At 38.5% G+C, this 144,179-nt stretch overlaps 7 protein-coding genes across 12 annotated transcripts in view; 1 reads left to right on the forward strand and 6 right to left on the reverse strand.

The window, feature by feature from the left end:
* Positions 1-1,340: 1,340 nt before the first annotated feature.
* Positions 1,341-75,227, reverse strand: LOC149027673 (DNA polymerase epsilon catalytic subunit A-like). Of its 3 annotated transcripts, none has more exons than XM_089164741.1 (49): positions 74,813-75,227; positions 74,652-74,717; positions 74,477-74,536; positions 74,210-74,305; positions 73,050-73,210; positions 72,692-72,780; positions 72,383-72,600; positions 67,640-67,726; positions 67,395-67,529; positions 61,531-61,653; positions 58,602-58,685; positions 57,852-58,016; positions 57,497-57,673; positions 57,281-57,394; positions 56,790-56,894; positions 54,822-54,940; positions 54,597-54,738; positions 54,428-54,522; positions 54,065-54,170; positions 53,831-53,910; positions 53,535-53,711; positions 50,383-50,470; positions 50,209-50,289; positions 49,979-50,122; positions 47,354-47,449; positions 47,006-47,206; positions 43,342-43,396; positions 43,089-43,231; positions 42,559-43,010; positions 41,869-42,007; positions 41,584-41,784; positions 41,394-41,468; positions 34,187-34,377; positions 28,841-29,021; positions 28,696-28,760; positions 26,655-26,787; positions 26,437-26,538; positions 26,248-26,331; positions 20,250-20,339; positions 19,895-19,954; positions 19,540-19,802; positions 19,414-19,462; positions 16,973-17,133; positions 16,831-16,897; positions 5,737-5,883; positions 5,389-5,559; positions 5,084-5,296; positions 4,193-4,299; positions 1,341-2,302 (listed from the first exon to the last, which is right to left on the reverse strand). In XM_089164741.1, exons 1-49 carry the CDS (start codon positions 74,963-74,965, stop codon positions 1,930-1,932), a joined length of 6,684 nt encoding a protein of 2,227 aa, XP_089020867.1. In that variant the 5' UTR covers positions 74,966-75,227; the 3' UTR covers positions 1,341-1,929. The 3 variants fall into 3 exon arrangements, with proteins under 3 accessions (XP_089020867.1, XP_089020876.1, XP_089020861.1); XM_089164750.1 differs by having other exon boundaries at positions 20,250-20,324; positions 41,869-42,013; XM_089164735.1 differs by having other exon boundaries at positions 41,869-42,013.
* Positions 75,228-77,891: 2,664 nt separating this feature from the next.
* Positions 77,892-85,438, reverse strand: LOC149027674 (monodehydroascorbate reductase). The gene is made up of 10 exons (XM_089164760.1): positions 85,249-85,438; positions 84,679-84,750; positions 83,248-83,299; positions 81,657-81,737; positions 81,392-81,510; positions 81,042-81,261; positions 79,686-79,804; positions 79,472-79,597; positions 78,819-78,959; positions 77,892-78,594 (listed from the first exon to the last, which is right to left on the reverse strand). The coding sequence occupies exons 1-10, from the start codon at positions 85,297-85,299 to the stop codon at positions 78,271-78,273; spliced, it is 1,305 nt and encodes a 434-aa protein (XP_089020886.1). The 5' UTR covers positions 85,300-85,438; the 3' UTR covers positions 77,892-78,270.
* Positions 85,439-94,348: 8,910 nt separating this feature from the next.
* Positions 94,349-97,698, reverse strand: LOC149027675 (Protein kinase superfamily protein). Of its 2 annotated transcripts, XR_016174967.1 has the most exons (3): positions 96,886-97,698; positions 94,849-95,887; positions 94,350-94,705 (listed from the first exon to the last, which is right to left on the reverse strand). XR_016174967.1 is itself a non-coding variant. In XM_089164772.1 (2 exons), exons 1-2 carry the CDS (start codon positions 97,431-97,433, stop codon positions 95,104-95,106), a joined length of 1,332 nt encoding a protein of 443 aa, XP_089020898.1. In that variant the 5' UTR covers positions 97,434-97,698; the 3' UTR covers positions 94,349-95,103. The 2 variants fall into 2 exon arrangements, 1 of the variants encoding a protein (XP_089020898.1); XM_089164772.1 differs by having other exon boundaries at positions 94,349-95,887.
* Positions 97,699-106,024: 8,326 nt separating this feature from the next.
* LOC149027676 (serine/threonine-protein kinase KIPK2-like) lies at positions 106,025-111,621 on the forward strand. Its single transcript, XM_089164786.1, has 3 exons — positions 106,025-106,391; positions 106,959-108,947; positions 110,458-111,621. The coding sequence occupies exons 2-3, from the start codon at positions 107,194-107,196 to the stop codon at positions 111,290-111,292; spliced, it is 2,589 nt and encodes an 862-aa protein (XP_089020912.1). The 5' UTR covers positions 106,025-106,391; positions 106,959-107,193; the 3' UTR covers positions 111,293-111,621.
* Positions 111,622-113,591: 1,970 nt separating this feature from the next.
* On the reverse strand, positions 113,592-119,623 carry LOC149027677 (protein-tyrosine phosphatase). The gene is made up of 5 exons (XM_089164839.1): positions 119,376-119,623; positions 119,144-119,279; positions 118,931-118,998; positions 118,751-118,837; positions 113,592-113,960 (listed from the first exon to the last, which is right to left on the reverse strand). The coding sequence occupies exons 1-5, from the start codon at positions 119,550-119,552 to the stop codon at positions 113,871-113,873; spliced, it is 558 nt and encodes a 185-aa protein (XP_089020965.1). The 5' UTR covers positions 119,553-119,623; the 3' UTR covers positions 113,592-113,870.
* A 976-nt stretch (positions 119,624-120,599) lies between these two features.
* On the reverse strand, positions 120,600-140,869 carry LOC149027678 (neutral/alkaline invertase 3, chloroplastic-like). Of its 2 annotated transcripts, XM_089164797.1 has the most exons (7): positions 140,734-140,869; positions 139,530-140,332; positions 130,116-130,281; positions 129,761-129,972; positions 122,118-122,611; positions 121,985-122,033; positions 120,600-121,120 (listed from the first exon to the last, which is right to left on the reverse strand). In XM_089164797.1, exons 2-7 carry the CDS (start codon positions 140,238-140,240, stop codon positions 120,791-120,793), a joined length of 1,962 nt encoding a protein of 653 aa, XP_089020923.1. In that variant the 5' UTR covers positions 140,241-140,332; positions 140,734-140,869; the 3' UTR covers positions 120,600-120,790. The 2 variants fall into 2 exon arrangements, with proteins under 2 accessions (XP_089020923.1, XP_089020933.1); XM_089164807.1 differs by having other exon boundaries at positions 139,530-140,869.
* A 1,610-nt stretch (positions 140,870-142,479) lies between these two features.
* Positions 142,480-144,179, reverse strand: part of HDA9 (histone deacetylase 9) — a 31,532-nt gene continuing 29,832 nt past the window's right edge. The window contains exons 14-15 of one of the 2 annotated variants that reach the window (XM_089164827.1): positions 143,478-143,544; positions 142,480-143,316 (exon numbers count right to left, since the gene is read on the reverse strand). In XM_089164827.1, coding sequence (XP_089020953.1) covers positions 143,231-143,316; positions 143,478-143,544 — 153 coding nt within the window. In that variant the 3' untranslated portion in view covers positions 142,480-143,230. The remainder of the gene's footprint in view (positions 143,317-143,477; positions 143,545-144,179) is intronic. The other variant, XM_089164818.1, reaches the window with a different exon arrangement.

Genomic DNA, 144,179 nt, shown 5'->3' on the forward strand with positions numbered 1-144,179 from the left:
TTATACGGCTACTCGTGCATATGCACGTGGAAGTTCACTGGTTTGTCGTGAAAATAACTATTACTTCTCTTTCAACAATGATATTTCAAATTGGTCAAATTATCTTTCAGTTTTTATCCCTTTAATCAGTTGTACTATATCTACCAAAAAACAATGAAAATCATAGTGTGTACAAGCATTCTCTCAACAAAACTGTTGGAGTAAAGTTGTATGGGAAAATTATGTAATAGTTCCCATCTCCTATTATAAAAAAAAGCTCCATATTCAAAAATAAAAGTTGTATGGAAAAATTGCCACCCCTGACTTTACTTACATTGGATTAAACCTTTAAATGGTTAAAGTAATTTCTTCTCTTTTAATATATTACTTGTTTTATCAACGCAGAGGTGTTCTAGTGGTTGAAATCAACACCTCTTAGTGAAGAGGTCGTGAGTTTGACTCTCGCTGAGGCAATATTAATATCACATCCCTCGGCTTAATAAAACCCCTTTGTACCAAAAAAAAAAAATTTTTACTTGTTTTCCTCTATCAGCTGATAGATAGATTTGCCTTAGATTTCCTAGTTAAGAAAATACCATAAGTACTACTTAATCTCATTCAAATGTCGATCCGGCCTGTTTTACAATACTACACAAGCAAAGATTAATGGATACTTATCAGATACATTGCAAACAATAGAGGTGTTTTAGCGTTTGAGGAGTCCATTATATCTGGTACTTGATCAAGATTCTGATAAATGTCCAAAAATGGCGTGCAACAGTTTTTTTTTATTCACTCTAAACCGATAGTTTTATATTAGGGGGTGGGAGACTATTAAATCTACTATCAAAAACAATCAAATCCAAAACCTATTCATTAGGAACCGGAGTACATTGGACAAGCAACAGTTATTTATATGCATATCTAACACTTGATTTTCTGGTTGAACAAGTTGATCTCGCAAAGAGTATTATAGCAGCAATTGGTTTATAATATTAATTTGTTTTATTAACAAGTACACTGCAACTGTTATTAAACAACAATATATTTATATGGTGCAAGTATTTGCTCCTTACCTGTTTACCCAAAAAAAATATACTGACACATTACCTCAATAAAAATTCACCGATTCCAAATCTTTTTATATTTGATTATTAGATGGACTTGAAGCAAAAATGACATGTAAAATGCATCATATTTTACATCATACCCAAATATGATTAGAATTTCGAGTTCGGTTACTTCCGAAATATGAAAATGGATGGAAGGAAGAAAAGAAAAAAAAAAAAAAAGCGAACTCACGTTGGAAAATATTCTTCATAACCATCTGCCAAGAAGCATTTTCAGTTTGATATTGAAAATTTGCTTTCCTATGGGAATCAATACCACCAAGTGCTAGGCACGATTAAAATCCATTCCTCAGAAGGGGTCATTAAGATCATTAACTGAAGCGGTGTACCTCAATAAGAGCTGTTGACTAAAAAATGCTACTCTGAACTCTCTCGAGTTCCTGAAGAATGGAAGAATTTAATTGTTTTCACCTAGTGTACTTACAAACGATAATACAGAATAAACTGCCATTTCACATCATCAAAGAATGAATTTCAGTTAGAGACTATGATACATAACTACGTTACAAAAATGGGCTTAGCAGAGGTGAAATTGAGTATAAGCTCCTCAAAGAAGGAAAGAAGAATCTGCACAACGGTGATAAATTCATGGCTTGCGATGCAAAAACCAACGATTAGCTGTTGAACTCTTTGGAGAATGAAGACATAGAGAAGGTAAGTATATACATCGGGATGCAATCATCAGAAGATCCAGTGCAACAGCTACAGTTGGTTCCATATTGCAAGCTGGTACTATTACTTTTGCTTGTTTCAGAGGCACAGGGCTATATACTGTTGTTGGACTCTTGCCTAACTCAGACATTAGCGCATCAAACTTGCATTAAGTTTGAAATAAATTAATTTGTAGAATCCACAGAACACATTCATGGAGAAGCTGAAATTTTTGATGAATAGCTATGTTCAGGAAAACCTGCATTTTTCTATGAAACTCAGATGCATCTTCATTACACCTGAATGAGCTGCCACAGGTGCATTGCTCTGCTAGATGTGCAGCTTTCATCAGCCTACACTTGAGGCACACAAGGTCCTGGATATGGTACAGCCGTTCTCTCTGACGGACAATCTGAAGAAGAGCGTTCTCCATTGCCTCGTGATCATAAGGCTGTCCACACTGTGGCACAGCACAACGCAACTCTTGTGCAAGTAAAACTGAGTCACGGCATAGATCTAGGTCTCTGCAATCATTGCAATAGCTGCAAAAGCACAATCACAAATCATCAGCTAACCAGGAAACATCAATAGTAACCACTAAATTCAGAAGAAAATTAATGATTTGACTGAAAAGAAATCAATGAACCTGAGTTTCCACCTAGAATTGATGAGGTCAATGAAGTACAAAAAAGACATAAAACTCATTAAGTGGGCGGGTTTAGTCCCATAGTGTGTCCATGTGGTGTATGTTGTGCATATCTTCCATTCTACGATCCTTAAAGCTGGTTAACATTTTAGGATTGGTGTGGTTTGTGTGAGTGATTACACTTTTATTAAAAGAATAATAATAATAATACTAGTAATAATAATAATAATAATAATAATAATAATAATAAATGCACCGTGCTCTGGCTGGTGGAAATAGTCTCACATCAGGTGTGCGCTTATGGTGCATGTTGTGTATATTGCAATTAAGGTCCCAAAAGTCAGTTGACCTTTTAGCAGGATTGGTGTGCTTTGTGTGATACACTTTCATCAGGAAACTCCTACCATGGAAAAAGGTAAAGGCTACACTTCACCACTTCTTTAGCCATGGCGAAGGCTTATGCTTACTATCTCCACACAAAACATCAGCAGGGCAATGTGGAAGATGAAGTGCACTTTAGAATGCATAGCAAAGCATAGGAGGAATCACACCACCCAAATTCTTTCTTCCCACCGAAAAAAGGGGAAATTTTAAGTGCCACCCCGAATTACCCCCTAAAATTAATGCCACCACCTAAGTTATCCAATTTATCAGTCACATCCCCTATAGGGTGATAATATATCAAAGACACCCCTGCCATTAGGAAACCACAGTTAAGTGCTGATGTAAACAAATTAAATACTTCAAAAGGACAAGAATAAACTTAGATGAAAAACCCTACACTCGACTTGTTTCTTCGTCTCCCTCTACTGTCTGCGACTTCTTTCTCTCCCAATCATAAATCCTGATAAAGGTCAGGAGATATGGTTCATGGATACTGTTTTTAAACTTATAATGTAGGGGTAATATTGAAAATAAACATATAAAAACTAATGGGAGACTAACAGTACTAGTAATAGGGGGTTTGACTGATAAGTTGGGAAACTTAGGGGGTGGCATTAAGCCATTGAATATTAGGCATAACTCAGGGGGTGGGACTGAACCCCCCCCCCCCCCCCCCCCCCAAAAAAAAAAAAAAAAAAAAAAAAAAAGAAAAAAAAAAAAGAAAACCCTCAACAGTATAAAGGGTACATAAAACAGAGTTCTGTCCCAACATCAATAAATTTCAATAGCTCATTTCTTTGAGTTTCATGCTTTTAGTCTCTGCAAATGCCATCTCTCAAGCTTTTTGAAAATCTCAGGTGGGATATGAACACTTTTGCCTGCCTCTGCAACTTGAACTCCTTTGCACAGACATTACTAGAGTAGGAAAGGACACTTAAAAAAGCAAAATCATAAGGAATTCCCCCGAATCATTGATTTTTGATCCAATAAGCAGTAGAAATTTCCCACAAACTGTAATACTTTTGGGGTTTCTGATTCAAGACTTGATCCAAGATGTAAGATTCAATAATATCTGTCTGTTTATGAAATACTGGCTAAAATAAAGACAAAAGATGAATAATGGGTGACTCCAAAATGGGAAACAGGAGCCCAATCCCAACAGGGGTTGGGCTATTCACCTGATCTGATTCCAGTTCCTCAGATGATTCCACTTGTAGTCAATCAACTCTGATGGATCCGAATAAGCTATTCCCTCTAAAATGGGCCTTACCCTCAAATCCATTGCTGTGCAACTACAAGAAATTATACTACATCTGCAAGCCTCCCTTTTATCTTTCTAAATTGCAACAAAAGTACCTTTTCTACATGAACACACTACAGATACCTGCTATGACTATTTTACCTGCAAATAACATTTGGCAGTGTAAAGGATAGGCAGGGATCACGAAACTCTGCTTCTGGGGCAAATTCCCTCACCCGGACATACTTTAACAAATTCTTCCTCATCACCTGTGGAAGGAGAATGTAAGCCATCAATCCTATTAACCAATTATAAGGAACTATCTGAAGAAAAACACAAAGAAACCATAAACTATCTTAGATTTCTAACTTCCATATACATTAAACCTTTTTTCTTTTTTTTTTAGTATAATGTCAGTCTTAAAATGGGGGCCTTGGCACAATGGTCGCAGACCATTATTGTAGCCTGAGGTCAAGGTATCAAAACAGCCTCTCAGCAACAATTGCTAGGGTAAGGCTGTGTAGGAAAATTGCCAACCAACCTCCCCATCCCGCTGAGCGACTCTACTAGTGCAGAAGCCTTCAGCCAGGTTCACCCTTTTTTAATGTCAGTCTTAAAAATATTAACTATAATAACAAAATTTCAGAAGCCACTGAACTATCAGAGGTCCAATATTGGGAAGGTCCATGTAAATGCCCACCCAAGATAATAGGCAACTTCTACATTGGGCACCTAGGTGTGGGACTCCCTATCTCTTTGACCTGCAATGATTTCATATTGGCCACGTGCAAAGGATGGAATAAAAAAATAATAATAATACAAGCTCTTATGATGTTTGGTTAACCAAATAAATTTTATTCTCAAGCCGTTGAAAATTGTTCTAGGATAGCTTTATTAGAAAAATAAAAATTTTTGAGGAATACACCAACAGAGCCAGCTAGAACCAAATTTAGAGAAGAGGATATCTACGATTCTATTAGGTCCATAAACAGATAGAAGGGTATTCTACTATTCTCTTATAATGCAGCATATATTTGGAATTGTGATTAATACCAGAATATCATGCTGAATATTTTGGTCTAGAGCAAGGACAGCACAGACATGCTTAATGAACTCCAATGCTGCATCCCCCTTGTGTACTTTAGAACCAGCAATGCGAGGGCTTCTGTAAGACGTATCATCATTCTCAGATTTGTTCAGTCCCTTGACATGGAGGACAATGTCCCGGACAATTCTTAGAAGCTTGTCTGTGAAGTAAGAACTGATCTGTTGCAAATGAAAGATGACATAAATCTAACACAACCATGGAGTCAAGAACTTGCATTACATACATCTTTCAATAATAACTTTGTAAGGACCTGATCTTTAAGGAATTCTGTCATATGTAATTCAAGAGTTTCAGCAGTAGCAATGGTGATGGATGGAGTGCATTGGTTTCCATCCACCAAAGATGCTCTGTTGTCAGTTAATTTTTGTGCAAACTTCCATGGTTTGTACATAAATTCAGAGACAATCAAAACAAAATGATCCTGCCACACAGAAAAAAAAAAGAAGTTCAAACTTTTAGAACTTGATGGAAGAATATCATTGATGACACTATTAGTTAAGTAGGAAATCCCAGCTCCCAATGGAACTGTTACCATCCAGAAACTACAAAACTACTAAATTGATAATCTCACAGAAGTAGGCTGAGAAGTAGACCCTACCTGAGTCTCCTTGGGCAAGTACTCAGCAATATTCCAGCTGGATACAATTTCCACTTGGCAGTCATCCTCTTCAGCTTCACTAGGTGGCTTAGAAATATTGACAGAATTTCCACCATTGGATTTGGCCTGGATTCCACCATAATTATACTGCCACATAAAAGAAAGTTAAAAGGGTTAATTTTCAGTACATATAAGAACTCTCCAGTGTGTCCCAGCTGCATAAGGGACACTGAAAATGGTTTATTAGCTCTATCTGCCAGAATACAAATTTAAATTTGTAACAGGTTCTTTGAATGGTCAACAGAGGAAGCCTTTGCTCTGTGGTGCACCTAACTGTGCCATGTACAGTGTCCAACCAGTTGGCAGATAATGATGCAGTGCATGAGTTGGCCACTTCCGAAAATTCAGAACCAAATTCAATAATTTAGCCCCATGTATTGACCTTTTCTCTAGTATTTTAAGCTGCTCATTAGTTTTCAACAAATTTTCAAATGAATCATTTTATCAGTGGATTTTCAAATATATATCATTCACATGACAAGCTTCAGTTTGGCTGAAACTGATACGCAAGCAAGGAATATGGGCAGCATCTGATATGCCATGTGGAAGACATTAGGCCATACAGGAACTCCTTGAAAGGACTGTGCAGGACATTTTTCTTGGATAAGATTCCACTCACAAGATTAGGCTGCCTACATAGACATATAAGAGGAGTCTCTGATGCAGTTAAAGGACGAAGTACTGTTCACAAGAACTTTTTGAGAGTTGCATAGAAGGCAGCTTGGTTTTTCAATTTGATACTTGGGACTCCAGGTATTGTTGGTTCTGACATTTATTTCCTTAGGCATCGCAGCGCCCCTTATCTTCTAATCACGTCTGAATCCTTCATTTGGAATGTTAGGGGTCCAAATTACCTAGCCAAAAAGGTGGATGAAAGCTGCCCTAGAATCCTCCAAGCAAGGTTGTCAAGGTGGCAATAAGGCAACCAAAGCGGTTGGGTCAAGTTTTTTCAATACAACTACTTTTAAACTACTTTTTAATACAACTCCTTTCTATAATAAGTTAAAAAAACATTCAATAGTCACATTCATCCAAAAAAGAAAGCATTCAATAATCATAATTATGAAAAATTATCCAAAAAAAAGAACACAAACATAAGTTCATCATAAGATTCAGACTATGTACTAACAGGGCGAACACGATAAATTAATAGATCTTAGTATTCCGATTTCCAAGTCATTGTCCATTAAATGATTCATTGATTCTCGATGTTGAGTATGGCTCATGCTTCACATGTTGTTGCCGATAAGCACGGGGTCCGGGGAGGCCACCTTGGTAGGGGTGTGGGGGCAGCGCCCCCGGAGCTTGTAGAGGTCCTATGTCACTTTGGGCCTTGGAATTCCTTTGCAATTTGGGACTCGATTCCAAAATGACTAAGCTATTAAATTTATATATGGTTTTGTAGAATAAATTTTGATTTAAAAGAAAATTATGAAAAAAAATATTATGTACAAAAATGTCAAAAAAGCGGTTGCTATAGCGTCTAGGCGGTAATAAGGTGCACAAGGCGAAAAAAGCAACGCGTCAATTAAGCAATTCAAAACAAAGCGGTTGAAAAACACTTTGCTGCCTAGGCGGACACTTTGACAACACTGCCTCCAAGTCTTCCTTTTGTGCCCTTCTTGAGATGCAGGTCTTTAGAACAATGCCGGTTGTATTTTTTCTAGTATAGCCCCTGCTTGGTCCTTTGTAATAATTACGACCACTCCCCAAGTGGTCGTATCTTGATTTCTCTAGGACCCCCTTAAATCCAAATATCCTCTTTCTTCTCCACTTCCAAAATCCTTCCTCTCCATCTCTCGTTTGATACTTCGTCAACTAGTTTTTCTCTCCATTATTTATGCTTTCAATTAGCCAGTTGACTGCATCCCTCCGTGGGCTGATTTATCAACCATTGGCTACTCTATCAATGCTCCTAAGGGATTGGTTGATATTTCAATGTTAGCTAAGAGAAAATAGTTGGTTAGCCTCTTGACTCTCCAGCTGTGGCTGCTTTCAATGACTGCATTAATGACCTCACCATAACTGATCTCTGCTGGTCTGGCCCCTCCTAACTAGGCAAAACCGAAGATCTGGTACTGTACCCATTGCTTCTAAGCAGAATCACTTCTTAGTGAATAATGCTCGGCTCTCCCATTCCCCTCCTACACTTCTTTCTCCTTCCAAGTCTCGGTGACCACTCCCCTGCCACCTACATATCCACTCCCTCAACTCTTTTGGTCCCAAGCCCTTCAAGTTCTTTGGTATGTGGTCCTCCCATTCATCCTTTCTGCCCTTGGTTTCTGTTGCTTGGGATAAGCCAGTTTGTTGCTTTTCCATCCCTCTCATTGAATTTGCTAGGAAGCTTCGTAATACTAAGCTGGCTCTCAAGTCTTAGAATCTTGATACTTTTTGTAAGATCTCCTCCCAGGTCCTCCTCTTGCACCTCTAATCTTTCTAGAATGCAATCCCTCTTGCAATCTAATCTCCACAACCCGTCCTGAGGAAGAGAAATCTCTCTCATTGGATATCTCCTCCCTGTGCTCTCAAGAAGAGAGCCTTCTGCACTAAAAGCCCAGAATCAAATGGTTGGATCACCTTTTTTTTCTTTCCCCTTCTCCCGTTCCATCTGAGAGAAATTTGGCCCTGCTCTAGACCCTCTTATGGTTTTGTTCGAGTCTGGTTGTGGATTTTGGGATCTTACCTTGGCTCCTCAATGTGTGATTGTACAGGTAAGCTAGTATTGGGCTGTTGTCTCATACGCTTGATGGGAGTGTAATTCTTTGGATGTGATGTTGATAGCCATCTATTTTGATGTCTCTTCTAGACTTCAGATGTTATCCCATCCCCATCTTGGATCCCCAAAGAATAGGCAGTAGACACATTGTTGTTACCTGGGGTTTAGGTTTCTATTGCAGCCCTCGCCCCCCACGGTAGCAGAGGTTAGTTTGCTTTGCCCCCCCCCCCCCCCTTGCAGCTGCTTGTCTGCTCTTACCCTTTGTGCATTCTTCTCCCTGTTTCTTTCCCTTCAGGGGTTTGTAAGGATAATTTATTCATCCAAACAAATAAATCAGAGATGCATGTATTCTGTTTGATCAGTCCAGTGACCAGTTGGCAGATGTTTATACCAAAAGGGTTTAGTAGTAAGGTTCTTCACTTGTATTATTTTGGGCAAGTTAGGCATGTATGACATCTAAGAACCAACTGGCAAGTGAGGTGAGAGTGCCATAATGAGAGCTTGTGGGTGTTTTAGGTATACCAGTAATTTCATACTCTTCTGGGAATCTACTTGTAATTATTGTCTTTTGCTTATTATAAATAGAACATGGCTGTGTTCTCTTCAGAAAAAAAATGTTATTATTTTCCCCCTATCATCCAAAACAGTTACACCTTATGAAGAGAATAAACTAAATAGATGGAGGATTTCCAAGCTGATCACTTGATTAGGGATTCGTGGTCCAATAACAGGATTTGCATTCATATTTAGTATTAGTCGCATGATATAAATTTTGGTCAAAGGAGACGAAACCTAGGTGGAATTTAGAAAAGTACTAGGTTTCGATTGAAACGGTCGAAACCTGTGAGATTTCGCAGGTTTTCACCAGGTTTGCTCTTCGAGTTTTGACCCCCAAACCATTTTTTGCTGGATTTTGTGACTTCAACCTTTTTTCCACCCTAAATCAATAACTCATTTGTCGAAACTTGGGGGAAAGGTTCAAGGTTTCGGCCGGAATTTCGGTAAAAACCACCATATCTTGGTTTCTTGGCTGGTCGAAACCAGCCTCAAAACCGAGATTGTGATCCTTGATTAGTTGTACAACTCACATACCTTGAGAAGAAAATCCACAGACACTCGCCAATATCTTTCCAGTTTTTTCAGATATTTTAGGACCATTTTCATCCTCATTGTTCACTAGTGGACCACCTTTTTTAAAATCTTCATTTTTTTTTTCTTCTCTACAAGAGCCTGTTCTTATGAATTTGAAGAACTTGAAGATATGATTATAAACAATTGTCTAAACATACTTCTTCCCACCTAAGTCCAACTATCATGTGAGTTTTTGCTTGAGTTGTCAAGGCAAATGGACAACCCACAACATCCAAGAGGGCCTGGAAGACCACACCACCCAAGTAGCCATCCGGCATGGCACCTGGATGCCTAGGTGATACCTAGACAATTATGGCTATCTTGTTATTTCTTGTAAGAATGAGAATTGATTACTGAGAGAAAGGTACCTAACTCATAGCCCTTAATGCATGTTTATAGCTTAGAATCAGTGGTAAAACCTATACTGAATAGGGAAGGAAATACAAGACTAAGAATGAAAAACAAACAAATAAAAAACATAAAAGGACTCTCAAGCAACTTTAAAACAACTCAAAGAGGGTCTCCTAGATGAGATAGGAGAAGGAATCAGCCCTCTCCACACCAAGCACTAGCACTAGCTAGGGCTAGCATCAAGAATGGCTGAAATCTCCTCAGTACTCCTGAACAACACTCCCGCTCAAGTTGGGGCATAGATATCGCACATGCCCAACTTGATCAAAATAGGGTGAAACAAATGTCCAGGTAATCCCTTGGTGAGGACATCTACTATTTGATCCTTAGGTTCCAGAAATAGCACACTTTCCAATTTCTCTTAAATAAAATGCCCATCAGTCTCCAAATGTTTTGTTCTGTCATGTGGCATCAGATTACAAGCAATGCTTTAGCTGCTTTGCTATTTGCTTTGTTGTTATAATAAAGCATCATCGAAAGGGGCACTAGCACACCCAGATCTTCTAGTAGACAAGATAGCCATAATAACTCTGATGTAGGACAGCCCTAGATACTAGGGTATTCTACAAGAAACAGGATCCTAAGCCTACTAAGACACTACAAGGGATGACAGGAGGGATTTGCACAGCACATATTTGAATTCACACTTAGAGAACAATATGGAATTAAAATTCAGCAAGTAGGATTTTAAGTACTGTGCAAATATCAAAAGACTTGGGAGAAGAATTGAGAGTCCTTACTATATCAATCCACACTACTAGACATGGGGGTTGGGGCATTACATTCAATGAAATATAAATTCCAGCAACAAGTGATATGCTTTATTATTCCAATGGGTTCAGATACATAAACAATGTCAATCTCACCCAAACCAAAACTAAACCTAACACAAACACCAATGAGACTAAAAGAATAAATCTGAGATACTATAACCAGCAGCAAGATGGAATGGCATCAATAACAGTAGAAACAGGGAAGCAAGGTAAATATAGCCGGAAGTATAGGTATTATGCTTGAACAGACATGCAGTGATTTGATGCAGCAGAAAATATGGAAGAACAGCAGAAAATAAAGAAAAAGAGAGAAGAAAATTGCTCAGCAGAAACAGTGGTTGTCGATGAGTTGGATAAGAGAAGATAAGTAAAAAACAAGGGGAAGAAGTTCTGCAGAAACAGAGAAGTCGTGGGGTTCTGGAGAAGAAGAGAAAAATTTTCAGGGCAAGAAAACAAGGTTTTTTGGAGAAAAAGAGTAGGACTAGATAGAGGAGGGAGGTGAGGGAATTTTCTAGGCAAGAAATAAGAGCAAAGGAGGAGAAAACCAACCTGTGGAAGATGGAGAAGGTAGCGCCAGCGAGAGGGAGAGCCAGAATTTCACTAGGAGAGAGAAAGCTGTGATGCCTTTGTTTTTTCTCTAATTCTTCATAATAATAAAAAGTACATCAACTTCCTAAAATAACCCCAATATGATAAGGAAACAGAGTAAAATTCTAGAACTCCAAAAATATGAAAAGAAAATCCTAATCTACCCTTACAAAAATGACCCAATAAAAAAATATAAATACTAATATGAAAAAAAACAAAAACGTGGGCTGGACCACGGTCCTAAGGGTCCAGATGACCCTTTCTAGTAGCCGAACCAAAGCGAAAGGTTCCGTCGCCTCTATCTCTGGTAGTAACGAATTTTGGTAGGGCATGGTGTGATGTTCCCATCAAACTCACAAGCCCCTTGACCCATAGCTTGAACTTCTACTTCAGCACTAGATTTTGCAACAACATTCTGCCTTTTGCTCTACTAAATAACCAGATTCCTGCCAACAAAAGTGCAGTACCTTAAGGTGGACTTCCAATCATGTGAGCCTCCCTAGTTTGCATTAGTGTAGGCTACAATGATGATGATCGTGTGGGACAGAAGAACATCCTTGCTTGGAGCTGATTCCAGATAATAAAGAATTTGGAAGATGGCAGACATGTGATTGGAATGCGGATCATGCATGAACTGACTCACAACATTAACTGCAGCAACAATGTTAGGTCATATATGAGATAGGTGGATTAGCTTTTCCACCAATCACTGATAACAACAGGTTTCCCTTCTTTATACCTGAGTTGCATAGTAACTTCTAGAGAAGCATCACTTAGTTGACAACCCGATAATCCTATTTCAGATAACAAGTCTAGGGCATAATTTATTTCGGACATAAATATGCCTTCAGCTGAATGAGAAACTTTAATCCCTAAAAAAGTACCTGTGTTTCCCTATATCCTTTGTTTTAAACACATGACTCAAGAATTTTTTTCAATTTCAATATTTTTCACCTCCATTGCTTGTCACAACTATATCATTAACACAAACAATTAGAATGGTAACTTGAGGAACTATCCTTTTAATGAAGTAGGTGTGATCAGCATTACTCTGCTTGTATCCTACTGACACCATCACCTTATGGAATCCACCAAGCACGTTTGAAGTGACTACTTTAGTTCATATACTGCATGTTGGAGTTTGCATGCTTTTTCTTGGGTCTTCTCATTAGAGAAACCACTGGAAATTTCTCTGTAGACTACTTCTGGATATCCATGTAGAAAGGCATTCTTCACATCTAACTATTAATGATCCCATTCCAAGTTAACAACACATGCAAGTAATACTCTGATGGTGTACATCATTGCAACAAGTGCAAAATTATCCTGATAGTCAATTCCGAAAGTCAGGGTGAATCCTTAGGCAAACAACCTGGCCTTGCATTGAACTACAAATCCATCATTGTTCTGCTTCACAACAAACATCCACTTACAACCAATAGGTCTCTTACCCTTAGGAGGGACAACAAGCTCTAAGTCCCATTTTTGTCAACTGCTTTCATTTCCTCCAAAATCGTTGCCTTCCACTTAGGATTTGATATGCACCACTTCTATGAGACAGGTATAGAAGAAAGGGAAGACAAAAAAATTACAAGAAGAAGGTGAGATGTGAGATAATCAGATAAGTGCATTTCCTAACTCCCTTTCAAAGGGCTATAAGTTGTTGAAGAGAAAGATCCCTACCTTGGAGACGGAGTAGGTGGAGATTCAAGCTCTGGTTCCAAAGAGGATTCTTGTAATGGTAAAGGTGCTTTGATAGTGGTGCTTTGTTGACGTCTGTGAGGAAATAACTATAAAATGTTGTTACTGGGAGTATGTTGTTCATTTGTCTTCAAGGTGCTCTGGTTGTTCTATCTCGTTTTCAATTGTCGGATGAACATACAAATCGTTGAAACTAGGGATCAATGCATCTTCACCAAAAGTATTCTCCCCTTGAAAAGGTGTCAAGTTATAGAAGGATGAGGCTTCATGAAAGATGACATCTATAGAAATAAAAAATTGTTGATGGTGGATATAGCAATGGTAGCCCTTCTGGGAAGGAAAGTATCCTACAAAGGTATAATGAATGCTTCATGGATCAAGCTTGCTAGTACAATGATGATTCCGAACATAGCAAACTCAGCCAAACACTTCAGAGGGAACCAAAAAAGGGTTCTTTCCAAGGACAACTCTAGGTGCTTCAAAGTCGAGTATGGGGGAAGGCATACGGTGAATCGGATAGGTAGCAATGAGGACAACATGACTTAAGTACTGAGATGGAAAATTGCAAGTAAACATCAGAGCACAACTAATCTCCAATAAGTGTTAATTTTTTCTTTTAGCTATGCCATTCTAAGCAAGAGTATCACCACAACTAGTCTAATGGAGAATACCATGATCTACCAAGAATGCCTGAAAATGTGCTCCATATATTTTCTAGCATTATCAGTATGGAGTGCTTTGATCTTGCCATCAAACTGGGTTTGTAACATTTTATGAAGTAGTTGGAAACATTAGAAGACCCCCTTGTGATGTGCAGGTATACCTAAGTGACATGGGAGTTGTAATTAACAAAGGTTACAGACCAACAATGATCAAAGATAGAATAACAATGAGTGTGACCCCATACATCATAACATAGAACAAAATTCCGTTGAAACTTGCGAAATTTCCACCGAAAAAACTAGGGGACTGAAAAAAAATCCCAAATTTTTATTGAAACAGTCGAAATTTTGTCGAAACCTCAAAACCTTGTTCAACCTAGTTGAACCAGCTGGTTTATGAGAAAAAAAATTCCCAAATTTCGTATGGGAAATTTCTTGGAAACTTGATAAATTTTGTGAAAACTTGGAAAATTTTGTGGAAACCTGGGAAATTTGTGGAAACCTGAGAAATTTCGTGGAAACTTGGGAAATTTTGTGGAAACCTGGGACTTTTTCCTGCAAGTTTTGTAGCTTTCCCAAATTTTCAATTTTTTTGAAAATGTTTCCCCAAATACCACGACAAATACCCCCTCCATCAAGACTTCCCTATCCAAATTGCATATTCCCTCAGTCTGGTAATCTTAGGCATTTTGAGGACCAGACTTATAAAGTTACAGTTGTCGATTACCTTAACAACCATAGGTATAAAATGTCATGGGATGTCTATGTTCATTGGTTGGAGGAGAAGATGTTACAGGCATAGTACTACTCAACTCACAGGATGGATCCACTCTTAGCACTAAGTTGTACTTTCTTTTTATTGTTAGTTACTTTGTATTTGATGTTTTGAAGTTAGAAATTATATATTGAATGTTATGTACTTAAGTAGTTAAGTTTATAGTGTACTTCTTGGACAACTCTCCAATGATGTTATGTACATTGAGTGATATATCTACATTGATTTTTTTAGCAAAATACAACCAATGTGTTCTTTATACTCTAATTAGCTTAAATGCAAAGTCTCACCCTAAAATACTCCCTAAAACCTGTTGAAACTTGCACGAAAAAGTCTTAAGTTTCCTCAAAATTTTCCAGTTTCTCACCTAAGTTTCCCATTTTCACCTAGTCGAAACTTGAGTTTCCCTCGAATTTTTTTCTTTTATGCATTAGAATGAACTAAATCAAAAGGAAACTCACCCCTTTTATTTAAAGAAGAATAACTAGAGTGTGTTTGTTTAGCAAAACTATACGCTACACAAAAAAACTTGTCCTTATTATAAAAATAAATCTAGAAAAAGGGAAAGTGAAGTTTTGATAAAAGGGTGCATGGTGGGAGATCTCGTGACATATCTCAGTTTTTTCATAAACCGAGATGAGATCGAGATCTGCGAAATGGGATATCTCGCTCGAGATCTCGCCATATCTTGCTGGAACTCTCAATTTTTGCCCATTTTTTGCGAATTTCAGTCAAATTTTCACTTGCAACTACTCTAAGCACATCTACAACATCAAAGGAAGCTCAATCATTCTCTACTTGTCTTATGAACTTAGGCATTAATGACTTATATAGAAATTCTAACGGTTGTATAATTTTATCATTCTATTCTCGAAAGTCAAAATTGTAATACTCATATGGATGGAATCTTGATGACATTTAAGTTATTTGATGTATTTGATACACTTGCTTTTCATTTATATGCCTTAATGGTTTTATATTAAATGTTATATAACTTTGCATTCTCTAATCCTACAGCATTTCGGTTTCACACTATGGGTAGACTTAGAAATCATACTTAGGGCTGTTTTCTCACAAATCCAAGGCCACTAGTGTGTTTAAAAGGCCTTAACTAGGCTAAATACCAAGTTTTAGCTCAACTGGGACCCTAAAACCCACCGAGATGGGCTACCGAGTTGACGCCCAGAAAATGGCATATCTCGATCGAGATGGTCGAGATCTCGGTTTTTCATGGTAGTGAGACCTTCTACCATGAGAGGGTGATCAAGTCTTTGATGGAGAAGCTAGATATCTAAGGTAACCAAGTGAACTTGTGGTGTTCGTGAAGATGTAGATAGAGACCATTTGCACTTGACCATGTCCAATCGTTTTCCCTATCACTAGATCATGTACAACACAATGAGAAGGGAATAAAAGTAGCTTTGCAATTGAAATCCCTAGTAAGGCTACTAAAAGATAATGGGTTAGTAGAAAAGGAGGAATATGCAAGACAGAAGACAGGGTTAAGGTTGAAAAACAACAGATGGACCCTTTCCTTGAAATGGAGAGAAATCCATTTGTCACACAATCTTTCTTTCTCGGAGAGAGGGGTATACTAATGGAATTGTGTGGAAGAAGCAGTCATATGATCTGTAGGCCCAAAGTCGATAATCTAGATATGGGATACGGCCATAGTACAAAAGAGTATGGTAGAAATACCTAAATGGGCCTTATGATCACTAGAGTAGCAAAGGCAATGGTAGATATAGTATTAGTAGTGGGGGCAGCTGGCAGTAACCGACAGAGAGCATGCAATTCTTACAGAGCTCAAAGACCGTGTTAGTAGAAGAGAAGACTCAGTTCCAGTTTGATTAGCTTGAGTCTTTCCCCAATTATTTCCACGACAAGCCTTTCTTTTTGCTTCAAATTTCATGGATTTCTTGTGCAGTTTCCAACAACTTTTCTTTCCTATTAACTCTTTGGTCACCTAGGCACATGCTAGACTACAAGGCAAATGAAGCCCGGCCATCACCTTGGCTACCTATGAACAATGACAGCCTGAATTGACATAGAATGTCTAAGACAGGTTTATGATACCTTTTGAGTTCCTTTTGACAGATATGTTGCTTGTAAACTAAACATGAGAAAACAAACTGGCATTGCCAACTTAAATTGTTTGCAGTGCAATATGGCTCCATCAAATAAGGAAGGATTTCTGGCTATGCAATACTAATTTTGACCAATTCAAAACAAACAATCCAATGTAAGTAGACAATTTATGGACAACACAAAACCAACCTGATCCATAAATAGCAATGAGTGCCAGAAGTGCAATGGTTCTAACTCAATCCACTCAAAAAGATCCCTGTCAAATAGCAAAAACACACTTAAAATAGATTAAAGACAACCAACTATTCGAATAGAATTTCTGGACCTTCACCTGTTTTGCAAGGTTTTCAATAAAGAATCACAGTAAGCCTGGGCAACTGACAAATCTGTCTTTCCAGTGTCTATTATAACTTTTGAGAAGTCAGCAAAAATTATTGTGGCTCCCAGTTTGCGAAACTCAGCCAACAATAATGCAAAGACCTTTTGCATAACCTGTCAATTTCAAGTATTAGGAAAGGCCAATTAAACTAACAGTAAAACCTGAAAAAGAAGCTTAAGAAGAAAAGCATTGAAATAACAAATAGATGGAAACCTGACGGAGCTGAAATGTTCAAATAAAGATGGTGAATGGATTTATTGTAAGAGGCTTATGAGGAAAATGACAATACATAATTTACCTTGTGGAGTCATCCTAGTTTTGCTTTATACCCCATGAATAAACAAGCAACATAACAGACATAACAACGTTAGCCTGTTAAGATCAACGTGAGACTTGGATACAGCTGCAATTGGATTGGAGATCTGGATTTTCTGGAGTTTCCTTTTTTATTGCTTTCTAATTTTTTACATGAACAGAATATTAGACTGAATATACTGCCATATTTGCTTCTATTTTGGACAGAATATTCTATTGTATTATTCTGTTCTGTAATATTTGTTTCCTTTTTATAGTGGACAGAATATTCTGTCCTAGTAGATTGTAATTGAAGACTGCAGCCTATAAATAAAAGAGGCCTGTGGTTCTAGGAAATCAATCCAGAATTGCAGGGAGTTGTGCTATTCCTGCTGGTTCTTCTTCTCCTTCTTCATCTGATGTAACCCAGGGTCTGGGTTAGATCTTCCAGGACCCTCTTTAATAAGAACCAGCACAAGTTTGGCCTAACAATAAGGTTGTGTTTGTTTGAGGGATGGTTTGGGTGCCCTATGGGATGACTTGGGTATACCTTGGAATGGCTGGTTGCTTAGCGATAGCGATAATCCATGGGATGGCTTGAGCGGGTGAGGGTAATAGATGATGTATCTTTGGATGCGGGAATGCCTAAATATGCTAGGGAATGGATTAGGATAATCCAGATTAATAAAGGTAGGGTGGAAGTGGAATATGTCCAACAGGAATGGGGAGGGAGAGAAGTTTAGTCAAATATTTCAGAGAAAACTGGAAAGAAGAACTTGAGGATCCTAATAGAGGATCCAAATTCAGATGGAATGGGAATGGAAAAGGGTAAGGCAATTTAATTGGATCTTGAAGAATTCTTGGATCCTGGAATTCTCCAAGATCCTCTTTCTTTTGTTTCTTTCTTCTTTTTTTTTTTTTCTTTTTTTTTTTTTGGTAATTCTTTTCTGTTTCTGTTGTCGCAAGAACCAGAGGGAAAAAAAGAAACAGGGGAAAGAGGGGTATCGCAAGAAAGAAAGAAAAAAAAGGGGGGGGGGGGGAGGGATTTTGCTGCTGCAAGGGGAAAGGAGAAGAGGGGAGGGAGGGGTTGCTGTTGCACGTGGGAAAGAGGGCTGGGAAGGGGCTGTGAGGGTAGGGGGATAGGGCTGCGATGGAAGGAGAAGGCTGTACTTACTTGTCAAGGAGAGTGTGCTGCTGCTGTGAGTTGAAAAGAGAGCTGGAAATTGTAAAACTTGCTTCAATCTCAGCCTAGGTCGTGTGGTAGCAACCCACGACTCTAAGCCTTCAATTCTATTAATTTTCAACTAAGTCTTACAATGAGACACGGGGGGAGCTATTTATCACTTAAAAAATAAAAAAAATAAAAAAGGGGACTAAACAACCAAGCAAGACTTGACCACCCCAAAAAAAAAAAATGGAGTAACAAACTCTAAATACTTGCCAACTAATCTGGACTACAAAATTTAAAAACCAAATACACCTTATCTAAGAGGAATCTTGTAATTCGATTCCAACTAGGGTTACCACAAAACTAGGACTCTCACATAATTAGACTTCGACTAAACTAAACAAGGAAAAGAAGATAGAGTTAGAATCCTTAACAGGCAAGAAATCTGATTAGACCAAGGAAAACCAAAGGGCAAGAAATGACCAAAATACCCCTAAGGGCATTCGGCCAGCCCTTGCTGCCGCATGCTCAAGGGGGCTGTTTGGACTCAATTCGTGGGCTTCCCTGGGCCATCTTTCGGTGGTTCTTGGGAGGGCTGGGCCTGGTCACATCATCTTCCTTGCTTCCTTATTCTAGCATATGGTTTTGATTCTTAAGGGTCTGATTTCTGACCTAGCCTATTGATAGCATTGACCCAGAAGTAGGTTGGCTGATATCAAAATAATTCAATGGCTTTGAATTCATGGATAAAAGTTAGAGCTTGACACTACTCTAGTTCAGACTATTGATGACCTGGTTGGCAATTGCTAGAAACTACTGAATATCAAACAGAGACATCTCAGTGATTTTGACCAAAGCAAATTGACACTGACCAATATTAAGATGCTAAAAAATGCTATCATGAAATGCTTTACTTTAAACAAGCAGTTACCTTGTGCAGTACACGGTGAAGAGCTGGGTCATGAAGTTTTGACTGGGGGCTGCAAGCAAATGGAAAGAAATTGAATAACTGAGGAAAGATTAAACATGCATGTGCTAGAGGTTCACTGAGTATGACCTGCAAAGCCATCGATAAAGGTGTTGCAGTATCGCATCAGCAAATACATTTCCAGATGTAACTGCATCTGCAAGACACCTTTGGATCAATTGTTTCAGGACACGAAACGCATGTGCACATGCGCTTGTTTCATCAGAAATCATCCGTTCATTAGTATTCTCCACTCCAGGATTTATGTCCTGGTCAAATCCAAACAAAGCTCCTCCTTCCATTTCATTCACTTGATTGCTCTTCAGCAAGGCATTCACAGCTAGGTGATGGATCTGTGCAATAAGCAGTATTCACCAGACATCATTTATGAATCATGGAAAAAAATAGAAGGGAGCAGACAAAAAAATGGAAATATATAGACAACCTTTAGTTCCACTGCCACTTTTCTATACGCCCCAGGATAAGTAAGGATGGGCTGGTGAACCTGTTTTGGGAAACAGCAAAGTGAAATGCAAGAAAAAGACACATATGTGATATGAAGAAAGAAAGTCCCAAGAAGAAAAGAAAAAGGACATTAGAAAGAATGTCAGAGTACCATGAATAACCAGACTGCAGATTTTAACAGAAACGGATTCAAAAATAATACAGAACTTCTGGTTTTTTTTTCTTTACTTATTTATATTAATGGAGGAGGTAAAAAGTTATATTTAACAGATCAAGAAAGCCGAGATCCAGATAATTTTTGCGTAGACTCTCCTATCATTGCTCATGATACTTACTTCATCAGCAAAGCACGTCTCATCTTCAACAATGCCACCAAGATCTGGGATGCCGTCATTTGATATCCAAAGTACCTGTGAGAAAAAGAGCTGAAATATGTTGGCAATCTTCAGTGAAGCACACAATCAGACACATTATAAACTATGAAAGAACTAGCTATTTACTTTTATCATTGCTGGACTGCAAAGTGCAGCAATATTTATTTTCCATTTTTTATTTTTGTCTTTTAGGAGTTGACTGGGCTTTTTCCGAGGCACATCCCCATGATGTTCTCCATATTTGTTGATTCATCATTCATTTCATGGCACTATAGACAATGCTACCTTGAGCAACTTTATCAACATATGGCATGATATGAATCAAAGAATACCTTAAGGAGAACAGTTTGAATTGAACGTATGGAAGTGGAAAGTTGGTAAACAAAGACGGACTTATCTACTAGTTTCTAGCTAGTAGATAGAATCAGATTCTATTGGCGGAATTATATGATTGACTTATATTTTATTTGGAGAAAAGTATTCTGCATGGTAATCTAAGCATGGAATCCTTCATGGGTAAACTTTATTCTACAAAGTGGAACTGCAAAATGATACTTCCAACCAATGAATATAGGGGCTAGTGGATTGTCCACATGTCAAGTACAGACCCAAACTCAATCATATACCTCCTACATCTAGGCATATCCTCACATATATGTCCATGCATTGTACCTTTGGGTACTTGATGGAATTTTTATGCTTTGATTTACTATATGGCCAACATAGGAGGTCCACACTAGGGCTGCAAAAAGGTCAGGTGCAGCTCGGCTTTTTAAACCCTGATCCTTAACCTAAATACCCTAGCTTGACCCTAACCCTACCGGGGGGAGTAGGCCAAATTAAACACTCAACCCTGACCCTGATGCTAACCAAAAATATATAAAAAAATAAATAAATAAATAAAACCCATAATTCCATATTATGGCCATATAACAAAAAGATCTTTAGGGTTCTGCGCTTCCAAGAGGGAATGGCAATCTCCATTCTAAGAGTCGCTAGGGTTCTACACTTCATGGGCTTCGGCCCTCAATGGTTTCTCCATTGTCGCAGTGGGTTCAATCTTCTTTTTTTGCTAATTGCTTCTCCTCTTTGTTTCTACAAAGGTTTGGTTAAGCATGATGTCAAATCTAAGATCCCATCTCCTCCTTCTCGTTCTCCTCTTTCTACTTTTGTAGAGGTTAGGTCAAGCAAAATCTCATACCTGAGATCCATTCTCTTCCTCTGGTTCTCCTCCTCTCTTTACTTCTCCTCCATGCCCTAATTCTTGTCTCTTTGTTTTTGCAAAGGTTAGGCTGAGCAAGATCTCAGACTTGAGATCCATCTCTCTTCCCTCTGGTTCTTCTCTTCTCTTTGCTTCTCATTTTGTTTCAGCAGAGGTTTGGTCGAATAAGATCTCATATTCGAACAACCCCTCTCCGCTCTCTTCTCTTTGCTTCTCCTCTTCTGCTTCTCATCTTCTCACTCTCTTAGTCTGTGAAAAAAAAATTGGGGCCGTTTCAAGTGTCATCTCAGTTTGTAAAGGCTTCTCATCTTCTCACTCTCTCCGAATTAGTTTGAACTCAGTTCCTGATTCATCTCCTCCCACTATTTCTCCTTCTCTCTCCCTCTCCCCTTTCTGTTTTAGGGTTCAGCCTCAAATTGTTGAGGATTCTATTCCTCAATGGCCTCTCTAGTGTTGGATGATAAAGCCATAAGGGTCATTGTTGTTGATCTCTCCGAATCCGGTTTGAACTCAGATTCGGATTCTTCCTTCTCCCTCTGTTTCTCCTCTATCGTTCTTCGTCTCATTCTTGTGATGCTTCCAAACCTAGCATTTGTGGTGTTGCATGTCTTGCGCTTTGTTACAATGAAGGCTTAGTGTCACCATCGGATGGGAAACTACGTCGGTCTACTGCACTTTTAGTCCATTTTGGCTTAGTGTTGCTAATGTTTCTTTTCTGGTCTTTTACAACTATGTGACTCTTGTGCTAGTGTTCTACACTTGTTTTATTGAGCCCGTTTATGGCTTTGTATTTTCCCTTACCATTTTCTCCCATTTGGTTAATGAATTTATTTATCCATCCTAAAAAACAAAAAAAAATATCCTATAAGGTGGTAGGGTATAGCTGGCTCAAGCATCTTCACCACTATCCTCACATTGTGCCAGAAAGTCTCATCAAGGATGGTCAACTGTGCTCTCCTTCCTCCCACTAATGAAGAACCCTCCCAGTTAAACCACTCCTCTGATGCAAACATACTCCTAAGGCCAGTCTTCCTACTCTCAAAGCTCTGCAGTGCTATCTAATTAGTAGCAAATATGGTTATGCCTGTCCTCACTAACTCACCCTAGCACTTGTCCCTCATCATCCTTAATGAATAGGTGTGGTTATATATGAAGGTGCTAACATGTCAAGCTTGGTCCACGGTATTCTTCACAAGCTTGACCTTTCCAATCTCCTTCAACATTAAGTAAATGCAGTGAGCAGCACAAGGAGTCCAAAAGAGCCTATATTTGTCCATCCATCAAGGCATCAAGCCATCAATACAAAGTTATAAAGTGTACATGTATATGTGTAATGTAAATATAAGTATTTGCAAATGAAAATTAATCCTATATGTTTAGACTTTAGATACCTGGAGTTCTCCTGCATCTTCAACCCAGCTTTCTTGTAGTTGGAGCCATTATCGGTCACAATTTGAACCACATTTTCCTCTCCAGCCTTTATACTAAGTCATTAACCTAGTAACTAGTTATTGTTTATTTGTTTTTTCTCTTTATATATTAAATAAAGGCTTTTAGGGATGCCACTGGGAGCTTCGGTCGTGCTGTGGCCGTATCGGGAAGGGAAACCGCCCCTTCGGGTAAGTTCATTCATTTATTTCATTATACATTTAATTATTATATTCTATTTTTAATTTAGTTATTTAAGTATTAAAATGACTTGGAGTCTATGTTTGTTGCAGTTGAGTGGTGGTTGCAATTTGGACGTGACTCACACCACTTGAGTGTGATTGCAAGCAAAGTGCTCTCCCAGACATGTTCTGCCACTGGTTGTGAGCGAAATTGGAGCACCTTCAGCCTCATTCACTCGAAGAGGCGCAACCGATTGGGTGTGAAGCGTCTAGAGAACCTTGTCTACCTACACTATAATATGAGATTGAGAGAGGATCATATTAGACAGGGGATGGATAGAGAGAGCACCAATATCGAGTTGGCCGACATATTTGAGATGGATGATGATGATAACCCAGTAGTTGACTGGATCAGGGATAGTGGAGACGGATTGCTGGATGAGGAGGGAGGTCTTCCCAATAATCAGATTGCAAAGGAGATGGGGGCTGATGTGGGGGACTTAATGGCCCAGGAGGGGAGGCCACATGCAGAGCTCGCCCGTCCCTTCGTGCCACACCCTAGTGCATCCACCCAGAGTGAGGATTTGATTTTCCGGTCCGACACCGAGGATGAGGTGACTCAGGCCTCCGGCGATGACGACGATGGTGGTGATGATGACGATGGCAGTGACGGTGATGATGGAGGGGATGAGGAGGGTGTGGGACCTCGTGATCAAGATTCAGCTGATCCTAGGGACAGACCACCACCACCACCCGTACGTGAGAGTCAAGGGGGGGGAGGACGACCACCGAGATTCACAGGAGAGAGTTAGTTTACCCACGCGACACAGGATTCAGACCATACTGGAGCTGCATCTCGAGGCAAAAATGTTTCCTCTACATATTCGAGGAAGGGGAAGGGGAGACAGCACGCCTGGAGCACAGAGGACACGCCATCATATGGGTCCTACCGTCCATCCGATGCCGAGAGCTTGGTGGGATCTATGAGATCGATGAGCATTGATGATGCTAGAGACTCCTCCACCTCCAGAGGATCCGGATGGCATAGGCTTGAAGAGTCCTCATATGATACTGTTGTGGAGAGTATTGGTTCTACCGAGTCGACTTATGGTTATGGTCCATAAGGACCATATGGTGTCCCTCCTGGCTATCAGATTCAGGGTCAGGCCAGTCAACCACGACTGGAGCCTTATGGTTATGGAGCGGCCTATGGAGCTTATGGTGTCCCTCCCACTGTCGATTATCGGAGTTAGCCACTGGGACCTTATCAGTATCCTTATCCTTCTCCTAGTCCTGAGAGCCAGGGTGCTCTTTCATTTGTTGAGCAGATCTTCCACACTATTCCACAGCCACAAGGCCCACCACCACCAGTTCCTATGGAGATTCACAACTTCCCACCGTTAGGGAATCTTATGCATGTGGATGAGGCCACATACAGAGATGCAGTTCTTGACTATGTCCAAAACTATATGGGGCGGGGGCAAACATCATGGGAGTTATATTGTCATTTGTATGGGGTGCAGACGGAAGAGGGAGACCTTGAGGCTTGAATAGAATAGACTTGTAAGTAATAACATTCCCGCTTCTTCTCTGATTCATGTACTATATACTTGGAATGTTGGATGTTACATTTTCAGTAGTTTTTTAGTAAACTAGTAGTTTTATAGTGTTTATTATGCTTGAAATAGCTAGTATGCAAAAATCCAAATCAATTTGAGTGCATTTGAGGCTCGAAATTGAGATTTCAAGATTTAGGGAAAAAGTATCCAATTTCGGACGAAATTTCGACCTTTTCCAAGGTCGAATGTTCATATCGATCGAAATTTTTACCTTAGTTAGGATTTTGTTTGTTGTCTGATTTCACTGGGATTTGCATTTTATTTTCCTTTAAATAGCTTATACTAGGACACAATTTGAAGATTGAATTGATTGAAAAGTTCCGTCTCTTATTAAGAGATCTCCTTCCCCATATTCTCCTTCCCCTCCCTATTCCCTTATTCTCCTCGCCCACCATTGCAGCCCTATACTAGGCCTGCATCACTTAAGGAGAGGGCAAAGGCCCAAAAAGACTTATAAGGGTAGGGAAGATGATAAAGGAGAAGGAATAGGAGGCCCACCTGGACAGGAGTAGAAGTTTTTTTTTTTTGTGTGTGTGTGGGGGGGGGGGGGGGGGCTAAAGCAATCAAGGGGAAAATGTCCATTCTAGAGCACAGTAACTTGGAAAACCCTTGAATCGCAGCTCTACAGATCGCTCTGACTAGAGAGCTTTTCAAGAGCTGGGTATTGGTCACCATCAACAGTAGAGACAAAGGGTAGCATTGCAAAATGATTTTTTACCAGAAAGAAAAGCAGTATTCGGGCTGCAACCAGATGATGACAAACAACTTGTTCAGAAGAGATGGTCCTCTGGAAGATTTAGGTGCATGGTTAAAAAAGGAACTCCATTGCTGAATAGAAGAAAGCGATGGCAGTGGCTGGGAAGCAGAGAGACAGGAGAGTGCCGGAATGTTGGATGAGGAAGAAGTCATCCCATTTTCTAGGCTGCCACATAAGAAGATTATTACCTATTTTGCTTCTTCGCCCCTAAAGGTTTGCAGAACAACCAATGATGCTTAAACTCAGACTGATAAAACTCCTTCTATTCCAATCAATTTTACAGAAAATTATACACTGGATATGTATATCAATAAGTGGAATAAAATATAACAAAGCGATTAGAATGAAATGAAAGCAATCAATTTTACAGAAAATGATTAACTATTTTGCTTCTTTGACCCTAAAGGTTTGCAGAACAACCAACGATGCTTAAACTCAGACTGATAAAACTCCTGCTGTTCCAATCAATTTTACAGAAAATTATACACTGGATATGTATACCAATAAGTGGAATAAAATATAACAAAGCAATTAGAATGAAATGAAAGCAATGATTAAATGAAAACCCAAATGCGCATTCACCAAGTATCATATAATCTCTAGCAGGTTTCCAATTTGAAAGAGAAGCATATAATATAAACATGAAAGAAAACCCAAATGGGCATTCACCCAGGATCATATAATCTCTAGCAGGTTTCTGAATTGAAAGAGAAGCATATAATATAAACATGAACAGTTATTCAGAGATTACCTGTCGATGATCATGTAATGCTCTAGAGTAAAATATATCAGCTGTGAATAGAAGCCAGTCAAGTTCAAAATTCCCCAAGGGTACCTGCTTCAAGGATGTATTAACAGTTACAAGGGTTTCATAATAATCCATCAGAACTGGAACCAACACAAACGACAGAGCGTTGCTGGGGATGGAAAGAAACATTACATGTGCATATCTCGAAAGAGAAATTCTCTCATTCAACCAGTGTGATGATGCAGCACATCGTTGCATTCCAATTTTTGCAGCCACAGTTTGCCATCCTAGAGCCTATATGGAGGAGAAATTTAAGTATTAAGATTATTCTTTTCTCCCCAAATGCATGATAGCAAATGGAAAAGAAAATAAGTATGCATGTAAACCAATTAAAGAGGCACTAATAATACCTGATAGTGGCTATCGCGTGCATTGCAGGGAATGTTCACACAAGGGAATTCATCCAGAATATGGATGCCTGTCTTCATTGAATGGATGTTTGGGCATTCAACGACAGCAACTGTTGGTCCATGGTGTTGATGCCTGCCATGAATGAATACGATAATATTATGTGAACTAATATGGGGAATTAAGTTGAAACAAAAGATGATGAAAAGTGAACTTCTTTGTCTTGCTTGGTTAAGTACTTTCAAAACAGATAAAGGAATGTCAGGTAGTGATCTAGGAAAAGTTCTGATACCATGTGACAGTATAAGTACCAGAAAAGAAGAAGAGAGGGAAATAACTACATAACTCATGGTAGGAATGGAATAGCTACCATAGCAATAAGTCCACTCTATTTATAACTTAAGGTTATAGAAATTACAAAAAGGCTCAACTTAATAATAAATAGAGCAAATTGCATTGGCACCCCAAAATGGAGCCTATAAAGCACCGACACCCCACTTATGTTTAAAAACACAGACACCCCACCATTAAACACATTAGTCATTCCGTAGAAACGATACACCGTAATTTAATTCCAAAAATACACACAAAAACTGAAGAGAAAAAATAAAATAAAAAACAACCCAAGCCCAACCATCCGCTGACCGACGGCACCAAGTTCGCCGACCTGATCCAAGCCACCTTTGAGAAGCAGATCTGGCTCCGCCCCCGAGCGGATGAATGGCTTCCATCCTAAATCGCACCTATCTATGAATATTTGGTTCATGAGTTCGCCGCCTCGACCGATGGTTCTCTTGATTCCTCGACCTACCCAGCCTAATAGGCTATTTGTCTACTCGCAACTCTCACGGGCCAACAGCCATGTTAAGAAACAACTGTGCATGGATAACCATAGAAAACCACTCGATTCTATCCATGAGAATGGGAATGATTGTGGATACTCCGAGCATCCTGCCACCGTACAGAATTTAGGGAAACTAAAATATGAACTAAGTCCACCAATACAATTGAAGTTCAAGAGGGATGCTAGAGAAGGGAAATTGCCTAGCTTGACAATGATCGAGCCAAGGACAGAATTAATTATGATGAGAATGGTGGGTCTTCGATCAGACTATCCATATGTGAAAGACTAAACCCGATGGGAACACGGGCCCCGCTCTGACTCAAGTGATACATTGGGAGTTCATGGCAAAATCATGGTCTCTCCGGATCAAGAAAGACGGTAGTTCCAGTTGATTCTATATCCTTATGAATGATAACTCATGTTTGATCAGCATGTGTTTTTATGTCCCCCAGGAAAGGCCCCAAAGGTCCAACCGAGCTCGAGTTGATAATCTTCAATACCCGCAACCATAAAGAAGATGTCAACCCCCCCAACCCATCACAGAGAAGACAGAACAGCAGTGGGAGAATTCAGGCCTAAAGATTGTCGGATCTCGAAGAACCGCGCTTCCATCATCACACAGGTCGCCGGGAGGACACAATGGGAAAGATTACCAAGGTGGGGGGTTTGATTTGTTGCGCGGCGGGCCTAGAAAAGAAGGAAAAGAAGAGGCGGGGAAGAAAACGATTGAATGATGTCGGGGTTATTGCTTTTTTGTTTTTTGGATAAATGAGGAAGATATCTTGGAGAATAAGTCAAGGGTATAATAGACTTTTCAATAATATAACTAACCATTCAAACATAACATGACCTATGTGTTTTTTAAACATAAAGTGGGGTGTCAGTGCTTTAAGGCCTCCATTTTGGGGTGCCGGTGCAATTTGCTCTAATAAATAAGAACAGACTAGAAACAATAGCAACTAAACCCAACCAGCAAGAAAAACATGATAGATAACCCCACACGCTATAATGTTTAATGAATACCAACCACCCCCCAATGTCCCATTTCCACAACCAACAAAATTCTCATGCCATTTATTCACGCATAGTCTCAGCCTTTCTAATAAAACCTACCGTAGTTGCGATATTTAGGACTGAACCACAATGCTTCTATTCAACAGGTAAATATCATGTTTGCAAAAAATTTAAGTGAATCAAACCTGTACTCATTTATTGCTCTAAGCAAAATCTTTTCAGCATCTTTAACATGTCCCACATAATCCACCTGGATATTAGCATGTTCATGAATCAGTAATTAGAAATAATAAATAAACTAGAGCTGCCACAACCAAATACAATAATCACCTTAAAAACAACATGATTCCGATGAGGAGGATCAGAAGAAAAAGCTTGGCAAGCTTCACGGAATTGCTTTTCCAGAATAGACAGGGACAAGTCTCTATTCTGAAAAGGATTAACCACCACGACAGATATTGCACCAGACATGGGAAAATATGCAACATATATTCCCCGCCCCTCAGATAAGCTGCATTTGAGATAAACATATCATATTAAGAGTCTGCTGAAATTAGGAAGATTGAAAAGGAAAATGGACAGATAACCAGGTAAATTTTTTTATTCATTACACATAAAGTATAGTTTCCTTTGAGGATCCCTCAGTATAAAGAGTAATCATAAATTCATCTTCAAATCTGCTAGAAAATTGTGTAAAAATTTTGTTACAACTGAAGAGATGAGCAAAACCAAATGCTTTCTTAAAAGAAAATGTCTAAAACAAATATTGGATTGAAAAAAAAATTGGGCTGAAGCAAAGAAAACGAAAGTGCAAAGACAAGCCCTCCTGCAAAGCCAAAAAGCATGAGCCCCTAGCATTACATGCAATCAAATTATTGTGTTAATGCGCTTCAACCTAAAAAGCAAGGGCCCAACTATATAACAATGGCTAGCGCACAGAACAAGCAAGGGATGAGCCCAAAGGAGAGGTTGCTGATCTATGAATTTCCAAATTTGAATTAGATTTACTCTTCTCTTTGAGTTTGAAGAATCAACAGAAAAATGTTAAGAGTATTAGTTTCTTTAATTAACTTAAGTTTTTTCTATTTTCCTAATGTAAGACAACAATAATAGACAAAGATAGGAATTGAAACCTTCTAGAGTCTCATTGTTGACAAGAAATTCCATTTGCATGGCAGCGTATTCCATGAATATAGATCGGAATGTGAATGTGGAACCAATGTAACTTAACGCATGGCCAGCTCCCATGATGTTGGTGGTGTGTACAAGGCCAGGAACAAATTCACCGATGTATGGCTGACCAGCGATTACAAGCGATTCCAGCTTCATGCAGGCAAGTTGCAGCCTGCAATTCGAAATAAGGGTTTTTGGAGTTAGCACACCCTTGGGGGATCAAGACCCTTTGTCCTGCCCATTGTAGCATGTGTGTCACCTTGGGCATGCAAGGCATGATGACTTGATGTCATCCGCACCTTCCTCCTCCTTATGACCAGCAGTCTGTTCACAAACTCAAGGCTGGCAACTACTATCTCTGGTGTTGGGACAGAAGGGATGTTGGGCCAAAAAAATGGTAGGGATATCATGGGCGAAACCCACTAAGTTGTTGCACTCGCATGCCGCCGGGCTGCAATCTAAAACAATTTTGAAATTCACCTTTGCCTCCTATTGGCCATCTCTTTAGGTCTGCTGAAATGGGCTCTTGGAAGGCCATCCGTAAGGACATTAGTCTAAAGCTAGCTTCCATTTGGCCAAAACCCCTAATAGATTTTCCAAGGAACAAACATGTTGTGGTTACTTGGGGCCTAGGTCACGACCTCTTGTCTCAGCAGCATAGATCTTAGTTGCGGCTCCCCCCCCCCCACTCCCTCCTTTGTACATTCTTTCTTCTGGATGGGTCATATATTTATTATTCATCACAAGAAAAGAAAAGAAAAGGAAAGGAAAGGAAAAAAAAACTTCAAATCTAACTAACGCAGTAGTTTCACTGATATGAAGTAACTATGGCACAACTAGGATCTTTCCACTTGGAGGCCTATTACCATGAATGCACAGGGAATGAAAGGGCAATATAGTCATGCACGATTGGTATCCCAAGACTAGGTATAATTACAATGTTTGGGGGTTGGGGCGTTATTAGATTTCGTACTTTTGATGCTTTAATTCCTTATAATGGCAGCCAAGAAACCTTTTTTTTTTTTTGTTTAAAGGCAGTTTAAGATTTTTCTTTTCTTATTATAGAAGGAAGACATTCTCCTAGAACCCCCTAGTAAGTGGGATTAGGAGAATCCAGACAAGTTTAGATTTTTCTTTGATGAAAACAACAGCCAAATTTAGATTGTTTATACAGAATTGGTAATCAATTCTCTCACTTGGTGGCTGCAAGTCTAAGGATCAAGTATAATTCCATTAGAAATTTGAATTTATTTCACTCCATTAGTGTTGTGCTGCCACATCCCCATCCAATAAGTTTATTTGTCTGTCTCATTTTATGGTTCAGGTTTCGACCAAGATGGGCCTAAATTTTGGTTAAATCTCAGTTTCCAAGAAACCGAGACAAAACCATGGGTTAGTTTTAAAAACCAAGGTTTCAACAAGTTTCAAGAATGTTTCAAAAACCTCAGGGGTTTTTACCAATATTCAAAAAATTTGGTAGACTTGTGCTTTATATATGTTTAGAGAGATAAGTAATATAATAACCTAGCCTTCCTAATTATGTTTGATGTATCAAATAAAAAGAACTCTGACACCATGATGCCTCTTTCAATCAGTAAAGCCCTCCATGAAATGACCCGAGCTTTGAGTTGGATATTTCACATGGTACCAAGCATACTCTGATGACCACCTAAAAAAGAGGCCACACATGCCACATTTATTGCCACCTAGAAGAGGGACAACACAAAATAGTGTTGGAAATGATTTCGCATTTGAAAACTCTGGGACGTTAGGTGCCTACTTATACACATCGTGCTTCACTTAATAGTTTAAGCGTTTTCATTGGATACTTCAACAAACACATCCTGATCCACCTCCCATATTCTTGTCACTGTTTGTATTGAATAATCATCATCATTTTAGCATAATAATTTTATATTTCAAGATATGTGGCTTATCACATTTTATAAGTTAATATCAATTGATGCAGATGAAGCACCAATTTAAAATAAGCCTAGGGTGGAGGTTTAAGGTTATGGGTCTTTAGTCCCAAGATCTAAATGGTAATAGGCTTCCTCTAGGGAGTGACGTAGCCTTATATTGAGTAGGATAAACTAGGGGCTAGTCATTCAGGCCCTCAATTCAAAAGGTTAGGATTTTAGGGGGTTTTGGGTAGTTGATTAGTTACACAAAAATACAGGTTATATGAGGTTGGATGAGGATGAAAACTGTATAAAACTTAGGTAGTGATACATAAGGATGATCCCTATTGTTTGCAACAGTTTTAAGGGTTAAATTGGTGAGCTAAGTTTGAAATTTTGGGTTTTTTGCAGAGTACAAAAATTCAAGAAAGGGTTTATAATCCTAGACTTGTAGGATCAAGTGCCTTCCAGTCATCCAAAAGCACAGACTTGTGGAGAAGGTGCAACTCTAATTTCGTACACTACAGCCAGCCACATCACAATTTGAGCCTAGATCTAGGGCGAGACCAAGGGCAACCTCAGTTAAGTCGAGGTCCCAACAATCCCCCCCCCCCCCCAAAAGTCACGCCACTAGGGAGACTCAAATTCGTGACCATCTACTCTAATACCACTTGTAGGATAAAACACCTGCAAGTCATCTAAAAACCCGGACTAGTGGAAAAGGTGCAACTCTATATCCTTACACTCCAAGCAGTGTGTATCATTGTTCGAGCCAAGATCTAGGGTGAGACCTTGAGCCACCTCAGTACAATTGAGGTCCCAATAAGATTTTGGATGGTATTTTGATGTACACTTTTGCTTGGAAGAAGGGAATGACAGGTACAGGCTGTCGCATGGATTTTTAATAGGTTATAATGGTAGTTTTGGGCTAGAGATAGGTATTAATGGGTAGGGTTTTAAGGAAAATTAAAATATAAAGAAAAAGGGTAATTGCAGATTGGAACTTAGAGGACTTAGAAAAAAGAAAAAACGAACTCAGTTATTGTAAACAGCCTGTCGAATGCCTGAATTAATCTTTGAACTTACAGAAGTTTATACAATATTGAAGTTTCTTCAATGAAGATCGAATGGGACAGCTTAGGGGAATCATAGAAGAGAGATAGCCAGATAGGGAATTCGAAACACTAACTCACAAAGCAACAATGCTCAAAAGAAGCTTTTGTTAATCAAATTGTGGACTCAACTGAGAAATTATAGCAATATATATAGCCACATCGTTGACATAAGACTTGGACTAAATCTAGGGGGCTCAATTCAGACGAGTTACCATTCACGGTCACTGTTCACGTGAACGGTAAATTCAACTTTCCTATTGTAATCAACTTCAAATAAGACTTATAAACAGTAGACAGGCTAAAAAAAGAAAAGAAAAATTAAAACAACCTAAACATAAACACACAATTTTAGTTGTTGGTGTAGGGACCGCCCTACATCTGATCTACACCTGAGGCTATTTCTAGACAACCAAACTGCATCAAGGAGTCCAAAGCAGAGATTCAATAGCTGCCTGCAAAAATAGCTTGTTTTCAAATCCCAAATTTTATTTCAATTGAACCAGTGTTCCTGTTGATTCAATTGGGCTTCAGTGTTGGTCCAAGAAAGGTATCATGTGACTTATCAAGCAAAGTCAAATGACTTCTCATTAGTATGTAATTAGGGTCCACGTTCTCCAATACATGGCTTAGAGAGAATAGTATTAGGTTTTTATTTCTAGTGTTACTAGGTCTTTTGAGTTTGAAGCCATTTTTGGAGGAAAAGACCCACAATCCATCTTCTCCAATTTGCTGTTTTATGGAAATCCTCACCCTAATCTGTTCAAGTTCAGATCACCTATATCCCACCATCAGATTAAGCAGATTCATGGAGGGAATCTTAATAGATTAACCCCAGCTTTTGATCCAAGTGAGATCTCCCAATCCCCCCCCCCCCCCCCCCCCCCAACCCCCGGGCACCCCCAAAAGACAAGCCCTAGTAGTCCTAACTTATCAAAATTAACCCCTAAAATTTAGGACACAGAAACATCTGAAATCACTTCATTCCTTCATTAGGACTTGGGTACTGTTGTCTTAAAGCCACTTCCCCAACTGAATTTTAAAAACTCTAAACAGTCTCCCCTCTAGACAGCCAAAATCCCTTGTTTTTGGTTATGGTTTTCTAATTTTCTGGCAGCATTGGCCCTTGATTGAACCCACAGTTCAGGGCTACATGAAAGCTATAAGAGCTTGAGTAGAACAAAGTCAAGCAATAGCCATGGCTAGGTGTTAATTGTCAGCAGGTAAGATGAACACGTTTACGTCCAACAGCAACTAATATATAATGTTTCCTTACCATGAGATTCTTCTTGTACACCATATGCCAGTTCAAGTTCTAGCTTTTTATTTATACTTTCTGGTTTAATATACTGTATTGCAGTTTAATAAAAATTAAAGAGTATATACTGTTTACATGTTAAGGTTACACTTGCAAAAAGCATATGAATTTTTCATTTTCGCTTCTAACACCAATGCTTTCAAGATAAAATATATGAACATGGCTACCATACCTATGATAAAGATAAAAGAAAGAGATATGTTGCTCCAAATAAGGACACTCTGTAGTGGTCTTCATTTGCAATTCACTGAGATTCCAAATGCTCTGAGAATTTTGATTCTTAACTGCTTTATCCACTTTACAGACGCAACCAATCTGGAGGATGGCACTAAATTCCAGCGGCATCTTTGTCTCATAAATTCCCTGGTCAGAGAATCACAGACTATTCAAATTCGTATTCAAATTATTAAACTAATAAGTAGATCAAATGATCATTGAGGTTGGCAGTATCCATATGACACACTCAAGGCTCAAGGGAAAAGCAATAATGACAATCATTTCACCCTGTGTACAGTAAAAGTTCATAATAATCCCAGCTAAATGGGGACAACTACATGGATCCTTTCAAAACAAACTAGGGAAATCAGGGAACTTAAAGAAAATAAAATAGACAAATGAGAAATAAAAAATAAAGAGGAAAGAGAGAATAGCTCATGAAATCAGGAAATTTTCAGCTGCTTGATGTCGAAAAGTGGATCATTGCACTTCAATAGGTTCTGTCTGGGGTCAACACTCAGACCATGCATGTTATTTCTCATAACTTCAACTATAGTCTTTAGGCATGCCCCTAGCTCTTACAGCTGCTTCAATCGAAATCAGATCATTTCTCCTTAAATGAAGAGTCCTTAGGTCTCCAATGCAACTTGGACATGGCCAAACCACCTCGGAAGACATTGTCACATTCCTCAAGTTTGTCCCTGATTGGGGTTACTCCCTCAACAGCTCCAATACGTTTGTTTCTCAAATCATGATTCCTAGTTTTGTCGCGCATCCATCTTAATATCCCCGTCTTTGCAACACATAGCTTCACTATATGAGTCTCTAACACTTCTTAACTGCCAACCTATCAACCCCATAATTCATAGCAGGTCGGACAACAGTTCTGTAGAACTTTTCTTTAAGCTTTAAAGGAATATGCCGATCACAATGACAAAATACTCCAGTCGCAACTCTCCATTTCAATAATCCTACTTTACTTCTTTGTGAGACATAATAAATTAATAATCTGTCTCCTTTATGTATGATAGACCCGAAATATAAAAAATAATCAATTGGTGGGATTTTGTTCCTCAATTTTTATTTTTATTTTTGGATGAATAAATAATTACATTAAAGAAACAAGGAAACAAGAAACAAGGAGACCAAAACGAAGAACTAAGACCCCAGGAGACAACAATAAGCCTATTCCTTGGGGTATCATCAACCGAGGGATGGGGAATAGCTAACAATCAAGATGAAACATCAAAATAGATGGCATTCCAAATCCTATCAATAGAGCGGGATTTGGAAGTCCATCTCCTAAGGTTGCGCTCCCACCAAAGGTGATGAATGGATGCACAGAAAACTAGCTTGCCGATCCGATCACAGATAGAATTACCTGAAAAGGTTCTCAGAATCCAAGACCAATCACGAGAAAAATCGAAAGACCGCCTCGAATGGGGCCAAATGGAGACTAGGGCTTTTCTCCAGATAGATCTGGAGAAAAGGGCAAGAAAATAATAGGTGCTCAAGATCCTCTAAACCATTCCAACAAAGGAAGGACTGGGTAGGGAGGGCCAGGTTAAGGGCCACTCCAAAGGGTAAGGAAATGACGGGGAATGAAGCCTTTGAACTAGACCAAGAGGGGCCAAGGAGGTTTAGGGTTGTGGGCTCTGAGGATGTTCCAGGCTGAGGCTGCGGAGAAGGTTTTGGAGGGGGGGAAGCCAAATGGGGATATCAATGGTGGAACTAGAGAGAGGGGGAAGTGTTTGTTCCTCAATTTTCATCATGTATTCATCCATTATGGCACTACTTAAGTTACAATCATATACTCCATCTTTGATCTACTAATCCAACCTCTACATCTCTAACCTATTGTTAGTTCCTACCATAGTTCAAGACGTCAGTAAAATCTCAGCTGATTTTGAAAGTGGGACAAGACGGTGTGCAAAACCCAGTATTAACCAACTTGACTGAGAATAAAGTCAAAACGAGACCTAGGTTCAACCAGAATCTTGGTTCAATCGAGCATTTAATCAACGGGATCTCAACAAAACTTGTTGGTTTTGTTGCACTATATTTTTGGCTGTTATAACTTTTGGAACTTGGAGTTTAAGCTCAATTTTGGACAGGAAATTCTGTAGAGAAGTTGTATAAGTGCCTTGCCCCCCCCCCTTTTCTTTTGGGCGGGGTGGGGGCGTTGGGAAAGTAATCGATAACTAAACTCCGTAAAGGGAAGGAAATAGAGGTGGCAAAATACACAAGGAGAGGGAGGGGGAGACCAAAGAGACTCACAGGTATAAGGGTCTACAAATTGAATTATCTTTTCCTTTTTCTTGATAAGTAGTTTTATGTTTGTACAGAAGGAAAAGACGTTACATAAAAGGATTCATAAAAACCACACAAGTGATGGAAGTGAAGGAATTGTGAAACCAAAGGTATACACTTGTCACCACTATCCCCAAAGAAACCCGAATTCCCACTAACAACCTATAGTGGATCTGAAATTCAGCATCCTTACCAATAAGGTCCGTTATCTCCAAAGGAAACTCCCTAGGATTCCAAGTAATTTCTTTATCCATCAAATCTACTCTAATCATAAAATCAGCTGGTTGATCTTGCTCCCTCAACACATGCAGGGTCTCCTTTTGTCTCAGCAAGGTTAAAAGGTGTAAGATTTTCGTTCATGCCTTCTACCTTCCAAGTTCCTCGGCAATTACCTCGAAGAGGATCCACTGCCAACTTAGAATCTAATCAAATAGACACCTCCAGCATCCCCCTCTCTACACAGGGAAGAGTACCTCTGTAAATAGTTTACACTTCCATTGTCGATATTCCTCCTCTCCTTTCAATGCGAAATCCAAAATTGGCCATTCTCTTCCCTAACTATTCCCTTATATGACACAAGACCCTTCTCCAATCCTCCATTGCAATGCAATTTAACCATATTTGATCACTTTCTATTACTAAATTATGTGTAGAAGGGTTATTCAGACTTCTACTATGTCTGGGTTAAAGATCCACGGGTACGGGGATGGCCAACCAAGTTGGCTGCCAAAAGAAGTCCTTGATTGGATCTCGTCAAGATCTTGGTCCCACTCACTTTTTTGGACCACCAAGACCAAGTTCTCAAACAATCATCCATACTTTTGACTCATCCACCACAACAATATCATTGATTAAAGAGCATACACCATAGAACCACAACTTGGATATTTTTGGTTAACTCACCCATCATAAGCACACAAACAGATATGGGTTTAGGATGTAACCCAACTTTAACTGTAATTCCTTGCCCTGGCAATCCATGGTCTCACACTAGTCCCCACATCCAAAAACACATCTTTGGTTACATCTATATAATTTTCTTGACAACCCTCTCGTCTCAAGAATTTATCCATGCTTCCATAGTTGTCAACATGACACCTAGGTGGCAATCGCTTTGGTGGTGCCTAGGCAATGCCTTGTTCACCTAGACACCATGACAGCCATGAACATATCAGACTAAATCTGTAGGTACTTTGTCATACGCTATCCTCATGCCAATAATGACCAAATAAAGATTCTTCTACATCTTTCCAAGAGCCACACCAGCAGGTAGATAATCGTGGATCAACCTGGTGTAAAGCCAAATCTGGGCTTCAAGAAAGACAAGTCTCTTCTCTCAGACAAGCTTCAGTAACTTTCTTTGAAAGGTTTCATTAGTATGACTTATTAAGTTTTATGCTTCCATAGTAAGTGCAACTCTAGACATCAACCTTATTTTTGTACAATGCTTCTCCAACCATTTGGCATTGTCCCTATGGCCATTATATTGTTAAATAACTTTGTTAAACAATACAACGCACATACTCTTGCACCTTCCACACTTTTGATGGGATCTCACATAGGCCTAATTCTTTCATCTTCATTAGAACTTCTTTAACTTCCATCACACAAGCTTTCTAACATATCAATGATGTGTGGTGTCTTGATGACTGATGCAATAAACAGGTCTAATCATAACCGGACTATCTCAATTTAGAAGTCCACAAGTATATGCATTGCATCTCCTCACAGGGTCTCATGCATAACCAATACTCAACCATCCTCCCCTTTTATCCATTTCACCCATTGAACTTTATCTCAAAATGATTTGTGAAGTGAAAGGAAGATCATAACTAAGCAATACAAGACAGGACTATGGCAAGACATAGCGAAAGGATGGCCAAGAAAAAAGACGAAAGAAAATCCTATCCCCACCCCCAAAGAAGCAAAAAGATTAGAAAACAAAGAAGAAAGAAGGGATGAAGGTACAAAGGTAATGCACCCAAAACACTACTAAATATTCATGTTTCAGGAAAAACTTGAACTCAGCTCAAATCCAACTTCACCATAGCAAACGTACCCTTTCTCTCATATAGTTTGAAATGGTTTACCATCCAAATGTTGGCTTAAGAGGACAAGAACCCTGCATTTTGAGAAACAACAGATTTGGGTTGACAGCTTGACATGCCTTTGAGAGGAATCCTGTTGCCCATAGGAAAACCAGATTTGGTGTTGCTCGTGGTTTCAGATCTAGGTCACAACGGGGATCTCACTCCCTAAGAAAACTAAGATCTCACAAGGTCTGGTAAAAAATGCCTAGTCAACTCGACCAAACTCGAGGGCCCATCTCGGTGGGTATTAGGACTTAGTATGGGTTGTAATTTGGAATGTAGCCTATTTTAGGCATCTCAGCACCGTGGTGGTCTTAGAATTGTAAAAACACAAGTGTATATATGAGTTTCTACTCAACAATAACTTTAAAACCAATAAGCTGAAGGAGAGAACATGCAAATTTATAAAACATGAAATACGCAACCATTACATGATACAAATCAAAACATGAAGGTTTAAAGTCAAATAATACATCAAACATGTGCACTCGTTCAAATTTTCATATTACAACTTTGGTGTACTTATAAGTTAGACCACGAGAGCAAAATAGTAAAATCAATGACTAAGCAACTCGTCCAACTCCTACTCCACCAGAGTCGGCACCATCTCAATCAATTTTTGAAAGAAAAAATAAATAAAAGAAGTTTGGGAAGAACACTCATCTTGCATCAAGATTGGCTTCAAAATCAGTAGATCTTTGTAGTAGATGACCGAAACAGCTTGTTGATGTAGCCTAGTGATGTTAACAAAGGCACTCCCCTTAGCTGAAACCCTAGTGTTGGCCCCAAGACCCCACCCAGGTGGCATGCCTAGGCTGGCAAAACCCCTAAAAGGGGCAATTTGGTCATTCTCTAGCACTAATTAGCTGTTGATTCTTATTACAAGAAGTTTGTTTTAATTTTCTGAGTCCAATCCTATTTAGTAGTCTTAGTTTGAAATTAATTGTTTGAGTTCTAGTCTCATTGGGAGTCTCTCTTTTAACTAGGACTCTTTATGGATAATTAGGTCTTTCATTACAAGATAAGTTCTTTATTTTATGTGGCTGTTATTTATTTGTAAAAGGATATCCTAACTTATATAGGAAATGTCAGTAGAGTTAGTTTCTAATTACTAGCTAAGCCAAGTTAGGTTTCCTTATTAGAGTCCAAGTGTTTTCCCTCCACTTGTGAGGCTATAAATAGCCCACCCTACTTCATTGTTAGACACATTGAATTGATGAATAAAATTTTTTGTTTGGAGACAAACAAGGCCGTGGTCTTGTTGGGAGGGCCATGGCGGATTTTAAGAGTTTCTTCTTCAATTCAGCAATAGATTTTTAATTCCAGCAGCAGTCCAGCATTCACAATATTTTCTTCCAATCAAACAAGTACAGCAGCCCTAAACCCCTCCCCTACCCTGTGACTCCATCAAGAACCCACCCCACTCATCTCCCTCCTTGTGCAAGCATCCCCAGCCCCCTCCCACCGCTGTGAAGCCCCAAGAACCCCCCCCCACTCTCTTTCGTACAGCAGCCCCTCTCTCACCCTTTTTCTGCTTCTATCAATTTCCTGTTTCCTTTTGTTTCTGAAGTTGCGGCAGAACTTAAATAGAAAAGAAAGAACAAGAACAAGAAAAGAAAAGAAAGAAAAAGAAGAAAATCAAGAATCTTAAAAGAATCTAGCAAGAACACCTCTCACCTTGCCACAAGATTCCCCTACCCCTTCCCTCCCAACCACAAGTCTCAAACCCCTCCCTCCCTTTGCCACAAGATCCCTAATCCCTCCCTTCCTTATCCAAAAGACTTCCCATTCCATTTGAACACTTAATTCATTTTACTTTTCCTTCCTCGATTTTCTTAACATCTCAAATTTCTACCCATACCAATTTTGTTAACTCTAGGATATTCCCTCCCTTTTCCTATCAACCCTAGGTTACCCCGTAGGGCCTCTGGATATTAACCCAACCAAAGATGCATAACCTATTACCCTTTTCCCACACTCAAGCCATCCCAAAGGGTACTTTTGTCTTTGAAGATCATTCCATGAGAATTTAATAAAATCCTAAATTTTCCCTAACAGCTCTCCTTTTCCACAAATATTCCTTGTACTCTAGATCAACCCAAAGAATTTTAGAATTAGTTGCTAGAAGATTCTAGACTAACTCTAAATTTTAGGGAATTCATCCAAGAAACCCTAACCCTAAAATCAGGTTTACATCATTTGGTATCGAGCTACAAAAACTAGCACGTCGAAGTACCAATACCTCAGAGCTAGACGGACCATAAACAACCAGAGATAGATGAAGCAGTAGTAGCCAAAAGCATGTTGAAACCAACAAGAGACTACCCATCATATGCACAAAGAGATAAAGCAACCACAAAGGCCTCCAGAGATTTATGAGCTAGGAACATATGATGGTGTCCATGACCTTCAGGCTTTCTATGAGTGGTTGTCTGATCCAGACAAGTACTTTGATGGGCACTACTAATGAGAGTATGGCAAGACGGGGTTAGGGCATAATTAGCTGGTCGGATATGCCTGAGAACACTGGAACTACAAAAAAGAGATGAATGAGGTATGAAGGTAATGAGCCTAACACTTGGGAAGTGATGTCAGAAGCTTTGAGCCATCTATTTTCCCCCAGGAACATCAAGCTAGGCAACACCAAGTCACCAACAACCCTACTCTCTCCAACAAACAGTACCACAAAAAGTTTGTGAAAACTGATGGAAGAAGCATTTTACTTTGCAACCATCACCATACTCAAAGGTTTAATATACATACCTTAACTTCTGGATCAGCAAGATGTGCAGCAAGTTTCTTACTCCCAGCCCTAAATTCATCTTCATCAATTATTACCTAGTTGACAACATAGAAAATAAAGATGAAGCACATTACTGCCATTAATAGAAACAGGGAACCTAAGAGACTATGATTCAGCTTCAACAATGTTGCACCACACTACCACATGTACCTCAATGAGATTGAAGCAACGACGTCCATGAGGAAGAATTTTGTCGAAGACAGGCCTACCAGGAAATTCTTCAGTAATTGGTGCTTCAGAATTGAGGTAGAATATTCTGGGTATATTGACAGGAACTTTGAGCATGATTCCTTCAACAACAACCCAAGCAAGAAATAGTCCAGGCTGTGAGCTTGGAATAAGCTGTATTATCTGAACCAAAGAAGGCAGGTATTAAGAAGTAATTAAGTAAAGAACCCCAGACAAACTCACGGAATGGGAGAAAACCCATGTCACCTGCCAGTATGATTGCAAAAGTGCTAGCTCAGGCCTTCGGAAAAATGAACTAAACTGGCCTCTGCCTTGGCCTTGTTTGTGGCTTATTTCAGCACCAGAAAACTCAGAAACATCACTATTTTTGCATACCCTCTTCACACTGCCCCTGCAAATGAAAAATTTTGCTAAGAAAAAGCCCTTTGCCAAGCAAGCATTATCTAGAAAGTTAATTGTTAATTCCATCCTCTAAAATAGCTCATAGTAGGCTCTGCCGTCCAAAATAGCACATAGAAGGCTCTGTGCAGACTAAAACTAAAATAGAAAGCCACCATCCCAATCCTAGCATGTCTAGATTTATTTCCAAATCTGCATGGACTGAGAATGTCAATATGGTCAAAATGAACTCACATAAACAAGCTAGTAAAACCATAACTTTATCATCTGAACTTTATTTTTGCAATAAGGAACTCCAAAGAAAGTGTGGATCTAAATGTTTCTTCAAATTTTCAAAGCAATTCAAATGCCTGCAAAGATTCATCACTAAATATAATTTCCGGTGATTTCAAGTTGCACCAACTACAGTTTCAGCATATATTTACAGTATGGTACTGAACAGTAGCTTTGAAATTCACCCATCAGGATTGTAGAAGGGGGTTTGGGGCTTTCGGCAAAAGTTCAACCTTCTTGTTCAGGAATGAACAAATTCTGTACCTTTGTCTCTTTCTTTCCTCTCGAGTATCTTTCCATTTTCTCTTCTTTGCTTCAAGCCACCCTTGGTAATCAAGGTTTCTGTCAATATTTTCACCAGACATAACATTGTGATGAAATGTCCTCTTACTAGTATCAGCTTCTTGTTGTTGCAAAGAAGCTACGGTACAAGATGTCTTAGTTAAATGTTGTTCATTGTGAACTTCATAGATACGAACTGTCGGTCGAGGTCCAATCACTGTAGAACTTCTATTTAAGTCTTCTATATCTTCAACATTTACATTTTCCAATGCATGACCAGAAGTAACAGCAGAAAAATCTCCTTGTTTGATGTTATCTTTGTTCAATGGGCTGAAAATATCATGTAGCTTGCGTTGGCGAAATTTGTCATTCTTCTCACGGACTTTTTTATGCAGCCAATCAGGATGAATTACTCTTGGGACAGGGTTAGCAACCTGCAAAAATTCCATTTGTTTTTAGAGAATGGAATATAGACACCTTCTGAATCAACAAATTGTTCACAAACTGTACACCTGTTGCATTGCTGCAGGTATTGTAATTATTTTCTGGATTGCTGAAGAAAGCCGTTGCTTATAATAGGACCAATCGATAATTGATCGAATGCCAACATCTGAAGAAATCTTGCACCACTTCCGCACATAGAACTTTGAAATTTCTTTGTGTATAGGGACGAGGACAGAAAAGAAACACAGAAAGATTTAGCTCCCAATTTCAGTATATATGTATAATGTATACAACCATAGACAAGGTAGTAGAGAATACTACCTGCGTTAGTCTCAAATATTGCAACAGGAATGGCACGCTCACTTACAGGAGTGCCCTGTCCTCAATGAGACAAAATAGCCATTTGTAAATAGAAGGAAACAAAATGAATAGCAACAAGATCCCCTAAGATCTCAAAGTAGTTAACAACAAAAGGTTTGTGAAAATGTTAACATGAACTGCGGATAGAGTAGACTAACATGCATGATAAACATTTCACTTAAAGAAGGTTTAACATCCAAATGTGATTTGTTCCTCAGAAACAATAGAGTTACCTTAATGTAGACAAGTCACATAAAGGGCTTATTTGATTAGAAATATGCATTGGGTTGAGTAACTGGGTTATAAGACTATTGGGCCTTCAATCCCTGGGTTTTCTTTGTAGTGTGACATGTTAATGACCTCAAAACCTTGTTAGAAAGTAGGAAAACGAGATTTAATTCATTAGTTTAATCAGAATTAATTTGTGCCCCTTCGGCTTCACAAATCAGTACCCCAGAAGTTGCTTGGAATTACCAGCCCTCCATCACAATGTAAGGCAACCATATTTGCGAGGTTTAAATCAAGAGAAAGTTTTTGGGATCTTGGTAATCCATCAGGTAGCAATAAAGATATTTTCAGCATTTTGCTCTCTTGGTTTATGGTTAACTAATAGTGTGAATATGAAACATCATGTGAGTGATAGCAATAGAGATTGGAGGTGAATAGACTACACCGTGCCGGTGGAGAGTTACAACCACCAGAGAGGTAGAGTTTCCCATTAGGCCGCGAAAACATCCATTCGCATAGATGGGTGCCAATGGGGTATACATTAGTCACAGAGTGAGTGATATGATATTTACATAGTCATAAAGTGGGTGATAGTCACATCATGGGTAACAATAGTGTTCCATGTTTCAGTTCTGTTAGACAGTGGCAGTTTAATTCCTCTATATTGGCCAAAGTAACAAGAGTGAATAAAAAGTTAATATTGAATTGCTGCTTTTGAGAAAACCAAAAATATTTTGTTTTATTTGTTGGTGCTTATTGGTTGTTGTTGTTCTGTGGTGTGCTCTTCTTATATAGAGTTCACCACATTTTTTTTTCTTATATCACAAGGATTGAGATGATGTTCAACTTCTGATGGAGGGATTAAGTTTCATTATTTTATTTCATTAGATTGATATAGTAGGAGTGTAGGACACAACTGAGAGTAAGTTTATAATCACTTGAATTTTGGAGTACTTACTTACTTGGGTCAATATTTCAATGTAGAAGTTATTTGGGATTTAATGTTATCTTTAGTAGTGATTCTTATCGTAATTAATTTTTGCTGCAATAAGCGATCGTTTGATCAGCACCAATGAGGGTTGTTGATCTCCTGCCTTCATCCAGGTTCAGGTCCTTACAGAAACTCTTCCTTTTAACCATTACCCCCTCCACCTCAGCAAAATTCTTAGATATTTCTCTTCCATGTGATCTCTGAGGTTAACCATTGACTTGTCGCCAGTCATCAACAACCTTCATCTTGCAAGTCTAATGACAGTATTTCCAATTCACGACAGGACCATCTTCCTTCTTCTCCAAGAGGGCATCTTGAACCAAAGTAGCCCAACACCTGACAGACAATGCACTACTCTGATCACCATTCATAAACAACTCTCTGATTAAAAACCAGACTACCCTTTCCATGCATAGCAATAGAATCAGTAAATTCAGTCTTAGCATTGACTTCAATCTAGCATAAGATACGATAACCTCTCCATCATCTATGTCATCTTGTCAACCAATGATGTTACCAATTGAATTCAAGGCATTTGTAGACCAAGAATGAAAAGAAACATTAGGAAGAATAATCCAGAGCATAAATCAATTCTCTCCAAACCTCCCCCAGAGTGTAAGGCCTTATGAGCAACAGATGCCTCATGCCCTTAACATATCAAGGTCCCTGCTCAAGCACCTTGGCCTTGTCTTCTTCCTAATCAAATCTGAAAATAAAGAAACCAGTATCCAGGAGACTAACATCAACATCATCAGCAACTCTACATTGTTTCAGCAACACTTTGGAGAACTGATAGCTGGTCTGCCTCTGTAAGGTGCCACATTAGAGTAGTTAGTATAATATCATCTGTCTGCCTGACCCCTCAAGATTAATGATCACGTTGCGCCATCATAACTTCTTATAGATTCTGGTTGTGCAGAAACCAAATTGATCTCCCTCTCTTGAGGAAGAGGTGGATGAAGAGAACATCCATGACCATTGGTTTCCTTCTGTCCCCCTCTTTCTGGTGCCATTAAACTCTTCCCAGAGATACAACTCCTTCCCCAACCCCCCTGACGTAACCTCCAAAGGCCGGTCTATAGGATCAATTCGATTGAATCAGCAGTAATATTAGGGTTCTACAACCCTGCAGTTTAGGTGTAGGGCTGTCTTGAATGGTTTTAGGGCTTGGGAATAGGTGTGAATAGGGTTCAGGTATGGCATAAATGCTACGGAGCATTGAATTTCACATCTGTACCTTACAGTAATTTAATTCAGAATTGAAACTCCAAGTCTAGGGTTTGCGAAAAACTAAGGGATGGCTAGAGTTAGGGTTAGGACTACAGGTAGACAAGGGGTAGGAGATGATCATCCAAGAGGAAGTTGGATACAGGAAAAGGGTGTGAAAGATCTAGGTGAAAGAAGGCTATAGTCTCTGGGGTTTGGCAAAGAAGATAAAGTGCAGAATTTTAGGGTTTGGTGAGGGATTGGATCCGAAGCTTAGGGGAGGGAAGAAGGTGTTGAATCCTAGAGAGGGTGGGATTTAGATGAGTGGCTTGTGCAATCTAGGGTTTAAGGGTTTCGATGAGGGAAAGGAGACCTAGAATTTAGAATTTGGGGCAGCAAAGGCTTCCGCGAGAGAGAAAGGAGGGGGAAAGGGGGAAGATGCAATGGGGTAGGGTTGGAGAGAGGGGTGGGTGTTGATCTAGAGCTGTGATGGGGAATCAGGGTTGAGGAATGGAGGGGATTGAAGGACTATGGTTAGGGGATGAGAAAAGGGCTGCCGCAGGCTAAGGGGAAGGGGGTGAAGGAGGGTGCGATGGAGAAGAAGAAAGGTAGGGGTGGGGTGCAAGTTGAGTACGCACTGTTGCTCCATGTTTTCATCTCAATGATGGAGTTTTATATCATTACTAATTTACTACCCATCACAAAAATCTCATCATAAATATAAAATCCTGGTTTAACATCATTACTGAGATGTCTCATAATGATAAATTGAATATTGGTATTTTGCCATCTGTATTCCATTTGAGATGAACTCCTTTCTGTATTTCAAGGAGAAAATTACAGTTTAAGTCATCCCTCATCTGCTTTGTTCAAGTGAATGAAAGAACTAGATAAGGAACTAACTACTAAGGTAGTAAGATGCTGCTGCACTGTATAGAGAACATACTGAATGGTCAAGATATGAAAAAACTAGATTGTGTGAAATGAAACAACATAAGTGCCCAAATCCAAAGTCAAAAACAAAAGCTAGTTCCAGCATCCCAGGCATATAACTTTTATGTATAAAATAAAACAAACCCTACTATTTGGTAGAATATATGTGAGCAAAGTAGACAAAAATTAGGTAATTAATATGTAAATGCAGAGATAGATGCGGGTACAAAAAAGGTCTTCAACAGAAGAGGAGAGGGAATGCAATACCTGTGGCTCACGTGCAACTACATACTGACAACGTAGACCCTTGTCTTTAACCATTGTGTCACCAAGAAAATCAGCAAGCCGTTTTGCAGTAGTCACAGCACAGGATTTTTGCACACCATAGTCAACCAAGGATTTACTCATGGTGCTTGACTCAGAAATATAATCAAGCAACTCACTATCAGCAATATCACTACCTTGACTCTGACAAAATAAATGTTAACAATGAGTTTTCTACAGTCTACAGAACCTTACTGAGTCAAGTTATACCATACTAGGTGACAGTAACATCTGGAAGCATAAAGGAAACAAACTCCAGATAGTTATGCTTCCAAGTTAAGTATTACATACATCAAGAAGATCAAGCCAGCGGTTTGCCACAGAAGCAACTGCAGCATAGCATTCTTCCAAGGTGGCTCCGTGGAGAAACTTGTCAAACACCTCAGCCTACAGAGAAGAGAGCAGTCATGTTCAATAATCAATTTGATAAAAACGTAATAAGAAAATTGAGACTGGTCTGCATATTTGAAACCTCTTGTACTTAACTTGTAAGAGGTTCTATCTAAAACACTCTTCAAGTTCAAGCCTGCCAAAATACTATTCCAAACCAAAGCCCATCACTCCACCTTTTCTGAGGTGGAGAAAGGTACACCATCTGCAAAATAAGGACCATTTTTTTTCCCTGTAGGATCTCTATTGTTCCTGTGCCACAATTCGTTAAGATTTAGAAATAGAAAGGCAAATCCATCTCAATTATCTGTTCTTTATGGAAGAAATTCATGAATATTAGTGACCATTTGTACATAAACCAGAAATTTTATTTCTGCAACCACATCACTAGCAAACAGAATTAGCTAGCAAGGGCTTATCTGGATATTTAAACCTCTTGTACTTGACTTGTAAGAGGTAGCTTTGGTCAATCTAAAAAGACTCTTCAAGCCTCCCAAAATATTATTCCACGCCAAAGCCCACAACACCACCTATTTTTTGGAGGTGGTGACAGGTACAACATTTGCACCCTCAACAAATTTTCTGCATGTATGTATAATGGTCCATTAATTCATGAACTTTTTTTCCATCAATAACAGATAACTGAAGTGGATTTACTTTTCCAAATCCAAATTTTAAAGAACCATGAAATAGAACTGATAGAGATCCAATGGGAATAAAAGAAAAATGATGACTTATTTTTATCAGATCTTTTTCATGCATTGAATAGGTTAGAACATTCACGAGTCAAGTTATACCATATTATTTTATTTCTTCTAGTCACCCAAGAATCGGAAGTGTCCTAAATTTCTGTCTAGGAATGGTGAAGAATGGCACAGTTAAACTAGCAAGTTGATTAAATTCTGTTCAGTAGGGTCAGGTCATTTGTTTTAAGTACTTTATAAATGCAATCCAGCGGATGTGAGTTAATCATTAACATACTTGATGACACACACACACACTCGATGGTATATGTGTTTATAAAAATATGATTTATATAACCTACGGTTTATTTTTTAAGAATTTACTAATTGAATAGGGAACCAGATGGTGGCAAGGTTAAGGGCTAATGAGATTAGCTTTATACATGGCTTATTAGGTGTTAATAGAAAGGTTACTGGATTAGTGAACTGCTTTGAAAGGAGGCACAAAGTTGGGACACTTATTCAAGTGCTAAGAATGGATTGAAGTGGCATTGTAGTGCTAGCAAAAAGTCCGTGTAAGGATGAGGTGTGATAGTGGATTGAATTCTAGCTAAGCATGATTTGACCATTGCTGATGATAGTAAAGGAATTAGTATTAATACCAACTACGGTTTTTTTAGAAGTAAATCACAATTAGTAGAAAATAAACAGCTTGAATTGGCAGCTTCCCATTAAACCATGTGCCTTGTGAATGGCCTACCACTAACTGAATAGTTAAGTTCGTGATGTCAAGGCATTGCCAGCTCATGCAAAGCAAAGGATAGTGGTAGCTTTGCAAAGGCAGCCGCATGGCTCATGCAAAGGAGGTGACTCTCATCTTTTAATTATATCCCCATCCTTCACTAGCTTTTGCGGCTATGGTCTATCACATATGAAGAGAGAAATTTGCACAAATGGATGGAGTCCAGGACGCTAACTCAATATAGGAACATATCACTTTTGAAATAAGAGGTAGAATACCGGGGGAACAAAGAGGCACTGTGGGTGGAAACCAAAGAGAAATAGATGGTAAAAAATAATTAATAATAATAATAATAATAATAAAGAATGGGTTTGTAATGTTTTTGGGTGGAGATTTTTGAAAAAAACGCGTCTATTGTATAAGCCTTGACATCCTAGGGAACTCATGGCTGTGTTTCGCGTTGCTTAATAGAAATATTATTCAAGCAAGGAAAAGGGAGAAGAAAAAAAACCACAGTGATCTTCATTGTTACAAAATCGAAAGCAGTATCAGTTACTACATTTCCTAGCTTCACAGAAATTTTGGCCCTCAAAGGACAAACATAATATTTCAACAGAAAATAGGACCATCCCAGTGTGGAACGCTCTCACTACTGTTTACTGCAGGATCTGGAAAGGGCATATGTGTAGTAAATAAGTTCATGTTATAAAATTATACTAGTTTTGTTAGATTACTTAGCTGTTATTTGATATGGAATGAGTTAAACACATAAAGTGATATTGTCAGATCTAAATCCATATGGTAGATCAATGAAAATGATGGTTACGAAAACTCAAAACTATTGATATAGTAGATGAAATTTTGAACTATGATTTCTGAGTGAGTTTTGATCCATCTCCAGTAGAATGCAATCAATGCATGCAATCTTTTTAGGTTCTTTCAAGTTTGATCTTGACATGGCATTATTGAAAGTCACATACAAGGTTTTAACCTAAATTTGTATCTTCCACATATTAAAGGAAACATAGTCTTAGTCTAGTAAGAACCAAATAAATAGGTAAACACCACACCATGAAATCTCACAGGAACAACAAAGTATACCTGGAAAACTTTAATGAGCTTCAGCTCACCCCTACGCTTGATTTCAAAACCTTTAAGCTCTGCAAGGGTTCCATCATCATTGAAAACGGCATATCTCTTCTTAATCAAAATGCCTTCTTCCTTTGAAGCAGGAAGTATCATTGCCTGTGAACCAAAGAGGGACAGAAATAATGCATGAAATGGATGAAGAACAAATGAAACTGGACACAGTCATGCTTCAAAGTGCTCACCTTGTATGGTCCATCCACCTCAAACTCAATGGAGCATTCGCTATGTACTTCATATGTCTTATGAATGGGATCTTTGAGTGTCTGATCAGCAGCGGAGTTTTAAATTAGGGCAACCAAAGTCAGTTTCTGTGTAACGACAGTAATCTTAGAAGAATAAGCAGATCCAATGCTAACCTGGTACTGATCATTTGTATTATTTCTTGCCACATCGACATTAAGCATTACGCAAGGGTATGAGATTGTCAGTTTTCTTTTCGAATCTCTGAAAATATCAGTTTCAATAAAGATGATTAGCACCATCATGACTCCCATACATAAGTTGTAAAACAAACTGTAGTTAATCAAAGACAACAGTTCATATATTTATTTTGTACACTTTTCATCACATAATTAGTGTTTTTTCTTAGGTTTCACACAATCCTAGAGGACTTATCCTTCACAGGAATTCAATTTTCTGGAAAAATTTCACTTTCCTAAAATAAAAAAAATTGCCTTGTAACCAAAAATATTCTAGATTTGGGGTTCCATCTGTATTGAAATCATTCGCCAAGTTTCTAGGTGCTTACTTGCTTATATTACCTCTCCAAGGAACAGGCATATTGTTGTATCCTGGAGACCTCCCTCTTCTTTGTTCTCCCCTCCCCATTGAGGGATGCTTTTCTTGTGTTTAATATTGTTTCCCCATTTTGCCCCTTAGCAGTTTCCTTGTTGTTTTCTACTTTCCATCCAACAAGCAACGAATTTAGGCTTATCCTAACTTCAGAAGGTCAGCCACATGGATCCAAACAACATAAAGTAAGGAAAACTGGATTCTGAACAAGAAACCAGAGGACAAAGAGAAGGGAAGAGAGCGATGGACAATGAGATGAAAAATAAAAACTGGAAAATGACCAAAGAAAAAGAGAAATAAATAGGCAAATTCCCTCACTGATCCAATGGGAAAAATAGTCTAGAATCTAGATTAATCTCCATGTACTGGGCTTATGATAATCATGGGAAATTCTTAAATAAGTGGGACTATTCTTAAATAAGTGGGACTCTAGAAGGGGGTGGCGGAATTGTAAATAGAGAAGCTCTATAGGTGGATGATAAAATTGTAAATAAGTGGAATTGTATAAGTAATGGCATAATTGTAAATAAGTCTATTAGTAAAGGCAGAATTTGTAAATAGTTAAAACTTTATAAGTGGTGGCAAAATTGTAATACAGGAATTAAAATCAGTAAAAAGGTGGGTTTAATAGTATGTTTGAAAAGAAGCTAAGAGATCTCAGAACAAAGGCGTATGTCATGGGTATTACCTTTGGGGCTTGGAATTCTCTTTCTCAAACCAGAGGAGAACAGCAGAAGAGGGGAGCAGCAGCTTCAAGACTTCAAACCAGGTACCATTGTGTCTTTTTCTTCGGTCACTGATTCTCTTCTTCTCTTTTCCTTTTTTTTCCTAGACTGAATCTTATTTCCCTTGTCTTTCTTATCTCCATCTGGTTCTCTCCAAAATCTTTCGGGATTACATTTTTTTCTTCCACTCAAAAGCTATATCATAGGGAAAAATTAGTGGAGAGGGTACAGAGGAAGAAGATTGATAAGGGTGTGGGATCTTTGGCTCTGTACCAATTAACTCCTGCTATGGTGGACTTTCACAGAAGTGGAATCAGAAGTATATGAAGAGGAAGATAGAAATCGCATAAGAGAAGGAAGAAGAGCAAAGAGAGTGCTCACACTCGCACACCAGCCACAGTGTCACACAGGCTCTCACAAACATAAATTCATAATTTTCCAAACTGTGTCTATGATAGGGGATTACAACACACATAGAAAATAACAAGGATCTAATTTAAGACTTAACTCCATAAGTGACCAGTTCAAACTTCAAACTAGGAAACTAAAAGTAATTAGAAAGTGATTATCCTAAGAATCTAGTTTCTAAGATAAATAACATAAGCTAAAAATTATTTCCCCAAATAATATGTTTCCTAAAATCCTACTAGACCGATGACTCCAACTGAACCTGGTTCATCTCAGTCTAGAAACCCAATTAGGTTTGGGTCAGCATTTCTATATCACCTTCCTCTGTGTTTAGGTTAATATACAGATTCTAACATTTCTAGCACTAGCAATCCCCTCAGTCTTGTTCGTTTCTGGCATCAAAATACCTCTTTTAATCCAATGTTTCCTTATTCCTTTGCCATGTCATAAAACAACTGTTCTTGGTCATATTAGTTGCTTGGACCTAATCATTCACCACCAAGTATCCATAGTAGCCCCACGACTAATCTTTGCTTCCCCTAGCCCATCTTTGGTGACCCTTTCAGTACATGTCATCATCTTTCCATACAAGGTTCAAGAACTCGGTTATGGAGCCCAACTAGGTTAGCCAAAAATCTGAGTTGGACCAAGATCTCACTAAGTGCATATTTCATTTTTTCAACTCAAAGCCAGGTTTCGGTGGGACACCAAAATCCTTTTTTTAAGCATATAATTACTGTGAAATACTGAGATCTCACTGAAATATCAAGATCTCGGTGTCAATGTGTTCCTTAGCTCATCTTGGACATTCAACAAAGTGAGAGACATCTTGGAAATATCAGCAAGACCTCATTCAATGGTTCCACACAGCACTAGTGTCTCCCTCAAAGTCTCAGTTTCCTTGTTTGATCACGTTATAAGTAATTGTTCTTTGGGACCCCCCCCCCTTTTAACCTCCATCAACTTTTATTAGGGTACACATGCTCCCTTCTCTTATGCATATGAGCTACATGCACAAAGACACATATCCAGGAGCACCACTATATTGGGTGGTCAGGGTCTTACATGGGATAATCTTACAGTCCTTGAACACTTTTGGTAGTGAATACATGTTCACCCCACCCCAAAAAGAAGTAAATCTATTCTTCAAAATTAGGCACATATGGTTGCAAGGGAAGGTAAATAAGGGAGGCAGATTTAGTTGAAAATAAAATTGAAAATTTTTTTACTCATGATTGTATAAATTCCATCAAATCTTACCAAAAATGGACAATAAGCATTCATGGACTTATTTTTTCTCTAAAATCCAGTGAATCTGATCAAGAAACAAAGCTTCATCTCTAGATTCATAATGTTTTTAGGTTAGTAATGCAGTCATTCTTGGTAATGATTACCAAAGTTCCCTGAACTTCCATTTTGCTTCAAAAAGCATTTGCTTTCCATTCATGTCATTCAACCAGACACAGCATGAAATAAGGAGTAGGTTAATACACTAATAAGAATCTGTTTCCAACTGGAAAAATATGGTTACATGGCAGAAAAGATAAACACTTCAGGGATGTGAGAGAACAAACATAAATTACTTTGTTTTGAAGGTAAAGTTCTCAGGAAAAGATCCAGGAAGCGCACACCAAATACCATCTGTGTCCAATTCCAGTGGTCTTCCAATTTTTTCAACCAGCAAGCGAGCATTCTGAATTATCTTTGCACCCGTATAAGTGACCACTCCAGCCATTTCCATTGAATACCATCTAGCACCCCTGAAGGGAAGAAAAAGAAGAAAAAAAACATAGATGTAAATTGTAGGTTCTAAAAGACTATCAAGGCAGATAAAACATGTAAATGGAATGGTACATTCAAGTAGTGCATCAAAACTCACTTTCGCATGACATATCCATAGAAGGAATTAAGTATACATTTATGAGCAAGCTGTAAGGAATCATAGACAACCACCATGTCCTGCAAACAACCAAATATTCATATATATTTATACACACATAGCAATGAAAATGTGTACTTATAAATGTTACGCTGAATTCTTTCATTTCTTCTTCTTCTTTTTGTCATTTTTTGGGGGGTGTGGGGGTCAGTAAAGGTTACACAGCACTCAGACCTGTGCTTCCTGGACCTTTATAGGATTTCCACTGGCTTTAGCATCTGCTAATTTCCCCTTCCAGACTTTATTTAGTCCTTTATATTCATACCTTCTATCTCTGAAACTGAAGTCAAAAGCCTCAAAAATATCAATTAATACCAATTAATGATAAACTTGCAACCAAGAACACATTTAAAGGTGCTATGTGCAGTAATTATTCAGCATAAAACAGTTAGGAAATGAAAACTCTACTGCATATCACCAGAAGCTTCACAACTTCCCCCACACAAATGCAGTGAACCTTCAAAGGGAGCATGTTCTTGGCTACTTGGAACTCGGAAGTATGGAGGAAAAACTGAGCATCCAAAGTAAAATAATAACCTGCGAACAGTGTCAACATAGAAAGAATTTTCCCTCATGCAAATCCCAGCTTCTCTTAGTTCTGTGACTGGTTTGTCAAGGACCCGCTTATATGCCTGTTACAAACCAAACGATAGTTTCAAGTCGCCTGTGCTTCAAAAAAAAAAATACTTGTACAAAAAGGTTTTACCTTTTGGCAATATTTTTTAAGCCGCTCTTTCAGCCTTAACTGTTGCTCAGATTTAGGCAGGTCAAGGAAAGATTTTGACAACTGAGCATCGCTGCTTTCAATGAACTCTGATTCGATTTGCCTTTTCAAATGATAATAGTCACTGGTATTTGTGAAATTGACATTGAGAAACAAATGTCAGCAGCAATCACTGGCTAAAATTTAGCAGTGAAAGAATAACATAACCTTTTCTTCGCCATGAAAGTCTCTCCACGCCAAACCCATTCAAGCGTTCGTAGACAAGTTTTTCCCGGACGATTAAAATCACATGCAGTGCAAACCTCATCTGAAACTATTGATGGTGGCTGTAATTGCAGAAAAATAGAATATTCAGTTCTCAAATTATTAATTAGTTTCATAAACAAATCATCATATCATTTTATCACAATATGACCCAGAGGGCAAGAAGAAACTGCTAAAAAGTGGTAGTGAGAAGTAGATTGCAAGTTTACATTGTGAATCAGATGATATACCCCTGACACGGATAACACCAGCAAAATGAAACATCCCTGACTCCACCAAGCCATTCCAGATAGGGTTTTCCATCAATCAAGCATAAGTATGGTTTTGGACAGGCAACAAAACAAGCTATCCACGATTATATTACTTAAACAGTTAAGTATTGGCAACAAAAGATGCTCTTTCAATATGAGAGATGGTCTACAAAAGGCTTCAGATACTGGAATAGTAATGCAAGGAGATAAAACATGCTCAGTTTGGTCTACGTAAAGTAGCAGTACTGCTACAAGAAGCAAAAAGGTTTTTTCAAACACTATAATATAAGGTTAAGAATGATACACAAGGAATCCCACTGGACATAAAGAAAATGTATGCCTAGAGTTGTTGAATAACCTAATATGCAATTAAAGGGTTTAGAGTTCTTGAAGCAAAAAGAATGTTAATGAATAGAATGAATAGGAAACAAACATAGAAGCTGACTCAGAATACATAAAAGTGGAAACAACTGGAAGGAACTAAAATTGCAAAAATGAGTGGCAAAGTGAAGGCTACCAATTATTCATCGTTGATGACCCAAGACAAAGTGAGTGAAGCAACCCTTGCATCTACCAAGGACAAGGCATCTGCTCAGTTGAGACTCAATCCTCTCCCCACTCTCACAGAATGCACGGACTGTGACAAAAGTCAAATCTCAACTTCAAGGTGACACTTCAAGGTGACAAGCTAAGCCTGATCCATATAAATGTTGGTGATGTCGCCCTATTTGAAGAGGATCAACTATGGCCAACTTTCCAGGATTCAAAATCAAAAAAGTAAGGGTTTAGGGTTACAAGATTTTGGGAAATTTGACTGAGATGAATAAGAACATAGGTTTATAGTGGTTGGATAGTTTTGGGGAGATTTAGAGTAATGGGTTGCATAGATGGATGAAAAAGGTTCTTGAGATATGGGATAAAAGTTTATTGGAGTATGATGAAACTTGGACAAAACTTAGGTAACGGTAAATAGGGATGATCTCTAAAGTTTGGGACTGTTCTAATGGTTAGGGTTCGGGGATTTAGAAGTTCAGAAGATTAGAGAAAGAAGTCTTGGAGTTTGGGATAATTCAACTTACTTTTGTTGAAGATCAGGTTGTTTGAGAAAACATATGCTTGGTAGAAGAAAAGAGAAAAAGAGAAGATAAGAAATCACATATGGGGAAGAAATTGCACAAGGGAGGGAGATGCTAGGTCATTGTACCTTATCAAAAATTCAATTCATCAATTCATCCATATTTATAGCTACACTGGCTGACATGGTTTCAAACTCAAATTAGAACTCAAAATTAGACACTTCTGTAAATCTTGAAGTTATTACAAAGAGAATATCAGGCTTCTAACCAGTGCAGGATAACAATAGCCAGTTCCACAATGTCATAGGCTGCAATATGCAATATCAAAATTGGTTCCGAGGATATCATATAATACACATCTAAGCAGATACAAAGGATCCATCACCCACCAGAGATTTTGGCACATGTGTGGTAAATTTGATTAGGAACTACAATGCAGAGCTTTCATGGAAATTTTTACAGAAAGAGAATCTCAATATTTAAAACAAAGTACATCCAAATAGAGAACATACTTAGAGCAGCAGTATAAGATAAACAGAACAATATTCACAAATGACAACTCGAGAGGGCTGCACCAAACCTACCTGAAGCCTGTTTGTTAAAATAATATTTGGATACATTGCAGCAACATCTAGATGATATATCAGAGGACATTCCTCACGAATAGGCTCACCTCGCAACCTTACAAGCTGCAGACGAAATATTCATTCATTCTCTCACCATACATCATAAATGACAGATCGAATTAACATAAGTACACAACCTATTGAAGAGATACTGAAAATAAATCACATTAGTAACTTACACGTAAAGTTCAATTGAATAGAAAACAGAAGGCTTGGATAAAATGTTTAAAACATGAGAATAATGATAACCTTTGGTACACATATGACAAGGTTAATCGGCCTTGGCAGTAACGCATGAATACTATTTGATTAATATTCAAATATAAACAAAAACGAAGAGTAGATAAGGCATCAAGCTTAACAAAGAGTGGGGGGATACAATGCCTATTGATTAAGCAGATACCAGTATTCAATAAAATATCAAAGCATGACAACAGAAACAGAATTACCTTTTCCATGATAGCATCCTTCACTTCATCATAATTGGCGACAGATTCAATGTCCATCTTACCCTCCACTTTTATTGCATATTGCAGATCACGGTCAAGGTTGTTGATCAATAGCTGAAGATGGAAAAGAGTGTTGAGATGTCAATCAAGCTGCTTAGCAAACAGCATCATACACTTCCACACAGATTTGGAAAAGAAGAAAAGAAAATAAATTACATCATATGCAGATGGATCAAGTCGAAACTTAGTAGGAAGATCAGATCTAAAAACACCACTTTCAAGGCATTCCACATGGCCACCTATATACGTCTCACTCTCCAAAAGGTGGTTATTATAAAACTTCTCTGGATCCTCTTGGTGCTTATTTGGACAGATAACACTTGCCCTGTATGCCTGTGAATATTCCAAACATGAGTTGCACATAAAACAAGTTCAACAATAATGTTGAGGTGAATTCGGTTTGAGACAGAACACCAGAATTACACGAGGATTGCTCAAGAAGCTTAAAGAATTAGACAGACCATCTCAATAAGAAACAAAAGAATGGGAATGGAAAATTCCAAGAACCCACCTGGACCATGAGGAGCATTTCACAAAGAGTTCCACTTCCTTTGCGTAAAACCTCATCAGGAGGCATAGGTATTATAGTTGCCAGAGAGAAAATGAAAGGATGAACATAGGTCATATATAGGTAGTAAGTTGCAACAGCATCTGATACTGAATAAGAAGCCATGGTCTGCAATGCAATTTATTGAAACAATAAGGAAAACCACTTCAATAATATTGTTGTCAATCTAAAGACAATCGTTTACCCTCCAAAAAATAAATCTAAAGACAATCTACATACATGAAAACAAATATTTAAAACACCATATACATAAAAACAAATATTTAGAATACAATTCAGAGATATCTGATGGAATCAGCAGAGTAAATATCTCATGGCACAAATTCTTCCATGAATAATTAAAACGGAACATGACCAACATTTGTGATTAACAGTCTGATAAAGTACAACAGGCAAGAAGCAATCCAAGCGCACAACTTAGTGCAGACCTGAGCGTGGACTTTCATAAGAGAGCTCAGCCCGCACGTGTTAACGATTGCACAACATAATTAGGTATTATAAGCAGAAACACTCTACTACAGTCCCAAAACTGGCCTCAAAGCCAAGATTTAGCACCTTCGTAATGACAGACCCACTAGGACAGCACAAATGGACTTCCAATTATGTTACACCCACAATATTACATAAACTCAACCACTTGTGGCTGCACAAATTTTGTGAGATGAACAAAAAACCATTTTCAGTCACACTTACCTGCGGACGTTCCATGGCAAAGCGTACCATATCCTCAGGATTCACCTCAAGTGGATCATATCCCAACTTAGCCTTTGTAACAGCCTAAAATAAAAAGGAAGAAAATAAGAGTCACAGTTCTCAAAAGAATAATGTAACAAAGTAAGCAGAGGAAAAGCCAAAGCAATTCAAGAAGTTTAATAACAAAAAGCAAGCAGCAAAACTAGCAAAAATAAAATCATAATTCAGATCTGACAACAAATAAACTCTGAAAGCAATGAACTTTTCTATCTCAGATCACAGATATGATCGATCTATATTGGTACTTGAGTTAAAAATAAATAAATAAATAAATAAAGAGACTAATAATATTAGTCCCAACATGCTTCAAATGTCAGCAGATTTCAGCAATGATTTGCAATCTTAACCGTCAAGATACCAGCAGAGCATTCTGCAGGAAATGAAAAGATACCAGGGCAGTTTATAATGCAAGAACTTAGTTGTTCTCCCTTTGTATGTTTTTCACTTAACTGATATAGGAGAGTAAAGCAATTTAAAACAATACAAAAAGATCCTCAATTCTTTCTTTGAAAGAAAACAGTAGTTGTAATCTCCTTAGTAAATTTTGAAACCACTATCAAGTTCTTGGACCTGATAGAACATGGCATAACAAGGTTCAAGAAATGGTTCAATGAATGAGACGTAGCCAGCTCCAGAGTGATTATATAGACAGCAAAGCGTGAATATAGGTAAACCATCATCTGTAAGCCCACATACTGTATTTTGTCACATCTGTGTCTGTCGACACTGTACAATATAGGACAAGAATTTCTTGATACATCGTAGAAAAACCAGCAACTAATAATCAGAACAAACAACATGGAAGACAAAGAGAAAGGAAGAAGAAAAGGCTGCTGCAAGGGATTACAGCCGATATCTAGAGGCAGCCCCTTCCCATTGTATATATAGATAACCCAACATCATTCCAAGAGCAAAATACTCCTGTCCTTGTGGCAGTGGAAGATTAATTAACATAAACAATAACACGACAAAGCAACTCAACCTATCCCAAATAAAAGGGTCACACTTGGATCCTTGCACTCTGATCAGCGCTCTTCAAGGTTCTTTTTATGGTCAATTCCCCCCCCCCCCCCGGCCAACGACACCAAAAAAACTGGGCCAAACTTCTAAGCCAAGCCTGCCCGCTTCCATAGAACAATATCGTGGCAACGTAGACCTAAGTGGTCATATTGGATCCTTGGGAACCATCACAAGTACAGCCGGCCTATATTTGAACGAGAATGCCATGTCATCCAGAGGAGTTGCCAACAATTCATAAAAGAATAATATATATATAAATAGAATGGAGCAGTTGAAAGGAAAAGGAGATCTATTCCGTCAGTTTCACTTGAGTTAGGCTTTCCTGATAACAAGAAATAAAAGTAACCTTACAAAGAGTCCTGGTTTTCCTGATGTATAGCCAGTATTGTTAGATGCTTCGTATGCATGCATCCACATCCAGATTCTTACAAAAATGCAGCCATTCCCATACTATTTGAAATGTCAACCAAAAGTGAGATGAGATAATAAGGTCCAATGGCCTGATTGGAGTCAGCAAAACACTCTACAGAACCTTAGTCTTACAATTCGTTCAAGTTAGCAAGCATTAGATCGCTAAGTCCCTTTTTAATAGCTGAGAACTGGTTCCTGCTCATGGACCGTAGAAAAAAATTCAGGTACCACGTCGGTCTCACCTTGGTGAAGCCGGAGACGATTGCCCGGATAGGCTGGGTTCGTGCAGAGGGAGGTCACTCCCAATGTGCCTGTCAAGCCTTTGCCAACTGGTCATTACGGATTCGGTCATATTATCAACACCCTTGTGTGTTCCGCTCAGTCTGTGTGGTGGAACTCAACACCCAACATCCATCATCCATTATCTACTGTAGTGTATGCCCACCCAATCGAGGATTCAAGATTTCTGGAAATAACCTTCAAAAGCCCTAGCCTAAAGGCATTGATCTTATGCTTGTCTTTCCTCACTACTACTCCTAAACTCATTTTAGGTCTACCCATTGCTTTGTTCCTTCAACCTGAATTAAATCACTCTACGCTGCAGCATCCGAAGGCCTCTGTTGAAAGTTTCCATGCCACCTCAAACCAGTTCCTCAAGCTTATCATGTATCCAAACTACTCCCAAATAAGCTCTACTAGGATCAATACTTAATTTATCCTTCCTAGTTTGTCAACTCATCCATCTAAACATCTTCATCTCCAGTTCACTAAGTTTAACTGCATGACCCTTCTTAATTGAAAGGAATATGTTGATCACACTACTCCAAAAGCAACTTCTTTATTCCAAAAACTCAGGGCAGCTAAGCAAATAAGGGAGATCTTGGAGACAACACATAAAGGTGATAGGCTATCTATAGAAGAGGGCATTCAGTTAAATAAAAAAATGAGAATTGCATCCAACCATAAACTTTTGGAAACAGACATGAATCATCTGAGACCGAGTGGTCTCGAATTAAAGTCTATTTTTCCAGCCAGCAATCCCATTTTGTTACAATATACAAGAACAGCTTGTCTGATGGATCATCTAGAGCAGAATAAAAGGTAAATACCTAGTCTGAAGAAGCATTTTCACAAAAATCGATTATGCCAGTCACTATGTTATAAGTACATCCAGAACCAACAAAAATTGAGCAATTTACACATAAGAATAGTGCACAAATGCACATAACACTTTACTTTTTAGTTTTGCACTTAGAGGTAACAAGAAGTATCAACTTCAATTTTTTTAGTCTGTAGCCTCCTTCCGTCATTTATAACTATCCAAGATTAAGAACCACCACAAGTTTCTTTCTTGTGTTATTCTGTTCTAAAATGCCTTAGCAACACTCTTATCTGTAACTAAGAAAATTGAATGAATGAACCTGATTTAAAAGCACACCTTTAAACCCTGACTCCCTTGAGGAAGATAGCTATCACGTTTCACCCAAGCAAAACAATCCAGGTGGCATGCAAACTTAGCACGACATTCACCCTGAATCTTGTCACATTGAAACCCCAGCTCCTGCATGCTCAATGATGAAGTGAAGATTAGGCATCCAGAATGAAGAAGCTGCAACTAGATATAAGTTCTTTCACAAGGACCAAAAATGCATACAGATATAAATGTTAATGTACCAACTGGAAAAAGTTAGGCACTAAATACGTGTTCACTGCTCCAAATAGATAAATAATCAGAAAGTCAGAATAACTATACCTTCAAAACTAAAAGCATAAGTAAATCATAATAGGATCAAACTATTGATTCTGGAAAATATTTGCCTAAGAAGACATTAATTAACTTCAAACTGAATATATAAGCCCAATCGTTTTGAATAAACAAAAAGGACAAACATGGCTACACAATGCACATATAGTTGGATTAAGAAGCCAAGCTTAGATGACAAATATTTTAAATGATCAGATACATTTATTCTTATGCTGTTCATTAACTCAACCAAATGGTCTTTTTGTGTCTGTCATGTTATTTCTTACTTCACCATGTTCATATGCATACCTCATAGTTGGTGATAAAAATGTTTGAGACAGTGTGACTGGGAAGCTGGCAAACCGCCGATATAGCCCAGAATCACTCAATCCTGTTACAAAAACTCGATAATTCTCTAGAATACCACACTCAAAAATCTACAAATGGTTCATCGTTTCACATGACAAGTTGCCAATAAGGAGGGGGGGAAAAAGAAGAAGAAAAAAAACTCTACCAAAGGTGCATCATGCATGGTAAGCCTCACTCTGAGAAGTTTTGACCCATTCAAGTGACACATGCTCGCATGAGCAGTGGATTGACCAACATATATTAAACTCTAAATCCTCCCTTGGGCACCTGAAAAACTCTTTCACAATATATTGTTTACTGATTTTCTATTTAGTACACTTAGCTACCTCAACAACCTTATGTTCACTCAAGGAATGTACCAATCAGGCAATCACCAATTGTTTAAGATTTGCACCAATTTGCAATGTGTGATAGTTCACTTAAAAGGAGTGATGATCCAACCTCATCACCTCATGAATATAATTCATCTGGTCTTCTTGCAGCCATTATATATGGGAAACATACTGATCTTATCAATTTCCAATATTACTACCACTGGGAATAATTTAACTTTTTATAATACTGCATAAAAGCCAACAAATTCTTTCTTTTCTTTTAACAATAGTTGACAAGTGATCACCATAAAGAACCACTACTGCAATTTAATACCCATAATAGGATTTTAGCGAAGTGAAAAGGTCTTTCCTACCACCACTTGTGTTCTACACCGAAAAAGAATGATTAGGCAATTTCTGGGAATCCCAACCATTTGATAGACTGGCCAAATGTCATATCATATTATTCCTTTGCTTATGCAACTTTTCTTCTTCAGGCTGGAAAAGCCTTTCAGTATCTTACTCCAAAAGGGATGCTATTTCACAGGCAAAAGAGGAATTCTCCGCAAAGGAAGACATAAGAATAGGAAAACTGAAATGACTTTTCAATTGCCCTCCAGAGGTATGGCAGCTTGTGCTGTGCCATCATTCAGATTCCCAACCGATTTCGGCACTAGTTAAATGGGGTGAATCACCAGCAATCCCAACCATTTGATTGCTACAGTAATGGTATGGACTGGCCAAATGTCATATTTCAAAGGCAGATTCAATCCTATATTCTCATAGATATTGACAGTATGATTGCCAAACCCTCTCCACAGTCCTGGATTTTCAAGGTTTAATTTGCCAATTATCAATTTCTGATTGGAAAGGAACCTGACAAACGAGCACGAGACCAAGGATCTACCTGTCCACATAATTTCAGCCCCATCCTCCCTAGTGGCAAATACTTAGGCCATAAACAAAGGCATACTTGGTAGGCGGTCCAGAAAACCAGAGATTCACGGAGAGAGAGCTGACTTGAGACATGGATGACCTCTGTAACTGCCAGCCACCCTTCCACCCTCTGCAATCAGAACCTAGACCTGCCTTTTCTCCCCCTCCATTCCCTCATCCTCCTCTGAAACTTCAGACCTTAGCCTTCACTATATCCCCCCCCCCCCGATGACTCCTCCTTATGAGCCCTTTGCCCTACTTCAGCCCTTGAACCTGGAATCCACTTCTGGAAGTACACCCTCGTCAGACAGTTCGTTGGACCCAGGCCCTTCTTCAACATTGTTAAGGCCTCTCTCCAAACAGTGGAAAGTCCAAGGTAACCTGGACATCTTCATCCTCAACAACGGCCTATTCCACTTCAAGTTCCCCACAATGAATTCCAAAGATGCTGCACTGGATGAAGCCCCCAGACTTGTTGGAAACAAGCCCATTTTCTTCAACAGTGGGAACCATCCCCCAAGCTCCACTAGATCATTTCAACTCATTACCACTGTGGATCACCCTCCCTGACCTCCCCCTAGAGTTTTGGAACAAAAAATGCCTCAAACACATCAGATCGTTGTGGGAACCCCTCTACAATCGAAAGCCCGCCCCCGAGAATGGAGAGGCTATCCTACGCCAGAATGTGTAGATTTCTATGCAAACCCCTCCTTCCCCATTGAGGATGAAGACAGTTACGTAGTTGTATGAAAATGGAATGTCTTCCCTATCCACTATGTCCACTGCCATCTCTTTGGACACTCATCTGCCTCCTGCTGTGAAAAACATCCTGAAGCCACTGCAACTTGTCACTGAGTCATCATCGCTGCTGCAACTTGCCAATGCAACCACCATGAAGACAAATGCCATGCCGCTGCTACCACTATGTCAACCACTATTGTCATTGCACTGTCATCTCTCATCTCCTACCATCGGAGAGCCCTCCTCAACACCTACCAGAACTAAAAGCCGAGGTAGAAAACGATCACACTGGCGGTAAAGGAGAAGGAATGACAGTCAGCCTCTGGCTCACCGCCGGGCAGTTTAAACCCTCCTTCCCCACCACCGAGGGTGAATCTGTCCCTAGGGCTAGCACTGCTGCTCCTATAGGATGCAATCACTGCTGCTGACTCCTCTGCTATGGGAGAATCTCACCTGCATCTGCTAGACACCACTACTGTACAATTTTTATATACAGCCAGTCCATGAGTTATATTTTGATGCCTGACCCTCGCATCTGACCACCTGATTCCATCCCCGAATACCATCTTGCCCACCTGCAAGTCATCATCTACCCTAAAATTTCCTCTTTTGTAACCATCGAAATACCTTCTGTGACCTAGTATCCCCAGTAGGGCCACCCCAACCCATCTCCCCCTTTCCCCATCCCTTTGACTGCACCACTTAAATGGGTCCCACTGCTTACCCTCTCACCCCTCCTTTATTACTAGACCACGAGAACAATTCTATGAACCCTCCTTTGAACAGGGCACGCCAGGCCAAACCACTGTCTACCAAACTAAACCCCTTGACTCACCTTTGATCCCAAAGAAACCACCCCTGAACCAAACCCCTTTAGACCAAATCTGCCGGTTCTCGCACCAAAGATCCCCTTAGGCTTATCCTTGTCACTTCAACAATTAACTCCTCTTCTGGAACCCTTCTACCTACAGCCCACCCAACCCATCTTTCCCTCCCTCTTGACCCAGCTCTCTCAGCCTAACCCTTCTGTCCATCCAAACCAAATACTCCTCCTTGCCCTTTGACCCAACCCATTTCCCAACCCTGTCCCTCTCTCCCCTCTTCTTACACCCCAACCCAGCTCACCAACCCCCCCAGCCTAGCCCCTCCCCTCTTACTAGCCAACGATCATTGTACCAAATCTCACTATCGAGGGCAATCTTGCCCTTGAGAAAAAGCAAGATCTCACTCGACTAGTGAGATCTCGCTCGAGATCTGGTATTTTCCTCAAGCCGACCCAAGTGAACTCGAGGGCCCATCTTGGGGAGTTTTAAGGCTCAAGTTGGGCTCAAAGTTGGTATTTAGCCTATTTTAGGCTTTAAAAACACACTAGTGGCCTTAGATTTGTGAAAAGACAACCCTAAGTAAAAGTTCAAACTTAGTCCTAAGTTTAAAACCGAAATGTTGCATGATGAACATGTAAGGTTATAAAACATGAATATGGAACCATTAGGACATATAAATCAAAAGCAAGTGATAAGATACAATAACTTAAATACAACAGACTTCCAACCATACAAGAACAATAGAACATCACATTCTCGACTCTCAAAAATACAATAACACAACCATCATAAGTTCATAACAAAAATATCGAGTATGGCTCATGCTTCACATTCTGTTGCCAACAACCTTCCCTCCGACAAAACGGGAGTCCCGCTCAAATCATTTTGGACCTCGGGATTTCTTTTGCAGTTTGGGCTTGGGCCCATGAATAACTATTGTGACCTTAGTTGAAGAACTTTTTCAAATGCCTTGTTTGATCTTCCTTTCTTGATAAACTTTGTTGCAGGTCAAGATCCGGCATCAATCCAGCAAAAAATGAGGTTTAGGATGGTCTCAACTAGTTGGGAGGCGAGCGAAGGCGAGACATGTTGTGATCTCAACCTATCTCGCTCGAAATATGGGACTTAAGCATATGGGTGGACCAAGATCTTGGTCGAGTTTCGGGACTTCGGAGCTCTCACGAGATCTCATTCCATGACCATGAATGTTGTTGTTTAGTTAGTACCATATAGACAAGAAGCAATAAAGACTAGGCCCATGTCATAGCCTTATAGGTACAACATACCACTCAACCATCAAAATCCAACCCCAAAAAGAAATAGAAGTGCGTTAAAATGGAAATAAAGAGTGACAAGTCAACAAAGTGCCACCATATGAAAGGGCAATCCTGTGAAGTAAATAAACTTGAAATTCACTTTTTAATTAATTATTTCTTGTTTCAAACTGGTATTTGACTAATGAGTTGGGTATAGGGCCCTCTATTTCGTGGACTCACCCTTACCTACCAAATTATGACATTGTACCAAACACCAAACACCACTATGTATAGACCAAGGCATCTAAACAAATTTTAGTTCGGATTTTATTTTGGAATACAAAGACAATAACTTTTCAGTTATTCTGAATACATTTCTTAAGGGCCTGTTTGGTTACTTGGGTCTGGAGATTTCAAATATCTAGAGATTTCAAATCTATGGAGTTGTGGTTCATAAAATTAACTGTTTGTTTAACCTGAATCTAGGGAATGAAATCTGAAAATTCATCCTGATTTTGTGAATGCACAACTGTTTAGTGATTTTATAGTAGGGGTTCACCTCATACCCACAAAACTACAAATTCACGTTTTTAGTGTAAAAAGGTGAAACCCTAGATTTCATAAATCCAAAGATTCACACAACCAAACGGGTATAAATTTTCCATTTATGAATACAGAGATTTGAAATCTCTAGATTCATGTAACCAAACAGACCCTAAAGACAAAATTTTATTTCTAAATTCATTTATTTATTACTCATCACTTACAATTATATTCATGGTGGTTGCAATGTTGCATAAAACTATTGTAAGCAACTTAACTACACCAAAACTGTTTACACGGACATGTTGGTGTAAAATACAAATATATATGGATTTCACAGTTTTGCTCAAATCATCCTATGGCTTTCTATTTAGAAGTAAATGAAATTCAGAAATTTGATTAGGAAATTAAGCCACCAAAAGTTGTCAACAGAGGAAAATTTATGTTGACAAGAAAGTGAAAGAGTTATGTACACATTTAAGTTGGCCAGCATCTCGATCAAGTTACACATTGTCAGGTAGTGAGTGATAACAAAAATAAAAAGTCAAAAAGGAATTACACAGGCTATAGCATACCTTGCTCATTAAAATTCCATGATGAGCAGCTCTAGCTTCCAAGAACGGCCAATCGAAGAAGTCACCATTGTATGTAACATAAATACTAGGTTTCGCCTCTCGCATATGTACAAACCACTGTCTAATAAGCTCTTCCTGCAAGCTCATACAAATATAGAAGGGCAAAATATGAACCAAACAACAGGCACAGTCGCACTTTGAAGACATATGCCCTATCAAAGAAACAATTAATGATACCCAATTACCTCATTTTTCACATTTTTCACTTTGAAGCTCCCTTCGTATTCTGGTTTTGGGGTGTATTCCAGATCTTCTATGTCCTCACCAACACACTAAAACAAAATGGTATTATTGAATTATCCATTTGAGTATTAAACATTTCAAGTAATAACCATAATATAGAATTGCAAGACTAACTGCATGAATGTTTCTATCTATCGCTTCACTAAAATAGTACAGTATCTCTATCATTTGTTATCAGCACCGGTAACCGCAATCAGAAATAAACTGTTACCAACTCAAATATTGAAGAGTTATGATTATTGCTAGACATCAGAATGGATTACCTAATTCATTGTTGGTAAGCAAAAACATGGAAACAACTTAACAGAGGTACCTGCCTAAAAAGAAGAAATGAAATGTATGTCAAGCTATGTGTTGAATATTATAATGTGAGGAGCAGATTAAGTGTTAAATATAGAATGTGAGAAGTCTAAACTGAGTCATAGTCTAAGTTAGTCATTGTTATTAATTAACTCTTAAGTTTTTGTTTTTTTTTTTACTTTGGTATTGATAGCAATGTGATTCCTAAGTAGGATTCTTAGTTTAATCCAAGCAGTGGGCCTCAGCCCAATGGAGAATTATGAATCCTGTTGTGCCTCTAGGATTTCCCTCTTTCTAGTCCAGGTAATCTCTCTCCATTCTCCCCCTTCTCTCTTCTTTTTCCTTCTTCTTGCAGATCCTGATTTGCATCACTATGTTTCCAGGAAAGAGAAACCTCTAGAAATTAGAAGAAAACCCAAACAGTCCATGCAAAAATTAGACGTCAAACAGTAATATATGTTCAGAACCTATATAATTTGAAGTGTAAAGAAAGAATATATTCTTACTGTGGATTTTCTCCTCAAATAACTAGCACAACATTTTAATCAAGTGACCAATTGCTCAGGGGTTGAAGTCTAGAGACATGCTCTCGGCAGAAGCAGGGTTAAGGCTGCATTAGCAATAGGCAATAACCCGACAAAATGGAGAGGCAGAGGTTCATTCTGTGGGGTGTGTGAGTTGCTTGGGCTTCCACTTCTACTGAACAAGTGGAATTCCTTCTTGGTGTGCATCAAGTTTGTCATATAAACCAACACGAGTAAAGCATGCAACTATCATTTGTAGAGCAAAGAGGAAGTTGCCAGGAACTAAAAGCGGGGAAATCCAAAAGCTTCCAGACCAGTATTGCCAGACAGGTCTCAGGCCAACGAAGAAACTCCAACAACATGAGTCAAAACCAGCAGAAGAAAGAGAGATCCACCTTCCAATAATGCAGCCCTTCATAGTAATGATGAAAAAATCACAAACACATACAACCCCATAAAGCAGGATAAGAACTATCACATTGGAATTAACTGTCATCTCATAAGAATCAAGGCTGAAGTATACACTTCACATAAATTTTAAAACGGGGGACACCCCACATAACACTGGAAGTATTCTTCTCCGGTCATACTTTGTTTCTCTTTTTTATTTGCAATCTCCAGATAAAAGCACTAGACTACTACCAAAAGAGAACTCCACCCCCCCCCCCTTATAACAGCTGATTTTGGCATCATCCAACTTAACACTGGTCCTGATGAAACTTCAGATTCAAGGGATCAACCAAGGGACAAATCTGCCAAGATCTCAATGAAATTCAAAACCATCCAGTCAATTGCCAAGGTAGGAGGGGGTTGTGGTTACAGTGATCAGATGCGGATGGGGCTTCAAGGGAATGATGAGCAGGTCTAGAGGAAGCTCTGGTATGAATTCTGATGGCTATATTTGAGTTACTAAATTTAGGGTTGACTGGTCAACGGCATTTGAGGGGGTGTTAGGGGATAAGATTTAGGTCTAGTGCAGATACTATAGAAGGGATGTTCCTCAGAAGGATCAGGATTTCTGATGACTAACATTCTGGAAAACAGAAGTTGCAGGTTTTAGGGTTTTTTTTTTCCCCTTCCCCTTTGATAGGTGAGATTTATATTAAAAGAGAAAAACAATACAAAGAAGGCATCCTCCTAGAACCCCTTTTGAAGAGGGATTAGGATAATCGAGACAAGGAGGCTTGATTGGCTGGCATCAGGGACTTATGGGGGGGTCTCTATGGTTGAAATTAGGACTTGAGTTGATGGCTGGATCAACAGAATTGCAGGTTCAAAAAGCTCAGGGTTTATGGTACTCAAATGAGGCAGATGAAGGCTGGAGCTATGGTGGCGAGAATCAAAGGAAATTAAGAGTGAAAGAAGGTGGAAGGGAATGTAGATCTCCTTGCCTAGGCAGCAGCCTGTAATGGCAGCTCCAGTAGACTATATCCACAGCCACACCTAGAACTAGGGATTCTAACCACCTAAAACAAAACAGGAACCCTCCTGGACATTTTAACCACCAGGGAAACATCAAAATTTAGAAACTCTCCACAATTTGCAAAGCTAAATTATTGGAACCAATGATTGTTCTCATCAGATGGGGTATACACAGGAACTAGTAAGCTTACAGTGGGAGTCCTTCATATAACACAACTATCCCGAGAATTAGAACTAAATTACACAAACTAAACAGAATCCTAACATACATAGGAGTTAGGACTTTGACTGATTGAATTTAAAAAAAAAAAAAAAATTAAATATAAATAACTAAAAAACCTATTTGTTCTTCTAATGCAAGAGTCAACCTCAAACCAGAGAAATTAGTGAGAGATCCACTGGACCACTGCAACCAGGACCAATACAATCATCATGAAAGCATACTTTATCTCATTGTAATAGAATCTCAGGTAGTTTCTAATTTCAGCTTGTTACTAATTTAGCAGTTTTTTAAAGGATGTTTTTATTTTAGTTGCTTTCTTAGCTTTTATTTAATACTTTCTATTTTCTTAAAGTCTTTATTTTTTAGACTTCCAATTTCCTTGAAAAATTTTAGCCAAGCTATCTATAAATATGCCTTTTCAATAGAATAAAAAAGGAAACCTCAATGCTACCTGTCTACTAAATGGAATCACCTACTTATAACATACATGGGTTGGTCGATAACACTTATATATTCCTGTTCCACGTGTGTGTCTTGATCCTAGTTCAATTAAAATCCTCTCTCCCTCCTATATCCCGAACAATTAACGACTATTTCGAATACACAGAGCCAACAAGGGATTTCCTCTTTCTTTTTTTTTATTACTTTCTCTCTCCTCCTTTCTCTCCCCTCTCTCTCCTCTCCTCTTGTCTTAAACCTAACATATGATACTAACACCTCAAATATACTTCATTTAAGAAGTCACCACGTAAGTAGGAGGTGGGGGGGGAGGTGTCCTTGGAGAAATTGAATTTGTGGCCTGGTAGCTCACTTTATGGTAACTGCAATTTTTCCATTCAGAAGTATGGGAAACACCAAATTGGATTGGACAAACATAAATTCAGGGGTGTACTGTTATGTATTTACAATCTCATGGGGTCTATGTGCTTTAGGGCAAAATATTTGGGTGTGTCTGATATTAACTCTTTTCTTTGACACATATAACATGCCTTTAATAAATATCTATTTACCCACTATTATGTTCTTCTCCAAATTTGCTCAGTGAGACTTGTTGACATGAAACAGATTCCACCTTCATGTTCAAGCCCATATAATATAGAGAAAATGCCTGGTATTCATAACATTCGTGATAAATTAATAATGTCATTTAACTTGTGGAAACAATGGGAATTATAGAAGTACAGTCCCACATGAGTTAGTTAAGATCATTGGTACCTTCATATACTTGAGCTTGGACCTTCCGATAGGGTTGTCCATCTATTATCCTCCCTATGTTGTCCGTATATGTGTACTAGGTATGCCAAAGTTACAGTGAACAGAAGTGTTGAGATATTAGGAGTTATTGTCTGATGATATACACCATCAGATATACAATGCTGTATTATTTAAAAAAGGCACTTTTTATATAAAGTTCCATCCACATGACAAATACACAAATGCAAGCAGATATACATTATCATCATTGGAGATCCTCGTCATTAATTATTTTTCATTTTAAAATTTTATACAAGGTATTGATGCATGACTTTCATTCATAACTCACCAAATGGTGTTTGCACTGGCTCACATGCCAAGGACCCTGATTTTTGTGTGAATACCCCAACCCCAGCCAGTAAAACTGGCACCCTAATGTGACATTTTTCAGTCTTGAATGAACCAGGTAAACCTCTTTAAGTATTCTCTGATTATATATTGAATTGGAGACTCTTGTATTTTTCATCACAGTGCCTCTTCTCTTTCCTTACCTCCTTTCTAGTTTGATGTATGATACGCTTTCGTATAATGATGAATTGATCAGACTCTCACACTTCCTCACAGCACCATGCAATTAGACCAGCTGGGAAAGGATGGGTTTTGTATTGGTATTCAATTGATTACTTTTAACCTTTCAAACCTGTAACTGATAGCTGAAGATTTTGGTTTCCAGGAGTAAGTAATCAGAATAGGTCTATGCAATAGTCACCTGGTTTCCCCTTCACTAACTAGAAGATATTGTCCAAGTTCAAGAATGAAGCAAATAAGAGAATTATGTACGTATAATGTAAACAGCAGCCAAGAACAGGTAATTGAAAAAAGAAAAAGAAAAAAGGATACTGCACAAATCATTCTAAAATTATGTATTTGTGGTGCTGTGGGCTATGGGGGGTACATGCGAGAGAGAAAGAGAGAGAAAGAGACAGACAGACAGACAGAGACATCATGGTTTGTAAACACACCTCTCTGTTAATTATAAGATATCCTTGTCCATCTACCATGTATGATATCATCATTATCATATCATATTCAGAATCTGGAAATTTCAGAGGAAGTTTTGTTGTCTCAATATCAAATGCACAAACATGAACTTCAGCACGTTGTAGAAGATCACTCCTTTTCTCTAGAACAACACCATTGCTAGATATGCTAACATCATACCACTGCCCACACCTTACATCTGCATTGCATGAGAACTGTTCGTTATAAATATCAGAAATAGTGAAAGGGTGGCTAAGCTCAAAAATATTAGCAGGACACAGGTCAATCACCATTATCAATGGCAAAGCGGACATGATAAGGAACATCATACTCTCGGAGATCAACAATGCAGTCTATGAAGTCATGAGGTCTCGTCTTGCTGCAAGCCATGGTAAAACATATGAACCATTTAAAAATATTTTAAAATTAAAAAAAAAAAAAAGCAAAAAGTATTAATGAAACACCATTTAAAATCCTACAGGGTATGCTACTCAAAACAAGACACAAGGCCAACAAACGTAATTAGTAGCAATTTGGTTTCCTCCCGTGGGTACAAAATAGAAAAGAACCTGGACACTAATAATGAAGAATCACTAAATGAGCTACTCCTTGCAACCAATAGAATGCCTTTGGACAGCTAACATTTACCTTTTGCCACTTAATATAGACTCATATGCCTCTGTAGCATCAACTTTTGCCTGGTTTCTTTCAACAACATGCAGCAGATCATTCTTCACATGCATCAGTTGTTGGACCGTATCAAAGGATATCTTAAGATAAGATTTGCAGAGACCAGACAAATGGTTTTTCTGAAAAAGCTCACACATTTGATTAAAATAAGAAGTAAAATAACAAAAAAATTACATCCATTGCCATTGAGCATGAATTCAGGGGAACTCAACAATTGCAACTAATAAACATACTAAACAAACACTGTGACACACATTAAGCCATACATACAATTTAAGTAATATGATACATGAAGAGAGAAAGAAAGAAGGGAAGAAAAAGAAGAAAAAAACACAGCCATAAACCATTTTATGGGAGACTGGAAAGGATATCTACAAGCGTTTTGCACTGCCATATCTAACTAAGATACTCTCTATGCACTGATATCATTTAGGTACTCCGTACTTACAACACAATCAAGGTAAACCAAGTCAAAATGTATGCTTCTCAACAGAATCTATGGAAGGATCAAATAAACCCAGTAAGAAATTAATAAGTGTTTAAACATGAAGACACTTAAATATCAATGATGTAGCATGAGAAACGTCCAATAACACTCTTAAGCAACAGAAACAGCAGATGTGAATAAACATTCTCTATGAATTTGATCACTGCATTGAAAAGAAATCTATACCTCCTCACCAATGTCCCAAAAAATGTACAAAAGCAATTATTTTTGTCCAACTTATTATATGGAAAATGGAATTGAATATTTTCCTGGCAAGCAAACGGGTTAGCAAAATACTCCAACACTCTATCCACCTGCCTTGTAATTCCCACACGGCATATTTATTTCGATAATGTATAATTAACAAATTCCACATCATTCCTGCAAAGACAGCATATGTAAGGGATTTCCAGTTTAACACTTATCTATTTAGCTATTCCTCTAGCGGTTGATATTCTAAAGTGATAGTCTAGTCCCAGATGACTGTGCAGACAAATATAAAATAGAAATACCTAACACTGAATAAGGATGAAAAAGTGGATGATTAGCAGAAGATACCTCAGTGAAGCAAAATATTAAGCAGAACTCAGAGGGAGAAATTCTCATGAGATAATAGGAATGAACAACTTACCAGATCAAGATCTTCTTTCTCCATAATTTCGATGTCAGAAATCTTTCCTTCATAGCGTCGCCTAAGATATGCCTCAACATCTATTTCCATTTTTTCCTAATATTGACAATTAGGCAGAGGTTGTAGGGAAATTAAATTAACAAGGAGAACACAGAACATGAAATCAGCCAACAGTCCATCAGCTGAACAATACTCCAAACACAAAAATAGTCCCCTTTCCTTTCCATCGCTCGATTGGTTTCTTTTAACCATGGATTTGAAATATACCTTTGTCGCGGCATAAAAATAAGGAGGAAACTTGTACTTGCATTTGAAAGTAGACCCATCCTGATGCAAGAAAAATTATAAGAACACCTTGAAAACATGCCGAAGTAACTGGGTAACAAGAAATAACCACTTCATCGATACTACCACTAAATTGAATACGAATAAGAGAACTCACCTGGGTAACAAAGTATAGATCGACACAGCTATATGTCTTATTTGTGTCTTGGTCCTCCCAAGATGACTGCAAATGATAACCACACAAGGAACCCCAAATATAATGAACCGGGAGAAGATGAGTCGAAAATTGGGAAACAAGTATCCGATGAAACTACTCACAGATGCAAAAGTGAGCAACCATCCAAGCCTCTTTTCGCCTTCAGAGAATAGCTCAAACCCTAGGTTGGATTCGAGATCCTCCTCGGCGTTGCGGATATAGTTTTGTTTCTTTCTCGAATTTTTGAACCCTCTGCGTCTACCGTCTCCATTCATTGTTGCTTCCTGTTGGATCGAAGACCTTCTTCGGCCAGTGTCTCTGATTCAGACGAGACTCGTCACGGCCATCACCCGTTATAATGGGCGGGAAGAGTTCCCAAACCCCTAAAACAGTTCTACTCAAATCCCTTCGATGGTCGGTGAGTGTTTTCCCGCTCTTTTTGTCAAGTTATTAAACGTTCTCCTGCAGTCCTGCAAATGTCATTTGCCTTTTAGGTCGGATACCCTTTCTGGCGAATGTAGGGGCCACCATTTCCGGGCCGATTTCAACTAGTTCTGCACTTCTGCTTTGTTTTAGCCCATGATCTGTTGAATGGCCCAACGAAAGAAAAAACGTAGGATAATTGTTGTTGTCCTTGTCCCTATACTATAGCTTAATTACCATTTAAACCCTACACTTTAAGAAATTACTCCTAACCCCACACTTCTAATAGTGTTATGTTAAAGTTGGATGTGTAATGTCATTTTGCCTTTCATTAGAATAACGATTATCACCTTATCCCTTGTACTTTTTGAAATTAATAACCACGTTGCCTCAAATTATTGATGCCCCTACCATGAAGTTTTGTTAGTTAATTGATGGCGTACTATCTTTGTATTGGATGCCGTGAGGGATCTATGCAAGACTACCTAAAGGATAATGGTGTTCATTTTAATGCGTGTCTGCCTAGGTAAAGACTGACATAGTTAGTTTATTAGCTACATACTTAGAATATCATTGTATTCACAATATTTTTGCATATCATTACTATCTTGATGATGCGTCCAAAATTGGTTCAACCCTTAGATCCTTACAAAACAAACGTCAGATGTGGCCCGACTATGTGGTCAAGTGGCCACCTCCGAATGCCAAGTCAACAATGGAGCACCACCGAACTCTAACTAGTTATCATAGCTTTAATTGAAAACGATAATGGAGGGAAACGATATAATTGCCTCCGTTGGGTATAAGGCTTTAGTTTATACAAGATTTACCTAATTTCCTTGACCGTTAGATTTGTTGGTGCTACCTCTTGGTGGCCATCAGATGGTAGGGTTTTACCACTCTTTTGGAGTTAGTGGTAGTTACCTTATGGGGCACACGACCATCCACCTTATATTATTAGTAGTTACCCTTTATATCTTGATCTCCCATCCCCCATGTGATTGCCACACTCATTTTGGAATCTATGAATCCGATGGCTAAACTACACCCTCACAATCACAGAGGTATGAGAGGAATAAATACACAAACACTCAATACCAAGAGTAAGTCCTCCAATAACATTAACTCTTGTTCATAAGTAATCCAATGGTTATCAAACAAACAAGAGTTTAAATAAAATTCAATTTTATGGGTGGGTTTAAATAAAATTCAAATTTAATTTAAATTGGATAACCATTGGATTACTTAAAGGCGGCACACTCCACAGACCAGAGGGAAGGAATTGGACGAGGATGTGAATCCGAGTAAGTCCTCCAATAACATTAACTATTATTCATAACTCTTTGGTCAACAACTCAAGAAAACATTATCTTCATCATTTGGGAGCATTTGCTTATTATTGTGAGGATTTATGTTCGAATCGAATCTGACTTAATCATTGGAGGTGGTTTTCCGTCCCTAGAGGCGGCCCACTCTCACTTTCATGGTTTTTCCAAGAACCAAGGACCAGGTTTGATATTGGAACGAACCATTTGGATCACTTCAGATTTTGGAGCAACAGCGTCCCTAGAGGCGGCCCACTCTCACTTTCATTGTTTTTCCAGGAACCAATGACCAGGTTTGATCTTGGAACGAACCATTTGGATTACTTCAGATTTTGGAGCTACAGCAGCAATACCAACTCTTGTAGTTTTCCACCGACTATTTAAAGAACATCCTCCGATCAGGGTTCAGTTTTGCTTTTACCTTTTTTCCTGCTTCATGGTTGTTCAGTTCGTGTTTTGGGTATTTCCGCAGTATTAACACGGTCGCTACTATGGGCCTGCTTGTTTTGTAACTTTTGTTTAAAAGTTTCCAAGCAAATTATAATTTATATGATTGTTCCATATTCTTTTGTGCCTCGAGTGATTCATTAGAATAAACTCTACAAATCATATTCAACATGAAAATTTCCAACTTTTTTTGTAGACAGATGTTTTAATTTACCACCTCATAAGAAAACAAACGTAGCTGATGTGAAGTACATTCTGAAGTAGAATTATGTGCACCATTGCTGCCGCTGAGTAGTGTTAATGATCACCATGGTATGCTTCCTTTTCCCCCTGTTTTTTCATTTAACTCAAATCGGCATTCCTTCTTTATATTTACTAAAGCATTTGTCTGCTTTAACCCGTTACTTCTTCATGTTGGTACGTTAATCCTCGCTATGGGTTAATCGATCAATTTTGTTTTCTCTGTTGGATAAACAATTGATCAATTTTCATTTTCTTTTGGGTTCAATTGTTGCAGGAGATGGGGTTTAGTCTTTTTGAGTGTAAAGCCTTTGTTTCCCACGTTCAAGCTCTCATCCTAAGTTTTTTTTGTCAGCTTATTGAACGCACATTCTGCTGTTCTGTTATCGCTGTACGCCTGTACGGTATTTTCTTCTTTCCCCTGTTGGGTAGAAAGAAATGTAAGGATGTAAAACGACTGTAAATAACAAAAAAAAAACCAAGTGCCAAAAATAACAAGAAGGATATGCTTTTTTTCTTTAACAGCCAAAGAATAACCTAATAATCAATTATCAATAACAAAAATCCAAGCGTCACGTCTTTTTGTCACTGGATTTGGAAAGCTCTGGAGGACGTAAACGTTTGCAAATAACTCGATGATGTCATATCCTGTTGGACCTTTTTCATTCAGAACCCAGATCCAATTTTCACGATACATGTACAAGAGAATCAGATATCCAAATCTTAACCTGTGAACACGCAGTTTCCCCATGAAACATCTCCGGAGTAATAAATCCCAAAATGGAACTCATCTTGTTTTAAATTTATTAGGCATCAGCTTTAAATGACATAATTTCAACACCAAATATCCATATGCAGTCAAATGAGACTTAATCAAATGAAGAGCAGGACAGCATTGAAGTCTAGGATAAATACTAACAATCAGTGAATAATGAAGAGATGGTGGCGAACGACAATGAGCCAGCGCCTGCACGTCGGCATCCACACAAAAAATTATTGCACCACCTGACACTATACATCGACTAACGCAGCCCAATATTTCTATCAACTAATACCAGCAATACATACGCGAATACCAAGCACAAACCATGCTGATGCAACACAAAGTCATGTCATTTTATTCCCATCTTGGAGACAAAGGACCCTCAGAACTTAGATGCAAATGTTAGACCTTCCTTAGCTAGTTCGTCCGGATTTTGAACTGGTGGCTGGAGCTTTGCGACTTTGGCAATGGCCTTGTTTTCATCTGCTGTTCCACCCTCCAAGAATGCACCAACGACCTTTCCTTCCTTGATCCAAAATGATCCAAATTTAGGATTGGCGGATGCTGGATCACTGTTTCCAAACATCACCGTATCTCCTACATTGTCTCCATAGAACTGCCATGATAGATCAAAGGAACGGGAGTAGAAATACGGGAGGTAATCGTACACATCAATAGATTTTCCTTCCTCGCTTGCCTTAATAGCCTGTAAGAGGGGCAAAATGTTTTATTCTAGTTCCAAAAATATATACTGAGAAGACATTTCAAGATATAATGAGAATGAAGCATTGCTCTTAATGATGAATTGCTGTTAAGGGATCACATGAACTGGTCATTGCCTACTTTTAGAGGGGTAGCAATTGCTCAAAATGCAAAAGAAAACCATTAAATAGATTCACATAAAGAACACAGCAGAAGAAATGAACTTACCTTGACGGCCTGCTCTGCTGACTTTCTGGCATGATCAACGTGCTCTACCCTCCTTACATCATTGTACAACTTCATAGGGAAGGTAGCCACATCACCAACTGCATAGACGTCTGGAACGCTGGTTTTGAAGAAGGCATCAGTCTGCAATCAAACAGACGATCACATAAACAGGAAATTTTTGTCACACAACAAATATCAAACCTACCAACAGTCTACTTTCAAATCAAGAATCTTCCCCCTCCCAAGAAGCCAGTTATTTTATTGTCAAAAGTAGTTTAAATGATAGATGAATAAAAGGTGCAAATTTGTCTAAGAGACTAAAGGAAACTTTCAATGGTCAAAATATTGTTCAAGGAAAGTGCATAAGTAGTAGACATTAGACTGGTGACTGGTGCAGAGTCAGACATGAATTATCAAGACCTCCCCTATAGGACTGACTAGCCAGCATCTCTCAAATTGGTCAGAAGTTCTTTCTTCATCAGTTGGTTAAAAAGCTTACACATCATCACAGAATACATTCTCCTATGTTCATTAAATAAATTCAAATAGGACCTGAGCAAAGTCTTGTTCAAGACCACATTTAGGAAATTACCAACTACACAAAAAATTAATAAGGCAATGCAAGTTTAAAAGGAACTGGGAGCCACACAAACCTTGATTCCACCTTTCTCTTCTTCAACCTGTCCTTTGAACAATGTTGTAAGGGGTCTTCCCCCAACACCAACAACAACAATGTCAGCATCCAGTACCCTCCCATCTTTCAGTTTGACAGACTTCACCTAAACACAGGGGCAGTTTGACATTAAGAAACCCTGTTAAGATTAATGTGGATTAGAGTTTTTGTCACATGGCTGAATGAGAACTTACTTCCCCATTTCCGGTTGTATCAAACCCAACTGCAACTGTTCCCTTAATAATGTTGACACCTTTCTTCGCATAATAACCCTCATAGAAAGCAGCTATGTCAGCAGTGAAAAGACGAGGCACTGCGAGAACATTTTAAATGGAATGAGTCATTAATCCTAAAAGCCATTTCAGGGATCCCAAAAAAGAGTCAAGATGTATTCATAGTGCAGATAAATCACATAGCAGAGCAGCATCCACCATGCTGGCAACTCCCGTCACACAAAATGGGTTTAAGTTCCAAGTACATAGGCTTGTTTTATTATTTGAACTGTTATCAGTGTTTCATGGATTAGATCAGATTAAAATTCTGTAAGTCCAGTACTTCTTTGAGTCACTGTTTTTATTTCAGTTTCCTAGTCCGTGTACATTACTTTGTTGGTTAAAATGGGATTAGACCTTCCTTTTTAGTGTTTGTGTTTGTGTGTTCGATACAAGTATGTAAGGGGATCAAGCATAGTACTTCGAATTTTAATCAATGAAAAGCTTTGTCTTTGCAGCCTATCAAGGAGCACTCTCCTTTGTGCAATCGTGTTTGATCCATCCTAACACCTTGTGGCAGGAAACATCGATGTCCTCCTCTTTCCCTTAGTTCTTATTCTTCCTAACCACCAAAGCAAGTAAATTTCCCTCTTAAGTTCCCACAATTTCTTATCTGATTTGGAATTCATATGCAAGGTTTATTTGCCAAAAATGTTAAGTGGTGGAATCCATCCATTGGATCAACCTCAAGTTTCGAGGAGCTGTTCTAGATGCTAAAGGAAGAATTCATGAGAATCTATCTCAGATAAGACCTGCCAATCTGAATACAGTTACTATCATCCTATTCTTCACTTAAATCTTGTCTATGGTCTGGGCATCATTATTCTGCATTGATTTCTCATTTCACTTGTCCATTATTGCAGAACTTATAGTCTATAATCAGAAAAGATTAAGGTCAATATGTTTTTTTTTTCTCGAGTCATATTCTGATATGAGAAATTACCACTGCCCCACTCCTAGTGTAACTAGTACAGACCTATATTTCCAAATCCATAAAATGGACTGAGTGCTGAATTTCAGAAACAATTTTATTCCCTTACTCCTGTGCAAAACTGAGTTTCAGTTTCATTTGAGCGCAGGGATTGAGTTTCATGAAATTCAATTCTAGTATTGGTTCTCGGGATATATTATTCTAGCATTGGTTCTGTTTTTCTTATTCAAATACAGTATTTCACAAATTTCATTCAGCTTCAGGAGGCAAACTGCAGATGAACTTCAAATCCAAATCAAAGAATACCAGGTAAGTCCATAAGAAAAGTTAAATTGGCTATTACTTACTGCACCATGGTTCAGGATACACCATAGTAACATCCAAATTGTTTATCTTCATTACAGCACTAAGCTCTAGACCAATGTATCCTCCTCCAACAATAACGGCCTTTCCATCTTTCTTTGCCTTTATTGCTTCTATAAGTTTGTCAGCTTCATCAATTTCTCTTAAATAGAAGATGTTCTTGGCATCAGCTCCTTGAACACCAAAATCAGTCAACCTAATGACCTACAAAAGAGAAGCCAAGGAAAAAATTGCATGGAAAGGGAATATAATTAAACCCTGATTGCAAGTGAGAGCTAATTGTTTTCATAAAACATACAGCACAATTACAAATCTTCAGATTATTGATACGTACTGTAGAACCAGTTGCAACTATCAAAACATCATACTTAAAGGTTGCTCCAGCAGCACTAGTAAGAGTCTTGGAAGCTAAATCTGCTTTCACTATTTCAGTGCTAAGCATCAACTCTATGCCTGCCACAAGTTTGGGAAAACAGATATGCATATGTCACAAATCTAAATCACCAAAACTCTTCAAATAATTTTGCAAGAAATTGTACAACAAACCTTGCAAACATAAAAGATTTGAAAAGATAGTGTAGGGAAGCAAAAATCATCACCTTTCTCACTGTACCACTCAGGAAGGAGTCTCTCACCCCCACTCCCGACACAGACATGAAATCCTGGGAGTCTTGCAGCTCCTGCCATTGATCTAATTGTAAGCTAAAAATATTGGAGAATTGGATATGTAACCCAAGGAAAAACTGTATCAAATATTGTTACTGAAGTCTAGAATGGAAGATGTATTAAACCTTGTTTCAAAATCATCAGTGCATAAATATAAAAGCATGGACAGAACAGGAAGAGATTTTGAGAGTAGGGGAAAACAACAAACCATATAGAGTTTGTTGGTTTACAGGTATGTGAAGGGAAATCAATTTTGAAAAGGCGAAGAAAATTTGGATACTAATGATTAAAAACTATTACAATACTTGGTAATTGTATTTTTCATATGTAATATTTATTCCACTTTTCAAATAAGATTAAGATGATGCAATGTAAAGTAAAATTCAGTGACCATAACTGGAATGTTTTGATTAAAAAAAAAAAACCATCTGAGATAACGTATACAAATGTTTTCACTATAAGATTGATTTGATTTGATTGGTGGCCAAGGGATTCACTTAAACCTATGGCATTGATTACCAGGAGACCGTTGCACCAGTTGACAAGATGAACACATTGCGAGTTGTGCTCCCATGTGCAGTGAATTAGGGTTGGGGTTTTTAACAACTTGATGTGAAAAATGCCTTTCTTAATGGAGAATGTCAAGAGGAAGTGTAAATGGATGCCCCACCAAGATATACTACCATAAAAACTCATGGGAAGGTATGCAAGCTCAAGCGTGCTCTCTATGGGTTGCAGCAGTCCCCAAGAGCATGCTTTGGAAGATTCCTTAGGGCCATGGTGTCCATTTATCCATTTATAAGCAAAGTAATGCAGATCATACCTTATTTATTAAGAAGATTGACACTCACATCACAGTACTATTAGTATATGTCAATGACATAGTGATCACTGGCAGCAGTACAACAGAGATTTTGGTCCTGAAAGCTTTCTTGCGAGCTGAGTTTGAAATCAAAGACGATGGAAAGTTGAGGAATTTCTTGGGTATTGAGTTGGCCTATTCTTCTAGCCATATTAAGATAAGGAAAACAGTTCTTCACATGACCTAGAAGGGGTTTTCTCTGTACTCTGCTTACTTTTCCCATTGGACTAGGTGATCCATAATTCATCCACAAACCCTCATGTATTGGCATCTTCCATACTATTTTCTTACTCTTATTTTCAAAAAAATTTCATGACTTCCATACTGAAATTTTTATTGAAACAAATTTCAGAGCTTATTTAGCCAAGTTGCCAACTCCATCTTGGCTAAAACTTGAAATGTATGTAGGGTATTTTGGGTCTGCCAGCTCATAAATTTGGGCCATCATTGTGGAAGATATAAGGTACCTTAGGTATAGCTGCTCACAAAATTTGGAACCATTCTTATGGAAGAATTAAGATACAGGGTATCTAGGAAGGCTTTCCCAAGTAGACCATGCATGACACCAAAGCCCAATTCATCAATATGACAGTGTCAAACTTTAGAAATCATAAACCCTAACATGTACTAACACTGGTTAAGTCTATCATTGTAATTCTTACCCTGAGGGAACAGATATGCCTTGCTCAGTGCTGGACGTTCATACGGAGCCACCTGAACAGGGGGAAACATATGTCATGGTATGCAAAGGAAAAGAAAACTATTGGCCTCATAGTGTACGGTACATTCAAATTGTAAAATGAGACTACACCCGCAGAAGTTGTACATAACCACAACAAACTCAGCATTCTCCAAACTTACTGATGTCAGCTACATGGAACCAAATGGACAAAGAGCAAAAGAGGGAGATAAAGAAAAGGAAAAAAGGCAGGGGAATTACGGCGAGAAATGAGATGAAATACGATAAATAAAAACCAACAAATTAACGAACTATAAGCAGTAGCAAGTAGCATCATAAATATTATATGTTCAGTATTGTAATTTGTCATTATTATTATTTTTTCGTGCTTTAGAAAGGTAGTTGCAGGTACATTTTCATAAATACACTATAAATCAGAATCACTTGACAACGAATAATGCATGAATCTTAAATCATAGAAGCAATAATCTAATTGATCAAACATGAATCCAACAAGCATAAATAGGAACAAGGGACAACGACCAACACTGAAAGCTTCCACCTAATAAACTTTTGCACAGCTTATATTTTCAGAGAAAAGAGAGTGTTAAACCGATTATACTTCTTTTCCAATCTCCATGTATTATTAACCTATCCCTTTTCCTATTCCCCCGTCCTAGAAAGCTTCCTCAAGTATTTTAAAACAGTTACTGCCAGGCCACGAACCCTCATGCCATAGCTGTTGCAATTTCTCTTTTAACAACATCTTCTTATCACATTCTGTTGAGGTAATGTATTACAAATAATGTGAGTGTGAGGAGTGTCTCAATTGCACACCCCACATGCAAGGAAGGGTTGGTTTTATATAGGCCCAAACCACACCTTACACCCCTTAGGATTCTTAAGGCAATGAATTGGATTTAATCCATTCAATAACCTTAACCCCACTCATGGTAATGGCCATGAATGGTCATGAAGTTGAAATGAGAATTGAAGGATAAGAGTTAAATGAGAATTGAAAGATAAGAGTTAGAATTTAAGTAAATTCCACCCTTCAAGTAATCCCACCTCACCACCATGATCAAGACCTTTAAGACCGATGACTAATGTCATAAAGAGCCTCATAACCAAGGTCATGAAGTGCCTCATTACCACCCTTACCTCATGGGTCCCACACACTAACAACAATTAAATAAAAGAAATGCAAAAGCTAATTTTGAAACTTAATACAGAATTTATAAAAAAAGCCTAACACATTCTAACCTTAATCAACTAACTGGTAATCATTGAACTGAATTTCTGTAATCAGATGCTTTCTCAAGGAAGAATCAGAGTCAGGATTATATAAAGAATTCCAAAGTAATCCAAAAATTTTGTGAGGTGTTTTGGCAAGGGGAGGGGGTTGAATACGTACAGCTTCTTTAGAAATAACTGCGAGCTCTCCTGGCTTAATGCCTTGTTTAGCAAACTCCCTAGCAGCATATCCCTGCGAAATAAATGATAAAACGAGTCACAAACTTAAGGGATAACAAAGAATGTTTCAACTCTGGAAAATACCACTCCGTCATGCTGACAGATAGTGTTACGACGTCAATAGATGGCAAGATCATCAAACAGGGGAGAACCAAGTATCCAGGCAGGTTGTCAAGTATAAGAGCTCTGAATCCAAAGATGCCGATGTCTTCACCCGTAACAAGACAAAATTAAGATACTCTTAAAGAATGGAAAACAATCTCAACAAAATTGGCGACATCGTAGATCATAGAATAACAGGTCTGAAGAACTAACAACTAAAAATCATCAAAATTATAAGAAATAATACCAAAAACATAAAACTATAAGCGCAGTTTTCTACGACTTGCCACGAGATGGAAAATCGAAAGAAAAAAAGGATCATAAAGTGAACTGAACAAAGAAACACGAAGGCATCGAATGAAGGAAAAGGCCTAACAGGATGCATAGATTATAGAAGATCTGCACTTACGGCAGCAACACCCCCGCCGACGATCACGTACTTGAAATGCTTCTCCGCCATGGATCTATCAGAGAACGATCGTGAAGAGAACGAAGAGATAAAGCGAGAGGAGAACGAGATTGTCTTCTGTGACTGCAAAGTGTCGCGAGATGAGTTGCTCCTACTCTGTTGGTTTTAGCTACGGTATAACTGTGATTAGACGGAGTGATCCCATTTTTATAGGAGAGGAGGGCCAGAGCATCTGCTTCATGACGAAACGACCCTTCGATTTTCGAGATGGATTTAAATCAGAGTGTGGGACATTTTTACACGTGGCAATACTCTAACCGTCCAGAATGATGACTGTGAATTTGCCACGTCACCGTTGCGATCCAATGGAAGACCAAAATATGGGTCTGCTCTGTTCCGTCCAGTGGAGCTATCGAGTTCAAGTGTGAACACGCTTCGATACCGTTTTGATTCCTTCCACCGTAGCCATCACGGGACCGTAAGTCTAAAAATGGAGTATTCTAGTTCTGGACCTTCTGGTAGAGTGACCTGACTAAAATTACATGAATTCCCTAAAATTAGATGATTAACGGAAAATGATGCTCGGTCTCAAGAATAAGATAGTGTAGGAACTAGGAACGGCTATAAGCGTAATTACATAAGCTTTGCTGATGTCAGCGATTACGGGATAAGAATGTAACGTTCCTCTGAGACAGTGAGACTTGAACATTTGGACTATAACCTAATATTTTAATAGAGCCCTTGGACGTAGTGGCGGAGCCACGTAGGGACCGAAGGGGCCATGGCCTTCGGATTTTTTTAAATTTAAAAATGCCTAAATATTTTTCTTAATTTTTTCTCACTTTACTTTACGTGTAAAATACTACTATTTGGCCCCCTCCAAAAATTAAGAATAAAATTTTAAGGTATAGATGATGGGTATAAATATCATTCTTAATCATAATCAAATGGTTATCATTAAACCCCTAATTTTAAGGAATAAAATGTTAAATTTTAATTAAAAACTAATTTTCATTCCATATATTCTTCTTTCATATTTTCATTCTTATTTATTCTCTCATGAATCTTCCTCTTTTATTCCTATTTCTTCTCACACGTCTCCCAAAATATTGGAGTAGTTAGCAGACATTGGAATTTTCCTAAATCTTCTCCACAGTTATCAATATTCACTCTCTCTTTTCTCAAATTATTCTTCTCTCTCTCACACTCACGATTTTTCTAGTATTCATTTCATAAAGTATTATTTTATTTTTTTTATTTAGTTGTTATTTCTTTCTCCTAAAATTTGATTCTACTAATAGCAATTTGAATCTCGTTATAATTCAGCCATTGATTTTGTCAGATGTAATCATAATCATTGATTTTTTTTTAATCTTTAAACTTTTTTCTAAAATTTCATTCTTATTAATGGAAATTCAAATCTCGCTTAGAATTTCAGTTTAATTTACCTAAATTTTTAATGTAGGTCCCACACGTCAAAATATAATAAAATTTTATGAGATGGGACCCACGGTGGGTCCTGGACCAGGAATATTCGGTCCTCAATATTCAATCATGGTTCTCCCCTTGGGTGGATGACAATTAAAGATGGTGCAAATCTGAGGCTAAGAGACCAAAGAAGTGATAACCTTATAAACAGAGTATCCTTATTACTAAGGGGCATTCCATATTTCCATTTCCAGGAGAATCTTGAATCTTATTCAGAACTGTATGATTCTTGCCAAGAGCAAATCGCATAACCTTCACTACCCACCGAATGAAGGAGATTTCTCAACGAATGCCTATTTTCTTAAATTGGAAAAATACCAGTATGTATGACAATACATTTGAAATTTCAAGTTATATTTCGAGTCATGCTGCCAATTTAAAAAATGGATGACAATTGATTAATAAAAAAAAAAAAACCTAAAATAATTAATTTTTTAAGAGGTATGTAGGAGGGTTGTCCCATCAAAATACCAGTATGTATTTTTTTTTTCTTGGACCACGAAAAAGAAAAAAAAAAGTATGTAGAAGGGATGTAAATTATGGGGGACCATGTAATCAGTTTTTCTATTCAGGATTCAATAAATTTAAACCTAATACCTTTAAAAATTTGATGGGACTTTAATCAAAATTATTATAAACTCTTTCGGCCCAAAAAGAATTAATACATATTCAGCCTCATTTTAAAATGGCATGAAACTTTGTTACTTGTTGCCATGATCGATTTGACCGGATGAACTAACCCGAACCCAAATTTACCGAACCAATCATATTGAGGTGGTTAATCAAGAGATCCCTTGAAAGGGTAAGGAAGAAGTTAGGAAAGTAACCGACTCACCAAGACTGTCCTAGGGCATATGTTGGTGGCTTAAGAATGTGAAGAAGCCCCAATAAATTGAGTGATGTCATGGATAAAATATTATCGAACCGGGTTCATATTCGGTTAAGTCTTTGACCCGGACCTATGAAGGGGCCAAAGGGGCCATGGCCCCCCAGATTTTAATTTTTTTATGCATATTCCTTTAATTCTTTTAATATTTTCAGTTTTTTCTCTTATCACATGTGAAAATTGAGAACAAGTTTTAAAGGTAAAATGATGGGTATAAATGTCATTCATAATAAAAAACTAATTCATCAATCCCTATTTATTCTCCCCTCTCTTCTCTTTCATCTTTTCTTCTTATGTAAAATGATGGGTATAAATATCATTCCTAATCAAAATCTAATTCATCAATCCTTATTTATTCTCCCATTTCTTCTCTTTCATCTTTTCTTCCTATGTATTCTCTTCTGTTTTTATAGATGTGGGTTAAAGAATTTGAAAACAAATCTTATTAGATATTCAAAAATCAAAATGTTATTTCTAATTTGAAACTAACTCTTCAATCCCTATGTATTCTCCTATCTCCTCTCTCCTCTATCATATTTTCTTCCTATTTATTCTCTTCCCTTTCAATAAGCGTGGGTTAAGAAAATTTGGAAAAAAATATATTACACAATTAAGTCTATTTCTCAATTTATTTATTGTTTCTCTTTTTCTTTATTTTTCTCTTTTTTTAAAAAATTTTTAAAATTTTTTTATTTGATTTTATATTATATGTTTCTTTATTTCTTCTCTATAGTTAGTAGGTAATTAACAACCACTAATTTGCATCCCTTACATAAACAATAAAAAAAAAAAAATTTGGTTTACATCTCCTATCAAAGAAAATTTTGGTTTGCATCTAACTTTTTAAGGTTGAAGTCATGTGTGTGTATATATATATATTTATGTTGTTACTTTAATTTTACCTATATTTTGTTATAAAAAAAAATCATTATCAATAATTTACCCTTTTTTTTAAATATGTGTGGGCCCCACAAAATATATGTGGGTCTATTCTTTAATTTAATAAATAGTTTAGAGACATGACCTCAAATGGCCTTATAAGGGCCCACACAATATGTGTGACAAAAAAACATTAGTGTTTCTTCAATGGGAGAGTTATCTGGCTTTCATTCTTCGCCCCCCCACCACTATTAAATCCTCGGTCCGCCCCTGCTTTAACCCTAGTCGAAAACGAACCGATCCACAGTCGGGTTCGAACATCCGGTCGAATCATTATAGCATGATGAGGAAGAAACTCTGCAATTCCAAAGATAAGCACAACCCCGAGAAATTCGGGATATGTGATTGAGTTATAAACGATTATTGCCACTATGAGGATTGGCTAATTGTATTAGACATGGAAACTACTTCCACCCTTGAGAAAATGGGCAAAACCATACAATTGGACGGCCACCAAGAGCGAACACATCGAACGATCAAGAATCAGAGGAAAAACTGTTGAAACGTTGTTGAGGAATCTGCAAATACAATTGGTCTTACAATTCTTTTTGAGAGTTGAAACGTACCAAAGGTACTTTCTTTAAGGTATTTAGACACCTTGATTTGTGCAATACGGGTTCAACAGTGTCTTCACCCTAAGATCAGTCAGCTCAACCTTTAAAGTTGTACCCTATAAAAGTTACTTAAAGTATATCAGGTAATGTCCATTGCTTGACAGAACAACAACAGGGAGAGAGAGAAAGAAAGAGGAGGAGGAAATTTGTTGTTCAAAATGAACACGAAAAATAGTTTATATAAAGCCCCAAAGCAGGCTGGTGAAAGGGTAAGGTCACCTATCTTCTAGAGGGCCCCTTCAGAGGTACCTATCCGTGACATCCCGGAGATGCCTCGGCATCCCACATATTCACCCAGTAGTGGGCTCTCCAAAATAGGACCCATGACAAAACAGGCCTTCCTGATCAAAGCCCAGGTCCCATGTCATATAGATTTAATAATATTTATATACATCTATATAATCATGGTAGGGTCACAATAGGATTCAGTTTCGGTTCGTGTCGCCCAAATTAATAATACACGGACCCTTACTCTATATAAACCATATAATTAGATCCTCTCAACCCGATGTGGGACTAAATAATAACCATAGATATAAGACACGATTAAAACATATATTTATATAAAATAACATTAATAAGTTTTAAACATATTTACAACAAAAACTTATATAAACAAGTAACCTACACAAAAACAAGGTATCTTAATCATTTTCCTTACTCTCATATTCAATTTATGCTCTGCAACTAGTTAGAGCTCTATGATCAGTTCCTTAATTGGCTTAGCCTTTGGAGGTGGCCTCCCGAGTTTGGAGTCGGGCCACGACTAACATTGTTTCGCATGTCATTCTCTAGGGATCTCAAAGCTGAGCAGATTTTGGACGCATCGTGGACAAACCAGAGACAATCTATAGACCACATACGTCGGCCCACTCTCAACTTCATTTGTTTGTCTACTAGGTTTACTACACAGTAGGAGGTTAAATCAATCGACAAATCAATTTTTGGAGGCAAGAGTTGTATTGCTAAAATCCTTTGCCAAATTACATCCTTTTGTCACTATAAAATTTAATAAATGGGGAAACAAATTAAAAATAAAAAATCAGCAACTATTAACATCTCATTAGGGAATAAATAAATGACAGTGTGGACATTGATGAATGGACCATGATATTCTCAGGGATATAAAATATAAACATGTATAAAAATAAAAATAAAGATAAAAATGTTGTGGAATGCCGTGAGAATATTTTAATTGAACATCCTAAATTTGTTTCCTTTAGTTTTGATTTCATGTGTCAAATTCTTTTTGCTTAAACTTACAGAAACCCGATTATCATTTTCAGTTTAACCATATTACCTTTCTGCTACTCTCTCAAATGCAAACTGCTCATTACAAAATGATCCGAACCAATAATCAACATGTCGTCTATATATATAAAAATAATTATGATCTTATTTGACATAGATTTATAGTGAAATCATTTTAAGAGTTACTAGTTTGAAACCCAAAGTTCTTTATTGTTTTGTCAAAAATTTTATGCCATAATTTAAATGCTTGGTTAAGACTGTACAAATATTTATTTGATTTACAAACTTTATATTCGAAACCTTTCATGACATACCTTTCAGGTTGGTCCGTGTAAATTTATTCAGTTAGGTCTCCATTAATAAATGTTGTTTTTACATCTATTTGATGCACAACATAATGTTCAATATACGCCAAAGCAAAAAGAATTATAATGGTGACTATATGACAGACCGATGAGTAGATATCCAAATAATAGACTCCATTGACTTGAGTATAGCCCTTAATTACTAAATGTGCTTTATACCAAGTTATAGATCCATCAATATTTAGTTTTTTCTTCAGGATCCATTTACAGTTCACACACTTAGCACCTTTAAGTTAATCAACTAAAGTCCATGTATTATTTTATAGTAAATAGTACATTTCATCACTAGTTGCCTTTGTTTATAGCAAAGAGTTTTTAAATCTCATTACTTTCTTTTAGGTAGATGGATCATTCTCTAAAAGGTAAGTTACATAGTCCTCACTGAAATCTCTAGGTACTCTTATCTCTTTTGAAAGTGCACTAGGTTCTGATTCAATACTCATTTTGGGATTCACGTCATAGGCCATTGATTCAGATTCCATAATCGATTTTGTAACAATTCATGTTGGACCTAGTAAGGTCATGCATTGATCTCATTGTCTTCAAAGAATACTACATCCCTATATTCTATTACCGCGTTGGTTGATAGATCCAAAAACAGGTCTGCAACACTATATTTTGCATATACACAAATGTTGGTTTTTTGTCCCACCTTAGATTTTCTAGGGTCTTGTATCCTTATATAAGCATTACAACCCTAGGTCTTAAAGAGGTCAATTTTGCAAGGATATTTATGCAAACAATTCATATGGAGTTTTAGGCAATTTTGATTGTGATAATCTATTTAGAATCGATTCACAGTTAATGAGGTTTTTTTCCCAAATAATAAGCAGGCATGCCAACAGTCAACAATATGGAATTAAACATTTATTTTAACGTCCTGTTTTTACGTGTGTTCATCACTCTTTTTTGGTAGTCTACAGCCAACCGCGAGGTGTCCCTATTTTCCACAGTTGTGGCACTTGCCCTTCTTTTCCTTTAAAATAGTCTTTGCTGGTCTCGAACTTATTGGGTTCACTTTTGGGTGGCTTGGTTTTCTTAAAATTATGCTTGGGATGAGTGACCATATTCACGGCAGATTTTTGTTTGTTCACTATCTCCAAATATTTTCTAAGATTATTCTCATCTTCGATTCGTATGAATCGTTTGAAATCATCTAGCCCCACCTATACATTTTTCCTATACATCTCAGTCCTATCTGAGTGTCAGGTTGATGATAATTTATAAATAATTGTCCTAACAAGAAACTGATCACAAACATGTATTTTTTTTTTTGTAACTAGTTTGGATCTTAGGTTTTCTACATTTGCAATTTGAGGGAGTATTTCTCCATCTTCAACAAATATGAAGTCCAAGAATTTGTCAAATAGATGAGTTTTGGACAATTATTCCTCATTCGCATCTAGGTTGTCCCATATTTCCTTAGTACTTTTATATTTGCCGTATGTTTATGCAAGTCTATCTAACAGAACATCCAACAAGTAATCCCCATAGAAGTCCTCATCTCTTGTTTGTTATATTTCATCAACATTCTCAATAGTATGTTCAAAAGAGGTTTGTACCATATAAAACACATTCATAAACTTTAATCAAAACAGTTTCTTTTTTTTTTTCTTTTTCCAGGCATTAAACTCAGATTCATTAAAAGTATGCAATTTGACTATATCAATTGGAATGACATCCATTATAATCCTTACGATTGGATTACTTACAAAAGGAATTCGAAAGCAGTAGTACCTCACAAGCGAACTTGTCGATCACTTTTCGTTTGATCAACTTGAGGAAAGACTTACAGTGCTTTAAGTTTGTAGGGTTTTGGGTTCAAGCACAAGATTGCTTAAAACATTATTAGTTTGGAGTACACAAACCGTTGCTTTCCGTTAGTATTTATAGAACAACACTAGATTCTACGGTTAATTGGACTCTCCCACAAATGCCCATTACACCGTTGGATGTAGTTAATCTAATGGCCTATATTAGAACATATGTTGGATATAACTCAAATACCTCAACACTTTTAACTTAGTATTTCTTCAACGCCTTCTTCAAATGTGTTTCCCCAAGCTTGACATACTTACACGTGGACCCAACTTGTTCTTGAGGTGTCTACCTGAGGGAGAGGTTCTCACACCAATCCCAAGGGGGTTCTCCAATCTCCCCCGAGTGGATATAAGCAATTCTAACCGTGGTGTACTTGGGCTAGTTATCTTCTATTGCACTCATTGATCCAGTTACTACATTTCTATTAGGGCCTGTTTGGTTAAATGATGCAGAGATTTGAAATCTCTGAATTCATGAATGCGAGATTTATACCTGTATGATTGTGAAAATCACTAGATTTAGGGTCTGTTTGGTTACATGAGTCTGGAAATTTCAAATCTATGGAGTCATAATTTATAAAATTAAATGTTTGGTTGTGGACTCATCCTAAAAACTATTTGATCGACGTGATTTTTGTAAATGTGCAAATGTATAGCTTTTTTGAAATCTCTGGATTTCACCCCTTACCCATAAATCTACAGATTCACGTTTTTAGTGTAAAAAGGTGAATCTCTAGATTTCATGAATCTAGAGATTTTTACAACCAAACGGGTATAATTCTCAAATTCATGAATCCAGAGATGTCAAATCTATGGATTCATGTAACCAAACAGGCCCTTATGAAATCTAGAGATTCATCTTTTTACACTAAAAGCGTGAATCTATAAATTTATGGGTATGGGTTAGATTTCACCCCTACTCTAAAAATGTTAAACATTTGTACATTCATAAAAATTACAGATGAATCCTCAGATTTCATTTCACATATTCGATTAACCAAACAGTTAATTTTATAAATTATGACTCTATAGTATAAAATTTATAGATTTGACATCTCTAAATATTTGAAATCTCCAGACTTATGTACACAAACAAGCCCTTAATGTTGATAGAACATAAGAGCGAGAAGGACGAGAAGACAAAGAAGAATAGCAGGCCGACAGAAAGTTTCAACAGTTAATTAAAAAAGAAAGTGTTCGACCTATACAATCGGTTCTCCTACGTTGAACGAGATTAAATCTAATAAAATTCAAGTTAAAAATGTGAAAATTCAGCTCGTTCTGCTACCCACCTTCCCTAAAATAAAGTAGAAAATATTGAGTGAAAATCACCCACTAAACAATACACGTGGGTCGAGGCCTAGGGCACCTTTGGACACGAATAGACTCGAGGAGCTAGATCGTCCCATTCCATGGCCTCATCCGCGTAACCGTCCCCCCTGTTCCCTATCCACCAACCTCCCACGTCCCACCTGCCTTGCCAGTTGCCATCCCATTTCCTCACTCCGTCAGTCCGTCCTCATCTCCCCAAGTCCCATTCCCACTTTTATCTATATTCTGTCCTGCCTCTCTATATTCAGACCAGCGAAGAGCACCTGCACCGGAACAACAAGAAACGACCAAGCTACTTTGTATTAACAGAAAAAAAAAAAAAACCCTTCATATATTGAACCGTTGGTGCTTGGCGCATTTGGTCGATCCCGTTACCATGACTATTCATGACTATTCCACCATTGATCAATATAAGGTCTAAAACAACAAAAGCAAAAATAAAAACGCTACCAATCCACTGCCGTATCGGTCTCCAAGTTGGCCGGTACTATACTCTGCACATGCACTAGATCCCATGACAGGAATAGGATAGGATTGGCCACATCAAATACGGACCTGCTACCCGTGGTCCAAAGATAGCTGAAAAAGAAGTAACTAGACCCCATAAATCATAATACGGTGGTGCTTCTGCATCTCAATCCTGCGTGCGTTGATATAACCTGGAATTGCCAGCTTTGCTACCCGTGGTCCAGAGAAAACTGAAAAAGAAGTAACTACATAATACGGTAGTGCTTCTGCATCTCAATCCTCCGTTGATACAACCTGGAATTGCCAGCTTTAAATGTCATGTTGATGGATCCAAGCAACGGCTCGTTGGGCGTTTAAGCAACAGTGGCTTTGAAACTTAAAATTCGAAAGAAGAAGAAATAATGGCGCGTTAATATATCTAGATTGTAGAACTGTACCTCTTTAAGACGAATTTTACTTTTTCGGCAAATTTGATCCGTTTCAACTTCAGACACTAAAGTGGCTTTCCATCTCCATCCTCACTCTCGGGAGTCGGGAGTGAATTCTTTTTTCCATTTTTATACCAATTAAACACTTCCGGCCAGAATGACCAAATTTTTCTACAAAAGAAGTGGGGGGAGAATGGGAGATGCTATGCTATATACCAAATACGGTACGAGTGTCCTCCCATACGTACTAGCTTTAGCAACTAACTAATAGTACTCCACTGGAGTTTCAGGGCCGCTGTCGTCGGAAACATCCCTGCAAGTGAAGGGTGTGGGTGTGTAGGGAGGCCTTGCGCACCTTAATAAGGCCCAATTTACGCCACTAAAGAAGGGATGTTGCCTGATCGCTGTGGCACCCATGGTTGAACCCAGCCGCCTCGCTGGATCCTTCACCAGCAATTGAGTGATTAGATCCTTAGCTGGCCCTGTTATGGCCGGCTCTTTAGGAATCTCGAGTGCACGGGCGACGATGTTCGCTAGCGTTAGCTCATTGTCTATCCCTCTAAAAGGTGTCACTCCAAACAACAACTCGAATATAAATACTCCCAACGTCCACCAATCTACAGCACTTCCATGACCCTCACCCGACACGATCTCCGGTGCCAAGTATTCATGCGTTCCTACGAACGACATCGACCTCACATCCACCGGTTCCGCCACGAACTCTGGCCCACCACGGTGACTTTGTTTCTTCTTTCGCTTCCGTTTAGGGTTGAAGCAAGAGACAGCAGGAACGATGCAGCTTGGAAGTATGCATGAGGCGGCGGCAAATGGTGGTGGATCGATCTTCGGGGCTACGGTCGGTGGATTCTGATCTGAAACAGCCTGTGCCTTCGCCGTTGAATCGTCACATTTTAATGAGAGGTCAAAGTCGGTCAACATGATGTGACCGTCAGATCTAACAAGCACGTTCTCGGGCTTCAGATCTCTGTACACGATCCCCATCATGTGGATGTATTCAATAGCCACCACAACCTCCGATGCGTAGAATCTGCAAATCAAGAAGATTTATCTAGTATTATTTTTAATAATAATAATAATCACTTAAAAAACGATCTAATGGTGGATTAACAAACAGAATAAGAAACCCAACACGTTTCGAGTGTTGTCGTCTTCACAAGAATGCCACTGGTTTAAGAAAGGATGCGGGAAGGAAATCAAGAATCCCAGGAATCCCGCCAATTCCAACGGGGGTTTCGGGAAATCAGTGAGGCCTTTCGAAGCCCGATGGAATGGAGATTTCTGAATGGCGAAAAGACCAGAATGTCCTTGATTCCCAACATATATCTCCGCAAAATTAGTAACTGTAATTTTTAAATTTTTTTTGGGTAACCAATAAGGCAATAACTGTAGTATCGAATCAAGATCTAAAGTTAACTTTATAAGCGTTCACGTGCGGGTTTGGACTCCGAGCGTCTAATCCAACAGCGTCAGCCTTCCTGTGTATCTCTCGACTTGCTCTCATTGCGAATCACGACCATATATCGCTGCATCAAGATCATTGGGATTTGGCACGTGTCTTGCTGGAAAAGAACATCCACAGGGTTGGGCTGACTTCAACTGCTAAAAGCAAACCTCGACGGGAAGACGCGCAAGATGCTTTTCATGGATTGCCACACAGAGCGTGCGTACCCCGTCCCATTCGAATCGAATAAAAAACCGTTTGAAAATGGAAGCAGAGAAACGATAGTGTGTAGAGCGGAAACAGCCAAGGATTGTCCGCTCACAAGTCAAAACGACATGAGATTGGGAAGGGGATTGGAAAATGACCAGACGATGGACCCAAGACACCCCGACAGGCCCATGAGCCGACCAGATGGTGGACCCCCACAAATGATACAGCATCATCCAAAGGGTGCGATGATGCTTGTACAATGCATACACACGGCGATGATTGAACGGGTGAGCATACAGCCAAACAATATACTTACAAGCAGGAAAAAACCAAAGGGAAGTTCGGTGAGGGTGAGTGATTGCTAACGTACGCACCTGACGGCCGCTTCGTCGAAACGTTTTCCAGGCTGTCGTTGTCGGAGAACATGAAGATCGCCGCCGGGACAGAACTCCGTCAACAAGCAGGACCATTTGGTGGATTCTAAGCTCCCATAGAGAGTGGGCAAAAATGGATGATCCAATAACTCCAATATTTCCCTTTCAGTCCTGGCTCTACCTTCCTTGTTCCGACTCTCGAGTTCCTTCTTATCCATGACCTTAGCAGCGAAGATGCAACCCGAGGCACCCTTTAGCTCCGCTAGGTACACGGACCCGATATCACCGCTCCCTAACTTGTGAACGAATCGCAAGTCGCCGAAACCGAGAACACCGGAAGGAGATTCCGATCTGACGCGTCGAATCCCATCCCAGCAGGGGTCACCGGACGGGGCGTGTGGCTTGGTGTGAATGGAGGAAAAGCTGGATGCAGTCCAGGTGGTTTCGGAGCCGGAACTAGTGCTACGATTAATTTCTGTGGCGGTTGTGGTGGAGTTGAAGCTCATGCTCTGCAAGTCGTCCGTGATGTCGTCGAGCCATGGTTGCATATGCTCTCTCTCTCTCTCTCTCTTCTGGGAGTAGTGATCAGCACCGGTTACGCGTTGCTCAGATGAAGGCAGCTAAGAGCATTAGAAAGAGCAGTAGAGAGGAGAGAGACAGAAAAAGAGAATATTAAAGAGGACAGGATAGTGATTTGGGTCATTGAGAATTGAAGTTGGGAAGTGGTGCTTTTGAAGAGTGGGAGGATGATGGGTTGGAAGGGGTCATTGGGTCCTGGGGAAGGATGTGGCCGTGTAGACTTTAGACCGGCAAACTTGGATCAGGCCATGTGCGGCGGGTCAGGACAAATCTTGGCTTTAGGTTAATGGAATTTGGGCCCGATGGGTGACCCAATAACCGGGAAATCATGTCAAGGTCCTAGTCTTTGATTTGATTTTAATTTTTTATTTATTTCTTACTCCTTCCATGTTTTCCTCCCTCTTGCCGTCTTTGGCATATTTTCTGGGTTTTCTTTCATGAGGAAATTTCCAACAGAGCTTATATTTCTCCTTGAATTTTGTTACTCTTAGGACCCTCCTTGTTTTCTACCCAAATGATCTTTGAGTTGAGATTAGTTGTATATTGATTTGGGTTGTATTTTAATTTGATTTTTCATGTCTTATTTGACTTGTATTAATGGGATCAATTTTATGAGGTTCCATACTAAAACCAAAAAATATTGAAGCTTGGGACTTAGGGTTCGACAGATCAAACTTTTCTTCAAGAAGTTTATTGTTCATGAAATAATTTTATGAATGGATTTATCACACAGATCTGAAAATTTACTGATCATACATGCAACATAATTCAAGCATAAGATTTTTGAGACATTTTCGATAATGGACTTCACGAAGAAGAGGAATCCAGGTTTGGCAACCCTAAACTGAGGTCTTGGCTTTGAATGCTGGGCTGTGCGTGCCAACTAATAGGTTTAAAAACCTGCTGTAATTTGTTTTGATATGTTTTTTAGGAGCCAAAACAGTGTATTACCCTACTCTCTTACCAAAATGAGAACAAAAAATGGAAAAAAAATTGACACATTTATGGTGATAATTAAGACTCCACGTAGAAGATGGAAAACCACTGAAAAGAGACTAGCATAGACAAGGAAATTAATTGCACGTCGATTTCACTATGCATAATTATCAAATCTATGAGATCTTGATTACCAAATATATAGATATATATATATATATATATATATATATATATATATAAGTTCTTAAGTTCAGTATTTTTTTTTTGGTAAACCCTTAAATTCAGTATCAAGTACCTAGAAAAACGAAATAAATAAATCATATTGTTTGATGAGTTAGAATGCATCATAAATTGTTTCCTATCGGATTCTTGCAAAACAATTGTTTGAAGTGGGCTGACTCAGCTGTTGAGAAGCCACCTCCAAAGATTAAATCAATAATAAATCACACAGACCTTTGATTAGTTGTAAAGCTTTATTTAATAATGATAAGAAGGGAAACAATTTCGATACCTCTGCATTGCATGATTCTCTAGTTTATATAAGGTCTATCTTTTATTCTCGATCATTAGATTCAATCATGATCCTTTTTTGTGGCTGTCCGATCGTAGGGTTTTCTCCGGTTTTCATCCTCAGATCTATATCTACAATTTTGACCATTGCCTTAGGGCCTGTTTTGTTACATGAATCCAAAGATTTCAAAAAAGCTATACATTTGCACATTCACAAAAATCACATCAATCAAATAGTTTTTTAGGAAGAATCCACAAATTTCATTCCATAACCAAACATTTAATTTTATAAATTATGACTCCATAGATTTGAAATTTCTAGATATTTGAAATCTCCAGATTCATATAACCAATCAGGCCAATAGATATTATGTAACAAGTCATGAGAATCTTTATCCATTATATTTACTCTTAATTTATCCATTCTACCAAATATTATCTTCATGCAATCACAATTTTTATGGTAAGAGACAATTATAATTTAAACTCCTTTAAGAAAAGGCATATAATTGTGATTGCGCGCGTGATCCATGCATGAAAATTGAAAGTGTTTTTTTTAAAGGATGCATGTAAATGTTAATTCTTCCCCTCTTTTTTTTTTTTGGGTTGCCAACCCCGGTTTTCAAGGCTTTGCCCTAACTAATCCAGTGTTCGACACACACCTGGCTGTGGTGGGTGAGTCTCCCACCGGAGATTTTTTGCATCCACAAGGTTTCGATACTGGAACCTTGTTTAAGCGGACCAAGCTGCTTACCACTTGGACCAACCCCCGTTGGTTGATTCCTCCACTCTTTTACTTGTAATACAAATGACAATATTATGACATGTAACATGTTGTTTTATCCACATGCCAATCACAAATCAATGTATTATAATTTGATTAAAAAGTATTTAAATGTTTTTTTTTTTTTTTGGGTAAACAAAAAGTACTTAAATGTTGAAACTAACTATTACATTTATACCACAAATGTTTTAGATTTTGTAGCCTTCTAATCTATTATTTACATTCTAGATGGTTGCATGGGTGGCTTTGGACTTATCTAAGAAAGTTGCTTCTAATGGCTATTTTTTTTGGGATAACCATCAAAGATTAGTTCAATTAGGAAGACCCACCGAAATTTAAGTCATTTATACTTGTATCATTTTATATATTCTATTTTTACAATGTTTTTCTTTCTGTAACATTTAATCTAAACTGTATTGTGTTCGAACATAAGTTTTCATCAGAGATCATGGCTTCAATGTTTATGAGCACTATGACTTCATGAGTGTTCAATGGTATTGAGGTGGTTTAAAGCTCCCATGATATCACAATATATTTTTCATATATATTCATATTAAATACAGTCGACAATATCCAAATCAATGTATCTCTCTTTCTTCTTTCTAGAGCTTGTATCAAAATATATTAATTGGTATCATATAATCTTTAATAAGAGGTAATGCATATTTAAAAAAAAAAAAAAAATAAGTTCCAAATGTATATATATTAAGCAGTGCAATGGTCATTTTAACTACCGTATGTCTCTAGAATTGGGGAGATGAGGAGATAACTCCTCCAGCTCCATGGCAGACATTCTGGTCAAGTTAAAAGGTTAGGAATATAATGATTATTGTATCATATTTGGTAGGGAAGCTTGATGTGTGAATTTATTTTTGGTAAAGTTAATACGTGATTTTAGACCACTCGTTGTTGCCGGGATACAAGAGAAAGTCTGATCGATCCATGTGGTTGCTGTAAGTGGATTGCTATCTTATTTTCATGAGTGGTGATTTTGACACTGTTCACTTTAAAGAGCACATTTCAATCATTGTGACATTAACGTCTCTCCAATCGCAAAGTAGAGTTTATATAACTTTTTATCATTAGATGGGAAGGAAAGCTACAAAGAGTTAACGGTGATTCCGTTACACTGTCGCCAACCTCAAATGCTTTCAAATGTCTAGTATTGCCAAATAAATGCCCATATATTCCTAGGTGATCCGGTGCCGTCACATAAAGCTTGCTCACTGATAGCACAACCACCAACAACTTAAAAATTGCATGACATAGTTTTATCATGTTAGGATGATTGTATCTTTGTGTACATTTTCTGTTTGTCACATATAATGTTCTCTTTATTCTAAGAAAAGAAAATAACCTCATATATAAAAAATAATAAATAAATAAATAAACTACATTATTTGTTTTCTACCAAAAAATAAATAAAAAAATGCAAACTTGAAATATTTCATTTACACTGACTGAAGAAAATAGGAATATTGAAAAGCACCATGATCAGAAGGTTTAGCACAGGCTGCAGTGTTTGATAGAGGTGGGTCACAAATTTGTCTTGTTTACTCTTCTGCACCTGAAACAATAATCCACGTGTTATTTAAATGCTACCTCGCACAACAGTGTTTAGAAAGCATCTCCTCTAAGGCCAGAGGTTGATCTTTTCCAAGGAACAACTCTAAAGGATTGGTGGAGCTTTGTATTTATATATATTTATTTGAACTATTAATTTACAACATTATAAATGAAATCATAACTCAAAAAAATAATGACGAATTCATTGATCAAGCTGCAAACTAATGCATTGAAGTCCCACTGTTTTATACAGAATTCTTTCAGCAAGTATACTTTGTCGTTTATTTTTGAATTGATTATCCATGTGAAGATCAGAAGTCCATTTGTTGACTCTTAAATGTGTTCTTATCGTATATGTTTAAAGCTCCATGATAAGAACACATTTGATCAATCTATAACTATCTATACGTCCAAGCAATCATTTTTCACCTAATAGTTACAATGGGTCAACTTTGGTAGGTTCAGAGGGCACCTATGATGATTAAGTTATAGTACTTGCACAATATGAGGAAGGAGACTCCACGTAACTGTGAATCCTCAAAATGGATAGAATAAAGTTGAGATTATCTTAAGTGAATGAAGGTAGGGCTTATATAGTTTAACTTGATGAAGAAAAGTCGTTGGATTGTGACGACTTACTTTGCCTTTGGTTCATCCGATCAAGTAGAGTCCTGGTCAGACTCTATGGTCTTGTCCCATTTGTTCATGGCAAGTCCCCAATTCTTTGGAAAGATAGATTAAGAAAGTATGTTCCCGCTCGAAAGTCGTCTCTTGTTTAATCATAGTCACCCTAGGGTACTCCCTTTTGGTCATTTCTCCTCGAATCCAGCCACTCGGCCTAGTCCTGGCAAATTCTTCTAGTCAATATGAACCAGGCGCACATGTTACTTATGACTTTGAGTCTAGATCCTCTCCACCCAGGTAAACTGTCTGTCATTTGCAAACACATGTGAAAAGGTGAAGCGATAAAATGATGGATAGTTGGGTGGAGAAGACCAGCATATTGGTTTTATGCATGCTTCCACAGCTGCTATTATTGTAAATGTTGACATGGTGTATTGTTGCTTTCTCATCTATTGAAAGAGTATCTTAACATGTGAGTATTAAAAAAAATCAAAGTTATTAGTGAGAGACTTCAAATTATACCAGAAAGAGAAAAATAATCACTTTTAAGCAGTTAGGGCATTGAAGCATGATTCATGAGTAAGTAGAGATGATAGTTTAACTTCGATATAATTGCACGTAGTTCCACCTAAATTTGACTATTTTATTTAGAGAAATATTTCAATAACTATCTAATAAGTGATAAGATTTAGCTTTATACCCAAAAAAAATAAAAAATGAGGGGCGTGAAAATTCCAATTCAGTGTCAATGTAAGATTGCTCAATTAGTAAGACCTACACCTGTTAATGAAGACATCATGGATTCATTTTTTGCACGGATGGTATACATAATATCAAAATAGCTTCCTTATGTTATTCCTAGGGGTGTCAACGGTGCGGTTTCGGGCGGTTTCGGTTTGGTGCGGTTTCGGTTTGGTGCAGTTTGGGTTCGGGCTAACTAACGGTTTAGATTCGGGTTAACTAACAATTTATGGTGTGTAAGAAAAATAACAAGAATAAACAATTGAGCATCCTAAAACAAAAGTGAAAATTATATGGAAAACAAAGTTGCTATTGGTCAATTTCCATTAAAAAAAAACCCCACCCATTTTATAGAATCAAGAACCTAGATATTAAGATGTAAAATGACTATTTGATCTTTGAATTCATGCTTAATTTTTTTTAATTGTCTATACCAACTACCTAATGGTAATATAATGATTCAAATACTATTTAATGTAAAATTACAAAACGGGTTCTAACGGGTTGGGGTTTGGTTTTGGGTTGATGCGGACTCCACAACCCTTAGCCCAATTACGGCCCATTAACATTCAGTTTGGGCCGATTCGGATTTAACGGGCCTGTGCGTCGGTTTTAACGGTTCGGACTATAAATTGACACCCCTAGTTATTCCAAAAAAAAAACCAAATCATTTACCCTAATCGGAGGACATATTAGGAAATTTCTACAACGATAACAACCGGAGCGGTCCCCGTTTAGGGTCTTTTAATTTATGAACCAACTTAATTTGTGCGCTTTCATCGAAAACCCACAATCGGCGCGTTAACATGATACGTCTTTCTCGTAAATGGAGACGGTAGGGAATCATTTTTTCAGCCATTGTGGACATGATTACAAGAACACAAGACAAGAACACATGGGGTGCAACCCAAGTTGTCTCGGATAAACTTAGGGCTAATGGCAGGTTTTTCAGCCTTTGGATGGGCCTGTGTTAAGATTTTCAAACCCATGTTCAGGCCATGATGGGCCTAAATTGAGGCCTCACTCTTAAACCTAGCCCAAGGTCAATCTTGGACTGGGCTAGCCCTCAACCTGACCCATTTAGCTTTCATGTAAATGTGTATATTATCAAAAAAATCAAGGGTCAATATTCATTTAGATGGTGTAATCCCCACGATAAAGAAGCACAGGCCTTGATAGACCGGATGAAACCATTATCATTCCAAAAGGATGAGCGAATATACCCATCTTCAATCCATCCACTTAATAGTAATTACTAAATCTGAGTAGTTTTTCATGGAATTATAAAATTGATCGGGCTAATGTTTGCATTGGTAGTTCACAGGACTAATGCTTGTATAGATCAAATTCGAAAGTTTAGAGTTTTAAACATTGCGTAGAGCAGGGGGACAAGGTCACCCCCTGGTGCATTTATTTGTTGTAAAAAAAAAATGATCTTAAGAGAGAGAGAAACCATTTAATACAAAGTAATTAAATAAAGGAAAGATTTCTATTGAATGGTAGAATGTTTGACTATAGAGTCTGCTGAAAAGTTTCCCGCCATGGATATGGTGAAACAAAATTTGTGAAATAGATTGTTGTCGTCCCCGAATATCATCAATTATATGAGAAATTTTCCACGTTGATTGAGACCCATTGTTAAAGATGTTGATTAGACATGGATTGTCGCTTTTAATCAAAATCTGTGATATCTACATGTTAGCTCCCCGATGTATGGCTTTACGAATTGCTAAGGCTTCTACCACAATGGCATTGGCATCCTGATGTCCACAACCCTCCCCGAAAGCAATTTAAAAGCACCCCTCTGCATCTCTTGCAATACCCCCAAATCCATTTTTTATTTCTTTTGATGAAAGGTACAACCATCAACATTTATCTTTATCCATCTTGCTGGCGGTTCAATCCAATGAAAATACCTTGCACCTTGGATTTTGGGTTTGTCGATAAAATTCAAAATCTTCAAATGAAGAGAGTACCTACAAGGTGAGTGAAAATATTGGTGAATGATAGTTTATATCTAGAATTGATATTATATCGAATCATCAAATGACGGAAGGGCCAAACATCTCCAAATTATCTATTAGGGTTAGTTTTTTTAAAATCTTCAAATGAAAGAGAGTACCTACAATGTGAGTGAAAATACTGGTGAATGATAGTTTATATCTGGAATTGATATTATATCGAATCATCAAATGATGGAAGGGCCAAACATTTCCAAATTGTTGTTGTGTAAGTGCAAGACAAAAATATATGTTGGGGTGTTGCATTTGTTGAGCCACAAAACACGCATAATGGTGAGACGTTACATCCTCTGTGAATCAATAAATTTGATGTTGGTAGCTTATTATATACTAATTTTCCATCCAAAATGAAGAATATGCTGTGGTGAAGGAATTGTCCATAATTGATGCCAAATTAAAGATGAAACATAGGGAATAGTTTGTGAAATACTTAAAACATTAGATTATAGTTGACAATGATTGGTGGAAACTTATAAGCGGTTTTGACTATGAATATCTCCGTTGTTGTGTGCTTTCAGATAACTCTATTAGGCTTTGATGTGGAAGAAAGTGGAACATTAAGAATTATAGTAGTGACTTGGGGCGGACCCAGGATTCAATATTTGGGGTGAAGAATGCCGAGCCCCGCCTGAAGAACTAATGCCTTTTGCCATACCATTATAAGGGAAAAATTTCTGCGGAAGCACACTAAATGCCAAATAGTAGGCTGAAATTTAAAGCATGATTTCAAATTTAAAAAGTCTAAAATAGACTTTTAATTTTTTTTGTTTGTTCGCCTATTGTTTGGCATCTATAAGACCAATTGAATTAAATTAATAATACAAAAAAATAAATAAATAAATAAATAAATAAATATATATATATATATAAATTGAGAAAGAGATAGAGTATCTAATTGAAGAGGCCAACTAATGAGGTTTCACACGTGGGAAGAGAAAGAGAAAAAACTGAAAAAATGAAGAAAATTTATATAAAAATTAAAAAAAATATGGAGATTAGTATTATTTTTGAAAAATCCAGGGGGTTTTACACTTTTACCTCCATCGTCCACCAGTCCTGTTTCCTGTTCCAATTAGTGCATCCCCTAATTTAAAACTTGGACTAATATCCACGATCTTCAGAGCCAGGCCACTCGCCCTAGATGTTTAATTTCTGCTTTCATAATAAATTTTAAAGTTCCAAAAAAAAAAGAAATAAAATTTAAATTTGAAATGAAATGCCTCACTGTGCACTTCGTGAGTTGGTGTGTCTACAGAACACGACAAGCTGCCTATCAAACTCATACCAGTCATACACAGAGGGCCCAGCTCCCCCTCTCTGTTAGCAAAAATAAAAATAATAATCATCATGATTCTCTCTCGCTCTCGTCTTTACACTTCTGACTTTAAATCTGTACAGACTCACCAGTCACCAGTAACTCGGATTCGTATTTCCTTAAATTTCCGCCATTAAAGAAAACGAAATAGTATTAACGCGGTGGGACTTCTCGTGATCTGCACTTCACCCTGTTGCTTTCCTCATTAACGTTCAACCTTTTCCTCGTGCCCTAATGTCCTAATCTAATCTTCCAGTTCCTTCTTTTTCTTCTTCCATCTGTTAAACCGACCTCTCTCCTGAACCATGAACACCATTTCATTTCAGCTAAAGATCTTCTCTAAAAAAGCTTCAAAGGTTTCATTTTGGAGACATCATGTATAGATTATAAATTCGATTTGGTAGCGGTCGGTCTGGAGTCTTTGCAGGTAAGGTTCTTGTTTTCTCTTCTGTTCTCTTAATCGGTATTGCTGGTTCTGGGTTCGTCTTCTTGCCTAATTGTACTGCTTGGACTCCTTTATATATTCTAGGCTTGCGTTTTAAGTGTCACTGGCTACGCTGTTTTTCGGTTCTTGTTTATCTCTTCGTCTTCCTTTTTACATTTTTCTGTCGAGTACTATTGGTTTAATCCTCAGTCTTGCGTGTATAGCCGTAAGGATTGTTTCCTTGACTCTGTAAAATTTCCGTATTCTTGACGAATCAGCAACGGAGTATGACCAAAAAAGGGGGATTTTTGTGCTTCATTTTGTTTTGAACTTTTAATCTGATTGGCGATCTGGGTTATGGTATTTGTGCAAATGTCACGTTTGACTCGATTAAGTCTTGGTGCCCTAATAAATACGGATCAAATTGGTGGAGTATCTTAAGTGATCAATAATAATTTCGTGTTAGTTTTTTTTGTAATTCAATATCCATATATAAGTTGCTAGCATTACTGTTTGAAAGAGGGTTTCTTTGTTGCATTCTGTTTAACTGAACCTTGGTGATCATGCCAGGACTATAATGCTGGATCTTCCATCGAGTATTACAAATTTTATTGACTCTTCATATTCGGGGTTCAGTATGATTGAAGTAATTAAAAAGGAAGTTGTGTCGTACTCCTTGATATTTATGCTCTTTCCACCCCAATCGGTTTCTTCAGAATCAGGCTAGTATGAACTTAAGATGCCATATTCCACCTTTCGTTCATCACTATTTGACTTGACTCGGTAGTATAGGCTGCCCAGAAAAATGGCATCATTATGTGGTCCCCATGAAATTGTTGAGGATTTAGATCAATGCTCTAAAGGAACTAACACACGGAGTGCTGAGTCAAGAAAGGATGATAAAGCGGGAAAACACCCTATCCTGCAAAATGGGCGTAATTATTCTATTGAGAATGATCTTAATGAGATTTTCCAGGCAATTGATCTCAGAACATCAACCAGAGCTTTGGGTCAATTACACCAAAGAGATACAGGACAATTTCAGAAGAATGCTTTGAAGAAGCCGGTTAGAGCTGGGGCATCCCAAGGATCGGGAGTTGGGATATCTGAGTCTGTGACTTTGAAGCAGGCATTAAGGGGTTTGTGCATATCACAGAAATTAGAGATGGCGGCAATGAAGCGGTTATCAAAACCAGCATCTGTGGTTTCAGAAGCTGGAACCATAAAGAGGCTGTACAGAGCAGTGGTAGTTGAGGCAAGTGAATCTGGTCGTCCATTAGATGAAAGTAAAGGGAGTGTTGTAGAAATTTCTTTTGTGCCAGAAGATAGCTCATCGAATTCCTCTGAGAAGACACCAGAATTCCGACAAGTTCACAAGGCAAAAGTATTGAGCCATAATGCTCAGTCTTCCCCACAATTTGCTGTTAAAACCAAAAACAAAGTTCAAGCACTGCCACAAGATGAAATTGTTCCTGCATCAACAGATGGGTCTGAAACATCAAATATAGAACCAGTTTCAAAATGGAAGTCTAAGTCTGCTCACTCAACATCTGGCTCTAGTGCTGGTGGAGAAGTATTAGAAGTAGGTGAAATAGTTCCCGCCGCAACAGAAGTTGGGAGAAAAAATTCAACACAGGATCTGTGGAAGAGAGGCAAGCTACATCCTGTACATTCATTGCCCAGCTCTAGAGATGGTAGTAAAATAAGCAAGTCTGCTGGCACTAATATGCATCTAGCCAAGCCTGTCTTCAGAAACAAAAGCTTTGTTAAGAAGAAAGGGAAGCAAGATTTGACTTCTGCCACCAGCAGTTCTTGTATGAGCAATAAAATTGTCAGTGGCTTGAGTCCAATTACAAGCAAATCAGTTAGCCAGACTGACAATTGCACTGAAAGTAATTCGTGGAAAGAACCTGTTTCTCCAGCATCAATCAGTACAAGCCAAAGTGTTGAAGTCAGTTCAAAGAATACAGATTATGGTTTGAGTAAGCCAAGTTGCACTTTGAATAAGTGTGACAGTGAGGGAGCTGTTGGGACAAAAGTTACGGTGGCCTCGGGATCAAAAGAGAAGGGAGATTTCTCACAGAGCTCTAAAAGTAGCAATGGTGAGTACAGTAGTAGCACAAGTATTAGTGAGGAGAGCACTTTAAGTGGGTCTAGCTGTGGCAATAGACCGCACATGTCAAAAGACATGAGGTGGGAAGCGATCCACCATGTCCAGATGCAGCATGGAAGATTAGGGATGAGGCACTTCAGGCTGCATAAGCGCCTTGGTTCTGGAGACATTGGAACTGTTTATCTTGCTGAGCTAATGGGTACAAACTGCCTATTTGCTTTGAAAGTTATGGATAATAAGTTTTTGGCGAGCAGAAAGAAGATGCCAAGGGCCCAAACGGAAAGAGAAATATTGCAAATGCTGGATCATCCTTTTCTCCCTACACTATACGCTCATTTTACGACAGAGAAGCTTTCCTGCTTGGTTATGGATTATTGTCCAGGTGGAGATCTGCATGTCCTCCGGCAAAAGCAACCAGGCAGGAGTTTCCTTGAACAAGCAGCAAGGTAGAAATGTTTACTGAAGCTCTGCTTTTGTTAGTCTATGCAATTGATTTTGAGTGCCGACAGTTGAGTTGGCCATGCATTGGATGCATATTTAATTATTAGTGCATTTGTGCATATATTCTGTGAGTGATACTCTCATGCAGGTGGTTTATGATTTATGAATTATATGGTGCTCTTAGATTTCTCCTTATCATGTCAATGAAGTTACATGTGCTTCAGGGCTAGAAATTTTACTCGTAGTACTTAAGCTCTGCAACTCCCCAATCCCAGAAATAAAAAACTAACATTTGTTTCTTAAGTCAACGAACATTTAAGAATTTATCCTTTTTGAATTTTCTGTTGGGTAGGGAACAATTAATTCTCTTGGAGATTAACTGGGTAATCTAGATAGGCCAGCATTCAAAATTTAGTTTTAATTGATGCTTCAATGAGCTACAGGCTTTACACTAGAACCGACAGATTTAGAGTTTATTGATTGAGTGATAGTAGATGGTTTATGGCTACAGAATGAAAAGGATGTATCCAGTGCACAATGCTGCCACCGCTGCTGGGTCTGGGGAGGGTCATAATGGATGCAGCCTTCTCTGCTTCATTGAGAGGTTGTTTCCACACTCAAAGCCCCAACTGCTAGATCTCAGTGGACCAACCTTACTGTTTTGCCAAAGTCTGCATTCTAGGATTTATGACAACAGATTGTCGCAAAACAAATCCTGGTTGTTGCGCATGTCTAGGTTTAGAAATAGAGCCAAAATTCATTAAGTCAGCATTTCAGAAGCAGGGGTGGAAATTGAGATATAGTTGCAAAATTATGCATGAAAATGGATTTTTTTTTTGGGGGGGGGGGGGGGGGGGAAGGTGTGGGGAAGGGAGGAAAATGGATGAGGGTTTAAGACTATAAGTAGAGCTCCACTGCTTGTATGAAGTTGGATGTGAAATAGAAGTTGCATTAATTGATTATCCCTGAGGATGAGGTAGCTTGTAAATAAGAACAGCAATGTTTATTCATCCCCATCGAAGTGAGTTTTATTAGTAAAAGCAATTACTTTTGGGCTGCAACTTCCTTTTCTGAATACTGAAAAAATAAAAAAAGTTGTATTGCCACTACCCACTGAAGTAAAACAGTTGGAATTGTCTTGAGCACATGTTGTTTTAACTGCGTTAGAATTTTAAGAAATGCTGACATCCATAACGCTGCCCTTTGTATCCTTCGCATTGCTCTGGTGTGAGGTACTAGGATGTGAATCTAGCTAGTTCAATGCAACTTTTCTTTGTAGATGCGAAATGATGATATTTCTGTTGTGCAATGTGATTGTTTTATTTTGTTAATCCTGGGAGGAAGAAATATTTCTTTTTAAGATGGATTGGTAGATCTTCCTCTATATCAATGATCACTGTTTTGTACTGTCCCTTTCTTGCTGGCATCTTTAAATGGTACTTGTTGCATAATTAGTCATCCACAACTAACTCTAGTCTTGTTTCTTGGATTATTTTCATGCCATCACTTGTGCAGGTTTTATGCGGCTGAGGTCCTTTTAGCCTTGGAGTATCTGCATATGCTTGGGGTTATCTATCGAGACCTGAAACCAGAAAACATTCTGGTTCGAGAAGATGGCCACATCATGCTCACAGATTTTGATCTATCCCTCAGGTGCACTGTGAGCCCAACTATTCTTAAATCTTCGTCCATGGTGGACTCAGAGAAAAAGTTAACGGGTCCATGTTCAGAATCTAGTTGTATTCACCCCTTCTGCATGCAACCATCCTGGGTCCCCGTATCATGCTTTACACCTAGGCTTATTGCTTCCACAAACAAAACCAAGAGGCTAAATTCAGACATGGTTGCCCAGGTACGTCCACTGCCACAGCTTGTGGCAGAGCCAACCAGTGCACGATCTAATTCTTTTGTTGGAACCCACGAGTATTTGGCTCCTGAGATCATCAAAGGGGAGGGTCACGGGAGTGCTGTGGATTGGTGGACGTTTGGAATCTTTCTGTATGAACTTTTGTTTGGCAAAACACCCTTCAAGGGTTCGGGGAATGAGGAAACCTTGGCTAATGTGGTGTTACAGGGTCTCAGGTTTCCTGAAAGCCCAATGGTCAGCTTGCAGGCAAAAGATCTGATCAGAGGATTGTTAGTGAAGGAGCCAGAGAACAGGTTGGGATCCACGAAGGGGGCCGCTGAAATCAAGCAGCACTCTTTCTTTGAGGGCCTGAACTGGGCACTTGTACGATGTGCAATCCCTCCAGAGCTGCCGAGGTTCACAGATCTTGCAGTGGAGTTGTATAAAAAGGAGAGCAAATGTTTGGAGTATAGCGAGGAGCATCTGGAGTTTGAGTTGTTCTAGCAAAGTTTTCTACAATGAGAAGCTGGTTTTCTTGGCTCTGTAAAGCAGATACTCCAATTATATTGTTCCTTATAAACTGAAAATGTGAGCTGTAATTGTAAAAGTAGATGTTTAAGTTGCCGGTAAGTTTGTTTGTGAGATAATATGAAAGGTGAAGGGAATGGAGTCATTTTTCCTCTGTAACGTGTAATATTCTAGCTGCATCTCAGCTTTCTGGTGTCGCTGCGTAGACGTGTTGGTATGGCCTTGGGTGAGGTCCCCATATTGGATGAGCTTGCAGACCAATTTGTGATTCCACGAATCAAACTGTCAGAGCCCAGAATTTTTTTATCTTTTTTTATTTTTCTGGCGTCTTAAAGAGAGAAGGGTATCGTTGGGGCTCCTTTGAATTTTTTTTTTTGGCCAAACTCAGTTACCAGCCTGAGTAGGCCTGATTTTTTTTTTGGTTTCCCATTTCTGTATCTAAAACACGAGTGTCAATCATCTCTTGGGGGAGCATTTTGTGTTATGTAAACTGCTACAACGACAAATTATGTGCATTTCATAAGTAAAAAATAATAGAATGTTAAAAAATAAATTTTATCACTAATCTTATGGGATTTAGGTCAACAGTTGGGGGAGCAGGCGATCTCCAAAAACAAACACGTATGCCCTTAGATAGAGACATAATTTTTTTGTGGTTTAAATTTTTATATTTGTTATGGATTCAGGTGGTTGGCTTTTTTCTTTTTTTCTTTCTTTGGGGTAAGAGGTTCAAGAGTTGTTTCTTTGATATTGGGGTTGTTGGGTATTAGGTGCGAAGATTGAGACTTCTTGGCTCTTGCCAGCTGGATGTTGGGTTTTGGAAGAGAAGAGTGGTCCCAGAACACATGTTAGTGCGGATGTGAGGAAAACAAACATAATACCTCACCAAAACTGAATTTATTTTCGATCCGGAAATCTTAGGGAACTATTCGGAATGATTGGATGAGTTAGTTTATTTGTTCGGTCAAAGAGCAGGTAAGAGCTTAGCCTCCCAGCTTAATTTGCAGTTCTCAAGTCGAGAATCTATTCTCAATCAATCGACAGAGAGATAATTGCATAGGAATATGCATAAATCTTTTGTAGGAGGAAGAATGGGAGTATTACATAAAAGTTGGAGCTTTAACATTTGTAATGCCAAACAAATGAACCGCAACTCAAGCCACCAAGAGATCCAAGCCTAAGGAGTGCAGAAATTGTTTGTAGAATGATTGTATGGAAAGAATATATAGAAGAAAGAAGAAGAAGAAAGATTAACCCTAGGGAAAAATCTTCTGCTAGAATTAATCGTGATTTTTATTTGGGTAAAGGTTGAGAACTTTACTTAATCAATGGAAAAAATGCGGATTCGAGAGAATAAATCGTATTATTTGGATTCGCAGAATAATTCATAAAATTAAATGACTATGATGTAGTGAAATTTTGAGTTAAAATTTTACATTGAAACAAATGGAATCTTTAAGGAAAATAAACCCATCTATAACCTACCAAGTGCTTTTGTTTCGAGAAACCCAAAAACACTTTTTTAGACATTTGGGAAAATTTGCTCTTGGAAGTACAGACACCATCAACAGTGTTGTAGCAGAATGTCGGATTTTAGTAATACTCCTTCCTAAACTCTTTCATTTAAAGCTAGTTCATGACAACTTTTGCTTCGAGAAACAAAGCAACAACAATTTGTTGTCGTGTCAAAACTGCTTCTTGATTCTTGAAAGAGAAATTCTCTTTCAATGTGTTTCAAAAGTCATGTGAAAGTTCATACAAAACAGTTCTATTAAATGGTTTTTGGCTGATTTTCTTGTTTTGTTTTTCCAATCAAGAAACACCAAAAATTATTTTTCATCAGCACTCATAGGCCTTAAGGTTTTTTTTTTCCTACAAATTATCGAAGAAGAGTCTAACATGTATTCAGAGCACAAGGATATTCCCACCAATGCAGAGGTAGCTTTGCCTATTTTTTCCAGTAGAATAACCATTTGATAACCATTATCAAATTCTAACTCTATGACCACTTGACCAGAGTGGCTGATGACCGATGTTCCATCTTCTTGAAAAGAACCTTTGGCCGGGTAGATAAGACTCAAATGAAAAAAAAAAAATAAAAAATCCTATAAGAATATTTGCTTTAATATAAATTGTGTTAAGCACCACTCTCTTCCCCACCACAGTGAAGAGCACCAAAAATTCCTTATATGAGTGCTCCATGGATATAAAAGTCAAACCTTGGATTTGATGCTTTCTTAGGCAATAATCCCTTGCCAAGGTTTGCCAACTACAAAGTCTTAGTTAATACATTATTTGTAATCTCTACTAGAATATCGTGCACTGTGAATACTATGATGCACTGATGATGAGCTTGAGGCAGCTTGAACTTGTTTTAATGGATGTATTAATATCGGACTTTGATAATCAAGTATATATTCATCAAACAGGAAAAATATTTCCCAATGCGGGCATCAAAGAGGATTAACCCCAACAAAATTCATAGGGTGGAATGCTTTAGAAACACTTGCTTATTCTGTATAAATTCAAATCAACAATTATAAACAGACTTTCATTACATGACCTGTGGATCCAAAATATAGCTGTTCTCATTCAAGATGCTGTCCAGCAACGATTCACAAGCATCTTCAAGTATATCCAAAACCTGCCAGATAAGGGCTCTTGTATTAGTAAATGACTTAGTATGGTTAGAGGTAGCAATTGTGAAAAATTGAAAGAGTATTTGTTGGGAAATGAAATTGCCATCAAAATTCAACATTACCTTATCAAATTTCAAATGTAACTGTGACTTGCTCAACCTCTATCTACTGGCTGTTACAATGACAGTTTTTGAGAGTAGCAAAATCTATGTCTTGTAAATGTTAAATCCAAGTGATAAAATCACTCACCTTTTGAGGAAGGGTGTGGATTCCTCCCAGATTTCTTCACATTTACACTTATCTTACAATCAGCTCTATTCAAACTGCACTATATACAAGTTTTGAATTATGCACGTATTTCCTCATCACTTCTTCTAAAGTCATTTTGTGTTTACCCAGCTTTTTTTGACTTTAATCTCAATCAAATCACTCCTCCAGACTGGAACATCTAGAGTTTTCGTTCTACAGACTGTGCCGCTTCATGAAGACGTTTTTGCAGCTTATAATGTATTGGAGCTACTCCAATCAGCTCCTGTTTGCCCATCCCTAATTTATCCTTACTGATGTTGCACTTTTTTTTGTGTGGGTATGAAACTCATCCATTCAAAGGAAAAATGTGAGTTACACGTGGGGAACAGCCAATGGCTCGTTCAACTACGGAGTGGCAATAGGCCAAGTAGTCGCACACAAACACAACAAGGTCGCCTTTGCTAGATTATCAGCCACAGAGTTGGCTAATCTAGGAACATAAGAAAAAAATACAAGAATTGAACTTTGAGGTGAGGCAGCAGATGTCATAGATTAGTGGTTGGGCATTAAGAGGGGGAACTTTCCCTTCATCATGTAAGAAGGAAATGATTGAGCTCACTGTAGTCAGATTCCACTTCTAGGAGTTCAAGTCTCCACTCTAGCACCCCCTTCAAGCCTTCCCTCACTGCCATAGCCTCCCCTTCAAGCACATCTCCAAATATAATGGGTATTGATCTAGCTACTTCAATATGACCTTCATCATTCCTTAGAATAAATCCCACACCTGACACACCTGTAGCTTTAACCTTTGCGGCATCCACATTTAGTTTAAGCCATCCTGTTTGTGGTGGAATCCAAGACACTCTTCGCTGAAATTGAGGCTGGTTATGCTTACTTTTCTTTGGTGGCAGCTTGCTATCCATGAATTCTTGTGCATAGTGGATTGCTCTCTCCATCACATCCCGGGGCTGAAAGGTACCCTTATGAAACAATCTTTCATTTCTTGTCAACCATAGTGTCCACATAATGAAAGAGGCAAGGCATTCAAGCTGTTTACCTTGAGCCTTATCCACCGCATAAAATTCTTTCCATTGTAGAATCCAGTCTGAAATGCTCATATTCATGTTATAGCCAAAAGTGACAGAGAGAGGGCTACCAAACCATGTGGCTTTAGCAAAAGGACAGTGAAGGAGGACATGCTCGACTGCCTCAACTGGCCCACCACAACAAGAGCAAGAAGGATCGACTTGTATTTGTGTTTTTTGGAGCCCCTTCCCACAAGCAATTCCATTTGCTACAGCTCGCCATAAGAAGTTCTTGATTTTTGGTAAGGTATAGCAACTCCATACCTTCTTCCATACTTCTCTTGAGACCCTACTCTAAGTATCCACCCTAGACGAAGATGGATGAAGTCTATCCTCTTCATCTTGCAGGTTCATAAGGAGGTGATAAGCTGATCTGATTGAGAACATACTTCTTTTGTCTACAGCCCATACTAAGTTGTCCTCATGAGGAAAGATGGATAGGTTTATGCGAAGCACTGTTGCTGCAACAGTAGGTTCAAAAATCTGCTCCACCAAATCCCTCTTCCATCTTCTCTGATTCTCTCTACCGGGTTTATAAGTTCCTCCACTTTGTGAACATTCAGCCCCAATTGGTTGAAAGGCTTCATAGGCAAGTTTCTGCTAATTCCTGGGATCCAGTGAGCAGCCCATATGTCCACCTTATCACCATTTCCAACCCTCCATTGTAACCCTTCAAGGATACTTCGCCAACCCCACGAAGGATTATGACCTTCCCTTGCTTCCTAAAAAGATGTATGGGGGTAATAGATTGCTTTCATAATCCGTCCAAAAAATGAGTCGAGTTCATTAAAAAGCCTCCATGCAGCCTTTGAAAGCAATGCTCTATTGTGAAGGAGAGGGTCTCGCAAACCTAGGCCTCCATCTTCTTTTGAGTGTGTGAGTTTCTTCCAAGACAACCAGTGAATAAACTTCTTATCTTCGCAGCCCCCCCAAAAAAAATTTAGCTGCCATCTTCTGGGTCTTCTTATGGTGACACTTGGGTAGCTTGAAATGTTGGCTTGCATAATTAGTAGATGGGAGAGCAAAGGACTTAAGAAGGATTTCCTTACCAGAACTAGAGAGCAATTTCTGAGCCCAACCACTGATTTTTCCTACTAATTTGTCATTCATATCATGAAAAATTTCGGTTTTCTTTCCTCCAATCACTACCGGCAAACCCAAGTATTTTGATGGCCCATCTCCATAAGGTAATTTCAGCACTCTTTAAAACCAACCTTGAGACTTGATGGAGTATTTGGGCTAAAACAAATAAAGGATTTTCTATTGTTGATGTCTTGTCCACTAGCTTTACAGAACCTATCCAACACCATTTTAATATTATGCACTTCCTGCAGCCGTACTTCAGAAAAGACCAAGCAATCATCTGCAAATAGGAGGTGGGACAGCGGTTCACTTCTTCGCCGAATGCGAATCCCCTGTAATTCCCCTTGCATTTCTCCTCTCTTTAGAATTGCACTTAGTGCTAGTGTAGATAACAAATAGTGCCGGGGATAGCGGGTCACCTTGCCGAATTCTTCACGATGGTTTTACTGTGCATTTGATAGATCCATTCATGATAAGAGAGTAGCTCACTGATGTCACTGACGCCATAATAATCCCTACTAAATGATGATTAAATCCCATCTTCAGCATTGTTTTCTCCAAGAAGATCCATTCCATTCTATCATAGGCTCTCTTTAAATCAATCTTCAATGCCATCATCTTACCTTTCCCTTTTTTCCCTTTTTTTATGTAATGAAAGGCCTCATGAGCAAGGAATACATTATCATAAATCAACCTATCAGGGACAAAAGTTGATTGTTCTTCATCTATGAGATTTGGCAAGAAAGGCTTGATTCTTGTAGCAATCAACTTTGAGAGAATCTTATTCACCACACCACAGAGACTAATGGGTCTGTAGTGATCAATTCCTTCAGGACACGGGATCTTTGGAATAAGGCACACCAGAGTATTATTGATCTATTGTGGGATGGTACTTGTCAAGAAAGTGTTAGTAATAAAAGAACAGATATCATCCTTCACCAATTCCCAAAACCTCTGAAAAAATAGAGGTGGGAAACCATCCTCTCCGAGGGCTTTAAGTGGAGCCATAGCAAATAGGGCTGCTTTTATCTCCTCTCCAGGGCAAGCACATAAGGCCAAGTTGTCCTCCTCAAATACAGCTGGAGCAATACAGTCAAGGGCCTCAGTCATGGCTTCCTCATCAACTTGTTGGGATGTAAACAACTCCCTATAGTGATTTGCAAACAACTGATAGATCCTGCATTCATCAGAGCACCATTCCCCATTGTTCAATTTGACTCTCAGTATTCTATTATAGGCTCTTCTCTGTAGTGTTGATGCATGAAAAAAATTGAGTATTCCGATCACCTCCTTGCAGCCATTCTAACCTTGATTTCTGCCTCCAAAATTCCTCTTCACATGCCAGTGGTTCATCTAGTTTTCTAGATATCTCATCTTCTTGATGTTGGGTATACTCTGAGGCATTCATATCTTGAATGGCAGTTAATTGCCTCTTCAAAGCATTTATTGATGCCTATAGATGCCCAAAAGTGTATCCATTCCAATATAACAATCTTTCCTTACAGTTTGCAAGTTTGTTCAGAACTGGAAGAGAATTACTTGAGGGAGCAGATGTCCATCCTCCCCTAATAAACTTCTCGCATCTTGGATGTCGCAGCCACATAGAGTAAAAACGTAAGGGTTTTTCTCCCCTTAAGGATAGGCTGTCAATGTCAACCAAAAGCGGGTTATGATCTGACTTGTGAGCAGGTTGTGAGAACACCTGTGTTTCTGGGAAAGCAAGGATCCATTTGCTATTTGAAAAGACTCTGTCAATTCTAGATTTGATATTTCTAGTACCCTTTCTCTTATTATTCCATGTAAATTTGGGTCCTTGACATCCCAAGTCCACAAATCCACATTCTTCCACCACTTCCCTGAAAGCACAAATGTCCTTGCCTCCTTTATTGTTCCACTTTCACATCTTCATCTCAACATCCTCATCCTAGATATATTGCATTTATCAATATGATTGATGTTTCTTAACTCTCCAATATTTCACACCAGACATCCAATTACATAGCTCCTATCATTGAAGTCTATATGTAACGAAAACTCTTTTTCGCTAGGACTAGAAACCAACTTTTGTCTTTGTAACTAAGACAAGCATCAAATGTGCTAACACGCTTTTATGACATTATCTAGAGAGAACTATCATGGTGTGTAGCTCAATTCCGTTGCTTGTTTGAAGCTAGCAAGATAACTTGGCCACCATTAATTGGCACTTCATGGAACTATTAATACAACAACATCAAGCAATCTCACTCATTTTTACAGGTGAATATGATCTAATATGTCTACTATAATCATCTAAGTTGGCAATCCAGAAAAAAACTTTGATTTCTCAACTAGAATACAGAATTCAGGTCCAACTGATAAGGGAAGAGTAGTAAATTTACCTTCTCAAAACCTTGCTGTCCACCATAGTAAGGGTCTGGAACTTCAGTTTCATCATGTCTTTTACAATAGGAGCACATTAGCCTAACCTGCACATCCAATTTATAGAACCGGTAACAATCCCAACCTCTAGGAGGTTCATCTAGGATAAACACAAGTCAGAAGCTATGCAGAGCAGAGACCTTCTTATGGGCATCGGATGGTAGTGTCTCCTTGAGTTTCCACTTGTTAAAGGCTTCCAATATGTCATCTAGGGAAACAGCAGAAATCGCTCAATGTCGAATTCCAAAGAGAGCGAAACTCGACAATCAGGAAGAAAAAGGAAAACAAACCACGCATTACCATCGAAGGTATTATATGATAGAAATCGAATATAGATTGGTTCAATCTCTTACCTCTGTTCTGCTTGTCCATAGCGAGAATGAGATCGAAGTCTAGGAAATCAGATGGCCGTATAGGCCTCGATATGGAAGTTACCTCAAACCCTCGCCGTTTGGAAGCTGCTCTCATCCGTGGGTCAGCTGGGTTACCCTTTCCCCAAAAAAAAGAAAAAAAGGAAAACAGATTTTTAAGCGAACCAGAAACTTTTAAGTGCTAATAAAAATGGAGATGAAGCAGGAACAACACCTCATGGAAGTCAATTGTGCCGGCAGAATCGATTAAGAACTTGGATTCAAGCCCTCTTCTCATGACGATCTCCCTGAAGACGGCTTCAGCAGCGGGACTTCTGCAGATGTTGCCGAGGCAGACAAAGAGAACAGAGAAGGGTTTGGTTCCTGTCTCTGTTGATGAGTTAGAAGCCATTGCTGAGTCCAGAGGGCAAGTTCTAAAAGATGAACAGGACGGAAGGAGGAGACCCTCCTGATAGCCTGCCCTTTTATGTTATTGGGAGAGCAGGAATGAAGCAAAGCTACAGAGGCGAGGACAAATGTGCCGTTGGAAAGAAATGGAGTTTTAGACTTTTAGAACCACAGGGAACGGACAACGAGTTCTGCAGAAAAATGGGAGGGGCAGAGAGAAGAGTGGTAAAATCGTAAATATCGAGAGGATACTATTCTACACTGCAAGGCCATCATCAGGGTTCAGGTTTCTCTCTCATATTCAGCCGCCATCCATGGCCTTGTTATGCAACTTGGGCATTTGCGGATTCAGTCGAACCCCGGATATGTCCTTTGAACAAAGACATCTAAGAGTCTAAGACACTCCAAAGCCACTAATGTAGAATCTATTTTGATGGAAGTGAAATCTACAATGACTGTGCTCTGTAAATCTCATGGTAGATTTCATGTGATTCATTCCGGAAGATCTTGATGTCCTTTGTACTAGTACATGATTTGAACTCTTTAGTTCAATTAGATCAGCAAATCGTCCTCTCAATTCCAGTCAATCCAACATCTACTTGAGCATTCTTTGGTGGGGAGATCACAGTAGCCCCTTCAAATGCATTAGACCACCGAGAATGTTCGCATAAGCATCTCCCGGTAGAGATCTCAACCTCTATAGAGGCAGGATGGTTATTTTGCACCTCAATTTTGTCTAGGCAAAGAGTGAAACTTTCTCAAATTTTCAATTTAAGGGTAATGGTCACGCTACATAACGTTCCCTGTGTGAAAACTCACCTCCCTCCATCCCTTCTGGCTCTCTTTATTAAAGAGTGTTGTTTCTTACATTGACATGTAAATAGGAATTCATGTAAGATCAACTGTTTGAGCTAGTATTTACGATTATATCTTACGAGGTAGTAGCTCATTTCCAGTATATCATGCACAAACATTCTACTCCAGCAGTGTATCCATTCCCTAATCTAATAGACACAACTTTACTTATAAGACAGCTGCCCCCCCCCCCCCCCCCCCCCGCCTCTTCGTCCTCCTTGAAAAGATGAAAGAGTAGCTCTAAACAAGCTCAAATGAATATAAGAAGCCAGCGATCAGCCAACCTTGGCCAAAGCAAAAACGCTGTGTTTCATGAGCTCTGCCGTCCTCAGCTATTCCCTGTCAGTATCAATCCCTTCCCACAGTTTCGTCTTCATGACGTAAAGTTTATACAATATAGGTCTTATTCACTGGCTTCCGTCCACGTTTTCTTTTTCTTGGATTCGCCCCAATCATGCAGGAGAATGCATTAACAAGCTCTTCATCCTCTTCAGTTATTAGAAACTTTGCTGCATATGGGTCAGCGAGGAGTTGCTTTGCGACAAGATATCCTGCTATTGACCATGTCTGGAAAAGGCGCGCCTGTTTCCCAATGAACCTTCCACTTTTGGTGTCATAGTATTCAGGCCACTTGTCTCTTGAAATCCGCTGCTCCACAATCTCAACGGCTTTAGAAGCTATATCTGATCTGTTCATCTTTATGCATGCTACCGTGAGCTGCAACAAATGCCTCGACTATGTTATTTCATGAATAATTTTATATTTCAAAACACTTCCCTGACGTCATGATAATAGTTCAAGAACTCATATTAGAAGCTTAACTCGGTCAGCTAAAAAGCTGAGCTGGACTGAGATCGTGTCTAGTTGGTGCAATATCTTTTGGTTGAAATCAAAGCCAAGTTTGGATGGAAAGCATAAAATAAGTAAAATTCAGGGATGTATTGAGATCTCACTAAGACGCGAGATATTGACTCACATGCCATCACATCTCAGAGTCCAAAAAGAACGAGATATTACTGAGATCTTGGAGAGTTCTCAATCTATGATCTGAGAAAGGGAAAAACAAATAGGACATCCAGGGTACTTATAAACAACAACAACAAGAAGCTTTCCCAACTCAATGGGGTCGGCACATCTAGGGCTTCTATTTGTAGGACAAAAGGTCCACAGAAGCCAGCTGAACATGTTATGGGCAATGCAAGGGGATATGTCTGAATGAGCAACTTGACAAAACTATTTTCCACAAAAAGAGACATATAGCTAGTCTTCATACAGCAACAATAAAATCAGTCCTAGTTTCTCATAAGGTGTTTAGCATGCTTTTTATGTCATGGCCAAAATGTACTCACTGGTGGCCCAGCAACCAAGACTGGTGTATTATAGAGAGAATGAGTGTCACACAATTCAATTTTGTATTTTCACTACAGTGAGATGACGTTTTAGATGAACTTATGAAAAACTATGAGATAACCCTGTTGGCAAGGCTTTCCCAGAGTTATTTAATTTGTACACAGTTTGGGGTCCAAGTCCTGCTCATTTATGAGTTTGTCAAAAAAGAGATCTGAGTAAATAGTAACAAACCTGCCAGAGCAAAGTTGGCCATGAACCTCCATTGTGGTACGACCAAGGTCTGCATAAGAAACAAAAATGGGATAAAAACAAACCTTATTCATGGAAATAGTAAGCATATTACAACCACCGAGTAAAAGCTTACGTGTTTTTGGGATCACTGCCTGTGATAATCCCCCATTCCTGACCTTCAAGAGCTGGATAACATATCTTAAATGGTGTACTAGAAACCAAGTCTGCCCATTTGGCTTCAATTAGATCCAGTATGGCATGTGATTGATCAACTGTTGCAAGACCGCTGACAATAGACCACAAATTGCCCAGAGAGAAAAACCGGAAATCCATGTGAGCAGGCTGCAGATTTCCAATTAAGTAGCCTCCTTTATTGGGCATCCATTCCAATAGCCATGGAGGAATTTGATCAGGGTAGATGTTGAACTTGTTGACTGCATCATACGAGTATTCTTCTGTTTTATACCGATAGATTTCATTGAGTTTTTTCATATCGACCCAATAGTACTCCCTGATGTGGAATGATAGCGCCACCAGGCGATTGTTTAGGGCTCGTACAAGGTCAGCTGATCCATCCTCTGGCGCAAGCATCTCACGAGCACAAAGGAGTGCTGAATAAAACAGTGCCTGCAAAAGCATCCAACTTTCCTCACAACTATATACAAGTTCTCTTTTTTTCTTCCCCCCCCCCCCCCCCTGCTGAAGACAATAATATACTAATTCTCACACACAGGCAGGTGATAACAACATCCATCAAGCAGATCTTAGCAACATAGGAAAGCTGCTTAAGGAAATTGTTGATTGCCCCACACCCCCATTCTTAGGAGATTGAATGGGGGAACAACCCATCTATTTTGTCCTTTGCTGTCTGCTTGATGGTTTGTGAACTTCTAACTTGTGTCAGGGAGACACAGTCAGTCTTTATTTATTTTAGTAAAAGAGTACATGAAAAATATAAATTCCTGATGTGGGATATTAGTATTACACAATAGTATTCTAGACACAATTCTACCTTTTATACAAAGAACTACAGCACTTCCCCTCAAGTTGGTACATAGGTATCTATCATGCCTAACTAGCCAATAATGTAACAAAAGACTTCAGAGCTTAGACCCTTGGTAAACACACCAACCTTTTGATTTTTCTGAAGTCACAAAAGAGATGCAATAAGACCCGACTCAAAAATTTTCTCCTTGTCGGTTGATCTCGACATGCTTAATTCGGTCATGCTGAACCGGGTTGTGAGCTATGCTAATTGCGAACTTGCTATCTAACTATAGTTGTACATGGATCTTTATTTCTGCAGACGGATCCTAGAGCAACCCCTTCATCCATAACACATAAAAAATGCCCAAGGCCATTGCTTTGAATTTGGCTTTAGCACTAGACCTAGCATTGTCCATGGGTTCTCCATCCTTGGCTTTAAGATGTGAGTTGGGCTCAACAGGTGTATCGGTTGGCTTGCATCCTAACATTCCTGTCTTTGTTAATAAATTCAAGGTATACTTTCTCTATGAGAGAGAGAGAGACCATTAGAATAATATGCCAACTCAATACCAAAAAATATCTCAACTTTCTTAAGTTCTTGATTTCAAACTTTAATCCCAACTTTTAGGGCTGAAATATCGGCTGGACTGCTACCAATGATAACCATTATCATATATGAACACTAACGGTACCGTAGTGTGGGTGTTGCTCTTCTTGATAATTAGGGTGTGATCTACATTGCTTTGCTTATAAATGATGCACACCATGACCTTATGGAACCTTACAAACCATTCTCTGATATACAGCACATTTGAGCTTACATACCTTCAAATGAGTTTTTGTAGTAGTGTATCCTGGTTGGACATCTATGTACCACCTCCTTGTGAATTTCTCCATAAAGGAAGGCATTCTTAACATCAAGTTGTTAAAGATCCCATCCTTGATCTATCACACATGAGAGCACAACTCATACTGTATTCATCTTGACTACTACAACAAAGGTCTCCTAATAGTCAATGCCATAGGTTTGAGTGAATCCCTTGGGCATTAGTCTGGCTTTATACCTGTCCATGGTACCATCAACCTTGTGCCTTACTACAAACACTCGCAATCGACAGCCCACTTTCTTGAAAGAAAAACAACCAGATTGCATATTTTGTCCCCCCCCCCCCCCCAAGGCCTTCATCGATTCATTCATTGCTTGTTTCCAGTGAGAGAGCTAGTGCTTTCTGCAATGTGTTAGGAATACAAATAGAGCACAAGGAGGAGACAAAGCAAAGGATTGGAAAGTAAGTGACGATTAACTATAGAAACAACATTAGAGATAGAGTGTTGGGTACATGCTCTCTGTTGCTTTCCTAGTGCAATTCGTAAGTCTAACAAGGGGTCGGAAACAGGAATAGGAATAGATTTCACCAGGATTAATATTTGTAGGACCTGCAGTTGGTGCATCCGATTGGCTAGGCATGTTAGCGGGAGGCACATCTAGCTGTGCAGTCTTTTCCTACTACGATATACTTTTAGAGGAGACTGCAATGTAGGCTGCTCCCTTACACTAATAACGTGAACCATTGGTCGTTGTTCTTGCCCAGTCACCCCTTCTTCCAAATGGGCATCATCAGCAGGAATTTCCATGATGGAATGAGAACCAAAACCTCTTTACTAGATTCACTTGCCTCCTAAAGAGGTGTAGGGGAAAAATAGGGAACATTTTCCTGAAAGACCACATCCATGGTGACAAGCATTCTCTAGAAGGTAGATGATAACAATTATACCCTTTTTGGGTAGCAGAGTATCCAAGAAATACACCGCAGCCCGTGAGAGTTAAGTTTACAATAAGTACGATGAATTGGCAAAGGCGACACACCCAAAAGCTTTACGAGGAATGATGAAGGATGCAGAATCCAAAAGAAGATCAAGGGGGCAGCATTGCTGCAAAACATGGGAGGTCATCTGGTTAATAAGGTAAGTTGGTTCGGGGACGGAGGTCGTACGGTAGGTAACAGCAGGCACAAGCAACTTGACCGACCAGCGCTTCCATTTCTCAAAAGAGGAAGATTCTAATTTCTTTTTCGATTCCACATAGCAATCCCTTGCAATTAGAAGAGCAGAGTGTTGAAGGCTTTGATAAAACTTTGGCATTTTCCTTTTGAAAGGATTGGACCAACCCAACCGGCGATGTTAGACAAGTCTTTCTTCATTTTTAGAGCATGAAGCAGAACTACAAGAAAGCTTTCTTTATCTTTATGGGTAACCAATTATCGAACATTTTGTTCGCGGGTACTGATGTTGGTAGGGGGTGATGGAAGAAGAAGCAAGTTCTAAACTACCGAACAAAGAAAGAGTAGGTGTGTGAATAAATAGGTCTTCTTTCGGGGATGCCAATTCTTGCGTTCAACCACCCCATTCTGAGAAGGGGTATCAATACAACTAGTTTGACGAATGATGCTATGATAACCAAGAAAGAAGTGGAATTCCCACATAGCATATTCATCCCATTGTCGGAGTGAAGAATTTTGATAGATGCATCAAACTGGGTGGCCACCATTTTATGAAAGATTTGAAAGCAAGTAAAAACATCACATTTTTGGTGCAACAAATAAAACCAAGAGGTATGAGTACAACAGTAAATAAAAGTAACAAACCAACGATATGCTGAAGAAGATACGCAGCGGGAAGGACTCCAAAAATTAAAATGAATGACCAAAAAAGGAATATTACTATGATTAAACATGTCTATTTTTTTTTTGCCAAAATGCAAGCAACACAACAAAAATCATTTAAATTACATCTTTTAACTAAGTAAAAAAAAATCTAGATAAGGTAGCTAAAGGAGGATGACCAAAACGACGATGTTACTGTAGCAAGGTAAATAAAGCAGGGATAGAAGAAACCTTAATCAACCCCTAAACTAAATGGAAGAAACTCCTGCAACTAGATGGCACTCTTCGGTTTCCTTCAAACACCATGGCACGCGCTCCCCAACCTTAAGGTGATTCACTTTAACTCACACACAAAGCAACTGAATAGCATGCATAGAGGATAGGGATAAGATGTTAAGGACTAATGCATTAATCTCAACCACTATAATTGACTAAGCAAGTCCGCATTACAATGATCTTCCACAAGCTTGAATATACCCTTCAAGATGCCCCAACCAAGGGTCTTCCCCACTCCGCAAGCAAGTTGCCCCGAACAAAACACTCATTGACTCCTCCTTCATAGTCCCTATCTTCTCCTTAATATAGCCCCAGCCCAATCGTAATAGATTACTTCCCATGTTTGGAATTGATTTCCTACAACTCCCTTGTGCTCTACACCTATGGTGTATCCCCCCGGATACTGGTGTGTTAACACAACACTAGCACTAGACATCGTCATAGAACAAGACAAGTCCAGCCTGGTCATCAACTGACAGAGATGCTAGAGTTCATTTGAAGAGAAAGGTGTTGGTGCCTTAGAATCATTCATAGTGTCCTTGTGGGCTGCCGCTTGTGAAGTCCCACCCCCTGTAGTACGACCTCTGTGAGAGGTAGGTGGGCAACTATGAAGTTTCTAGTACTTCTCTCAACTGTGATGCTCATAACCACAATAATTACAATTGACGGGAGTACAAATAGAGTTACCTGAGTCAACACCATAAGTTTGAGAGGCAAAAGAGGATAGGGCACGAGAAGGACCACCAGAGCCCGCAACAAGCAATAGTATAAACCATAAACTTTCTTCTATATCAACAGTAGCAAAGCCCTGTTTAAGAGAGAGGAAAGGCTTAAGGGAGAGAACTTGAGCACAAATCATACACCTTTAGACTCGCCAAAAAGTCATATAGATGGAGTTTATCTTCCCCCTTTAATAAGCGACAACCTTTGTCCCATAGGTAAGTGTAAATTTCCCATAGAAACCCAAGGTCTTATAATACCCACATATAGTAAGGGTAGAAAGTAAGATACTTCTGTTGTAACCAATGGACTTTTTTTCCTAATCTTAAAACACTGTGCACCATTGCCAACCTTGGAATATGTGTCCTTGGCGACTTTCCACACAACAACATTGGCAAGAAGAAGATAACTCTCAGCAATAGTAAGTTTAATGGAGTTGAGCGGAAACCCCATCATAAGACATTTATCAGTTTCGCACTTACCTTGAGCCAGATCGAAGTTGTAGGCTTTATCGAGGTACCATAAAGATGATCGATAAGACCACGAGAACCAACCATAACTCTCAGCAATAGTAAGTTTAATGGAGTTGAGCGGAAACCCCATTATAAGATATTTATTAGTTTCCCACTTATCTTAAGCCAAATCAGAAGTTGTAGGCTTTATTGAGGTACCATAAAGATGACCTATAAGACCCCGAGAACCGACCATAGCCGCAACAGATTGAGACCATCTCAAATAATTTGTCCCATAGAGTTTAATTGAGTCCATTTGGAAAGCAGAAAAATCTCGCTGATGGATAACTGGATCCTCCTCCACTTCAAACGAACCAGTAGATGCGGTAGATGTCACTGATTCAGAAAAATTTGAGAAGTAATCAAACTCACAGATCCTTCATCACGGAAGGGCTTTCACCATTAATAGGTAAAAAAGGACCCTTGGGGGAGAAAAAAGCTCACCACCAACGGATCAAAGCTAAATAGAACATCCGGAGGGCTAAAAAGGGTGGGAGATGAGAAGAAAGGCTCCCAAAAGGGAGGCGGAGCTTTGCGAGGAGCTGGCAGAGGTCTTGGACGGCTGGCGATGGTTTGGCGGTGATGACAAGGAAGGTGGAAGTTGGGAAGGCCGATGGTGATGGTCTGGTGGTGTGATGGTGGGTGTGGTGTTACTACACGGAGAAAGGAGGACAAGTAGTGATTTTTCAGAATTATTGTTAGACATATGCGATATCCAATTCCAAGAAACTTTGGCTCTAATACCATGTTGAATGTTCTGAGAACTTCTGGCTAATGTCAGGGAGACATAACCAGTGTTTATTTATATCAGTAAAAGAGTTCAAGAACCCAAAATTCCTGATGTGGGATATTCCACAATAGTATCCTAGAGACAATTTCACCCTTTATATTCAGAATTACAACACAGTCCACCCTCCACTGTTTTGAAACCAGAAGCAAGAATGAAAAATAAACAAGAAAGAGAACGAGAAGCTAAACAGCCCCCAGGTCTTATGGGTGAAAAAAAAGAACTAAAGTTGCATAATAGACTTCTTGACTTGCCAGGAGAAGGGTAAGGTATCCAAGAATCTTGGTAGCTTTTTTTGGCAAGTAAAAGAATAAAATCCGGGTAAATGACCAGTACCTCAGTCAGTATGCATTCTACATCTTAAATCAATATATGGTCAGAAGAATCTTGGTCACTTTGCTCATGTTGGTCTTCCAGTTGTAAGGGTATCAATTGTGTACGGAAACTGTTTAACCGTACCAAACCACGCCGTTTAAAACCGCACAGTTCAAAATTCAGTACGGTTCCAGTTTCATGTACTCATACCTTCGGTATGTACCAAATTGGTACCGTACCAAGTTAAGGGATATAAATGTAATTTTACAATTAAATCACTTACCCTTTACCCTATCCCTAATTCCCTGTTTCAGTTTTTCGTTTCGTCCTTCACTCCTCTTCTTAAATTACTTGTTTTGTCTCTGTTAATATCAGATTCTATCGATTGTTTGATTGCAATTTCATTAGAATCTTAATGAACTAATAACAAAAGTGGCATGGGTTCGTTCGTACCAAAATTGTACTGCACTAGATACCGTGTTTAAACCGTTTGCCTCACCGATTTAATACCAAAACCGTACCGAACCATTTTGGTAAATACTGAAACCGTACCATACCGTGTAAATTCGGTACGGTAAGGTTCTGGTTTTTGGTATTTAAAGTCAGTACTATACTGATTGACACCCTTATCCAGTTGGTTTCCACCCTTAAATCAATATATGTTCAGAAGAATCTTGGTCACTTTGCTCATGTTGGTCATCCAGTTGGCTTCCACCCTTGCATCTAGGCCCTCCCCTATGCCCTGTACTACCTAGACACCATAAAATCTATGCAGACAAACTAGATTCCAGATCAAGAACAAAATATCACATTAGCTGGCTGCTCCACAGGCCTAAATTTGAATTTTGAACTAACTTCCTGATAAATCAGGGTTGAAAATTCTCAATGCACTGAGGAAAAAAAAAAAAAGATGATGAGGAATGCAGAGAAGCCATTGATGCTCTGCTTATAACTGTAGAGTAGAGAAGCCCGAGCTTCCTCTTCAGTCTCCTTCACAGAGGTCAAGATTGAGTGATGGGTATCCTCTATTTCTTTTATCGTTTTCTCTCCACCGTGTTCTCGCAAATAAATGATGTAAACCTGTAATGCTACCCCTATGGTGTACGCCCCTCAATATTGGAGTCTTGAAAGAATAATATCTTGAGTAATTGAAACAGTTTACTTACAAGATGTTAGTCATAAATAAATGCATCTGGCTTATGGAATAAATAAGTGTTTGTCCTCATTTCAAGCCAGGTTTCCCCCAATTTCAATGAGATGACTAAATTTATATAGGTGTTTGATTGAAACTAATGAAATTACCAAAATATGGTTGAAATAGGGTTGAAACAGGTCAAGAAATTGCATTTTTAGAATCCCCCCTTCAAGTCGTTGTGGTCAGCTGTGAAACCGAGATTTAGATACATGTGGACTTGTCATGGTTAGACCTTCAACCTACCTAGACAGCCCCCCACCACCTTAAAACCTGGACCCCTCAGTAGTAGTTAATCTACAGTTTAAGGACTGCAATATCTACCTGTATTTCTAGAGGATGACCATGAATTCCCATGCGGCGGTCTATCATGCAAGAACCATCTGTCACTAGCAATGTTGGGAACATATCAAAACCATCAGCTAGGCATAGCCTCAATATCATCTTAATTCCAGTTTGCACATCAACCCTCTCCTGTACTGAAAGATCTCCAGAGCATTTCCCATATGCCCGTAAGAGTATAATCCACCACAGGCCTGAAAAAAATTTACAAGAAACAATATAATAGGAAAGAAGAAGCAAATAGATGTTGTTAGAAAGAAACCCATCTTCAAAAGAAGGAATATAATTCAAATGATACCATCTACAAAAAAGAAAATACCTAATTTTATTTACTTACCAGAATCGACTGGTGCCACACGACCAATTGCTGCCTCTCCAAAATCAGGATCCAAAACCTCTTCCGTTGCTGAGTCATCACCCTCAAGAGGAACAGTTCGCACTTTGAAACTAGCAGGCATCAGCCCTTGACCAGGGCTATGACAGTCCATTGTTTTTTCCCAGCTCTGAGAAAACAAAACCAATACAAAAACAACAAGTGAACTCAACCTGGAGACAGTGATAATATGAGATGTAGGTAGGGAAATTGGTAACTGAGGATGATTTTGATATTCTATAGAAGGGTGAGAAATATGATGTCACACAATTTGATGGTGCGAGTGAATAACCAGCCTCCCCCCCCCCCCCCAAAAAAAAAAAAAAAAAAAAAAAAAAAAACCCATCAAAGATTGACCCTACAACCAAGCCCAGCTGGCACACCAAGGGCTGGCCAAATTCTTCCCAGGGGTATTTTGGTCATTCTACTCCCTCTTTTGGAGCCCTAGTAGGGCTGGTAAGATGCAGACTACTGTCAGGATTCTAGATCTACTCTCAATTTTTAATTTGGTTATCTCTTGGTCAAGCTATTAGGGATTCCTTGTCCGTGTGGGAGTCCCAGTTGGAATCAATTTTTAAGTAAGATTCCTTCTGGATAACTGTTATTTTATTTTGGTTATTTTGGTTGTCCTTAGAAGTCTACTTTCTAAGTTACTAATTAGTTGTTGAGTTGTAAAGGGATTCCCAACTTAGAGTCCAAGTTTGTTAATTAATTAGAGTCCAAGTGTCATTTCTTCTATGTAAGAGGCTATATAAAGGCCCCATATCCAGCATTGAAATTTACACTAGATTAATAAAAATTGAGCATTGAAGGAATTGGAGTCGTAGGTTCCAAGAGGGATCCTGATGGCTGAGTGTGTTCAGCTTCTTCTTCAACTTCTTCCTGCGGCAGTGTTGTGATAGGACCCACAGCAACCTTGGGTTTACCAGTCCACTCTCCCAACAAGTGAAACCCCAGCCCCCTTCCCTACCCCACTACCCCTCCTAAACCTTGCGCCAATCACCCACACTCCTCCCCCTTCTTCTCTCCCACCCGCAGACTTTCCCTAACCTTCCCCCTCTTCTCTTCTTCTTTTCCCTGTTCTTTATCTTATGGCAGCTTAGGAAGCCAAGAAAAGAAAGAAAGGAAAGAAAGAAAAGTAAGAAAATCAGGAATCAAAGAAAGAGGTCAAGATCCATAGATTGAATCAAGAACCTTAGGACAGCCTCCAAAACCTTCCCCAAGACCAACCACAGACTTCCCACCCCCCCCCCTCTTCACCTAACCGCAAGCTTCCCCAACCCTTTCTTTCCTTTCCCACACCTTCTACCCTATCCCCACTACAGTCCCAAGTGTGAATTTTGATCCCTTTGCTCCTCAAGTTCTTCCTTAAGAGTTTTGTTAAACCCTAAATTTTCCCATCCCTCCCCATCTTTGGGGTAGTTAAAACCCTAACCTTTCCAATTCTATCCCAATTTTTTAACACCCTTATTTTTCCCAAGGATTAATTATTTGATTGCTGGTTCACAAGGAGAGGATCCTGGAAGAACCAAATTTTAGGGTTTGACATAAAAAATTCTGAAACCCTAGAATCTGGGTTACATTAGAGAGATTTTTTTTTGGGGATGAATAAATAATTGTATAAAAAGAGGAAAAGGGAACAAGGTCTTTAAGAAGAAGACCGAAAAGAAGAACTAAGACCCCAGGAGACAAACAATGAGCTTGTTCCTTGGGGTATCATCAACCGAGGGGGGGTGGGTGGAGATAGCTATCAATCTAGAAGATACATCAAAATAGATGGCACTCCAAATCTTATTCATGGAGTGGGATTTGAAGGTCCATCTTCGAAGATTGCGCTCCCACCATAGGTGATGGATGGAGGCACAGTACACTAGCTTACCAATCCGATTGCAAATGGAAGTGCCTGAAAAGTTTCTCATAATCGAAGACCAATCACGAGTAAACTTGAAAGATTCCCTCGAACGGGACCAAATGGAGGCTAGGGCTTTCCCCCATATGGATTTGGAGAAAGGGCAAGGAAAGAAAAGGTGCTCTAGGTCTTCCAAACCATTCTAGCATAGGATGCATTTGGGGTTTATGGGAATGTGATGGCTAACAAGGAAGGATTGGGTGGGGAGAGCAAAGTTTAGGGCTCTCCAAAGGGTAAGGGAGTGATGGGGGATGAAGCCAGGGGAGTTTAGGGTTGTGGGGTCTGAGGAGGTTCCAGGCAGAGGATGTGGAAAAGGTGGGGGATGGGAGCCAAACAAAAAGGTCACCAGAGGAGCTAGAGAGGGGAGGGAGGGATTCCCAAACCTGTGTGAGTATCGAGGGAGGGGAACAGGCGCCATTTGAGATGAAAGTGGATAGGGGGTGGATTTGGAGATATGGGTATTATAGACAGTGTGGGGACCAAAGTAGTTAAAGAGAATGCACATCGGATGCCACAAGTCAAGCCAAAAGAAAGTGGAAGAGCCAGAGGAGATGATGGTAGAAATAGCAGAGATGGTGCGGGGGTGCAACAAGAGGATTTTCCTCCATACCCATGAAGGGTTGGAGGGCAACAGAATAGTCTAGAAAGAATTAGAACGAAGAAGGTAAGAATAGACCTACTTAACCTAGATGGAATCATGCTTTGAGGCAATTTTCTAGATAAGCTTGAGAAGGCAAGCTAAGTTAAAAATATCCGACGGATACCCAGGCCTACTTCCAAAGTAGGACGATAGATGGATGACTAACTGACCGGGTGGATGAAGCGAGAGGCTTCCTGCCCTTTCCAAAGAAAGGCACAGAACAAGGATTCCATTGCCTGGATGGTCAATTTGGGAATGGAGAATATTCCACACCAATAGATATAGGAAGATTGAAGCACGGAATGGATGAGAACCACTCTGCCCGCAAAAGATAGAAGCTTGCCCTTCCAGAGCTAAAGCTTCTTACGAATATGATCTAGCATCGAGAGGCAATGGTGGCAGGTAAGCCTACCACGAATGAGCGGGAGACCCACATAGACCGCAGGAAAGGAACCAGGCTTAAAGCCCGAGAGCTGGAGAAAGGAATTGCAAATTTGATCAGAGACACCGGAGAGAAAAAGGGTGGACTTATCAAGGTTAACTCAAAGGACAGAAAGATATTCAAATTGCGAGAGAGCCAAGAGGATGGAACAGATGGATAGGTGATCCACTTTAGAGAAGATCATAAGATCATCAACAAAAGCAAGATGGGTGAGATTTAGGGACTTGCACTTGGGGATGGGAGAGATTAAAAGCTGATCTGTTTTGGATTGGAGGATGCGGGAGAGGACTTCCAAGGCTAAGGAGAAGAGGTAGGGGGAGAGAGGGCAGCCTTGGCGAATGCCAGTCCGGGAAGGGAAAAATCCAGCTGGGGAGCCGTTAGTGATGATGGAGAAGTGAGGAGAAGAGATACATGTCTCAATCCAGTGGATGAAGGGGGGAGGGAAGCCCATGGAAAAGAGGACATCGCTGATGAAGTCCCAGCGAATAGAGTCAAAGGCTTTGTGGAGATCTACCTTAATATTTCAAGAAGTAAAGTCAAACTATTTAATCAAATAAAAAACTATGAATATGTTACTTGTGTAGAAAAGCGAATTGGATATTGTGGAAACCAGTCTCAGCCAACATGATGATTAGGGAAGTTGAGCAGAGGGTTGAAGTTTGTGGAGAGAATAGGATATCCATATGGAGGTTTCAAGTTTTTGCTGGTCTAAAGTGGATTTCATGCAATTGCTTCTTGCAGTTAATTTGGATTAGGATTGTTTTCTAAGCTGATCATTAAGGAAAACATGTAAGACGACTGATTTTGGGCTTGGCTAATGAAGTCAACAAGGGCCCACTAGTTGAAGAAATTAACTGTTAACACATCAATGATTATAAGGAATTACAAGCAAATAAAGAAATTAAAGAAACTTTTATTTGATGCAATTAGCAATCAAATTGAAACATCATCAGCAATCATCTCAATAGTGGAAAGTAACTAAGAAGTGGCAGCAATGATCATCAGCACTAAAGGAAAACAAAATTCAATGACCAACACCATTTGATTCATCATTTTCTGAAAATCACCAAAACAATAGTGGAGAACCAAAAATATCCTTACTACCTTTAGAAAAAACTTTTCTTCTATAAGACGGCAGTAAAATTAAAATTCATCAACCAGACAAAAAATTTTAACAAAAGGATTTTCTAATTGACACCCCCACAAGGTGTCAACTGTCAAATACTTTGAAAGCTTACCTTTTTTTCTCTTTGTCTACCAAAAATTTTCCCTTCTAATGAGGATAAAATTTTTCATTTCAGATGCATACTCAAAAAGGTGCAGACAATGAGAACTCTTGATAATGACATAATAGTAGGTTACTTTCAAAAATTTTGAAAGCCCTCTTTATGGATGACAATAAAATTTTGGGAATAAGACAAGAGGTAATCAAATGTAGGTTCAATGTACCAAAAGGACATGAGGTGTCATTCAAAAGATCACTTCAAGTCTTCAACTAATTGGAAAAATTGAACAATAAAATTGATTCCATATTTCCAACTTTTATTAATTTCCTCTTCATGGTTCCAAGAACTAAGTAGTGCCAAATGTAAGAACAGTGAGGGGACAAGGTAGCGAATTACCAATTACAATTGGTTACATTAAGGATCAGCTTTGAGTCTATATTTATTTGCACTTATAATGGATGTATTAACTAAAGACATTCGAGATGAGGTTCCTTGGTATATGCTTTTTGCTGATGATATTGTGTTGATAGACGAGACACAAGTAGGGATTAATACCAAGTTAGAATCATGAGAGGGACTTTGAAATCAAAAGGCTTTAATCTAAGTAGAATGAAAATAGAATATCTAGTTTGTAACTTTGGTCATTATCAGATAGATGAAAAAAGGGAGAAACTTGATGAGAAGGAAATTCCTCAAAGCGATTTTTAGGTACATTGGCTCAATCATGAATAAAAAAAGCTGATATAGAAAATGATGTTTTCCAAAGAACTAAAATAGGGTAGATGAAGTGGAGAAGTGCGTCCGAGGTTTCATGCAATCAGAATATTCCTTTAAAGCTTAAAGGAAAATTTTATAGGACCGCCATACAACCAAATATGATGTATAGTGCAGAGTGTTGGGTTGTTAAAAAGCATCATATAGATAAACTCAATGTAGCTGAAATCAATGCTAAAATGAATGAGTGGCAAAACTAGGAAGGATAAGATAAGGAATAATCATATAATCATATTAAAGTTGCTCCGAAAGAAGCTCCAATAAGTGAAAAGCTACGAGAAAGTCGTTTGAGGTGGCACAACCACGTTTGACGGAGGCTTGTACATGCCCCTATACGGAGAAGTGGTTTAATCCAGATTGAAGGAATCAGAAGAGCTAGGGGCATACCTATGATAACCTTAAGAGAAGTGGTGAGAAAGGATATGCATAGCTTGGGCCTTGTTCTAGCATGGCCTTAAGCAGAGCTAATTGGAAGGAAAGAATCCATGTAGCCAATCCCAATAGCTGGAACAAGGCTTCTTGTTATTGTTGTATGGTTACAACAGCTACTCTAGAAGCTTGGACCTTAGCTACCAAATAAATAGATGAGAACAAAATAATAAGAGTATGGCCATTAGGTGGGGATGGGCTACAATTGCTCTTTTGAACAAGGATGTATAAGAGGTCATGGCCTTCTAAGATGTTACTAAGATAGTCAAATATGAATTTGTGAAGAAGCAATTTTTTCTCTGTTTAACTAAATAACTTCCAAGTGGCATTCAGTCAAACACATACCATATTCATATTCAATTGAGGTTTTTAGAAGATGGAGATCCAGCCTTTACCTAACAGTCCAGCTTTCCTGTTAGCTTTTGAAGTACTTTATAGTTCTCTTAAGTACAAATGGTAGATCCAGAAGAAAATTACAAAAATGATCTATTTACATACTTCAGCTACAACTTTAGAACTAGAATTTAGCAACAATACATTTTTATAACTTAAAAATTATGTACCAGTGTCTAAAGTTAAAGAACTTAGCTATTTACAGCATATTGCTAAGACTTGGCACTTATTGGTAATTTGGTATATGAGAATAAGATAATGCAATTCCTTCATAATGTGCCTACACTTGCTAGGCTATTAAGGATTTTCTACTAGGGGCACATGGACACCAATCAATCTAGACTACCCAAATACTAGGACAGCCTTCAGACTAAACAACTACCAACTCATGAGAAAGCTATCCTTGCGGTTAACCCAGAAGTTAATGATGGGCATAATTTACTTGCTTATATTCCTATCCACTTGATAACTCTTATATGGAGAAACAAGCTTGTGGCCATAGTTTTTTATGCTTAGGATCCAATCGACTTGAGTTTTCTTCTTTTGAGAAGTAAGCTTGTCCAAATGGCATAAATATGTTAGTTTTTTCAATACAAAAGAAAGAGGTCTGGGATTTGAACAGTTGTCCATAATGGAGTAATGCAAGAGTTGTCCTCAAACTGGAGAAACCAGTGAGAGACCGATTGCAACCAGGATCAATTCATTAGTGAAGTTGTCGAGGAAAATGAAAGGATAAGAAGAAGGAGAAATAAAAGAAGAAAGCAGATAGTGGATGGGCTATCTCAGCCCTGGGTTCAATCCACAGCTATCTCAGCTGTTGACTTGAGTATTCTTCTTTTGAGAAGTAAGTTTGTTCAAATGGCATAAATATGTTATTCTTTTCAATACAAAAGAGAGGTCTGGGATTTTAATAGTTGTCAATAATGGAATAGTGCAAGAGTTGACCTCAAACTGGAGAAACCAGCAAGAGACCGATTGCAACCAGGATAAAGAAGGAAAATGAAAGGATGAGAAGGTGTTATAAATGAAGAAAGCAGGTTGCAGATGGGCTATCTCAGCCCTGGGTCTCTCATCCAAGCTATCTCAGAAGACAGATAACTCTATGATTAAAGCTACTAGTCTACATATTCAATTTCTCCAAAGGGCTAATCTTCTACTGCAATGAAAAGGCCTATTTATAGCTTGGCCTTGGGCAAAACTTTACAATAAATAAAAACTTTCTGAAAGCTGAGAATAGAAACTATTAACCTAGTAACTAGTGATAATAGAGTCTTATGGAAAATAGGAACTATGAAGAATCAGAAACTAGTAGGCTTTATGATTCAGCCACATGCATAAATAGCTAAAAGAGAAACTACATAAAGCTTTTAAATCTCCCCAGAAGAAAAATATTCATGTGATCTGATTTTGGGATTCACAAAATTCCTAGGAACATTCTCTCTCAAGTCAAATATGGGGCTATGATACTGTTCACATGAACAGGGATGTGAATAGTTTTCTGAACCTTTTTGTTCTTCATCCATGCTTCTATTTGGAGTAGGGCTGCCTTATGTGATGCCCCATTGTACCAACAAAAGAACCTCCCTGATGTAAAACCCAATTTCAGGGTTAAGTTTTCTGGTATTGATTCACTAAAATTAAGGATCTTCCACAATCTTCCAGCAAAATAATGAAAATATGGTTAAATTTTGGGCAGGAGAGTAGGGTATCAAATGGGATGTAACAAATAATGGGGGATGGACAATAATGATGGGAATCTAAATGGGGAGGTTATGGGTAAGGTATGGGCTTAACAAAATTATACGGGATACCAAAGCTTCTTAGGAACCCTGCAATTGGGTGTGGGGAGGTTTTAGGGTTTTGACAAACCCAGATTGGATGAAGATGTAACGGACATGGGTTGGATCTTGAAAAGAAAACAAAAACTTTTCTATCTCTTCCTTGCTCTTCCTTTTCTTTCTTTCTTCTTTCTCTTCTTTTCTGTTTTTCTTTTCTATTTCTGGTTCAGCCTCAAGGAGGAAGAGATGCCAAGAGGTTTAGAGAGGGAAGGGGGTACTGTAGGGTAGGAGAGGGTTAGGGGATGGGCTAGAGGAGTCGTAAGGGGTAGGGGTATGGGGGTGTCGTGGGGTCCTAGGGGAGTTGCTGCCAAGGTGCGGCAGCAGGGGAAGGGGGTGGGGATGCCAGGCATAACAGTGGAGGATGGCAAGGGTTACGATGGCAGGAAGAAGGGGGAAGGGGCTGGGGTTGCTTCACTAACTTGGAAAATTGTTAGAACACTAGCTGGAATTTTCTGAAGAAGAGTACTAGACACAGTTGCTGATCTTCAAAGAAGAAAGCTTGATTTAAACTCCGCCATGGCTGCCTCAAATACGTACCATGGTCCTAAACTCAATGTTTTAACCAAATAATCAGACTTAAGACTTACATGAATGACTGGGCTATTTATGCCTACAAGTGGAGGGAAAAGACTTGGACTCATAATAAAGAAATCTAACTTGGCTCATTTATAAGTTCGAATACCCTTTTGCAACTAATTAACAACCACCTAAATTAACAGAGTTCTTCTTGAAATAAAAGACTAACTTATCTATAAGAGTCCAACTTTAAAGAAAGACTCCTAAGGACTTAAGAATTCAACTCACAAATCAAATCAAGACTTCTAAACAAAACAAGGCTCTAGAAATAAAGAAATAAATTCTGAAATTAAAATCAGCAATTATTTAGGGCTGGTTTTGACCAGAATACCCTCTTTAGGGTTCAGCCAGCCCCAGACGGGCCCACTTTAGGGTTTCAGCTGGGGGGGTCAACCCTGAAGACATCACTTCCACATCATCAGACCATGCTGCCTCTACAGCAGTAACATTCCACAACTTTGCTGGGCTGGTTTTGGGGCTTATTCAGATGGTAATATGGTCTTCCATTCTACATCATGGTGCAACAGATATTTTTCTATGTAACCACTGACTCAAAACCATTGCATAGTCTAAGGGCTTGCCAAGCATTTGGGCAGTCTAGACTTGCACAGAGGCAACTAGTCCTAATGTGAGATTTCTGACCACTCAACTATAGAAAAGCCTAGATCATAAACACTTGACTAGATTGCTTCACTGATACCGTATGCCTCTTTATACTGCATAAAAAACCATAGAATAAACCTACAATAATTATTCCTTCAAAACAATAATATTTCCATTGAGTGAGAAATGTTAAACAGCATATGGTTACATAAGTAGCATGCTAGAATGATCTAAAGAGCCAGTAGTAGGCCTAAAATGACTCTAGGAGAAGTGGTGATGGAAGATATGCAAAGTTTGGCACTAGTGAAAGGTATGGCTCCAAATGAAAACCAATTGGAGGGGGGGGGGGGGGGATCCTTTTAGCAAAATTTAGATGGATATAGCTGAGTTGAGAATAGGGCAATATTGACAAGTCTTGTAAACGTACCGTACATTAGAGCATAATCTTGCAAGAAATTTCAGGAATAAAAAAAAATAACTCAATCAAAATAAAATTAAATTAAAATAAAAGTCCCAAATGTATACAAGTATTAAGCTTGAACAATCACCTGCAACTGGAGCGTGTGAAGGATGAAATTCCGAACAATATCATACTCCCCCTTCAAGAGAAATGCTATTCCGGAAGGTACGAAATCACGAATGAAGACTTGATCATAGTTCAAAGCATTGGAATCGGTTGGGTCCTGTGCAGCAATTGTTCCTATGGGACTACCACAGTAATAAACAATGGATTCCCTCAAAAGATTCCAGGCCTCATCCTCAATGGAGTTGCCACAAATTTTACTCGATGTCTGCTTGAATTTTTCAGCTTCAGCTAGCTGACCATCAACTGTGGAAGTTTCCTTCCCCTGTCTCGATTGTTGAAGCTTCCCAAGCTCAAAAGCTTTTGACCTGTTCACTATACCATTAATTGGGATTGATTTATTCTCACTATCCACAATCAAGGTGTCATTTCCATCCTCTGCAGTTATCCCACTAACTCTTTCAGCATTTTGACAGTGGCAACTAAGAGAGCTTGACCGATCAAACATCAGATTTCCATGAGAAACACTACCTCTATGGATCTTCAAGCAACCTTGTGTCACTCTTGAAAAATTTAAGGATTTCATATACACAGAACAAGAAGTTTTATTTCGACATACTACATGGAATTTAGGAGAAAATGTGAAGCTTGGTTTGCCAAGACATGGATCTGAAAATACAACATTTGAACCTGTCCTGGAGAGAGCTTGCAACACTGCTTCTGAAGTGCCTATCATTTTATAAACAAAACTTGATGGATTGCATTCAATTTACCATTATCAAGGCCGAAACAGATCTGAGGCCCGTGACTCTTGTTAAGAAAAGGTACCTACAAAGAACACCTTTTTCATTACAATTAAAAGAACCAGGAGATATACTAACACATAAACTCTTCAGGCCGGTGGATAAACTCAATATGGGATATAAAAATAATCCAAGCAGTACTTTGATGAGTCAAGAGTTGCCCTCAATCACAAAATAATCTTGAAGGGGTATTCAATTCTAGCCACTGAAAACGAACAAAGACCCCTTCTATGGTAACAGATATATTCAGCGGAACAGAGTCAGAAACTAAATTCAAGCATAGAAGGAGGAGGAGTAACAGAATGTGATTCTGATCAACTCAGGCGCTTGTTTAGAAGGATTTAAAGCTGAAGAATCTCGCAGTTCAGGTTATACCGATAGGCGTCCAGATACATATACAAGAAAAGATACAAAGACACAGCTCACCTTATGTGCCGATGTATAAAGGAAAAAACGAGAGAGCAGATCGTCCAGAGATTACAAAAAAATTTTGGTTCACGGTGGAATGAATACAATTCTCAGGCAAAATGTTCGTTCTATTTTTTGTTTTTCCTTTTCCCTTTTTTTTAACCAGTAGCATATATAATATAAGGGGATCTCTATTTTATTTTTTGGTTTAAATTTTCTACAGAAAAATTATCTAATGGTTACCGTGAATTTGTAACCTTCGTCTTCCGATATATTGGGTGTGGTTTTTCGTTGCGACGCGAAGTAGGACTGTAGGAGTAGGAGAGGTTGAGACACGTTGTCGTACGACATTTATTGATCTTGTTAGGACTTAGGACTAGTCATACGGAATCCAGTCGGATATAGATTTCATCTGAATGACATCCATGATCCACCATCCATTCTATTCTTACCAAAAAAAAAAAAAACGCCACTGGCTTTTTTTTTTTTTTACCGGTAACTATGAAAACCATTTGCATTTTTTTATGAGGCAGCTTGCGCGCACCACGATTACATCCTCAAATTAATGCCGTCGAATGGATGCGAACCCAAGAGTCTTTAACCGCTTTATTAACCCATCATTGGCATCCGGCATCTATTCTATGACCTTAGAGAACCATTCTCGCACCAAAATTTGGACCAATTTTTTTTTTTCTTGGTCGGAAAATTTTGGACCAGTTTTAGCCTTATAGCCTTTGTTGAAAGAGCGATTTTTCAAAGAGAAATTTATATATGGGTCATTTAACTGTTAAAGCGGTATTTTGGTCCCCTAACTTTAAATTTTGAATTCAATTATGATTACTTATAGTGTTAGACCTCCTTATACCTAGATATAAGGTTTTCCACTAAAAGAACCCACATGTAAATTTTTTAGAAAAATATTGAAGTTTCAGAGGTGCTTTCGCCGGTGTTGGTTTTTACTGGTCGATGCTTCTTTTGGGTGGCTGCAGCCAGCAAGTCAAGGAGGAAGTTTCCTGCTGCCTCCAGGGCTTAATGGAAGTAGAATATGGTATAGATTCTACCAAAGAAAATTATAGTGTATATGATAAGTTGGGATATTATGACACGAACAGCAATGAAAACAATTAACAAAGATTAAGAATACTTGCACATTGCAGAATAACATGTTGAAGCAGAAACCAAATCCTTGGCAAAACCTCGCATCCAAACTTCCAAGTGCTTTTTAAGCTTCCAAAGATCATAAAGGAGTTTTTTTTTTTTTTACTTTCATTTTTTGGGGTGGCATGGTGGTGAAGCTTCAAAGCTACCCATCCATGGAGAGAAAATCCAAGGTGACAGTGCTCTCTTACATCCTAGCAGCCACAAGGTGTCAAAAATTTTGTAACATTACTTTTGTCCCAGTAATATTATAATCAGGATACGAATATCATTTTGGCAATACCAGTATCTAACATTTTTTTTTGATAAAGCCAATATCTTACATTACTACTTTCAAATAATTACGGTTCGAAATGCTTATACCCTCGTGAATAATACAAAATTTCCTGACAAATTATCGGTTCATTCACTTAGGGCCTGTTTGGTTACATGAGTCTGGAGATTTCAAATATCTAGAGATTTCAAATCTATAGATTTTAAATCTATGGAGTTATAATTTATAAAATTAGATGTTTGGTTGTGGAATGAAATCTGTGGATTCATCCAAATAAACTATTTGATCGACGTGATTTTTGTAAATGTGCAAATGTATAGGTTTTTTGAAATCTCTGAATTTCACCCCTTACCCATAAATCTACAGATTCACATTTTTAGTGTAAAAAGGTGAATCTCTAGATTTCATGAATCTAGAGATTTTTACAACCAAACGGGTATAATTCTCAGATTCATGAATCCAAAGATTTGAAATCTCTGGATTCATGTAACCAAACAGGCCCTTAAACATCCTTATAAATCTATATTTTGTTTGAATTGAGACTATATTTTTCTTTTTCGTGTTTTTTAGTTTTATTTGTATTAATGTTTCATTTGTTTTCATCTCTTTTTTTTTTGGGTAAAAATATTTCATTCGTTTTCATGACTCGGCAATGCAGTTCCTTGCCCCAAAAAAAAAAAACAATCCAGCTTCAATCATGCATGACAAGGGAATCAGAACGACACGCATCGACTCGAGATCTCCCTGATACAATACCTCTGCTTCTAATAAAACCTACCACCTCTGTATCCAGCCATGCAGGTGCAACAAATGAGTGACAGTGCACAGCGCCCCCAAAAATGTAAAATAGAAACAACAATCTCATGAGATCAATGTACTTTACAGAGGGAAGGGGCTTAAGTAAAGAACAAAAATAATATTTACAGCAGAAAAAAGGTCAAAGAAATTTTATCTGGTGTCAGACACCAGTATCTGATTTCAGCATTCTTTCTGAAATGGGAATCTTTTTTCTTTTTTTTTGTGTGGGTTAACCCTGAAATAGGAAATCTACACAATAGAAAGTAATGAAACTACGAACTTTCTTCAAGCATCATCCATGTTGTGATCATTGTCATTGTCACCTTCGTAGTATTCATCGTCTCGCTGGATTTGCTTGTCTTGGGTGTGCTCTGCAATTTAACAGCTTCCAAAAAATTATGAGGGAAATATGGAAAATTGCATATATTTAGAAACTGAATCTTCTTCTAGTTCATAAAATTTATGTGAAATGAATATATGAGAGCATCAACATGAAGAGTTGGAGACATTGTCTATTTTGAAAATCACTTACGATCAACTCTTTCATCTGGGTTCTGCTCATCTTCGTCAAAATCAGGGATGTAGAAATCAGGTGGAACCTGCAAAAAATAGTGCAACCATCGAACCATTTTCAGACATCTTCCTTTCGACTGGAAAGAGATGAGGTCAGGTAGGGTGGGGGAGGACATCATCGTGTTAGGACCAAAATATAGTAGTGAACTTGACTTCCATCTCTTCAACGTGCATACACAGAAATTTCAAGTAAGTATTTATCAGATGTTACAAGACTTTCCTCATCTTGTGGGAAGCAACCTTGCACCCCCTAGACAACTATGAGATTATAACAGATCATACAAAAAAAAAAAAAAAAAAAAAAAAAAAAGAAAAGAAAGAAAGAAAGAAAGAAGAATAAGAGGTTACCCACATCAGTGGAACACACCATCACTGCTCTGAACCTTGTAATACTACGGTGGCCTAAGATCCCTAACCCTAAAATTTAGAACACTGTCTTCAGAACAAAAATATTCTCGCATGCAGATTCATCTTTTTTTTTTTTGCTGTTTGCATTGGCAAGTACACCATCTAATAAGCTGTAATAAAGTCACTGAATGGTGGCCAACCAGGATATTCAGGTGTAAGGACCCTGGACTATTGGAAAATACACCATTAAAGATCATCGAGGTGGAAAGTAGAAAATAAGTACATGAGAGGGTATTCAACCTTGTGCAAGAAA

This window comes from Hakea prostrata, chromosome 1 (assembly GCF_041222555.1).
Source record: "Hakea prostrata isolate BN-2017 chromosome 1, UWA_Hpros_2, whole genome shotgun sequence".
Classification (NCBI taxonomy): domain Eukaryota; kingdom Viridiplantae; phylum Streptophyta; class Magnoliopsida; order Proteales; family Proteaceae; genus Hakea; species Hakea prostrata.

What these genes read in the sequence shown, in the direction of transcription:
- LOC149027673 (XM_089164735.1), bottom strand. Translation starts at nt 74,965, where the DNA reads ATGAATGGAGACGGTAGACGCAGAGGGTTCAAAAATTCGAGAAAGAAA. An exon ending in AGGATGCTATCATGGAAAAG is followed by an intron (nt 56,895 to 57,280) that starts GTAATTCTGTTT and finishes TTTCGTCTGCAG; the next exon opens with CTTGTAAGGTTGCGAGGTGA. An exon ending in CACGCGATAGCCACTATCAG is followed by an intron (nt 26,539 to 26,654) that starts GTATTATTAGTG and finishes TCCTCCATATAG; the next exon opens with GCTCTAGGATGGCAAACTGT.
- LOC149027674 (XM_089164760.1), bottom strand. Translation starts at nt 85,299, where the DNA reads ATGGCGGAGAAGCATTTCAAGTACGTGATCGTCGGCGGGGGTGTTGCT. An exon ending in TCGGCGGGGGTGTTGCTGCC is followed by an intron (nt 84,751 to 85,248) that starts GTAAGTGCAGAT and finishes TTTATTTCGCAG; the next exon opens with GGATATGCTGCTAGGGAGTT. An exon ending in AAGAGAAAGGTGGAATCAAG is followed by an intron (nt 78,960 to 79,471) that starts GTTTGTGTGGCT and finishes GTTTGATTGCAG; the next exon opens with ACTGATGCCTTCTTCAAAAC.
- LOC149027675 (XM_089164772.1), bottom strand. Translation starts at nt 97,433, where the DNA reads ATGCAACCATGGCTCGACGACATCACGGACGACTTGCAGAGCATGAGC. An exon ending in TTCGACGAAGCGGCCGTCAG is followed by an intron (nt 95,888 to 96,885) that starts GTGCGTACGTTA and finishes CTTGATTTGCAG; the next exon opens with ATTCTACGCATCGGAGGTTG.
- LOC149027676 (XM_089164786.1), top strand. Translation starts at nt 107,194, where the DNA reads ATGGCATCATTATGTGGTCCCCATGAAATTGTTGAGGATTTAGATCAA. An exon ending in TTCCTTGAACAAGCAGCAAG is followed by an intron (nt 108,948 to 110,457) that starts GTAGAAATGTTT and finishes TCACTTGTGCAG; the next exon opens with GTTTTATGCGGCTGAGGTCC.
- LOC149027677 (XM_089164839.1), bottom strand. Translation starts at nt 119,552, where the DNA reads ATGGCTTCTAACTCATCAACAGAGACAGGAACCAAACCCTTCTCTGTT. An exon ending in GCACAATTGACTTCCATGAG is followed by an intron (nt 119,280 to 119,375) that starts GTGTTGTTCCTG and finishes TTTTGGGGAAAG; the next exon opens with GGTAACCCAGCTGACCCACG. An exon ending in CATCCGATGCCCATAAGAAG is followed by an intron (nt 118,838 to 118,930) that starts GTCTCTGCTCTG and finishes TTGGATGTGCAG; the next exon opens with GTTAGGCTAATGTGCTCCTA.
- LOC149027678 (XM_089164797.1), bottom strand. Translation starts at nt 140,240, where the DNA reads ATGATAGGCACTTCAGAAGCAGTGTTGCAAGCTCTCTCCAGGACAGGT. An exon ending in TGTGGCACCAGTCGATTCTG is followed by an intron (nt 129,973 to 130,115) that starts GTAAGTAAATAA and finishes AATTTTTTTCAG; the next exon opens with GCCTGTGGTGGATTATACTC. An exon ending in GGCAGTGATCCCAAAAACAC is followed by an intron (nt 122,034 to 122,117) that starts GTAAGCTTTTAC and finishes TTTCTTATGCAG; the next exon opens with ACCTTGGTCGTACCACAATG.